The sequence below is a fragment of the Lygodium microphyllum genome, chromosome 10 (assembly GCF_053477565.2).
Source record: "Lygodium microphyllum isolate KBCC chromosome 10, Lygodium_microphyllum_v1.1.10, whole genome shotgun sequence".
Taxonomy (NCBI): domain Eukaryota; kingdom Viridiplantae; phylum Streptophyta; class Polypodiopsida; order Schizaeales; family Lygodiaceae; genus Lygodium; species Lygodium microphyllum.
Genome location: NC_141144.1, coordinates 31,519,900 through 31,664,078, shown reverse-complemented (window position 1 = coordinate 31,664,078; position 144,179 = coordinate 31,519,900). Strand labels below are relative to the sequence as shown.

Sequence of the window (144,179 nt, the reverse complement as noted above, 5' to 3'; positions counted from 1 at the left end):
GTGCGACTATGCGCGTCTGTCAGCGCGTCCAGATGATAGTGTAGATGTAGCTATAGACGCGAAATAGACGCGCTGGCAGACACCCCCACAGAGACGCGCTAACAGACGCTCACAGAGACGCAGGTGTAGACGCACACAGAGACACAGGTATAGACGCTGTATGTAATATGTTTTATCTGCACAGGGTAATATGATTTTTCTTGTGTAGATGTGGAATCCTGGATCCTCCAGCACCCCATTCAATAAGGAGCCATTCATGGGGGAGATGACCAATTATCTTGGTCGCCCTCCCACTGCAGAGGAGGTTTCCAGTGTGATGTCTGGGACACCTATCACATCTTTGCCTACACAGGGATCAGTTGAGGTACATGGATCGGTCGAAGCACGTGCATTTGCAGAAGCACATGTATCGAGTGAGGTAGAGGATAGTGCACATGGAGGGAGGAGGGAGAGTGGTGTGGGAGGACAAGGAGGTCGAGGGCTTTGTGGGGGTTGCCTAGGTGGTGGCTCTCGATCAATCTCACCAGAAAATGAGAGAGGTGAGCCTCCACAAATGTACTACTCTATCACTGATGTTGGTGGTATCTTGCATGACTTTGAGGGGAGGGAAGTGATAGCCTACTTGAGGAGTGTCGTGCATGCCACATACAAAGATTGCATGATTCCCTTCAAGCACAAAAAAAAAAGGTTTGTGGCAAGAGGTGCTGCGGGCAGTACATAAAAGGTATCCTAATCCCGAGAATTCACGATTCTCAGATGATTGGGGACGGTCAAAGGTGAGAGATGCGCTTCATAACAAGAGGTCTCACCTTATGACACGCGCCAAGGAGTCATTGCAGAGACAAGAGCAGGGGCGCCCTGGATATGGCCAACCACCCAATCGCCACCGCAAGGAGTGGAAAGAGGCCAAGAATAGAGCAGCGGAGAAAATGACAAGTCGCCAGCATGCAGAGGCGCGACGTATCCAGATGGCAACCATGGGATCGTCGCATGATGGATCAAGTGGTAGGGAGTCATGGGAGGCTGAGTTTGTAAGTATTATTTGATTTCTTTTTTAAAATTAAATTTTGTAATTTATTTCACTTCATTATGTAGTGTGTTTTAATACGTTGTATGTTCAAATTGTTTTGTAGTATCATATTGTTGGTAGGATGCCTACTCCTAGAGAGGTAGGCTACCATCGAGGTCATAACTGGGCGCCCACTTGGCAGCATTTCTACGAGAAGGGACTCATCACGGAGGAGTAATATAATCGCGCCATGAGGATTCTACCACCAGAAGAGGTATGTTTTATTTTTTACATGAAAAGTATAGATAACTCTAATTTATTATTTGTAATAGTATTTATATATCTTAATCCTTTTGTAGGCGAACCCTGATGCAGTTGAGGATAGCGAAGGGGGGACTAGCAGTAGCGGTGGTGGCAACAGCAGGGCACACGCAGCGGTGGTGGAAGCGATGATGATGCCTCTTCTCAGGAGATATAGAGGAGCCCCATGCATGCATGCCTCCCCTTGGCTTGTAATTTTCATTTCATTTTTGATATGTATTACTTTCAGCTAGTGCTTGCGACCATGACATCACAAGCACTAGAACTCATAATGTAAAAAGTTTCATCTATATATATGAAATTTCGTGTGCTACATACATTGTTTTGTTTTCAGTATCCAATCTTCGAAATAATCTTTCTCTGTTTTCCCTAAGCATACAATTTGATGTTGATGGGGGAAAAAAAACCAGAGAGCATGTGGCTTCATACCTTTGTTTTGCGCGTCTATTCTCATCAGAAACTTTCAAAGTAAATGCGGTTTTAGACGCATAGATACAGGCTTGTATAGAGCACAATATGAATATGTCCACTTTTTTATAAATATGATTATATATTTACGTAGCGCGTTTATACGCGCGTCTATGTGTGCGTGTAACTCTGATCATAAGCACGCTTTTAGACGCAATTTTGTAGACGCGTTAATAAACGCGCTCGACATTTTTTTTCACAATTCCAATATTGCATCTACAAGCGCGTCTATGGAGCCTTTTTGTTGTAGTGCAAGATTTTGGACTCTTTATTCAACGTCATTATTAGTTTATTTTTCGCTGTAGGTTTCTTTTGTGTTTGCCTTTGCATGACGCACAAGCACATGTAGTTAGGCTAGGCACAAATTCCTCAATGCATTCATATTTTTTGTGTGGAACATCGCTTGATTGATTGCAAATCATGGACTCAAATTTGCAAACTGCATGAGTGAATGGGCTTCTTTTTCAAAGCATGATCTTTGATAGGACACATTGCATGGAGAAACAAATTCATATGAAGAAATCCGGTTTTGAAAACTCAGAAAAGTCATACATGTCAAGTGTTCAACCCTAGAAGAAGCATATGAAGAGTTTGATGAGCTGCCAAGATGAAGCATTGCATTGCATCAAAGGGCATACTGATCATGATCTTTGAATTGGTTACATCTATACTTACTTGGTCACAATTTATGAGATGCAAGAAGAATCCAAGAAAGAGAATGATCCATTATACAAATTCCCATCTTGACTATGCCAAATGATGATACTACTCATCTAGTTTCTGATTTGACTAGACATAATACTGATGGTCAAATTTATTGACCAACAGCAGATTTGTCAATCGTCCAATGATCTTCTATTCCTTTCACGATTAAAGAAAAGTGTGATCATAAGAAAAGATCATGCGAATGCTTCAAATCAACTCTAAGCTAACTATGCAAATGGAAGAGCATGAGAACTAAAGATTATTACTTTGGAAGAAAGGAGGAGCATGTCAAGGTGGCCTACGTTGATGAAAAAGAACATAATATCTGACGTATACCAAGGAAAATTTATGAATACTTTTTTCTTTCAAATTGACACCAAATGATAAAATCGTGGAAGCTTTTCTAAAGCTTTTGTAAGCTGTAGCTTTTGTTCCTGCGGCAAAGATTGATGGCGTTGATTATTTAAGAGGGTGGAGTATGTTGATGGTGGAAGGGGGAAACGATGAAGCGAAATGGTGGGATAAAGATGCTATAGAGGGAACGAGCGAAGAAGACGAAGAGGTGGTACATAGAACGATGCAAAGAAGCCAAAGGGTGGGTAAGCATGGCCGAAAGATGAACAATGAAGCTCACAAACGAATCCGACAATGAAGGATGCAGTATAGAACAATGAAAATGCAAAAGGTTGACGACGACAGAAACAAGAGGAAGGTGACAAAGGAATTGGACAAAGCGGAGCAAAAAAACAAACGAGGAAGGCAATGAGAAGTTTCCTTCTGATCGTGATTGCCACACTGGCTACCATCGAACGGCATTCAATAGACGACTTTTGATTTTTCGTGTGACGTTGATCTCACTGACTAACTTCAACAAATATTCAGCTAAAAAGAAGGCAACACCAGATCAGGTATGAATTGACAAACTAGCCTATATGTTTAACGACTTGACAGTGTTCAGGGTGATGAGAAAGTGGTGACAAAGGAGTGAGTCACAGCATCGACGAGCTTGGAGAAGCACATGGAAGGGCTCCTCCAATTGAGGCCATCATAACGGCAAAGACGAAGGCTCAGTCGACGGCAAGTCGAGGGAGAGAAGTCGCAGAAGAAAGCATGGATGAGGGAGGAGGGTGATGGAGAACGAGGACGAGATGAAGATGACGTTGAAGCTATGGAAAGTGGATTCTATGTGATGCTGTTGCGACGAATGAGTGCCGAGAGCAGAAGTTCGAGAAGGCCAGTGGAATTACTAAGACGATGGCAATATCGATCAACGAAGGGTCACTGCTGCACCTTTGGTGTGAGCTGATATTACTGTCTACAGCCATGGTGTACTTTGGTATAAATTTTCTCACAACCATGAAAACAGTATAGCCTTCGATAAGTGGTTCCCTTCCACTTGTTGCGGATTTGGTTAGAGTGATAAATTCCACAGTGCATTACCTTGAATGTAACAACACTTGGACCAGAAATGAGGAAAAGAGGCAGGTGGTGACATGTGCAGTGTATCCAAGAAGGAAGACTATGGCCATGATCAATGGTCGTGAAGTAATTGTCCTCTATGACTTATTTTGCTCATTAAGATATCTGCAGTTTTGTCAAAACGTCACGTGGCTTTTCTGTAAAAGCTCAAGTAGAACATCACTTACCTATTTAGATCTTCATGGCTACAAGTATTGACAACAAGAATAAGGCATCAGGAAGTTCATTTCATTCACCAAAGCATGCTTTAATCAAAGCATATCAACTTTTTCCCACATACTCATCACATGTCAGGTTATAATTGTGTAAACCTCTATCCATATCTTCTCTATAAAACCTCTTTTCTTCTTTATTTTGTGAGTGGATCTCTTACCTCGAATGATTATTTCTTTGTACCTTGTTCCCAAATACAAAGCAAGTTTGAAACTTATCCTTGAACACTAATGTATTTGAATCTTCTACTCCACGTAAATGCCTTAAAATTTAGTTTTCTTTATCATCCTTTCCTCCCATCTTGTTAAGCATCCTTGCGGCGAGCGACTTCACGAACTTCGCACACGAATTTTGTGCAAGATGGGATTCATATTTAAATGTGACTTTAACATCCATCTTTCACTTGTGCTTAAAATGACTAAACCTACCTCTGCCGCATCTAGATTAAAATCCCACTCTCAATATACTTGACCAAAAGTGGGAATCCATATCTATGTATTTTATCACTAAGTTGTTGATTGCTAGGGGAGGATATGACATTATCTTTGTGGTAGTACATTTCTTTCCCATGAAAAAAGACAGACACATCTTTAAATGTAGCTAAATTATTTGTGAAATAAATCTTTCGTTTGCATGGTATGCCCAAAAGTATTGTTTCTGATAGAGATTCAAATTTACATGTAACTTTTGGCAAGCCACATTTAAGGGCATTGGAATTGAATTAAGGATGAGTACTGTATTTCATCCGTAGACAGATGGGGGGAGACAAAGAGAGTGAACCGGGTTTTAGAAGATATACTTAGAATGTATTTAAATGAAAAAACAAAACAATTGGATTGAATATTTAGCCCTGATTGAATTTGCATACAAAAGTTCATGACATGCGTAAATTAAAACGACTTCATTTGAAGCAATGTATGGTTATAACCACGTGACTCCTATTCATTTTTCTAATGCTTCAAATAGAGTAGAAATTTCAAAACAAATGCTTGAAACAATGGATGAGGAATGAAAAAAATAAAGAAACACATTAAAGAGGCATAACTAAGGCAAAAGAAATATTATGGTAATAAAAAGAGAACACTAGAGTTTAATGAAGGTGATATGGTTTTCTTGAGAGTTGAACCCCATTTAACTAACTTGTTTCTTGGGAAAGATAGAAAATTATCTCCACATTTTGGAGGACCACTCAAAATTCTAAAGAAGATTGGTTCACTTGCATATAAGCTAAAATTGCAATCTCATGTCAAGGTTTGTCCTATTTTTCATTTGAGTTTATTGAAAAAGTATGTTGCTAACTTTCATCATGAGAAGTTTAGATAACAAGAAGATGGAATACTGAAGGTGCAACTAGAATTAGTATTTGACATCATAAAGTCAGACATCTTAGAGCTAGAGATATTCTAGAGGTGTTGCTGGGATACATGTCCTATCAAATGCAACTTGGGTTTATGTAGATAGTTTGGAACAAGAATATCCATCTTTCCAACTCTCAAGACAGAGTTTTTGAAAGAAGGGGAGAATGTGATATGCCCTAATAAAGCAATATTGAAGTTTTTTTTAAAACATGTATCTAGATAGTATTTGGAAATGATTTTTATATCATTTTAAGTGTTTTGACAAATTTTGGTGATGGTAATTTTTTTGTCAAAATTTTTCTTAAGTTTTAGGCAAAAGACTTGTTTTAGAAGCTAATTTCTTATCAAATGGAGCAAAATTTGGCAAATTTTCTCTCACAAAGTTCAAAGAGGAGATCGAGGAGAATATTTTATCATCTCATAGGCTCGGTCCAATTATTCACCATTTTGGAGATATGAGCCTTCAAAAATAGAAAATAGAAAGTTTTCAACACTTTAAAATAAAAAAAAACGTATCATGCTATTTGTGATTTCTTTCCATTTTTTTGCAATTTTACATGCAAGTGATGATTTGGGAGGATTATTTCAATTTTGGTATATGCCTTTCTTGAAAAACACACCATTATTATAAAAGCCTATTTTGGATATGTGAATTCATTTTGGTAAAAAGCTGAGCGAACAATCATCTTCCTCCAAAAGCCAAGATGGAGAATGTGAATTTGATTGTGATTGAGATTGTGAGTGAAAGTGAGATTGAGAGTGAGATTGCGATCCTTTTCATGTACATAATTGCATGCCTCTATTCCCATTCCATGTATTTCCCAATTGTAGTACTTCCTACATGGATTAGATTTTAATATCCAAGTGCAGTTGAGTAGAAATACTCTTGGTAATATAAATAGTGCCATTACACGAGAAGAGGAGTTAGAGTCACGATTACAAGCAACCTATGCATCTTGGGAAATTCTCTAAAGATTAAGTAAGTAATGTAGAGGGTTTCCTTACCCTAGATAACTTTGTTGATTCGTTAAAGGAATAACCATAATGGTTGTTTGGATTGATGTTATAAAATATGAATGTCATCTTAGATGATGATGATAGGTTAATTACTTGATTGTGTGTTTTCACAAAATTTCTTATGCCCTCATGGGCGGATTTATAGTTATGCACTAAACCTCTCCTAAGGTTAGCAGTGAGAGCACGTCACCAAGGCTAGTTTCACTAAGCTGGAGGTTAAGACTGACCCTAGGGAGGGTGTTAGGCTAGGAGGCCACAAGGATACTAGGGGGCTCTAGTCATAAATCCCTTGGGTCTAGCCTAACCCTTACAAGCCCAAGATGGACTTCATGGAAGGCCTTGATGCCACATAAGGGTGGATCAGTGGAGCCTATGTCTAAGATTTGAACATGAGTCTTGGATCGAGGGATGGAATGTTGGGTTGGCATTGCACTTTGGAGAAGGTATAGAATAAAATTATATTCTTTTGCAAGCATTTTCAAAGGATTGTTTAACATTATCTTTGTGTGTGACAAAATTATGTGAAGGAAACATTATTAATAGTTAATTAAAAATTTTCTCTTTGCATGTCAAACATAAATGTGTTAGGATAATTAGTTAATTAAAATACACCCTCCACAAAAGTGGGAGGACAAGATCTCGGACGCGTTCATCTTACGGATGGGTCGTCTTTTCAATCACTGCATGAACACAATGTACCAAGGCATACCAAGAAATACGTAACAATATTTCTCCCATCCATCGCATCTCATCCTCTTGGATGCATAGATGGGCTACTATGTTTTGGAGATAAAAATCCTTGTTGCTCCATTATCAAAAAATAATAATGAATTCTAGTCCCTCATATCTCCCTATGCTCTACAATACTCAATAATATCATCATTAGGTTGATCATAAACTATATCAAGCATCAAAAAAATAGATATTTGGGCCTTTTTCCCCTCAACTCTCCCTTATTTTCAACTTTTGTAGCTTGGTGTCAATTGGGAAAATCATTTGCTACGTGCCTCTTCTATTAACATACAAAACATCTATTTGCATCTATTAATTCTCTATGTTATGCAACCAATTTCCAAGTCTCTCCTAAGTTACTATCTTTTCTTTTCGTAGCCTTATTTTCATATCTACCCTTTTTCTTACCTTTAGGAACTTTTTGGATGGATTCTCATCTTGCAAGGTTGAATCCTTTCCTTACAACAAAGCATTGTTTATACTCGATGTCTCTATGAGTTGTGATGTGCTTGTCCTGGTGGGATTTATGTAAAAATTCCTAATTTTTTTAGGTAAAGCACAACAATACTTCTCAATTTTCTCAGGAAGGGGAATGAGAGGATATGAAGTAACATGTAGCAATACATCCCATAATGTCTTATTATATTACTCTTAATTTTTTCATTGTGATTCATCCAACTTATTCTAAGAAGTTCTAACATCCACTTCAAAGATGCTCATGAACAAATTGGAAGCAAATCTTTGCTTTAATTGTATCCATGTTGATGGTGCTTTACCTTACATTAGAAATGTGGACTTCCAATGCAATGCATTTCCCTTCAAAAAGATGGCTTTCTATCTAATATTAGAAGATTCGCTGAGGTTTCCTCTCAAGTACTTTGTACAAGACTTTTCAATGAAAGTTGATGCTTTCATTGTGAGTTGCACACCACTTAAGGCCTAAAACTCTACCCCTTCACCACTCTCATCATAGTCCTTTGTTTGCCCTTTTGGAGTCAAGTTATCATACATTCGCAACTTCAAAAAGGGGACATTTGTTGTATTTACAAATTAACTAGCACCATATGACGCATTTCCATATTTGCATGTATGCATTGTTGTCCAAAATCTATCTGATTTAAAAAACCAAGATGACCTTGTATTTGGACATCTTGCCCTATTGGCACTAGGTATTGTTTTTTCTCATCACCAACTTTTGGTGTGACTTGAGGTTGTGTTGGCTATTCTTTGGAAGCTTCTTCATGTCCCAAAGCTTTAGGGGACAACATCTTTTTCTTACCCTTGTTTTTCTTCTTTGTAAAGTTTGAAAATCTTATGAATCATGGATCCTTGGCCAACTTGCTAAAGATGTTCTTCATCTCCTTGCTGGCTACATCAACATATCGTGGCCTAGAGAAACCCACTTCTTGGTCAACACTGACATTTTGTGCTTTCTACCCAAGCAATGTTCCTTGTGCAAGATGAGGCATTGCATTCTCCCCTTCATTATGTCTTCAATCATCAAGAGAAATGGTAGTTATAAATGACCAGTACTCCTTGGAAAAAAAATTCTCTTGATTTTACAACAATCTAGGTGTCTCAATTTGGGTCCTCAATATCTTGCATGTGGGCCACAATAATTTAGAAAGGGCTATCTTTGGGATTAGCTATAAATTAATACCTTTAGGTACTATATTGAGTACTTGGATCCTCAATAAGTGGGCACAAATCCAACAGTGGTCGTGGAAACCCTAATGGATACTGCAAATTAGGGTTTCAATAGAAATTTCTTAAATTTCTCTTAACGGATGGCTTCAATATGCTAAGAATTGATGAGAGAATGTGAAAGGAAGAGAGAAAAAATCAAGCAAAAGGAATATCATTTGAATGGTATCTTTGATGGCAAATCGATGGTGCCAATAACTCCAAAAGTGGGTAAATCTCTAGAGTAAGTACTCTCCACCGAGAGGTTGTGAAGGAAATATGATGCCCTTATGTTGTTGCATTATGCAATGAGTTGTTTCCTCTTTCCGAGCTCACTTGATGGTGGCTCCTTCCTCCCTTGGTCTTTGAACACTCAAATAACCCTCACTGAGCTCCTAAACAACCTTCTCTTATCTTGCATGGGTAATTTCAACCAGACGTAGCCTGTTTTGCTACTTTGCAATCTTTTAACTATAATTTCTAGCTTTAATTAATTAACTTTCAAAATTGAAATGATTCTAATTCGAGTCTAGTAATTGTAATTTCTATCTTTGATTAATTAATTTTTAGAATTTTAATTCTAAAATTTCATTAACTATACATTTGATCATACCCAAGAACTTTCTAGTACCCATTCACAAATAAGGTACTAGTCCCCATGGGACATTTAATGGTCTCAATATTAATTAACACTAGATTAACAGTAATTTATTAATTAATATCTAGTCCTAGAATGTCACCACTAGACATCTTATTGGCCCAGTTAATGGCCTAGATCCCAAATTGATACTAAGTATGGGCAAGTACCTACCCTGGTGCATAACTTTGTACAAGCCTTTCCAATGTCACCCACCACTATTCCCTTTGGTCACTTAATCCATGAGCATGACTTAACTGACTTACGCTCCACATGTGTACCTCACATACCCATAGCTTAACAATACCAAACCCAAGCACTAAAAATACACATCCTTGTGAGAGGCTCTCAAAGTGTCAAGAAGCCTAGTAGCTACAATATGATAGTGCACAAAGGACTGTAATCAAATGCCAACTCTTTGGTAGCTTGCTACCAAATGTATAATAAATCAAGTGTGTTGTATTATCTTGCTAAGCAAGGTGATTTCCTCGTGTATACTAGGCATGCTTGCACTATGGACCTCGATGAGAAGTCTTCACCTTAATGAAGATAAGATGAACAACATTTTTGAACTACCATAAATATAATCAACAACGTGTAATATGAGCTAGATTCTAGCACCTTGAATATGCCCTCCAAGCTATGCGACTTTGACTATGTCCTTCAATTGCAGGTTTTGAGCTCTAATACATTCGAGCCATTTTGGTGAGGTTTCTAGTCTGTAAAAGACCTCGAGAACCTTGGTTCTGATGCACCTCCATTGCAAGATCCCTCATTGAACATATACAAGGAGGACACCCTCTATATGACAACTAGGATAGGGGAGTGACCTCAAGCAGGAGGCTCTACAACAAGATCTCTCATTTCGATCTTTATGTGTCTGTCGTCTCACATCACCTACCTCTAATTACATGCAACTTCTATAGACACAGGAGAAACTCTTACATGTATTAGGTAACACAAAATAATTTGAAAACACGTCTCGATTTTATACTTCTCTTCACATATCTTAACAAGCAAAAGTAAACCACGTAACTCAAATCAACTTCTAAGAGTAAATTTTCAAAGAGACACCACCTTGTCACCACAGCATTGTAATAGCATTTTCCAACCCTCAACAAGCAATGCTAACAAAAGATTAGTTTTGCAAATCAAGCATTGATAGTATGAAGATTTAGGCTCGTGTGAATCTGCACCTCTAAACGAATGTTGGCACGAGTCAAGACAAGAAGTTCGGCTCTTTTCATTCTGGAATCTGGATCCTCGAAGGAGGGGGAGGGGGCCCGGCGGATAATCCAATGAGCGACGCGCAGCCTTGTTTTCCTCTCTCTGGGACGAGCATAATCATGAGACTTGGATTACTAAGAGCGTCTATAAAAGGCGAGCAAATATAGTAGGGATCGCCAAAAGGCATTCACGCAGGGTCTCCCCCCTCTCTCTCTCTGTCCCCCCTCCCCGCTTCACTACGCAACGATGATAAATACTCCAGCTGGACCTGCAGCTCAGCGCCGGCAACGGGGCAGGTCGCAGTTGGTGCCTACATTGTTGTTCTTTTGGATAATTCTACATCATCTCCATACAAGTAGCACCAGGGCGCAGAATGACGATACTTTGCAGCTCAACATTTACACGCCTGTGGATGACGGCTATGCGGATCTAGGGATAGTGTCCTGGATCTCTCTGTTGGCGTCGTCCTTGCTGGGGCAGGACACGCCAGGATTCTTTTATGGCGCGGTGCCAGCCGCCACGGTCGAGTCGGCTTGCCAGATGGTGGAGAACGGTTACCAATCCATTCCGGCCACAGTCACCGCCTATGGTTCCACCGTGAACTGGAACTTGTAGGTACTATATGTACCAACGTATACATATAATGTCCATAGCACCCACTCGCACATAGTATATTTGCATAATTCGTAATCAGCACATTCCAAACTGGCATAAACTTGGTCTCCTCCTCCGCCATGCACCAAACGTGATCAAACGTCTCCTAGTACAGTTCACACCTTCCTCAGAAGCACGTATAGCATCTGAGGAATTCAACTGAGCAATTTTTCATTTGGGAGCTTTTCTCCCCATCATGATCATCTACAACTTACCCATGTATCTATTCTGTGCTAATTTGAACGTCTTTATAACAGGTTCAAGCAATTGGAGGTTGTGATGCATCAACTTACTCTCCTATGGGTGTAGAGATGGTTTTCAGAGACGATACAGGCCGCACTAATGTTGTAAGCTAATATCACATTCTCTAATCGAAATACTTTATTCAATAATACTGCGCTAGATTTGAATGCTCAAAATAATTGCAATATGTTAGAATGTTTGTGTATGAGGAGTTCAGATTCTTTGCATTCTGACGGATTTCATCGATCTATTGTTAATGGACTCAAATATTTGGATCATATGTGATGATAACACATGGACGATTGGTTGTTCCCTATACAACACTGGAGATGATGTCAACTCCATCTACGAGCAACCTCCATACCACTCGAGTGTTGCCATCCACAATATCGATTCTGACACTAGTACTACTTCCATGAATCGAAGTATGGAACTCGCTAGGGGTGGTCTATCCAACATGGACAGTGTCTCACCTTACTGTACTCTTGAAGGTTATCTTAAAGCCTATCCAAATTCGAATCTAGCTTGTTATTTCTAATCACAAGATTGTGTTCATATTGCTAGAAAAAAGAGAAGCAAATGCATTTTGATACACATGCTTTTGTGCAACTATTATACAAATATACAGATATACATCCCGTTCAATATAGTCAAGATAGCTCATGGTGTCTTGGAGGAGCAATTCATGACAGTCATTTTCTAAGCTCCAAAATATATTATATCATGTGGAAAAACTAACAAAACTAGATTGATCTATTAATCATGCTCCTCCATAACGATGAAACACACAATGTTAGAGAAACTTCTCATGGTGGTTCGTCACCAGTTTTCACTATCAACAAGTAGTTGACTCTTACTAAGAATACCTCAAGTTGTCTCCTTTTTTCTCAGCATATCATCTTATCGATCTCATTGCCTATACTACCTATTCTAATGTCTTACTACACACAATTATTAGCTCCACAACCTCTGAGTAAAACAATGATCTCAAAATATTGGTTTGTAGGTTTTAGTTCGGGTGCAATTTTTGGGCTATCTGCCGTTCCATTTGCATGTATCGAGGCTGGTGTACTCGCACCTGTTTGTGCAATAGCACTTGTTGGGGCCACAGCAATTGCTGGTGCAGCTGCAAGGTGTAGCGCTGATGCAATCGCAAGTAAAGCTGGAACTTCTTGCTTCCCAGGTTGGGCTAGGCCCATACATAGTATCTATATTTGAAATTTAATAGCAATTACGTGATAATGTCAAGCACCATACTATTAATCTTGGTTGTGTTTGTGTGCCTGAATGTAATGTTGTGTAAAATACTTCCATTAATTAAATTTATTAGAATCTATATTATCAAAATTTGATATCCAGCTACTTTGTATGAGATTATGCCATTGCATACAGGAAATTCTGTGCTTACCACATCTACAGGGTATCACAAAAATATGCATGACCTCTCGATTGGAGATCAGGTTATCCTAAAAGCACTTCATGTATAGTATATATAGTTTATACAATACCTCATTCATGATAGTTCTAATTGTTGTGGACCTAAGGTAGTAGTATACTTTCTAAAACCACCATATACTCATCAATTTAGGGTGCTACTACTTGTCAGGTTGCAATGTGGAATAACAATCGCAAAGAGCTTGAGTTTAGTCATGTATATGGATTTGGACATGCTGATGCAAATATATCCTCAAGATTCTTGCATTTCAAGCTCTCATATGATCAAGATATCTTTGCTAACAAAAGAGTCATGGATTTGGAGCTCAGTCCCCTACACTTTGCCATAGTTTTAGGTCAAGATATTATCTATCAATATAACCAAAATCGCATCTACACTACGTATACATCTAAAATGTCAAACTAATTATCTATCCAATCTACTATTGATAGATAATGATCAACTTTTTCGCTACAAGTATGCTAAAGAAGTGGTTATTGGTGACAAAATGCTGGTTTGGGACCAAAATAAGACTCAATTTATTACCTACATGGTTATAGGTAAATTGAAAATAGTTATTACTTAAAGATCATCATACTTTATCACTAATCAAAATGCAATGTATTGCTTTAATTAACATGATCTAACAATCATTCTTGGTGATGTAGTCATCTCTGTGCATAGCGACTGGTTCCTAGATAGAATGTTTCATCATCTTGCAATGCCACATCTACTCCCTTCAACTTATCAGGTTTTCCATTTTTTGAAACTCTAAAAGGCTACTTTATATGAATCTTTCGTTCAAACTAAAAATGAAGAATCTTTGTGGTTTCAGTTTATATTGGGTTTGCCACGAGCATTCTATCGGCTCTTTGGGAAGGATATCTACTCTAGCTTGTATTATGCTATTGAATCAAGCATAGGAATACCCACATTTATCTTAACATATGGTGGTGGCATATCTCTCTTAACATCCATTTTCATTATGTCAACAATACTCAAGATATTTCGTATTTTGGGCATATGAACTAATAGAAATTCACCAAACAAGGATCAATAGCCTTTTCTCCCATTCATCAAAAGTATTTTTGTTCTCTACAATCATCACAGCCACATCCTAATTGATAATGTTGTACATTCATAAAGCATGAATCATGGATGCCCAATGTTGGACTATTATAGAACTACATGGACTTAATGCCAAATGTTTCTCCTCTCTCAATCACTCACTCTGTGTGTGTGTGTTTGTGTGTGTGTGTGTGTGTGATATAATGTACTATGATGATTTTCAATATTTTCAAAATATAAAGTTATCCTTAAGGACATGTATATGTACATCCTTCCATGTGAGTGTATACACATGTGCATACCTCCATACATGTCTGTGTGTGTGTGCAAGCACATACACATACATGTAGATGCATGCATGCATGTGGGGTGCAAAATTTAGCATTAATGGCTTAGTGTTTAGATTTTAGTGCTTAGAGTCTAGCGCTTTGTTTAGGGTTTAGATATTACTAATTAAGGTTTAGAGTTTAGGGTTTAGTTTTGTCCTATGCTTCAATGGGTAGTTCTTCACAAGGTGGATACATTATTTGATAAGGTACCATGTGAGAGAGTTCAGGGTTTTGTGTTTTGTGTTTAGGGTTGAGAGTTTCGGTTTTAGGTTTTACATTTCGTATTTAGGATTTAGTATTCAGATTTTAAGTTTTAGTATTTACGGTTTAAAGTTTTGCTAGTTTTAGGGTTTAGAACTCTAATGTGCTTTGATGGGTAGTGCCTCATAAAGTGGATATATTTTTTGCCAAGACAAAACATGAGAGGAAAATTCCCAAAGTTGATATGTAGGACAACATCAAAGCTATGAGTATCTTTAAGTACTAGGTATGAAAGGGGGATCTATACTGTAATACCGAAGAATACATGCATTTCTCCTGAGCTTGAGTATACCAATCATTAATGTTAGAGTGGATACGTATAATACTTTTACAGATACTTATCAAAGCCTTTACTTCGTCATCCAAACAAGTACGATGTCATATTGCTGCGCATTCGAGGTGTGAAAACCACCCAAAAGTTGTGCGTGTGATTTGATACTTTGTACATACTTAGTTGTTATGTTTGCTCTTTCATTCTATGCTGAAGACGGAGAAGAACAGGGAGTTTTTGATATTTTAAGATATGCCGATTATGGGTTTTGTGAGGAAGTACTAAACTACTTCCAAGAGATGCAAATCGAAGTACATTGGAGGATAAATATGCCAAATGTGGGAGCTTGCTTGATGTTCAGCACATGTTTGACTGCATACCACAACGTAATGAGTATTTTTTTGGAGTCTCCTTATCCTTGGCTATGTTGACAAGGGAATTCAGCTATTTGCGTCTATGACGAGGTGTTGAGTGTTGAAATGACTTGTTTTTTGGATGATTTTTGTTGTTTTTGAGAGCTGAATGATTGATTTTATGGGATGATTGGTTGGTTTAGAAGTGGATTGAGAGTGTTTTAGATGATATTGATTGTGTTTTGGAAGATCATGATGTTTGTTGATGGTTCTGTGATGTTCTGATAGGTTTTGATAGGTTCTGTATACCTTCTGTTTTGTTCTGTTTTGGTCTGTTTTGTTCTGATGGTCTTCTGTAAGGAGGGATGGAGTATTGATTGATGAAGAATGAGATATTGTGAAAGCTTAGTAAATGGTTTGTGAGATTTTGAAATGATTTGAGAGTGAGTTATGTGGTTTTGATGACCTTCTGTAACCTTCTGTAGGTCTTCTGCAGAGCTTCTGCTTCTGTTCTGTTTCTGTTCTGTTCTGTACTGTAGCTGTTCTGGTACTGTTCTGTAGACTGTTCTGTAAGTGTTCTGTGGAATGTATGTGTGACTTTGGGGAAAGTTTTCTAGCCTTGGAAAGAGGTGAATACAAGTGCAAAAGAGCTGAAAGAAGTGGAAGAAGTAGCTGTTGAAGACTCAAGTGAAGACTAGAGTGAAGTGATAGTAGTGAGCTGTGAAGAGACACTGTAGTGGCTCTGGTGACCTTTCATATCAGACATACCTCTTGGGAGGGGTATCCACGACCTAAGAGGGATTATTGAGTGTAATTTTTGAGAGATTGTAGTGAGGATATGATGTATTATTGATGGAGTGTGTGAGAGAGAGTCAGAGATAGCCAATTCTACTGAAACAGAGTGATTGTATATGAGAGATTGAGAGAGAAGACTATGAAGATATTGAAGATGAATACTATGTGATGTATTTCCATTCAAAGATGGTGTATTTCTTTGCTTTCTTTGTTCTATTGATGGATTCTATGAAGATGTTGAAGAATATGGTTGATTCTATTAAAACCGTGGGAGATTTACATGATGCTGCATGAAGATTTGTTGTGCCTGGTGTTCTTTTCTTCATTGTGATCATATGAAATATGAAAAACAAGCTTGTTGATGTTACAAGATAGATTTTCTTGCAAGAGAATTCCCTTTTCCTTGGTGTTCCTCTCGGGGCTCCATGTTTTTGGTGTGCAGCCGGGGAAACTTGCCATCAACAAGCACCAAAAGAGGCTGAAAATGAAGGAATTGGCATTGCCAAGAAGAGAAGAATTCAATGGATGATTGTAAAGTTCCTTCTTCTACGGAAGAGTTGGAATTTCTCATAATCAAAGCCACTTTTCACAAGAAGTTCATCCCACAATGGCGGAAACACATCACCATCATGATGCATGCTCTATGTGGTGGACAGATTCCTCTTCCTATTGAAGCAGTAGAAACTTGCATCTTGGTGGCAAACTGTTTGGGAACAAACTGAAGAGCAAAAACAGAGAGAATGAACATCCATGGACAATTTGGCATTCATTGAGAAGTTTCCAGAAAACATCAAGTGGGAGATTGTGAAGAAGCTTCAGGAGTCTTGGTCTGTAGAGGTTCACAGGGACAAGAAGGAAAAGAGTTGGAATTTGTTCGTGGATGCTCAACAGCAAGATACATGGGATGCTTGGTGTACTGATAATCTCCTGTTTGTTCAATTAGCAACCCACTGGAAGTTGGTAGACAGAGTGCTTTTCACAACATACACTATTGAAACCATTAGAAGCTGGCATTACTATGATGATGGCACCACCATAATGCTCAGACGTATGCATTTTGACACCTTCAGAACCGAATACCTTCCTCTGTGCAGTGGCATGAAAGCAGAATTTAGGGACGTTGCGAGGAAAGAAGTAGAAGAAATGTTGGCAAGAGAGTCCTCCAGAGACTGAAGCCTTCTGTTAACCCTCTGTGGAGCACTAACAACATAGTGGAGTCAACCCCCTGATGAATGACGCAATAAAAAGGCAAGCGTTGGAACGAGTCCAGAGGTACGTAAGAAGAGAGAAAGCAAGAATCAGAGCCGAGAGCGAGCTCGCAGCAGAAGCCGCCTTTGACGCCCTTGCGGAACTCTTTACAGAAGTCCCAATGGCACATCAAGCCCTTCCTCCTCCTGCTGGAGGTCCACTTCCAAGCCAGATCCGTCCTGGAAATATTGATGACAGGCCAGCGAATGTAGTCCCATTGCCAGTTTTTAAGGGAGAGTACAATGAAGACCCCGATCTTCATGTAGCAGAGTTTATGGTAGCGTGTGTGGCTAACAATGCCAGAACCCCTGACTATTGGTTAGCGATATTCCCCGCCACTTTCAAGGGCGCGGCATTTCAGTGGTACGAGAGACAAGCAGCAGGAACTTTTGGCACATGGGACGACCTGAAGTTGGCATTCCTCACTAAATTCAGACGTGAAGGTTTTGAAGAGCGAATAAGAGAGGAATTTATGAACCTAAATCAGTCCTCTGGAGAAAGAGTGGAAGCCTATGTCTCACGAATGGAATCCATCCTGAAGAGATGGACTAACCATAATCTAGATGATGGCATTCAGAAGGGAGTGTTTCTCAGAGGATTACAACCAGAAGTCCGTAAGTTTGTGGAGCTGCAAAGACCAGCCACCCTGCAAGCTGCAACAGAAGGTGCCAGACTGTACGATGAAGTGGAAGCTAGATTAGCAATGAATACAGGAAGAGGAGTCCTACCTCCTTTGGTGCCAGGAATGATGTACCCACCAAATGCAGTCCCAGGGACTGTTCCCTACCCCTACCAACAGATGCCCCCGGTATCACAGTACAGTGCACCAAATCCACAGTGGCCACAATCCATGCCTCAAATGATGGTTCAACCACAACAACAATGGTCCCAACCAATTTCCTCAATGCAAAATCAACAGCAACAGTGGAACCCTACCAACTGGAACCAACAGCCAACAGTTCAAACAGGAGCACTGAATCAGAACCAAAATAGAGACCCCTCTGTACCAGCCCAACCAGTTTATGCAGTGATTACAGAGACTCCTCAAAACCCTCCTGCCAGTGCCTCCGGAGGAGAAAGCTTGAAGGATTATTTATCCAACTCAGTTGCAAACATCAAAAAGGAGTTGATGGATGTGATTACAGAGCAACTACAGACGCTGAAAGTGAACACAGTGAGCATATCCAACGTTGCAGGAGCAGGAAGGGATGTGATGCGGTCAAATACTTGGTGTGGTAAGTGTCATCAAGCAGGTCATTTAGCCACTGAATGTACACGGAAACCAACCATCCCTGGAGCCTTCTGTTCCTACTGTTTGCGGAAGAACCATACAGAGGACATTTGCTCTCTGAAGGAGATGCATGATAGGAGAAGAAAGGAAGAAGACGCAAGATTTAACTTGCTGGAATCCAAAATGACAACACAAGATATTGGACCCAAGCCTAGAGAGTTTGGTCCTAATTTCGGACCCAGAAGATTTCCCTCTCAAAGTTACAGAGGAAGACAGTCTGGCGGTGGTCAGAGATCAGAAGTGGAGTGTTACAGATGCGGAGAAAAGGGACACATTTCACCAAATTGTCCAAATCCTCGAAGGTCAGTGGATTACAAGCCCTTATGCAGTCGATGCAAAGGAGAAGGCCACACTGCAAAAGACTGTCCAAGCCCAGCCCCAGTGAAAAACAGTGCTACTGATAGTCCGTCTAAGGCCCAAGAGCCTACCTCTAATTTGGTGGAATTGGAAGTTGCTGCCATCACGCGTGCGAAGCAGAAGGAACCACCTATCCAGAAAGAAAATAACCCTCCTGCCAGAACAGTGAAGTTCAATCTTCCACTAGAAGAACAGAACAGAACAGAGCCTAACAGTGCCGTACAGAGCCCTACAGTGCCACAGAGAGTTACAGAGACAGGACCAGAGGTCCAGGATACAGAAGAGGACGAAGTGCCACAAGTGGCAGAAGAAGTTCCTATAATTCCTCTGTTGGAAGAAAAAGGGAAAATGAAAATGGGTGTTGCCCCATTCCCTAACCGGTTAGAGAAGCCAGTGGATCCTATTAAGGAATACGATCTAGTTAGAGATCTAGATACCTTTACACCAAACCTCACATTCCGACAATTATTGTTGTTGTCTCCCAGTTGCCGGAAAAGGTTCAAAAGTATACTGACGAAAAGACGTGGTTTAAGGATTGCTCCCTCAACAGTGACAAAGTCCAACAAGGCTCCAGAGCCTGTAAAAGAAGTGGATGTGGCTAACGCTTTCCTAGATCCAGGTACTCTAGAGATTGGCGTATGGATAGAAGGTTGCTTCATCGCAAATGCACTGATTGATGGTGGTTCATCAGTGAACATTATGATGGATGTGACAATGAAGGATCTAGGCCTACAAGGTGTGCAACCAACCCAATGGCTCATCAGACTGGCGGATCAGAGTAGAATCAAGCCTTTGGGCATTCTTCCATATGTGAAGACTACAGTGGCTGGAAAAGATTATTGGCTAACCTATCTGGTGGTGAAGCCAAACTCTTATGGTACATCCTATCCTCTGTTACTAGGGAGACCATGGCTTTTTGAAGCCCGAGCAAGGACGGATTGGTTTAAAGGAACTTTGACCTTGGGTAGAGGACCCAATAAAGTGGTGATGAAACTGTATGGTTCTCAAAAAGGACATGGATCCACCTCCTTGGAATTATCTTCTGACTCCCCTAACGAGGCTACGGATGGAACATTAGCAGACGAAGATGCTGTCAAACAGATCCTTCCCAAGAAAACAGTGGCACATTCCTTAACAGTGGATATTGTAAGCCGACTTCCAAAAGATGCAAAGCCATTATCAATGGGTGAATACTTCCTGCCTGAACCAAGAATGACTTCTGAAATCACTTCTGACAATGAGATAGAAGCATGGATGTACTGTTCTCCCTGTTATATGGCCATAGCAGAGCCAGAGACAGAGACAGGAGAGGAACCAGAGAATATGTTCTTCTATTACAGAGCTCCTACAGAAGCAGAAGCAGAAACAGAAGCAGAAGCAGAAGCAGAAGCAAAAGCAGAAGCAGAAGCAAAAGCAGAAGCAGAAGCAGAAACAGAAGCAGAAACAGAAGCAGAAGCAGAAGCAGAGACAGAGACAGAAGAGGATGGATATGATATGGACGAAGAGGATTATGAAAGTGAAATGGAAGAATCTATCCCACCTGAAGAGGATACAATTGAAGAAGAAGTTCCAGAAGTATCAGAAGCCGATGAGCTCATGCTATGGGACAGAATGGCAATGGTACCATTTGGTCTGGTAAATGGATCTTCTCATATGCAAAACCATTATAAGAAATGGATTAAGAAGAGCAAGCCGTCTTTTAAGTGTGGCTCATGCCGTCCTAACCCATCCTTGCCAAAGAAAAATGATGATGATGCACCGTGCCAACAAGCACTAATCCAACTAACCCAACAAGCATTAGAGGGTCCCTGTTATGTGACGTTCCTGGATGTGTCATCTTCAGAAGAGGAGTCTTCAAGTCAAGAAGTAATTAATTTTGAAACCAAACCCGAAACGGCTCTTATCCCATTCCAACGTCTTAAGGAGAAACCTAAGTCTCCACCGAAAGAAGAAGTTGGTTCTAGTGGGACATCCGAAGAGGATACCACTCCCTTGAAGGAGTCGGATCTGTATCCAGAAGCAGTCCGTGGGACCTTCATCCGTGAAGTGGAAGGTGAAAGGCAGTTAACCTTTGTGGATGCAGAAGGCACTGAACGCCACTTGAAGGTGGGCAGCAGTCTCCCAGAAGAGGAGTTGTTAACCTTGTACAACTTGTTGAAAGAAAATTTGGACGTGTTTGCATGGTCTTACAAAGACCTAAAGGGGATTGATCCCACAATATGTCAACATCATATTGACTTGGAGCCTGATGCCAAACCAGTACGGCAACGACAGAGGCGAATGAACCCGAATTATTCCACATTGGTGAAAGCGGAGCTGCTGAAGCTTCTGGAAGCCGAGTTTATCTATCCAGTGGCAAATAGTGAATGGGTTTCACCCATCGTGGTTGTACCCAAGAAGAATGGCAAATTGCGAATATGTGTGGATTTCCGAAAACTTAATTCCAAGACAAAGAAGGATCACTTTCCAATCCCTTTTACAGACCAACTGTTGGACACAGTGGCAGGACATGAGCTTTATTCTCTTCTGGATGGATTCAGTGGATACAACCAAGTGCAGATCGCAGAAGAAGACCAGTCCAAAACAACCTTCACCACAGAATGGGGGACCTACGCTTACCGAGTGATGCCATTTGGGCTCTGCAATGCCCCTGCTACTTTCCAACGAGTCATGATGGCTGCATTTCAAAATCATATGCATGACTTTATTGAGGTATATTTGGATGACTTCTGTGTCTATAGTTTGATCAGTGAACACTGGGGACATTTGGAACAATGCTTTGACCGATGCCGGGAGTATGGGATTTCCCTCAACCCCGACAAATGCATCTTTGGGGTCTCTTCTGGAGTTTTGTTGGGCCACATTGTCTCTGCACAAGGGATATCAACAGACCCTGCCAAGATCGAAAAGATCGCAGCTCTGCAAGCACCCACCAACCTCAAACAGTTGAGGGGATTCCTAGGCCATGTGGGTTATTACAGAAGGTTCATAGCCCATTTTGCGACAAAGGCAACCTCCTTGCATAAGCTCCTGAGGAAAGATGCAGAGTTTACTTGGACGGAAGAATGTGATAAAGCCTTCCACACTCTGAAGCAGTGTCTGATAGAGGCACCCATCCTGCAACCTCCTGATTGGACGAAAGAGTTCCATGTACACACTGATGCGTCAATTGAAGGCTTAGGTGCTGTCCTCTGCCAAAAGGGCTCCTCGAAGTTGGATCAACGGATCTATTACGCAAGCCAAAAAGTCACTGATAGGGAACGGAACTATACAGTGACAGAGCTGGAGTGCTTGGCAATGGTGTTTGCCTTGGAGAAGTTTCGCCATTACCTCCTATCCACCCACTTTAAATTTTATGTGGATCATGAGGCCCTGTCCTTCTTGATGAACAAAGCAGATGTGAAAGGACGAATGATGAGATGGCTCCTTCTATTCCAGGAGTTCGACTTTGAGGTGGTTACTAAGCCCGGTTGTTCCCATGTTCTGGTTGATCATCTGTCGCGTATCCCACAAACTGCAGACGAGGAGCAAGATGATCCAGACCTCCCTGATGCTTCCCTATTCTTGGTAGAAACTGTAACTCCGTGGTATGCAGACATTGCTAATCTGTTGGCAACCCAACAGTACCCTCCTGGTATTTCTAGTCGGGAAAGGAAGAAGCTCATGCTAGAATCAGCCCCCTACACCCTGCTCGGCGGTGCACTGTACGAGAAAGGCAAAGATGAAGTACTCAGAAGATGTGTTGCAGGAGGTGAGATTGGGATTGTTCTGAAGGCTTGCCACGACGAGCCATGTGGAGGTCACTTTGCAGGAGAAGCTACAGCCAGGAAGGCTCTGCTAGCAGGATATTGGTGGCCTACCATTCATAAGGATGCTTATGATTACTGTAAAAGATGTGATGCTTGTCAAAGAATGGGGAAACCCACCAAGACAAGTGCCATGCCATTGCAACCTATCCTTCCGTTGAAGCCGTTTGAGAAGTGGGGCATTGACTTCGTAGGTCCAATCGATCCTCCTACCAGAAGGAAACAGAACAGACACATCCTCGTATGTACGGATTATGTTACAAAGTGGTGTGAAGCTAAAGCCCTAAAGCGGGACGATGGTAACAGCGTGGCCCTGTTCATGTATGAGAATATCATCACCCGTTTTGGCAGTCCCTTAGAGTTGGTAAGTGATAGAGGCACTCATTTCCTTAACAAAGTCATGGAAGAGTTGACAGAGTTGTATAAGATCCGCCATCGCAAGTCCACTCCTTATTACCCCAGAGCCAACGGCCAAGTCGAAGTCACGAATCGCATCCTCTGCTCGATTCTGACAAGAACAATTGCTGCAAATCGTCGTGATTGGGACGATCAACTTACAGAGGCCCTCTGGGCGTACAGAACCTCCCATAAAGCAGCAACGGGACAGACACCTTTCCAGTTGGTGTATGGTACAGAAGCAGTTTTTCCTGTTGAATTGGAACTACCGTCTTTGAGAGTGGCGATCAAAGAGCATTTGGGGGATGATGATTCACTGCAACACCGTCTCCTGCACCTGGAATGTTTGGACGAAATTTATCGGATGGCTCTACAGTGCATGGAAGCCACGCAAGCTCGACGCAAGGCTTACCATGACAGTTTCATCAAGCACAAGGAGTTCAAAGAAGGTGATTTGGTCCTAGCCTATGATTCACGCTTTGGCAAGTTTCCTGGCAAGCTCCAACAGCGGTGGATGGGCCCCTATAAGGTACTTGCAGTCAACCCTAATGGTTCTGTTCAAGTACAAACCGTTGATGCCTCTGATGATCCCTTTCTGATAAATGGATATCGCCTAAAGAAGTACTTCCCTCCTTGGGGATCTTGACAATTACGGACACTTGATCCTTTCCCTCGTTGGCGCAACACTGTACTTCTTATGATGCTACTTCTGATAGCCGTTCTTCAATCACTCCTGCTGAAGTGGATGCAATCCTCTGTTCCCTCAAAACCCCCTTCCAGCCTTGATCTCTTATCCTCTATTTTCCACCAGCGACAGTGGCGAGGTGGGTTCTGACATATGGTCTTTCCACCATTCCCTTGTTCAATTTGAAAAAAAAAGAAAAAAGAAAAAAAAACAAAAAACAAAATATATCGGTTATGGGAGAAAAGGACTTAGGTCCCTGTCATGCCGACCTATTCTTCGAGAAAAGGTGGAAACACCCTCGGGAATAGAAAAAACAAAAAAAAAAGAAGGAAAAAAAAAAGAAACAAAAAAAAAAAACAAAACAAATCTGTTATGAGAGAAAAGGAAGCAATTCCCTGTCATAGCGGGCCTCGTTCCAAGAAAAGGTGGTAAACACCCTTGGGCGAGAAGCTGGCTGTGGAAAAGGTGGTAACACCCAGCAGTCCAGAAAGTGGATTCATTAATTGATATCCCTCGGATCCAATTCCGAAGCTGCCTCCCTTGGTACGCTATATCCTGGGTCTCTTTGCAAAGTGACTAACTATCCTCTAGTAGACGGCATATTCCTATCCAACACAATATTCGATTTGATGGCTACCTCCCTGGGTACGCCTCTTCAACAATTGATGACGCGATCTTCATCGACAACCCCTTGAGTGATGTGAGCTTTCATCCTAACCGGATGGGGAAGTGAGTATGGTTGCCCTCTGTAACTATCAACAACGAGTGAGACAGAGGGTGGGGCGAGAGACCAGTCTTTTCCCTTCAAATCAAATGAGAGGTGAGAAGTGTGAATGAAGTGTTGCACGCACGGGATGGGCCTCTCAATGCACAAAGCACAATTCGTTCTGTACACTGCACCATAAGGCTCCCTGGCCTTCCTTCTCGCACCGTATACCGGCACAGGGCGGGATGCACTGTTGCACCATCAACTGCGCACAAGGCATACACCCTTTGAACAAGTGATTGTGAGGATTACATCAATGGGTTTCAGGAAAAGCCTGCCCTCTTGTATCTATCAACAGAGAGTGAGACAGAGGGTGGGCTGAGTGTGACTGGAGTTTCTTCAATCAATTACCGAGAGGTGAGATTGAGGGACGTTACGACACTTGGAGTCAGGTATATTCCTGTTTCCCTATGCACCCACGGGATGGGTCTTTGCTGTCATCACAAGACACATCACCCCGTTCTGTACATTGCACCATAAGGCTCCCTTGCCTTCCTCCTTGCACCTATGCCAGACGGGTTGGACGCACTACTGCACCATTAACTGTGCACCGTGGCACACTCCTTCTGCACCATTCCCCCCTTGTCGATTCCTCAACCGGGTATGAGATATGGGTCTTACTCCTTATTCCTCGAGTGATATTAGTCATGGGGCGAATGACTGTTCTTTCATTCCAAATTGAGTGACTGTGAGTTGAGTGCAATATCCCTCATCATCGATAAATCTCCTGCGATTCCTTCTATCAGCTACCTCCCTGGGTGCTGCCGCGTGGTCCCTGCCATGACGAAGCTGTAAAGATGCCTTGGTCCCTCCAGCGCCGACAACAACACTGGACGTGCCATCGACACTCAACCTTGATTCTTGACGAAATGGGCCAAGTTCTTCTAACCCTACACTTTGGTTTCTTCGTGCTGGTCATGTTTTAAGTGTGGGACGTTAGTGGATGGTCTGTGGCGTGGTCCTAGGTCCCTGTTGTTCGGTTAACCCTATCCGTTAAGGTCTTAAGTGTGGGGACGCGTCCCTGCGCGTCTACCGTGCATATCCTTTGCATATGCCTTATTTTGCTCATGCATGTATGCCATGACTTGCTTTTATCCTAATGGGATCCCTTCCCACCCACCCTTGGGGCTGTTTCCTTGCAGTTTTCCTTCATTCCCTGATTTTGAGGTCCTGCTATGTGAATGCCTCTTACGTTCACCAAAATCCAAATCCAACCTCATAGCCCTGTTTTTCCCTTTGAATTGATCATTTTTCCTTTTTACCTACCCCTGTTCCGGTGCACGGTTTTTGAGTTATTAATTTTTGAAGTATTTTACGCGAATTAGACGGTTTTCCATGTGAACGCGCTTTTCTTGCTTCGGAACCGTGATCTGACGTCATAGCCCTGACCAACGCTTTTTCCCTGACATTTTTCCTTTTTATATCACATCATTTCGATACATGGTTTGTCCGTTATTAATTTTCCGGTTTTTTAAGACTTTTTCGTGTGTATTTTTGACATTTTTTCATGTGAACCTACCCTGTTTGCATCGGAATTCCAATTTGATTTGACAGCTGTGTCCCCCGTGCCTTCCCCTACCTTTTTCCTTTTTCCTCCACCCTTTTTCGACTTCTGGATTTTTACTTATTAATTTTTAAATGAGTTTTCGGGAGTCTTTTTGGAGTTTTTCACATGCGAACCCCTCCTATTTCCGCCGGAACTGCGTTTTAACATGATAACCCTGTGCCACCCCTTCCTACGGACATTTTTCCTTCTTACTGCATGTCATTCCGGTCAATGGTTTGTCCGATATTAATTTCCGATCCCATTTTCGGGTTTGTTTTTTGGGTTTTTCCCATGTGAACGTGTCTTATCTTAGTCGGAATTATGTTTTGACATGATAAGATTGTCGGGCACAACTTTCTGCATAGTTTTCCTTTTTTCCACACTTCATTCCGATGCACGAATGTTTCGATATTAATTTTTAAATAGCGTTTTTGGTTCATTTTTTGTGTTTTTTGCACGTGAACGCCCTTTACCCCTCCCGGAACCCCCGTCCCGTATTTTTCTTGTTTCCCCCCTGTCGTCCTGCCCACTTTTCGTTTTTACGATATTTCGTTTTGACATCCGGATTGGGAGTTATTAATTTTTCTTTCTTTTTACGTGTATTCGCGCGCCCGTTTTGCGCGTGAACGCGCCCTTTTTCGATTTTACGAATCTCCACGCGCCCTGGTCATGTCCGTGTGCTCCGTTCCTGTATCCGAGTGCCCTTTCCCTTCCGTCACCGCAAATTTTTTTACCCCCGCCCCGCGCATGCGCACGGGACAGGGGCGTCTTCCCTTTCCCTCTTTTCTTTTTTTTTTACATTAATTAATTACCTTTTTTTTAAAAAAAAAACTAAACTAAAATACAATTTTTTTTACCCCACCCATCCCCCCAACGGACACCCTTCCCCCCCCGAATCCCAACCGTCTTCCCCCACTCTCTCTCTCTCTTTTTCTTTCTTTCTCTCTCTCTCTCTCTCTCTCTCTCTGTGCGTACCCTCCCTCCCCTCTCCTCTCCTTCTCTCTCCTCCCTCCTCCATCGCCTCCACCTCCTTCCCCTCCTCCTCCCTTCCTTCTCTCTCCACTTCTTCTCCCTCTCCCTCCTTCTCTCCTCCCTCCCGACGACCTCCTCCACAGCACCTTCTTCCTCCCTACCCCCCCCAGCGCCTCCTACCCCCCGCCTTTCTGCTTCCCTCCCCCCCCCGCCATTCCTGCCTACCGCCAGCCCCCCGACTTCCTTCTTTCCCCCCCCGCCAGAAGTCCTCCTACCCCCCCAGCCTACCCCGCCGCCGCCGTTCTCCTTCCCTCCGCGGCCGTCTCCTCCACTCCCTCCTTCCCCCAGTCCGCCACCTCCTCCACCTCTCCTTCCCTTCTTCACCCTCCTTCTTCTCGCCCCGTCCGCCTGGTCGACGCCACCTCCAGACCGCCTGGTCGCCCGCGCCGCCGTCGCAGTCGGATCGCCAGCCGCCGCCGCTGTCGCCGTGACGCGCCGCGCCTCCTCGCCCGGATCGCCGCGTTCGCCGCCTCCTCGCCGCCGTCCTCCACCACTCCTTCTCCTCTTCTCCTCCACCACCTAAGGTTAGGTACTAACCTTAGTCTCATTAACCACTAACCTAACTTAATTAACTAACCCTAACTTAGTTACTTTAACTTAGGTTAACTAACCTAACTTAGTTGTTTTCACCTAACTTAACTAACCTAGGTAGACCTAACTTAACTAACCTAGGTAGACTTCCCAGACTGACCTAGGTAGACTTACCTGACTAACCAGACTAGACTTAGGTTAACCAACCTGACTAGACTTAGGAAGACTAACCTGACTTACTCCTACTAACCTGACTAATGTGACTTATGTCTCATTGACTAATGTGACTAATGTGATTAATGTGACTTAATTAATCACTTTATTAATTTTTCCATAAAAAAATTTAGAAAAATTTCTAAAAATTCCTTTTGCCAGTTGCCAATTTTTGGACCTTTGTCTGCTCAGAATTGCCTTTCCTATAATTACAGAAAATCCATCTTTCCTAAAATTACCCCTAAATTGCCAAAAAAATATGGAAAAATCATTTTAAAAATTGTAAAAAATTCTAAAAATTTCTAAAAACATTCTAAAAAATTTTCCTCACCTCCCTTGCTCATTTTTCATTTATTTCAACATAAAAAAATCACAACTACAAATAAAATAAAATCAATAAAAATTAAAAAACCAACATAAACCAAATTAACACATCTGCTAAGGTGTTCATTGTTGTTTCATCAGTGCTTTTTGCTTTTCCTTTACTGGGACTCTTCCGTGCGCTTTTCTGCATTCCATACACACCCTTCTAGGTATTTATTTTATGTTATTTATTTATTTATTTTCCCCCTTAATCACGAATTAATTGTTAAAATAAATTCTTTAATCCACCCACCGTTTCCACGCGCATTCGCGCTAAACACACATTTTTTTAATTAAAATAAACCAGCCGTTCACTTCGCACGCGCTACGTGCACTAAAGAGGCACTTTAAAATTTTAAATTAAAATCAACCAGCCGTCACTTGAGCACGCGCTGGCAAAAAAGCGCTCCACATCACCTTAATTATAATCAATGAATTGCATTTAGAGACCCAGTCGGGAATCGAAGTCCGGGAATCGCATAACTGCACCGTTTAACCTAATAATTGGTAAATAAATTTCTAATAAGGAACCGCCGTTTTCTTATTAAGGTTTATCACCTTAAAAAAAATTCACCCATTTTTAATAATTGATTAAAATCAACCCTTCACTAAATTAAATCCCCCCTCACTGCACTTAATCCCTTTTTTAATGAACCGTTTCGTGGGATGGGTATACGCAGTCATTAATGTTATTTTCCATGGTCCAGTCTTGGTTCTATCACAAATATCGTCTTGATATATGTTGGATATGGTCTGGTTTTGGTTTCCTGTCTTAGTTACGGTTACGGGTACGGTATGCAGTTTTTTCTTTTATTGCCTGATACGGGGTTCAGGGTGTTTGTTTGATGCATCGCATGAAGCTTTCGGTCGCATTTGTCTCGAGGTCATGTCAAATTTTTTCTAGGATGTGGTTTGCTTGGGGTTAGTAGGTCGAGTCACGTTTGATTGGTAATTCTCTTATCCTTGGTTTTTGTCTGTTGGTTTGCAGGCATTCACCTTGATTGTCTGTGTTTGTGGTGTGTGTGTAACCATCTGAATGGCACCTTCTCATGCTCCTCCCCCTATCCAGTACGTCCCACTAGTTAGTAGGGATTACTCGTCCCTACTTACTTTTGAGCCCCTCACGAAGGCAGGACTTGCTGCTTTTGTGGCCACTCCTTTTCCATTACTTCCAGAGGATCCGTCCGTATGTGATGAGTTCCTGGCCTCTTACAGCAAGAAGACAGGAGTAGTCCAAGGCATGTCTATGACATTGACGTCTCACGGCTTAGGGAAGGCTCTGTCCTTACCCTTCAAAGGAGAACCTTTTGTAACCACTCGTCAGCTCTTCTCTAATGAAGAGATTCTCAAACTGTTGAAGAAGCAGACAAGGGAAGTCCTTGATGTTAAGAAAGTGATAAACTCTTCCGGAGTTTCGTTTTCTATGATCACTGATCCCGTCTGGAAGACGATGTGTCAGTTCCTTCAGGGCAGGTTCATGCCTGCCAAAACGCCATCCCACTATTTGTCCAAAGAGCTTTTCACAGCTTCCAGGATGGTGCTAAAAGGAGTTGCCATTGATTGGAGCACATACCTCCTTACTAAGATGGATCAACATTTTGTTAAAGTCACGAGGGGTAATGTTACCAATGTTACCTATGGATCCTATTTGTCAGCCTTCTTGACCTATTCAGGTTTACAGAAGACTGTACCTCCACCTCCTCCATCAGATCCAGTACCTCCTCCTCCACCTTCCGAAGAGTCAGCACCTATTGACATAGAGGATGATGATTCTCCGCCTCCCCTGGTGATCCAGCGCAAACGCTTGAAGCGGGTAGTGGACAAAGCCCCTGCTGTACTTCCCTCAATGTCTATCCCTGCTACTTCTGGCAGTGAACTCCCTGGGTATCTCACTTGCAATAACCTGTTCCGAGCACATAGAGAAGGATCCTTGGAGATCTCAGTTCCTTCCCTGAACAATCTCATTTCAGGAGATGCCATTCCTTTCCTCTGCAAGGATATTCAAAGTTCCATTGAGTTGTCAGTGACAGCCTGTGTTCAACAGCTGTACGCATCTTTCTATGAGGAGCTCATGCAGTCCAAAGACCAGTTGCATAAGGCAACATCTGAGTTAGCTTCTGCTAAGGATACCCTAGCAGATCTATTTAAGCAAATGGAACAGCAAACCCAACTGGTTGCCACTCAAAGCGATGAGATTTCTTCATTAAAGACCCAGTTATTCGAGGCTCAGTCACAGGTTACTAGCCTTTCAGCAGAGAAGGAGAGGATGTCCAGTGAAGCGAAAGAATTCCAAGTTCTTTTAGATGACAAGCTTTCAGCTTTACAGATGGCTAATGACGCAGTGGCCAACCAAGCCTCCCAAATCCAGCAGTTGCAAGATCAGCTTGCAAAGTCCCGCTCTGTTCCTCCCAGCCCTCCTGTTCCGTTAATTCCTTCTCTTTCACAGCAGGACTTGGCTGCCTTACAGAGACAGGCTACTTTGTGCCCTCTATTCCAAGACAAAGTGGAAAGATTGCAGTCCAGAATGGACTTGTTATGGTCTACCTTTGAACAGTTTCAGGAATATGTCTTACCAGACCATTCTTTCTTTGTCCACTACCACTTGCAGAAGCTGGTCTTCTATATGAAGCTTTCCACGATGGATTTACCTTTTCCAGAGGATGGCTGGAGTGGAGCTTGGTCTGCTGAGTTGTTGACAGAGGTAGTTAGAACGCTCTTTGAAGATTCTGTCACGCCAGACACCATGCTGATGTCATACATGTATCTTCGAGGAGATTTGTTAATTCCAGATGAGGTAGATATGGCATGGTATGTGGGGGATGTGGTCTTACAGGCTGTTCTCTATGTCAATCATTTGGAGTTGCGCATAGCTGATATGTTTCAAAGTTATTCCTCCAAAGTAGCTGATTGTCAGGATAATTCGTGGCATCCCATGATTGAGTCAGTGGTCCTCAATCAAAGACAAAATACAGATCCTACCTTTACCTAGAGTACTAACCAACTGAGGATGGACCTCTTAACCTATCTTTCCAAACATAATCCATTTGATGCTACTTTCTTTGATGCCTATCATAGACGATCTCTCTTAGGACCTTCTGTTCCTACCCTCCTCTATTACCAACAATTGGCTCACCGCTATGCTGTATATATTTCCCTTTGTCAAACAAATTCCACAGTAATTTTACCACTTCTTTTCCAACCTTCTAATTTCCCTCAAATTCCTATTTTCACTTATTGTTCCTTTATTGAGGATAGGGTATTTTCCCCTTCTCCACCCTGTTCTTCACCCCTCATCAATGTACCCTCCACATTTTCTATTTATCAGTTAACACCTTTCCTTAGTGATTCCTTACAAATTTCTGCCACTCCTTCTTTAACCTTTTCTTCCTTTTATGATTTTTCCTATCCTTCCCTACATCCACTTTCACTTATTCCATTACCCTCTCCTAACACTTCCATATCTCAACCACCTCAGTTGGTTAGTGACAGTGACGGTTTTGATACTCAGATTTCTAGAAGAAGGGGATGGAGTTCGGATGATTGCCTTACAGGACCACAGATTAATTGGCCAGTAATTCCAGGGGAATGGACAGCTTCAAGTCAAACTTATCAAAACTATGTTCATTTTGCCCAACAATATTCACAGTCTGCAGATCCCTCAGTGAGATTAACTGCTCACTTTGCTTGGTACCTGGCGTATATACATAGGCACTCTCATACTGATTCAAAGCCTATTCCAAAGTTGTGCATGAATGTCAATGTTAGCATTGATTCCCAGCAACTGGAGATACTGTATTTTCATGCCCTCTGTTTGCCTAGCAGATACTTGGTCCTGTTGGAAAGGATGTGTTGTCTCCAATTTTTTCAAAATCCTCCTAAAAACTTTGTAGATGAATCCTTATCTATGGATCGATTCCGACAACATCAATCTTTTAAGAGGGATCATCTTCATTGATGCCTTTCCAATGTATGGTGCAAGCTTTTTAATGCCAAACTCTTCTTTTTGAAGAAGTCATTCAGATGGTTGTGTTGTGTATCAGTGTTTGTGTTGTAAGTTCATTTATGTCAAACGAACGTGGTGGTTTCCTATTGGATTTTGTGTACGAGCTCTGTTTTGGAGATTTGTCGAGATGGGGTCGTGGTTGGAGAGTTGAAGCAGATGAAGATGATGAAGAAGAAGCAAACTTTTATATCCTTTACAAATTTGTGGTGATTTTTAGTTTAATAAGAGGTGTTAATTTCAAAAGAGTTTTCCTTTCTTTGTATTTTTATATCAGAAACAGGTTATAAGATGAGGTCGTGGTGGATGGATTCTTTGTGAGAAGATATGGAAGATCAAAGTGAAGCTTTTCAATGAACTTGTATTACCTTTTTCCTGGGTCGCGAGGACGCTTCCTTATTAAGTGTGGGGATATGTTGAGTGTTGAAATGACTTGTTTTTTGGATGATTTTTGTTGTTTTTGAGAGCTGAATGATTGATTTTATGGGATGATTGGTTGGTTTAGAAGTGGATTGAGAGTGTTTTAGATGATATTGATTGTGTTTTGGAAGATCATGATGTTTGTTGATGGTTCTGTGATGTTCTGATAGGTTCTGTATACCTTCTGTTTTGTTCTGTTTTGGTCTGTTTTGTTCTGATGGTCTTCTGTAAGGAGGGATGGAGTATTGATTGATGAAGAATGAGATATTGTGAAAGCTTAGTAAATGGTTTGTGAGAGTTTGAAATGATTTGAGAGTGAGTTATGTGGTTTTGATGACCTTCTGTAACCTTCTGTAGGTCTTCTGCAGAGCTTCTGCTTCTGTTCTGTTTCTGTTCTGTTCTGTACTGTAGCTGTTCTGGTACTGTTCTGTAGACTGTTTTGTAAGTGTTCTGTGGAATATATGTGTGACTTTGGGGAAAGTTTTCTAGCCTTGGAAAGAGGTGAATACAAGTGCAAAAGAGCTGAAAGAAGTGGAAGAAGTAGCTGTTGAAGACTCAAGTGAAGACTAGAGTGAAGTGACAGTAGTGAGCTGTGAAGAGACACTGTAGTGGCTCTGGTGACCTTTCATATCAGACATACCTCTTGGGAGCTGGTATCCACAACCTAAGAGGGATTATTGAGTGTAATTTTTGAGAGATTGTAGTGAGGATATGATGTATTATTGATGGAGTGTGTGAGAGAGAGTCAGAGATAGCCAATTCTACTGAAACAGAGTGATTGTATATGAGAGATTGAGAGAGAAGACTATGAAGATATTGAAGATGAATACTATGTGATGTATTTCCATTCAAAGATGGTGTATTTCTTTGCTTTCTTTGTTCTATTGATGGATTCTATGAAGATGTTGAAGAATATGGTTGATTCTATTAAAACCGTGGGAGATTTACATGATGCTGCATGAAGATTTGTTGTGCCTGGTGTTCTTTTCTTCATTGTGATCATATGAAATATGAAAAACAAGCTTGTTGATGTTACAAGATAGATTTTCTTGCAAGAGAATTCCCTTTTCCTTGGTGTTCCTCTCGGGGCTCCACGAGGGTATATGGCACTATGGTGGACTTACTAGGATTTTGGCTTGGCAAGTGGGAACAACATTAAGCCTACTCCTTTTCATTTGTGTGCAATACACCACATGCAGAGTATTGTAGTAAAAACTGAACTTGGTTAAAACTCTTTGTATAGAGTATGCTGCGGTGAATACTCTCTATATAGAGTATGTTAAAAACAAAGGCGGTCTTTTTTAGGATTGATTATGGCAAAAGGTACCAAAAATGATTGGGGAAATCCGGACTGGGGGGAATTTTGAACGTGGGGGAACGGAGGAGGGAGGCCTGTCGCGAACCCTGTCGAGCAAGATTCGGACGCTGATGATTGGGAAGTACTGAATCTCAAGCGCTGAGGGAAAGAGGAAGATCTTTGGGAAGGAAATCTAATTGGGGAAGAAGATCGACTGTGGAGGAAGAAGAGAGAGTAATAAGGAATTACAGGCAGGGCAGTTGAGCCGAGTGGCTGGCAACTCTTGAGACCAAGTTTTTTCCAGCCTTCCAAGATATACTGGCGCTCGATGTTACTGAATTTGCACTTTATGTATTTCAAATTCTGGCTCAGTTCATTGAAGCTCACAATCCACCACTTCCTGCAAATGCAATCTTCCCACCGTTACTGTTTCCGTCGTGATCTTCATAAGCACAATTGCTTCTTCTGCATAGGAAAAATTGGTTTCTTCTGCGTTTAATATTTGAAGCAAATAACCAAAAGGATTCTCGGTTCCTATCTCCTGCGGCCATGAATCGAGAAAAGGGGGCAGCAAAACTCTCGTGGAGATCTCAGGAACATATTTTCCACCGAAGCGACCAAAGGAATCAGGACGACGGAAGTCCTTGAGCTGAGTCTTTATGTCTGTTGTCGTCGAAGGCGGAGCCATGGTGCAGGACATGGGCCTCCACGCGCACATAGGCAGCCGCTCAGTTGTCTATGCCCTTAATTCTGACCCGGTTGTACACCTGCCAAGAGAGAAGGAGAGAGCCGCCATAGATCCACGTCAGAAGTTGAAAGCTTTGGATTGAGAGAGAGAGGGGGCACTAAAACTCTCGTGGAGGACGTCCCTGATGAACTGTGATGCAAGAGGTCTGATAGCAAGCAATGGAGGTGCCAACAATTTATGATGCTATGCTAATTGATGCTCTTGATAGTTTCAAACATACCGAATTCTGGTACACTGACCCAGCTTCAATCCGGCACAGAAAGGTGGTTCATTGCTGAGAAAAGAAAAATGGTGGCTTCCTGTTCCGCAGATTCCTTCTGATGGTCTTTCTGGTAATGCCTGAAGACATCTAGAACAGCAGAGGGCATGCATGAACCAAATTTTGAAAGCTGCATTAACAGTTAATGCTCAAGTTCCCTCTGAGATGGAGGTGCTCTGCCCGGGTTATGGATGGCAAGACCCTGTGTGAGAAACATTACTACCAGATCAAGAATAGATTACAAGGGTATTCTGCACAGAAGAAAGGTAAGAAGCAGCTTGCCACGGGAGGCAACTATGGAGCTGGACAAGAGGGTGGAGTCCCTTTGAATGTTCAAAAGAATACAGGGTGTCCTGAAGTCATTGCAACCAACTCGCTTAGGACATCTCCAAATAGGCCTGATGCAAATGGAGATTACATATTATCAACTGTTCCATGCTCAGATGCAACAATCACATCAAGGAAGGAAAGTCCTATTTCAGTGAGGGCAAGTCTTATAGATGTTGGCAGCTCAGTTCAGTATGAAGCATAACAGAAAGGAAGGATAAATAGATGATCTAACGAAGAAGGAAAGATGCTCATTCAAAGTGATGTCTTTAATTCAATGGTGCGCAGATCGGACGCAGGTAGCTCACGTAGTGAATTCCCAAAGGTCCCCAAGAACAAAGTACTCTACTTTTTAGCACAAAAACCAATGTAAAAGCAAGCACGACATGAGACAAGAGACAAATTGGGTTCAATCTCCCCCATGCCTTGTGTGAGCGCTTCACAAAGCATGTATTTAATGTATATTTCCAATCTTTATGCTCAAAAATAGCCCAATTACAAAAATATGACAAGCTTTTAGCTTTTGAGTTTGCTTTCTACCAAAAATAAGAAAATAAAGCTAATGGACGGTGCCCATAGTGTCTGGCACGCCCAATCTCAATGTCCAAATAGAAATAACATATCCACGCGCATAAGCGCATACAAAATAATAATAAATAATCGATGTCTCTATAGACATAACAAAATATAGGCGTGGCGCCTATCAAAATATAGTCCAAAGGTCGGAAACCCGCTAGACTCCAATGCTTTCCTCCGCCACTGCTGCTATCTCTACACATCAACTGAAGCATTCACAATCGTTAGTAAAATAACACAATTAAACCGACAAAAGTGAATACCTAGCAGTCTTCAGCTACATAAATAAATCAACTGGTTAGAAATAAATCCTAACCTTAATTTATTACGAGTGCGCACTCTAAACTCATAAACGCTTATTAATTTAATATGCATTTTGCGGAATCACCCGCTATGGAATCACCCATGTACACACTAAATTAATGAAACGCCCGAAAAGGACAGGTGTCCCCATTAACTTCTCGCACAAAGAATCCTCTTTGCGTATGAGCCCCGGTCATCTAAGTTTACGGAATCCACCGTAAAACCTCACGGAATCCACCGTGGAATATGCCTCCTGGCATCATACCCCCGGGGTGGGATAGCAATTGACCTCAATTGCTATTAGCTCAATGTGGAGCTAACAGAGTGGGGAAAGCATTTAGGTCTCTAGCGTGCATCCATTGTGCTTCTTCTACAGGATGGTTCTTAAATTTCACGAGATATCTAGAGTACCTTCGGCCAGTTCTAGTGGTCATGTAATCAGTGTCTATGATGGCTTCTGGTTCAAGGATTTCAGTCTCTTCTTCTAGTAAAGGTGGGTTTTCATAGACAGGGTGGATAGGTAATTGTCCTCTAAATGGTCTCAATAAACTAATATGAAATGTATTATGAATTTTCCAATGGGATGGCAATTCTAACTTGAATGCATTGTCATTAATCTTATGAATGATTCTAAATGGTCCGTAGAATCTAGGGGCTAATTTAACAACTGGATGTCTATCTACACTTTGCAGTCTACGCTTTTCTATTCTAAGCCAAACATAATCATCAACTTTGAAATTCATGGCTTGTCTTTTCTTGTTGGCTTGTTTGGTATATGATTGTTGGGCTTTAGCAATCATATCCTTTACCTCATCAAAAATAGTGTTATGCATAACAGCAATATCATCGTCACTTTGTATTTTATTAGACAAAGATGCAACAGGTGTAGTTAATCTATATCCATAAATAACTTCAAAATGTGCTTTCTTTGTAGATGTGTGCGGTGTATTATTGTAAGCAAACTGTAATAAATGCAAATGAGTATCCCATGTCTGAGGTTTAGAGATAGTGTATGCACGTAAAAGATCTAGAATAGTGCTATTTGTGGCTTCTGTTTGTCCATTTGTTTCTGGATGAAATGCAGATGAAAAATCAATCTTTGTGCCTAGATTTGCAAACAGTGTAATCCAGAAATTATTACAAAATCTAGAATCTCTATCTGAAATAATCACTTTCGGCAATCCATGGTTAGTAAAAATAGTTTTCAAAAATAACTGTGCTGCTTGTGATGCTGTTAAAGTTTTCTTACATGCAATGAAATATGCTTGCTTACTAAATCTATCTACAATTGTCCAAATCATGTCATGGTTAGATTTAGTATTTGGTAAGCCAGTAATGAAATCCATAGATATATGTTCCCAAGGTTTAGATGGAATAGATAAAGGCATTAATAACCCATACTATTTACCATGATGTCTTTTTATTCTTTGACAAATCAGACATTCAGAAACAAAATTAGACACATCTGCATCCATATGCGGCCAATAAAAATCTTCAGTTAACATGCGTAATGTAGAAATGATACCTCTATGACCTTGATATGGGGGACAATGAATTTCATTTAAAACAAAAGATCGGAATGGAATAGTAATACACAGTCTCTTTTCAAAGAACATGAATCCATCATTATATGATAACGAATCAACAGGAATGAAATTATTTTGAACTAATTTTTGCCAATCAGAATGAAAAGTAATATCCTGGTGATATGTGTCTTTCATAGCAATTAAAGAATCAAAAGATATGATAGAAATGTCATGAATTGCAGGTCTTCTACTCAATGCATCAGCAACTACATTTTCTTTTCCAGGTTGGTATTGAATGATAGGATGGAAACTTTGAATGAATGAAGCCCATTTGATATGGCGGTCAGAAATTTGGGGTTGGCTAAGTAGATGTCTAATGCTTTGCTGGTCGGTCTTTATCATGAATTCTGAACCCATTAAATAATGTTTCCATTGTTTCAATGCTTGTACAACTGCTAAGAGTTCCTTGTCATAAGTGGAATATTTAAGCTCAGAGGGTTTCAGCTTAGAACTAGAATATGCTATTGGATGGTTGTCTTGCATTAGCACGGCTCCTATTCCTGATCCGCTAGCATCGGTCACAACTAAAAAGAATGGTCTATTAAAGTCAGGCAATTGTAGGACAGGGGCATTGGTCAATGCACGTTTAAGTAAATCAAAGGATTTCTGCTGGTTTTCAGTCCATTGATAAACAATACCTTTCTTAAGAAGTTTGGTCAGTGGTAAAGCAAGTAATGAGAAATTACGTACAAACTTCCTATAGAAACTAGCAAGACCAAGGAATGAGCGTAGTTCATGTACATTTTTAGGAATAGGCCAATGCAATATTGCATCAATTTTCTTAGGATCAACTTTTATTCCTTCTTTTGATACAATATGACCTAGATATTCTATTTCTGTCTTAAAGAATTCACTCTTGTCAGTATTTGGAAATAATTGATTTTCTTTCAGTAATTGAAAAACTAATGATAAATGCTCATAATGCTCTTTTTCACTTTGACTGAACACTAAAGTATCATCAAAGAAAACAATCACACAATATTGATATTTTAGAAAAATACGGTTCATCATTCTAGTGAAAGTAGCAGGTGCATTAGTTAATCCAAATGGCATAACTAAGAATTCGTAATGGCCAAACTGTGTCCTGAATGCAGTCTTAAATATGTCGGATCTATCTAGCCTCACCTGATGATATCCAGATTTAAGGTCAATTTTACTAAATATAGAAGATCCTTGCAGTTTGTCCATAAGGTCGTCAACTCTAGGTATAGGATACCTATTCTTTACAGTGATCTTGTTTAATGCTCGGTAGTCAATACACATCCGATAAGTATTATTCTTTTTCTTGACTAAGAGCACAGGTGCACCGAATGGAGAACTGCTAGGTCGAATTAAACCTCTATTTAGTAATTCTTCTACTTGACTCTGGATTTCTTTTTGCTCTATTTGATTGTGCCTATATGGGGCTTTGCAAGGTGGTTGTGTGCCAGGTATTAGGTCAATCTTATGATCTTCTGGACGTGATGGAGGTAAACCTGGTGGTAGGTCTTCTGCAAAACAGTCCTTAAAATATGCTAGAAATTCATTATGCCTAGGGTGCATATGATTTTCCTTTGCGTGTAATTCATTCACCCAAATGAGATATGATTTAGTATTCTTGCGTAGTGCACGTTTTGCTTGAGTATGCGAAAGCAGTGGAAACATATGAGATGCATGCATACCAAATAATGTAATAGATTTTCCTTGAAAATTAATATTCATTGTGTGCGTAGAATAATCTATTTTTGGATTATGCTGGTGTCTCCATGGCATTCCTAGAATAATATCGCTAGACTGTAATGGGACAACTAAGAAATTTCTTCTTTCAATATATGGACCAATTTGAATTTCTAAATTTTGAACTTCTTGTGTGCCATTGTACCTAGTGCCTAAAAATGTAGCTTTTATGCGATAATGCGTAGGTACTGTATGCAATTTCAATTCCTTTACCAATTTTGCTGAAATAAAGTCATGCGTACTACCGTCATCATGCAATACAGTTCTTTCTTTTCCATGTACCATACATTTCATAGTCAACAATGAATGTAAAGTAGGCATACCTGGTAAAGTGTCGGAAGTAGTAGTAGGATCATCTTCTTCTTCAGTGAAATCTGGCATATCCTCATGCTCGTCTTCGTCCATAGCTCCAAGGTAGTTGATATGTGCTAATGGCTTCTTTGAATGACAATTTGCTGCGAGATGGCCTGGCTGGTGGCACTTGTAGCATACGATGGGCTTGGCTTTGGTCACATTATTTGCAATGGCTGGGAGTCTGGGTATATTTGGATTTGCTTGTTGAATAGGCTTAGGATTTGGATTGACAGTGGATGGTAATGCAGGTGGTTTAGGCCAATTCTTGCGGAAAGATGGTGATGAAAAACGACCTGGATTAAACCTTCTGAAATTGGAATTGAATTGTTTAGATCCATAATTACCGTTTGCTTGGAATGGCTGTGGTCGTCGATCTCTTCCGCGTAACTTATCTTCAGTGTCGTGAGCTAAGGAGATGGCATCTTCAAGGGTAGCAGGCTTGAACATATTCACCTCAGCGTAGTAATGTCCAAGAAGTCCAGACATATACTTCCGCTTATGTGTCGTCTCTGGTACGTCTTCAAGCATGCGTAGCTGTAGGAGTGCATTCCAAAAACGCTCTGTATACTGTGGAATAGGCTCACGATCGCGTTGTTGAAGTAAATCCCATTGCTTGATTACCTTCTCATGAAATTGCGGTGGTAGGAAATTTTGCATGAACTTCTTCTTGAAATCTTCCCATGTAGCAGGACATTCTATACTCTTGCGGATGACAGTCCACCAGAGTGATGCTCTATCTATCAGATGATTAGTAACACACTTGATTTTATCTTTCTCAGGATAAGTTTCCTCATGGAAATAGTGATCAAACTGGCTAATGAATGATAAAACAGTCTTTCCTTCTCTTATGCCATTGAAAGTGCGAAACTTGAAACTTCGTTTACTTATCTTGGATTCCTTGCGAATGGTTTGTGCTTCAAGAGTGGCGTCGATGGTACGGCGAATCAGATCTTCAGCTTGAGGTTCTTCTTTATCAGTGGACGCTCCTTGTAGCTTTGTCAATTGCGCTTGCAAGGCTTGCCTAGCTCTTCGCTCTTCGTCCAATTGTAGCATGATAAGATCCAGCTTTTGTTCCATGGTAGGCTCGGGTAGATCGTCTTCAGCCATAGGATCATCCATATGTGGGGTAGTCATCCTGTAAAACTCAACAAACCTTTCTCACTCAAAATCAGTTAGCGGGATGAGCGTAGCTCAAATTTGGGGTTACAAGGCTATGTATTTTTGGGTATTTTCTTCTTCAATTTTCAGAAATTCTGAAATATTTCTGTCTCCGTTTGCTGAAAGTACTTCAACGAACTTGCAGATAGGTAAAACAGCTTGCTGCGAACAACTTTCCAGTTCAAAGTTTTTGCAAACGAACAAGTCTTCTAGGAGTTTTAGGCAATAGTCAGTTCTGATTTAGTCTGACTTGTAGAGTTGCAGACTTAACAGACTTGCAGGGTTTTTGACTTGCTGGACTTAGCCGACTTGCAGAACTTGCAGGACTTGATTAGTGTCGACTTGCGAAACTTGACTTCTGATGCGCAGGACCCGGAGTTTACAGACTTGTTTGCCTTCACTGACTTGCAGAGTTTGAAGTAACTTAAGCTTAATTAGTTAAGCTTAAGCTAATAAGCTTAAGAAACAGGCCGCCGTTTTTGAATCGTGGGGGGGGGGGGCGTTTTTTGACAGCGCGGAATTTTCGGAGCTCCTCTTCTTCACCACGACTTGACGATTTGAAGCTTAGGCTTCTCTTAAGTTCTTAAGCTTTGTAATTAAGCTTTTTAATGAAGAATATTAGAGCTTTCTCACTGTTTTATCACGACTTGATGAAGAAAATTGATGAGTGGTCCTCCGCCGACAGAGATTGGTCCTTCGCGATCTGACAGTGGAAATAGGGGTTCTTGATCACCAGAAGTCTGCCTGTATCGACGGTTCACGACGAGATTGACTGTAGAGGCCGTTTGTTCCTGGAGCTCCGCCTTCGCCCGAGATTGGTAGCGATTGGAAGCCCTTGATCTCTGCTCCGCTCTGATACCACTGGTGCGTAGATCGGACGCAGGTAGCTCACGTAGTGAATTCCCAAAGGTCCCCAAGAACAAAGTACTCTACTTTTTAGCACAAAAACCAATGTAAAAGCAAGCACGACATGAGACAAGAGACAAATTGGGTTCAATCTCCCCCATGCCTTGTGTGAGCGCTTCACAAAGCATATATTTAATGTATATTTCCAATCTTTATGCTCAAAAATAGCCCAATTACAAAAATATGACAAGCTTTTAGCTTTTGAGTTTGCTTTCTACCAAAAATAAGAAAATAAAGCTAATGGACGGTGCCCATAGTGTCTGGCACGCCCAATCTCAATGTCCAAATAGAAATAACATATCCAGGCGCATAAGCGCATACAAAATAATAATAAATAATCGATGTCTCTATAGACATAACAAAATATAGGCGTGGCGCCTATCAAAATATAGTCCAAAGGTCGGAAACCCGCTAGACTCCAATGCTTTCCTCCGCCACTGCTGCTATCTCTACACATCAACTGAAGCATTCACAATCGTTAGTAAAATAACACAATTAAACCGACAAAAGTGAATACCTAGCAGTCTTCAGCTACATAAATAAATCAACTGGTTAGAAATAAATCCTAACCTTAATTTATTACGAGTGCGCACTCTAAACTCATAAACGCTTATTAATTTAATATGCATTTTGCGGAATCACCCGCTATGGAATCACCCATGTACACACTAAATTAATGAAACGCCCAAAAAGGACAGGCGTCCCCATCAACTTCTCGCACAAAGAATCCTCTTTGCGTATGAGCCCCGGTCATCTAAGTTTACGGAATCCACCGTAAAACCTCACGGAATCCACCGTGGAATATGCCTCCTGGCATCATTCAATCCTACGAAGTGCAGACGAGATTGCGTTTGGACAGTGTATAAGAAACTGAATTTGGACAGTGTATAAGAAACTGAATTTGGACAGTGTATAAGAAACTGAATTTGGACAGTGTATAAGAAACTGAAACCTTGAGAAACTATCTAGCAGAAATTGAAACTGTAGCAGTTGGCCTTCAGTCACATGTCAAGGAGCTAGAACTTTCAAATAATGGATAGAGTGCTGCTCTGTGGAAGCGTGCAGAAATAGAAGATTTAGTCAGAATCATCAAGCCCTTCTTGATAACATCTCATCCATATGCCGTTTTTTCACCCCATCTACTCCATCACCAAGCACATTTATTATTCTAACAGCAGTGCAGATAAAGAGAGACACACATGATATATACTATGCAGAACTCTTCTATGTTTTTAAGGTGGTTCATTCAATACAAAGAATTCTATATGATCATGAACATTTTTTATCTTCCCAACTGATCAACATCACAGGAAGTTTTTGCAGTCATAACAGATTTGACTTCATTCTCTTGCTTGATCTTCTAGCCTGAAATTTATCAAGGACTTCTGAAGTTGCGACATTTCTTTCAAAACCCTTCGACAACGAATATCAATATGAAATATAATATATACTAGGCATTCATGTTCAAGGAAAATGTAAAGGTCACACTCCATTGCAAAGCAAACACCAAATTACCACAATACTACAATGTTGAGCTTTGTTGGGCTAAGTAAATGCATGTAAAAAACTTTTCCACAAATTTTTAGGTAAGGATATTATAATGTCATCCCTCATGGAATTTGATGTGTATAATAGTTCAAAGATGGAGTCCACCTATTGAGTAATGTTTTCTTAGATGATGATGGCAATCGAATGTGGAAAAATGTTTTCTCCGTGCACGTCAAGATGGATAATCTAATTCTGAATTTTTAGAATGTAAAACATACATATTATTGTACATATCAAAAGAAAATAAAGTTTCAAATCTCATTATAAATTGTTGAGGGTTTAGGATATAGTAGTCTCATTTTCTTTGATTGGCATTCCTTCATAAAGTGGATACATTATTTGTCCTAGGTAACATGTGAGAGGGTTTAGGGTTTAGGTTTTAGTGTTTCGAGGTTTAAGGTTTAGTATTTAGGATTTTGGGCTTAGTTTAGGATTTAGGAGTCTAGTATTTAGCATTTAGTATTTAGTGTTCACACAAGGAGCTTATAAAAGAATCCTACATAGGAAAACTCTTGGAATGTAAGAAACTCTCTAGTATTTCCTAGGTAGCTACATAAGTGTTTTCTACATATAGCTAGGAAATTACATTTCCCCCATCTCATAGTAGGGATCCTAGGTATCAATATATGAATCTCCCACATATAAATAGGGAGTTTTATTCCACACATCTTGAACCAGGTAGTATCTATGGGTCATATAACAAGCGTTCTAGTTCCCCATATACCATCACAAGGAATTACAAGTCACACAACTCGGGAATTCAATTCCCTATATCCCAGAATAGAGAATTACAAGTAGCCATACCAAGATATACTTTGTGGAAAATGGTTACCAGACAAATTAGGGTTAAACTAATAGCCACTCAATCCCATGCTAGCTACACGTTCTCAAAAATAATCTATGTTAATTTTCTCGTAGATTGATGATTGGTTAGAAACTAATTTTATAGTGGGGTTTTGTTTATATGAGTAATGTTTTTGCATGAGTAATTATAGGTACAAAAGGTCATCCATGCTGGAACGTATATTGCATAACTTCAAAAAGAATCACGGCTAGTATCGTGAAAACGAAACTTGAACCCTCAATTTGTATATTGGAACAATTAGATTGAAACAATGGTAACAATCTCAAGTCATGAAGTGATCACATAAGTAACAATAATGTGTATTATTTTAAGTCAACTTGCTACTGTGTAGTGAATGAAAAATTAATTTCATTTTCTACACATTTTATTGTTTTTCCGTATAGGTCCTCAAAGATTTTGTAATGTATTACATAATGAATGTCAATTTGCTACTACAATACATATGTTTTCAAGTAACTTTATTAAACTGGCATGACTAGTGCAATATAACTTACATCCATAATTGATACTTTGTTCACTGACTTCATACATAATTATGGTCAAAAGTTAGGATGACTTTACATCATATCACATTTATATGAGAAGATTATTAAAATAAAACTAATCTTATGTTTTTAATACGATCTTGTACAATGACTAATACTTATGCCTTAAAGCTCATAATCGGGTGGTCTTTAACATAGAACTATATGATTAAGTTTTTAGCCCTCAAACTAATTACTCTAGTTAAGAGACACATTTCACCAATTTGCAAGGGATATACGCTATGTCTCACATAAACCTAGATCACTAAGGTTTCATTTAGCTTTAGCTAGCGAGCTCTCAAAAGAAATCAAGAATCCAAATCTATATATAATCCAAAAGCCATGGACCCCTTTATAAAGCAAGGCCCCATAAGCTACCCCTAGCACCATAACCTAATTTCCTAAGATGTCCCTAGGCCTAAAACCTATTCAGTACATCATCATGGCTGGAAGATCCACTCAATACCAACCCTAACGGCCCATTTTGTTCAAGGTTGGAACCTTATATGTCTTAATACTACAAGGGATATAAATATTAATATATAATTCCTAACATAACATGCAATGTGATAGCACATCAAGATTTTGAGAAGTTGAGAGCATGCTTTGAAAGGAGCATTAGTCATACCATTCCTCGATAAACGGAGATATGCCACATCCTAAGGGCCACAAACCACCCCCATTAGTTGGGATGAAACTCCCTAAAACTAAGATGGATACACTAGTCTATTTTATTTATTTCATGCTCAACTGGTATGGCATTACTTCTCATCATTTCTTAAATGAAATTTTGTGGAATCCTTATTCTTACTACTCTAGACATTATTTGGTAGTTGATCAATAATTCAATTTTGACCAAGTTTTAACCTAGTTTTATACTTATAAAAACTAGGAACCAATTATAGTGTGCCATTTGTGCATCTTCTTCCATACCTTTCTAATCCATGTGCATTGCCAAAAGAGATAAAAAGAATCATGTCTTTCAACCTTGCATAAAGAATAATGTCCTACAATAAGCATCAACATACTATGCCTATGAGTATGGGAAATTTCCAAATAAGTAGCTTACAAAAAAGAATATTAAACTTACAAAAAGCTATGGTATTCCATGTTGCTAAGATTTAAACTTTTGCAATTTCTCACATAGATAAGTTTTACCTACATTGTAAATAGTATTAGTGGAGGAAAAGTAGAAAGGAACTTAATAATGATGGAGATCACACAATAGTTATCCCAAAGTGAGCCACCAAGAACACTCACAACAAGTTATGATCCAAGACTGAGGCACCAACTAAGAGCGACTGAATAATGACTTTAGTACACAATGTGGGGTTCCAATAGTAAGAGACTAAAATGGTAGAAAGAAATCAATAATATGCCAGAATCATGGATGCTTGAGTCCTATACATAGACTGGATATGCTTCAAAGACAATACAAAACAAGACTCCTCAAGTATAAATCAAGGGATAAATAGATAACTCCCCACATGTGTGGTAGCTCACCAATGTCCATGATAGTCTAAGTAACAGTTTCTCAAAATTCCAAGAATACTCTCACATAATTCTAAACCATGAATACTCACAATAAGTTGGACCCAAGAGTGAAGAACCAACCAAGAGTGAGTAAACAAATGATTTGAGCACACAATGTGCCATGATCCAAAATTTTTTTCCTTTGTCTATGTTGCAAGTGAGATTATACTAAAGATGAGGAGACCCAAGAGTACAAGACTCAAGAGGATAAGGTATAACAAGAGAGTCTCCAATGAAACCACAACAGCACTTTATACAACACCATACACACACCCTCTTGATACTCAATAAATGCTATGGTAACAAGAGATTGCAATGTTAGAAAGTAGTCAAGAAGATGCTAGAACCATGGATGCTTGAGTTCTATACATAGACTAGATTTTTCTCAAAGACAACAAGACCCCTCGAGTAGGAAGCATGGGATAAGGAAATAACTCCCCATATGTGGTCGCTCATTATCAATGCCCACAATAGTCTAAGTAAGATTTTCTCAAAGCTCCAAGAAGACCATCAAATAGTTCTAGATCATGGACACTCACAATAAGCTCAGGATCCGTGTGAGTAAATGATGATTTTAGCACACAATGTGTAGGGTGCTAGACTACAATGGAATGAGGCTTGAGAGGACCAAACTCAAGAGGATGAGACGAATAAGAGGTTCATGAGAGAAACCACAATAGCACTTTATAGAGTTGCATACATACTTCTTATGCACCCTATTGAGAATCAATAAGTTCTACAATAACAAGGGATTAAAATGGTACAAAGAGGTTAATAAGATGTTAGACCCATGGATGCTCAAGTCCTATACTTAAACTAGATGTCCCTTCAAGAAAACACAAAGAAGACTCCTCAAGTACAAAGCAAGGGATAAATAAACAACTTCCCACATGTGGTAGCTCACCAATGTCCATGATAGTCAAAGTGAGACTTTCTCAAAGCTCCAAGAAGACCGTCCAATAGTTCTAGACCATTGGTATCACTATACCACTACAATGCTCATCCTTCATCACCAATGCTAGGACAAGAGTATGGTAGTCTTTTCCTTTAGTGGAAATTTTTATTGTGGCATAGTGCAAAATCATAGATGTTTCTACAATAGTATGGTAGTCTTTTCCTTTAGTAGAAATTTTTATTGTGGCATAGTGCAAAATTATAGATGTTTCTACAAAGTCCATCATCTCTTCAAGTTCGTTCATGGGTAACAAAAATTAGATTTGCCATGGATTATATGTGAATTTATATTTACACATCTCTCTCCCCCATGAATTTGGTTGGATAATTATGTATTAGAAGAGGAAAAAACATTTGGATTGATGGACAAGGGGGCTAGGGTTTTGGTGGAGCAACTAGATCTGAGAGGCATGGGTTTAGAGTTTTGGTGGAAGCAAGGCTTTAGGATAGGGTTAGCATTTTAGGGGCTAAGGGGTTAACTTCTTACAGTTTGGTGGCATTTGGTGGCATGAGGAATAGGGGCATTAAGACTCAGGGGAATCGATCTTCTTAGGTGGGGAGTTAACTTTGATGGAGTGTGCACACACATACATCGACACATACACACTCACACATACACAGAGCAATGCCCTTTAATAGCCTCTCTTTAATCCCCTCAAATATCTTGTGATGGTGTTCCAATTACTTTCCACTTCTATGGAGGTTCATGGATGACTCCTCAATCCTTCTCTTCTTTTCTCAAAAGCTATGCTACCCTTGCTACATTCAAGGTCCTATGGTCTTATTCTAAGATAGATTATTGGGGAGAGCGAGGGCGAGAGCTATCAATACTTCTTTTTGAAATTTAGGTTTAGGGAGCCTTGGTAAGTCTAAGGAGATTCAAATTATATGTAAGCTACTGGAGAGATTGAATTGTATTACAAATACATAAATGGAGTGTAGTGGTTCTCAATCTAGCAAAATTTGGATAGTAGTATAAGGCCTAACATGGACGTCTAATACCATATTAGAAGTGGGTGCAACAATGAAAGTGTAGAAGATTGTTGTAATGGACTACGTAATAGCATTCCTTATCATAGCATTAGCATAGCAAGTAGGCTTGCCAAATACCATGGAATCCTTTGCTTAGAAGCTATATTCAAGTGTAGAGTGATATGTATGTTACAACTTGTGATATTACACATGTGCTCCTATATGTGCATTCTCTTCATATCATAGGCAGACACTTCATTAACATTGAGTCCGTTGTGCTCATATGGTGGTTTTGCATTAAATGTTGTTGGATGCAAAAATTATCTAAGAAAGTGAGATTGAAGGTGTCATTATTCCAGCCTCTTTGACCCACTCATCAATCATGAATTATATGAAACAAAAGTCATATGATATCTTTCATGTATGCACAACCATAGCTATGTCAACTACATGTGACCCATCTCTAAAGGGAATTCAAGAGATGGTTCACATTGGCCTTGCAATATTTACTTCTTTAATAGAGAAACCTACAGAGGTTTCACAATTGTCTAGACATTGTTTTCATAGAGGGGTGTGTGGTTGGCTTGTCCTACCAAGAAATCATCTAAACCTATTGACATTTGGATTTTTTGGATTCTTTGTCTTGGATGTACAACAGAGTTTACATGTAATACATGCAGAGTTTGAATCATTGAGCTTTGTCTTTATCTTGTGTAAAGATTTTGGCAAACTTGGCACAAGGTTTCATGATTGATTCATGATGTATGGACATATCTTGAAGAGAAGTTGATTTCTAGCATTCTTGGGATTCATTAGAATCTCTTGCCTATTCTTTTTCTTCTCTTATGTCTCCTATTATCTACTTCCTTCTCTCTCAAATACCTGGTGGATACGACCTTTTGACTAAAACCCCTTCTACAATGTTGCATGAGCTCTTTTAAAGTATAGTCTGATGGTTTTCCCATCGTGACTCCAAGCAAATGGAGCTTCCATTACTTAGGTAAGTATTTCACCTCTGTTTATATACATAAAGGGCAAGCAGAATATTGTGGCCCCCACAACTCTCCTATATTCAAGGGAGGATTGGCCCCAAGATGTGTCGTCTTGATTTGTAAGGCATAATGAAATATAGTTCGCTCTTTGTATCTTTTCTTATCTAGGAGATTTATTATTTTCTCACACAACCTTTCTTGAAGATAGGCACTCTAACTTATGACAAAAGAACCTCTTTCACTCAACATAGATCAACAATTTGGCAGACAAGTACCATGCATCTAAAAGATTTTCTTTGATACCATGCTTCATCCATATGCAATGTCATGCCCTAGTGTCCTCAAAGGTTTTTGACCAATTGTTATCCACGTGTTTTGCATAGACATTCTTTTCATGCTTTCCCCTAGCATATTGTAGAATAATTGAGGAGACAGAACTGCGCTAACCCGTGCTTTCGCTCCTTTAGATATTGAACATAACCTAAATGATGCACTTCAATGCATAGTCATCTATTTTTCATGAAATAAAACTTGGCATTTCAACCTCAAGGCCCATTGATTCATTATGTCGCCTTCTTTATGTTATATGATATTTTTCCATAGAACCATCCCCTAAACGGGCACTTTAATATGCAATGCATGTAGGCTGAAACTAAACCTCATGCCCCATAGCCCACCATACATTTGAGTGTATTTTACTATGTTTTTCTATTTTTATAGATTTAAAAATCATTTTTTCTTATTTTTGTGCTATTTTTCTCAATTATTTCTACTATAAATACTCATTATTTTGTACTTTTTTATTACACACCAACAAATACTAACAATGGCAATCATCATATACTATTTCATCTACATATAATATTTCTTTCTACTATTTTTTAAAATTATTATCAAAACTACTTATTTTTGCGTGTTTTTCAATTTTGGATAATTACTTTCTCATTAATGTGATATCAGATTGTGCATTTTCTTTATGACCAAATTTAAACACGTCACATGCTATGCTGATATCAAATTTCATGCCATAGGCACATCATTTCTATGATTGAACATAAAAATGAACCAACTTTTCATGAAAAACAAGACTTATTGAGATTTATCGTCTTTTATATTTTTATAGTTGCATATATAGACAATAAATTGGTCTAAATTTAGGGTCTACTCAGTGTTGGTCATGGCATCTTAGCATTAGTCTCATCTCATCTTCATCTACCGGTCTGCCATCTCTCATCTCAACCTTCTCTTGATGATTCCCACAAGAATAACCCACAGGAGAAGAGACAGAGAGGAGAGAGAAAGTGTAGAAATGGGTATTTTTTATCAAGCCACCATTTGTGGAGCCGGATGCAAGGATGGAGAGTGAAAAAATGAGGAAGAATCATGCTGTCGTCAGTTGGAATGGGTATTTTGATGCTCCATATATCTCTCACCCCCCTTCTTCCCCTTCACATCAATCCACCTCCCCCCCACTTACTCCAAACCCCTTTCCCATTTGGCCATTTCTATGCTTTCCGCTACTAGGGCACCAATAACTTCCACATTTGACATCAAAATTGCGATTTGAAAAATTTTGAATGTTTGTCTTAGACTCCTGCATTGCTTGGCACTTGTAGTTGTTGGTTTCGCTACTCCAAAAATTTTATAAAAATTCAAATCCACTACGGTGTCGTGATGCTGCATGTCTACCACTGTAAACATGAGGGCCGAATTTTGTGCCAAGATTTTGGACTCTTAAGTCAGTGTCATTATCTGTTTATTTTTCGTTGCGTGTTTCTCCTGTGTTTGCATTTGCATGACGCACAAGCACATGTAGTTAGGCTAGGCACAAATTCCTCAATGCATTCATATTTTTTGTGTGGAACATCGCTTGATTTGATTGCAAATCATGGACTCAAATTTGCAAACTGCATGAGTGAAGGCCACAAAGTTCTTTTCCAAAGCATGATCTTTGATAGGGAATATTGCATGGAGAAACAAATTCATATGAAGAAATCCGATTTTGAAAACTCATAAGAGTCATGCATGTCAAGTGTTCAAGCCTACAAGAAGCATATGAAGAGTTTGATAAGCTGACAAGACGAAGCATTGCAAGCATTGCATCAAAGGGCATAATGATCATGATCATTGAATTGGTTATATATATACTCACTTGGTCACAATTTATGAGATGCAAAAAGAATCCAAGGAAGAGAGTGATCCATTTAATTTATACAATTTCCCATCTTGACTATGCCAAATGATGATTCTACTCATCCAGTTTCTGATTTGACTAGACATAATATTGAGGGCCAAATTTGTTGACCAACAACAGATTTGTCAATCGTCCAATGATCTTTTATTCCTTTCACGATTAAAGAAAAGTGTGATCACAAGAAAAGATCATGCGAATGTTTCAAATCAACTCTAAGCTAACTATGCAAATGGAAGAGCACGAGAACTAAAGATTATGACTTTGGAAGAGAGGAGGAGCATGTCAAGGTGGCCTATGTTGATGAATAAGAACGTAATCTTTGACATATACGAGGGAAAATTTATGAATGCTTTTTGCTTTCAATTTGGAGCCGAATGATAAATTGGTGGAAGCTTTTCTGAAGCTTTTGTAAGCTGCAGCTTTTGTTGCTGATGTGGCAAAGATCGATGGTGTTGATTATTTAAGAGGGTGGAGTATGTTGATGGTGGAGGGGGGAGACGACGAAGTGAGAGGGTAGGAATAAAGCTATTGCAGAGGGAATGAATGAAGAAGACAAAGAGGTGGTACGCAGAACGACACAAAGAAGCCGAAGGGTGGGTAAGCACAACCGAAAGATGAATAATGAAGCTCACAAACGAATCCGACAACGAAGAATGCAGTAAAGAAGGATGGCAATGCAAAAAGGTGACGATGGTAGAAACAAGAGGAAGGTGGAAAAGGAATCGGACAGAGCGGAGCAGAAAAAAAAACGAGGAAGGTAATGAGATGTTTACTTTTTATTGTGATTGCTATACCGACTACCATCGAAGGACATTCAACAGTCAACTTTTGATTTTTCGTGTGATGTTGATCTCACTGACTGACTTCAACAAATATTTGGCCAAAAAGGAGGCAACATAGATTAGGTATGAATTGACAAACTGGCCTATATGTTTAATAACTTCACAGTGTTCAGGGTGACGAGAAAGCGGTGACAAAAGAGCAAATCGCGGCATCAAAGAGCTCGGAGAAGCACACGGAAGGGGTCTCATAGTCAAGGCCATTGTAATGGCAAAGAAGAAGGCTTAGTCGACAGCAAGTCGAGGGAGAGAAGTCGCAGAGAAGAGCATCCACAAGGGAGGAGGGTGACGGAGGACGAGGACGAGATGAAGATGACAATATTGAAGCTAGGGAGATTGGATTCTATGTGATGCTACTGTGATGAAGGAGTGCCAAGAGCGGAAGCCAGAGAAGGCTGGCAGAATTAGTAAGATGACGGCAATATTGGTCAATGAAGGGCCGAGCTGTGTGTCTGCTAACTAATGGTTGTTGCTATGCCTTTGGTGTGAGCTGACATTACTATTTATAGCCATGGTGTACTTTGGTATAAATTTTCTCATCCACGACCATGAAAATGGTATAGCCTTCGATAAATGGTGCCCTTCCACTCGTTGAGGATTTTGTCAGAGTGATAAATTCCACAGTGTGTTACCTTGAATGTAACAACACTTGAACTAATAGTCCTGCAGATGAAGAGAAATGAGGAAAAGAGATCAGTGCTTACATGCGCAGCGTATCCAAGAATGGAGACCATGGCCATGATCAATGGTCATGAAGTAATTGTCCTCTATGGCTTATTTTGCTCATTAAGACATCCACAATTTTGTCAAAAAGTAACTTGGCTTTTCTATAAAAGCTCAAGCAAAACATCACTTACCAGATCTTCATGGCCACAAGGATTGACAACAAGAATAAGGCATCAACAAGTTCATTTTCATTCACCAAAGCATGCTTTGATCAAAGCATAACAATTTGTTCCCACATACTCATCGCATGTCAACTTACAATTGTGTAAACCTCTATCCATACTTTCTCTATAAAACCTCTTCTCTTCTTCATTTTGTGAGTGGATCTCTTACCTCGGATGATTACTTCTTTGTATCTTGTTCCCAAATACAAAGCAAGTTTGAAACGTATCCTTGAACACTAATGTATTTGAATCTTCTACTCCATCTAAATGCCTTAAAATTGAGTTTCCTTTATCATCCTCTCCTCCCATCTTGCTAAGCGTCCCTATGGTGAGCGATGTCACGAACTCCGCAAGCGAATTTTGTGTGACACTTGGTGATCCGGATGTGAAAGCGTCACTTCTGATTGTCGAGATGGGAGACTCTTCGAATACTCCACCCAATTTATCATCAAGTGCTTCTTCCTTTTCGACTGATGAGATGAAGAATTTATTGCAAACTCTTTCTTCAGCCATTATAATGCTGAATCAGCAGATGCAGTTATCTATGCAGCAACAACAACAGCTACGCCAACAATAATTGGATCAACAATGAATGCTACATCAAGAACAAGATCATACACATGGAGCAACCAAAGCAATTGAGGCTGTGGTAAGTGAACACAAATTATTTGATGGTGGAATGTTTCATCTTATATTAAAACATTTGAAAGCTACATGTGCTTCTTTGGAGTTCCTACCAATTGGAGCAACTATTTCTTATGATTCACCATGCGTGCTTTGTGGGTTAGAGTGTCTTATTTATTTGTGCAAGATTAAAATTGGAACGTCTTGAAGAAGGCACTCAAAGATTAATATTTCCTAAAGGATTATGATATTACTACTCAAAAGACATTCAGAGAGTGGGTCTATCAGCCCAACAAAGGACTTGTTGCTTCTGAGTTATTGTAGGAATTTGAAGATCATTACAACCGGTTGGATGCACTTGAGCAAAGAGCCCTAAACTCGGAGAAGGTGGAGTTATTCTTGCAGGTGTCTGCTCCTGCACTACAAGACGAGTTGGGAGAGCTTCTTGAATATCATATGCAGCCTATGGGATTGAAGATGGATTGGCAAGATGTTGTTGATGCGGTTTCCACATTCACAAAGAGGTGGAGATGGAAGGCTCGCGTACAAAATGATATGCAAACACCTCTAACGATGTCTTCTCCGACCTCCACTTCTCCTACTGCTCCTTCCATGTCTTCTCCTACCTCTCATCCCATGTCTGTGCCTACTTCTATGCGTATGCCTATGCCTATTCCTATGGTAGTTGTTAGATCATTTCCTAAACCAACTGTCGAAGACATGGTGGAAGAAATTTCAAGGAACTTGAAAGATCTGCAAATAAAAATGGCCAAAAGAGATCTACAGCCACTTAACCCAGTCCCAAATTCTGTTCCATCCTCTTATGCTCCTATGAATTCTTCCAGAAACAATCGTGTTCGCTGTTGCATATGGTGCGATAATCTAGACCATGAGTGTAAGGACTGTCAAGACTATGAAGAGGCGAAAAGACTGAAGTTGGTGGTTTGGTAGGACAAGATGATATGTCTTGGAGATACAAAGAAACCACTTAAAATAATTTTTGACAAAGGAGGTATGAAGAAATTATTGGAGGAATCTCTCTTATGTTCTTCTTATGTGAAGCAAGAGGCGGCAAGAGAAACTGCTGCTTATGGTCTTCAATTGGCGCAATTACTGAAAGATAAGTCTCCTTTATGGTCATATGCACTGCATGCAGAACAGAAAGGTAAAGCTTCATCATCTAAACTTTCATTCATAGGAGATGCCATTAGAAAAGGGACTAGATGGAATGATCACGTAGATGTCTTCTCTATCTATGCTTATATTGTAAAATCTAAAGAATTTGAAGCACTTGTTGAAGAAAAGCTCAAAAGAGATAATGAACAATCTGAAGGATAAAAAAGGGCAACTAGGAGAACTGAACCAGTTCTTCAACCTTCTTCTTCAAGACTGGAGCACAGTATGGCCAATGTACAAAAGTATAAGAAGATCAAAAGGCCCCGAAGACAAAGGATTTGAAGCCGAAGAAGCAACTTGGACTCAAGCTACTATCCGACATTGAGACATCCACAGACTTGAAAAATGTACTTGAGGATGGAATTCTTAATTGCAAAATCAAATTTACACTTGGAGAAGTTTTGGGGATTTCAAAAAGGGAGTTTCATGATGTTATTATTGACATCATAAAAAAAGCACCAAATTATTGAAGAGCCAACACAGGATATGATCCATCGAGAGGCTTTAGCTATTGCCAAGGCTATTATCTATGGATGACAGATTGAGGAGGTTGATTGTGAAGAAGAGACCATTGAGGAGCCTATAGATGGAGCTCTATGTATGCAGTCTAAAAAGTCTCTTCATCCTTTACTACATCTCGTACAGTATTATGAGAGCAATGATGCACCTAGATTGGTGCCTCGTAGCCATTTTTCTCGAAGTCACTAGGGGCTTGTGCGACTACAGAAACTATCATCAAGCTTGGTGAGACTGAGACTCCTTGTGTTGCTCTTTTGGATCATGGTTTCGAGATTAATGTAATAGTGCGAGGTTTATATGAAACTAGTAGATGGCCAGTTGATGTTGATCATGGTTGGTGCATGCGTGTGGCCAACAACCCTGTAGGAGAGTTGTATGCTACTTGTCCAAATTTGAAGATTGCTATTGGAGATGTGGGTGAGTCTTCTCATTTCTTTGTTCAAAAATATTGTTTCTATACTATTATTTTGGGGCAGTCATTTATTGTTGAGTCTCGGATGGAGACTAAGGTTTTGGATGATGGGTCTGTTTATGCACAGATCCGAAGCAAGGATAGGAAGAGAGCTATCTAGTTCATGACTGTTTGCATCAATCATCAGAGGAAGAAGGATCATTTGAGGGATTCCCCTCTTCTAGTAGGAGAATTGGATTTTCGCTATGTACCACTGTCTTGCCAAATGATGGTGGTACGAGTCAGAGAAAGCTCTCGCCTCCTGGTAGTGGTAGTTTTTCCTCATGTGTTTATGGTGTATCCACTGAAAGTACTTTGTGTTTTCAGCATATTTCTGATATGCCTAGAGCTACCAAGACGTATGTAAAAAGAAAAGAAAAAGAATTGAGGATTGCAGGTGTTTTGTAGAAAGAAGACCGGATAGATTGTCTCTATGATGGTCTTTCATGCTCAAATACCATGGAAGAACTTTTGGTATTACTACATGCTAACAATCAAGAGTTGACATATGTCTTACAGATTCATTCTCTGGCGATGTATTGTGAGATTGTGTATTTCATGCTTCAAAAGAATTTGGGTGCTGAGGATTCTTAGCAAAAAGCATTCCTTGTTGACATATTTCAGTAAAAAGATTTGGGTGTTGCTGTTTATACACAGCAAAATTTGTGTTTATCAGGGTATTTTCATCAAGGGGTGAAATCTACAGGTTGTCGCAATGAAGCCAGAGTTCAGAGAAAATATAAGACTGTTCACAAAAAAGTTAGACCAGTTGCAGGACTGCTGCCTTTGGATAGTGATGAGATGATTAGGAGAGCTGCTATGCAACCTCCTTTGCAAGATCCTACAGGTATCGCAAACATAAGTTTTCAATTGAGACATTGAAAGAGATGAAGAATTGGACTGAAGATTTTCTATTTCCTAAAGAGGTAAGATGTTTTGAAGAGATGTTATGCACACATGAAAAAGCTTTTGCTTTCTTTCCATATGAGATTGGATGCGTTGATCCTAGGGTTGTGACACCTATGGTTATTTTTACCATTCTGCATGTCCCTTGGAATCTATGGCCTATTAGTGTGTCGAGGGCTCACTTGCCCAACTTGATAGAGCCTTTGAATGAGTGGATCACGATAGGAATTTTAAATCATCTTCAGCTCCATATTCCAACAGATGGTTCACAATTCCTAAGAAGAATGGAACAACCAAATTCATATAGGACTTATAGCCAGTAAACAAGGTCACTACTCGAAATGTTGGTGCAGGACCTATTGTGGATGTGTTCGCTGAAGCTTTTGCTGGACGTTGTCGGAGTGCGTAGGGTTGAAGGTCACCACAGGGGTTTGGCAAGAAAACTTGACAAGATAGATGGAGATATGTCTTCATGAGATGGGGGTTCAAGAGCTTAGACTCCGGAGATGATAGAGATAAGAGAAGGGTTTAAGGTAGATTCAGGGAAAGGAGTAGAGGGAAGAGAAGGGGTTGGAAGAAATTGAAGACGTTGAAGAATACTCCCAAAAAAAATTTAGAAAATATAGAAGAATACTAACAAAGATGAAGCATGTCAGTTTATTCGAGCATTATGAGAAGATAAAACTCTAATAGACAAAACCATGTATAAAATATTACCTTCCTCTATGGTGCTCAGATCGCCAATTTGATGCCTCTATTCGCTCCGAAAGGGGTGTTAAATACCAGAACACCTGGCCAGAATTCTGCCATATCACTCCTTCTTCATCTTTCACTCTGGAGCGTTGTTCACTGCCTGAAAACAACGATCGGGCGTTGCGCGATTTTGTCAATCTCTCTTTTCACATAAAATCCTCTCAATTTGGCTGAAACCTGCATGCTTTCTTTTACATGTCATCCTAATCTAGAAGTTGTCTATAGTTTTATGGATTTTAAAAAAAGATAATATCTAGAATATCAAAAATTGGTTAAAACTTGTCCAAAAATCTAATATTTTTGAACCATGGACACTAACACTAATGTCTAAAATGGCATTGACTCTCTAAATCAATAAGAATGCCACGCTCTAGATTTTTTTACATGGTGTGCACGTAGCGGCAAGACATTCACCCCCTCCTAACCTGCACATCCTGTGGCATGTGCCAAAGTCTTACGGATCTGTAGTGTCAGAAGAAGTATCTTTTGCCATGTCAATGTCTTCATCTTCTGTCTCTTCTTCTTCTTCTATGTCTTTCTACTCTGGAATTATATCCAAGTTTTCTAACTCACATGTTGAACTTTCTCTTCATTTGAAGAGCTTGATTCTTTTTTTTGCTATGGATATCTTTATGTTGGTCCCATCTAATTCAGCCAATGAATGTGCGGCATCAGCCAATGAATATGCGGCATTGTCATGAACGAGCTTTACCACATATGGGCCAAACCAACACTTTACCATTGTCCTAGAAGTACTATACTGATTGTCTAGGCTGCCGTCATAGACAAGCACCCAGTCATTTTCTTGAATTGCTCTTGGATGAAGTCGATGTTGCTTATCAAATCTTCTTTTGTTCTTTAGTCTTACTCTCTTTAGCTTCTCAATAGCTGCTTGAATATCTTCAGGCCTTCTTTCTAGCTGCCATGTGCACAAAGTCAGCAACTCTTCTCTATTGATGCCTTCCTCCTAAGGTAGAAGACTCTATGTGAGAATAGATTCTTCAATTGGCATAATTGGTTGTTGTCCATGCATAAGTTCAATTGGCATATAGCCAGTCACTGTACTGTGAGTAGTCTGGTCAGCCCATAATGCAAAAGGTAGCATTTTAGGCCATTATTTGATCTTTCATCTACAAGACTTTGCTAGAGCTTTGAGAATAGTCTAGGGCCCTCTCTTACTTTTCCCATTCCCTTCAAGGTTGTAGGCTAATGTTAAAGCCAACTTAATATCCAATTGATCAAAGAAGTTGTGTGCCTCATTAGCATCCAACTCTTCTCTATCTACAATTACTTTACCCACACAACCATATCTACAAAACACTTCTTCAAGAAAAAAATGACAAATAGCTTGAGTGGATTTGGTTGGTAAGGCTTTGCCTTCAACTTGATTGGTTAGATCCTCTCTTGTAAGCACTAAATATTGCATTTCCATATTCGTGTCATAGGCATAGTTATAATATCAATAATCCATCTATAATGTATAGACAAAGGACAAGTTGGTTGTAACCCATCTCGATGCTTAACCATAGAATACATTTGACACACATAACAGATTTGTCAATCGTCCAATGATCTTCTATTCCTTTCACGATTAAAGAAAAGTGTGATCACAAGAAAAGATCATGCGAATGTTTCAAATCAACTCTAAGCTAACTATGCAAATGGAAGAGCACGAGAACTAAAGATTATGACTTTGGAAGAGAGGAGGAGCATGTCAAGGTGGCCTACGTTGATGAATAAGAACGTAATCTCTGACGTATACGAGGGAAAATTTATGAATGCTTTTTGCTTTCAATTTGGAGCCGAATGATAAATTGGTGGAAGCTTTTTCAAAGCTTTTGTAAGCTGCATCTTTTGTTGCTGCGGTGGCAAAGATCGATGGTGTTGATTATTTAAGAGGGTGGAGTATGTTGATGGTGGAGGGGGGAGACGGCGAAGTGAAAGGCGGGAATAAAGCTGTTGCAGAGGGAATGAATGAAGAAGACAAAGAGGTGGTACGCAGAACAACACAAAGAAGCCGAAGTGTGGGTAAGCACGGCCGAAAGATGAATGATGAAGCTCACAAACGAATCCGACAACGAAGAATGCAGTAGAGAAGGATGGCAATGCAAAAAGGTGACGCGGTAGAAACAAGAGGAAGGTGAAAAAGGAATCAGACAGAGTGGAGCAGAAAAAAAACGAGGAAGGCAATGAGATGTTTACTTCTAATCGTGATTGCTATACCGACTACCATCAAAGGAAATTCAATAGTCGACTTTTGATTTTTCGTGTGATGTTGATCTCACTGACTGACTTCAACAAATATCTGGCCAAAAAGGAGGAAACATAGATTAGGTATGAATTGACAAACTGGCCTATATGTTTAATAACTTCACAGTGTTCAGGGTGACGAGAAAGCGGTGACAACGGAGCGAATCACGGCATCAAAGAGCTCGGAGAAGCACATGGAAGGGGTCTCACAGTCAAGGCCATTGTAATGGCAAAGAAGAAGTCTCAGTCGACAGCAAGTTGAGGGAGAGAAGTCGCAGAAGAGAGCATCGACGAGGGAGGAGGGTGATGGAGGACGAGGACGAGATGAAGACGACGTTGAAGCTACGGAGATTAGATTCTATGTGATGCTATTGCGACGAAGGAGTGCCGAGAGCAGAAGCTAGAGAAGGCCGGCGGAATTAGTAAGATGACGGCAATATTGGTCAATGAAGGGCCGAGCTATGTGTCTGCTAATGGTCGTTGCTGTGCCTTTGGTGTGAGCTGATATTACTATTTATAGCCATGGTGTACTTTGGTATAAATTTTCTCATCCATGACCATGAAAATGGTATAACCTCTGATAAATGGTGCCCTTCCACTCGTTGCGGATTTGGTCAGAGTGATAAATTCCACATTGTGTTACCTTGAATGTAACAACACTTGAACCAATAGTCCTGCGAATGAAGAGAAATGAGGAAAAGAGATCAGTGCTTACATGCACAGCTATTCAAGAATGGAGACCACAGCCATGATCAATGGTCATGAATTAAATGTCCTGTATGGCTTATTTTGCTCATTAAGACATCGAAAATTTTGTCAAAAGGACACATGGCTTTTCTATAAAAGCTCAAGCAAAACATCACTTACCTATTTAGATCTTCATGGCCACAAGGATTGACAACAAGAATAAGGCATCAACAAGTTCATTTCATTCACCAAAGCATGCTTCAATCAAAGCATATCAATTTGTTCCCACATACTCATCGCATGTCAACTTACAATTGTGTAAACCTCTATCCATACTTTCTCTATAAAACCTCTTCTCTTCTTCATTTTGTGAGTGGATCTCTTACCTCGGATGATTACTTCTTTGTATCTTGTTCCCAAATACAAAGCAAGTTTGAAACGTATCCTTGAACACTAATGTATTTGAATCTTCTACTCCATCTAAATGCCTTAAAATTGAGTTTCCTTTATCATCCTCTCCTCCCATCTTGCTAAGCGTCCCTATGGTGAGCGATGTCACGAACTCCGCAAGCGAATTTTGTGTGACACTTGGTGATCCGGATGTGAAAGCGTCACTTCTGATTGTCGAGATGGGAGACTCTTCGAATACTCCACCCAATTTATCATCAAGTGCTTCTTCCTTTTCGACTGATGAGATGAAGAATTTATTGCAAACTCTTTCTTCAGCCATTATAATGCTGAATCAGCAGATGCAGTTATCTATGCAGCAACAACAACAGCTACGCCAACAATAATTGGATCAACAATGAATGCTACATCAAGAACAAGAGCATACACATGGAGCAACCAAAGAAAATGAGGCTGTGGTAAGTGAACACAAATTATTTGATGGACAGAATGTTTTGGCTTATCTTAAAACATTTGAAAGCCAAATGTGCTTCTTTGGAGTTCCTACCAACTGGAGCAACTATTTCTTATGACTTGTATGCCTGCTTTGCGGGTTAGAGTGACTAACTTATTTGTGCAAGATTAAAATTGGAATGTCTTCAAGAAGGCGCTCAAAGATGAATATTTCCTAGAGGATTATGGTATTACTACTCGGAAGACATTCAGAGAGTGGGTCTATCAGCCCAACAAAGGACTTGTTGCTTTCGAGTTATTGTGCTAATTTGAAGATTGTTACAACCAGTTGGATGCACTTTAGAAAAGAGCCCTAAACTTAGAGAAGGTGGAGTTATTCTTGCAGGTGTCTGCTCGTGCACTACAAGACGAGTTGGGAGAGCTTCTTGAAGACCGTATGCAGCCTATGGGATTGAAGATGGATTGGCAAGATGTTGTTAATGCAGTTTCCACATTCACAAAGAGGTGGAGATGGAAGACTCGCTTACAAAATGGTATGCAAACACCTCTAAGGATGTCTTCTCCGACCTCCACTTCTCCTACTGCTCCTTCCACTTCTTCTCCTACCTCTCATCCCATGTCTATGCCTACTTCTATGCCTATGTCTATGCCTATTCCTATGGTAGTTGTTAGACCATTTGCTAAACCAATTGTCGAAGACATGGTGGAAGAAATTTCAAAGAACTTGAAAGATCTGCAAATAAAAATGGCCAGAAGAGATCTACAGCCAAATAACCCAGTCCCAAATTCTGTTCCATCCTCTTCTGCTCCTATGAATTCTTCCAGAAACGATCGTGTTTGCTATTGCATATGGTACGATAATCTAGACCATGAGCATAAGGACTGTCAAGACTATGAAGAGGTGAAAAGATTGAAGTTGGTGGTTTGGTAGGACAGGATGATATGTCTTGGAGATACAGAGCTACCACTTAAAATAAATTTTGACAAAGGAGGTATGAAGAAATTATTGGAGGAATCTCTCTTACATTCTTCTTATGTGAAGCAAGAGGCGACAAGAGAAGCTGCTGCTTATGGTCTTCAACTGGAGCAATTACCGTAAGATAAGTCTCCTTTATGGTCATATGCACTGCATGTAGAAAAGAAAGGTAAAGCTTCATCATCTGAACTTTCATTCATAGGAGATGCCCTTAGAAAAGGGACTAGATGGAATGATCACGCATATGTCTTCTCTATCTATGCTTATATTGCAAAATCTCAAGAATTTGAAGCACTTGTTAAAGAAAAGCGCAAAAGAGATAATGATCAATCCGAAGGATAAAAAAGGGCAACTAGGAGAACTGAACCAGTTCTTCAACCTTCTTCTTCAAGACCAGAGCAAAGTATGGCCGATGTACAGAAACCAAAAGTACAAGAAGTTCAAAAGGCCCCGAAGACAAAGGATTCAAAGCCGAAGAAGCAACCTCGACTCAAGCTACTATCCGACATTGAGACATCCATAGACTTGAAAAATGTCCTTGAGGATAGAATTCTTAATTGCAAAATTAAATTTACAATTGGAGAAGTTTTGGGGATTTCAAAAAGGGAGTTTCATGATGTTATTATTGACATCATTAAAAAAGCACCAAATTATTGAAGAGCAAACACAAGATATGATCCATTGAGAGGCTTTAGCTATTGCCGAGGCTATTATCTATGGATTACAAATTGAGGAGGTTGATTGTGAAGAAGAGACCATTGAGGAGCCTACAGATGGAGCTCTATGTATGCAGTCTAAAAAGTCTCTCCATCCTTTACTGCAGCCCGTATAGTATTATGAGAGCGATGATGCGCCTAGATTAGTGCCTCGTAGCCATTTTTCTCGAAGTCACTAGGGGCTCGTGCGACTACAGAAACTGTCATCAAGCTTGGTGAGACTGAGACTCCTTGTGTTGCTCTTTTGGATCATGGTTGCGAGATTAATGTAATTGTGTGAGGTTTATATGAAACTGGTAGATGGCCATTTGATGTTGATCATGGTTGGTGCATGCGTGCGGCCAACAACCCTGCAAGAGAGTTGTATGCTACTTGTCCAAATATGAAGATTGCTATTGGAGATGTGGGTGAGTCTTATCATTTCTTCGTTCAAAACTATTGTTTCTATCCTATTATTTTGGGGCAGTCATTTATTGTTGAGTCTCGGATGGAGACTAAGGTTTTGGATGATGGGTCTACATATGTACGGATCCGAAGCAAGGATAGGAAGAGAGCTATCCAGTTCATGACTGTTTGCATCAATCATCAGAGGACTAAAGATTCTTTGAGGGATTCCCCTCTTCTAGCAGGAGAATTGGAATTTTGCTATGTACCACTATCTTGCCAAACGATGGTGGTACGAGTCAGAGAAAGTTATCGCCTCCTAGTAGCGGTAGTTTTTCCTCATGTGTTTATGGTGTATCCACTGAAAGTACTTTGTGTTTTTAGCATATTTCTGATATGCCTAGAGCTGCCAGAAATTATGTAAAAAGAAAAGAAAAATAATTGATGATTGCAAGTGTTTTGTAGGAAGAAGACCGGATAGATGGTCTCTATGATGGTCTTTCATGCTCAGATACCATGGAAGAACTTTTGGTATTACTACATGCTAACAATCAAGAGTTGACATATGTCTTACAGGTTCATTCTCTGGCGATGTATTGTGAGATTGCTGATTTCATGCTTCAAAAGAATTTGGGCGTTGAGGATTCTTAGCAAAAAGTATCCCTTACTAACATATTTCAACAAAAAGATTTGGGTGTTGCTGTTTATACACATCAAAATTTGTGTTTATTAGGGTATTTTCATCGAGGGGTGAAATCTACAGGTTGTAGCAATGAAGTCAGAGTTCAGACAAAATATAAGACTGTTCACAAAAAAGTTAGACCGGTTGCAAGACCGCTACCTTTGGACAGTGATGAGATGATTAGGAGAGCTGCTATGCAACCTCATTTGCAAGATCCTATAGGTATCGTAAACATAAGTTTTCAGTTGAGACATTGAAAGAGATGAAGAATATGACTGAAGATTTTCTATTTCCTAAAGAGGTAAGATGTTTTGAAGAGATGTTATGCAGACATGAAAAATCTTTTGCTTTCTTTCCATATGAGATTGGATGTGTTGATCCTAGGGTTGTTACACCTATGGTTATTTTTACCATTCTACATGTCCCTTGGAATCTACAGCGTATTAGTGTGCCAAGGGCTCACTTGCCCAACTTGGTAGAGCTTTTGAATGAGTGGATCATGATAGGAATTTTAAATCATCTTTAGCTCAATATTCCAACACATAGTTCACAATTCCTAAGAATAATGGGACAGCCAGATTCATATAGGACTTATAGCCAGTAAACAAGGTCACTACTCAAAAAGTTGGTGCTGGACCTATTGTGGATGTGTTCGGTGACGCTTTTGCTGGACATTGTCGGAGTGCATAGGGTTGAAGGTCACCACAGGGGTTTGGCAAGAAAACTGGACAAGATAGATGGAGATATGTCTTCATGAAATGGGGGTTCAAGAGCTTAGACTCAGGAGATGATAGAGATAAGAGAAGGGTTGAAGGTAGATTTAGGGAAAGGAGTAAAGGGAAGACAAGGGGTTGGAAGAAATAGAAGACATTGAAGAATACTCCAAATATATATATATATATATATATAGAAGAATACTAACAAAGATGAAGCCTATCAGTTTATTCCAGCATTATGAGAGGATAAAACTCTAATAGACAAAACCATGTATAAAATATTACCTTCCTCTATGCTGCTTAGATCGCCAATTTGATGCTTCCATTGGCTCTGAAAGGGGTGTTAAATACTAGGACACCTGGCTAGAATTCTCCCATATCACTCCTTCTTCATCTTCCACTTTGGAGTGCTGTTTATTGCCTAAAAACAACGATCGAGCGTCGCGCGATTTCGTCAATCTCTCTTTTTACATAAAATCCTCTCAATTTGGCTGAAAGCTGCATGCTTTCTTTTACATGTCATCCTAATCTAGAAGTTGTCTATAGTTCTATGGATTTTTACAAAAGATAATATCAAAAACATCAAAAATTGGTTAAAACTTGTCCAAAAATCTAATATTTTTGAACCATGGACACTAACACTAATGTCTAAAATGGCATTGACTCTCTAAATCAATAAGAAAGCCACACTTTAGATTTTTTTACATGGTGTGCACGTAGCGGCAAGACATTCACCCTCTCCTAACCTGCACATCCTGTGGCATGTGGCAAAGTCTTACGGACCTACAGTGTTAGAAGAAGTATCTTTTGCCATGTCAATGTCTTCATCTTCTGTCTCTTCTTCTTCTTCTATGTCTTTATGCTCTTGAATTATATCCAAGTTTTCTAACTCACATGTTGAACTTTCTCTTGATTTGAAGAGCTTGATTCTTTTTTCTGCTATGGATATCTTTATGTTGGTCCCATCTAATTCGGCCAATGAATATGTGGCATTGTCATGAACGACCTTTACCACATACGTACCAAACCAATACTTTACCATTGTCCTAGAAGTACTTTATTGATTGTCTAGGCTACCATTATAGACAAGGACCCAATCATTTTCTTGAATTGCTCTTGGATGAAGTCGATGTTGCTTATTAAATCTTCTTTTGTTCTTTAGTCTTACTCTCTTTAGCTTCTCAATAGCTGCTTGAATATCTTCGGGCCTTCTTTCTAGCTGCCATGTGCACAAAGTGAGCAACTCTTCTCTACTGATGCCTTCCTCCCAAGGTAGAAGACTCTATGTGAGAATAGATTCTTCAATTGGCATAATTGGTTGTTGTCCATGCATAAGTTCAACTGGCATATAGCCAGTCACTGTAATATGAGTAGTCCGGTCAGCCCATAATGCAAAAGGTAGCATTTTAGGCCATTCTTTGATCTTTCCTCTATAAGACTTTGCTACAGCTTTGAGAATAGGCTGGTGCCCTCTCTCACTTTTCCAATTGCCTTCATGGTTGTAGGCTGATGTTAAAGCCTACTTAATACCCAATTGAGCAAAGAAGTTGTGTGCCTCATTAGCATCCAACTCTCCTCTATCTACAATTACTTTACCCACACAACCATATCTACAAAACACTTCTTCAAGAAAAAAATGACAAATAGCTTGGGTGGATTTGGTTGGTAAGGCTTTGCCTTTAACTTGATTGGTTAGATCCTCTCTTGCAAGCACTAAATATTGCATTTCCATATTTGTGTAGTAGGCATAGTTATAATATCAATAACCCATCTATAATGTATAGATGAAGGATAAGTTGATTGTAACCCATCTCGATGCTTAACCATAGAATACATTTGAAACACATACCAGGTTTCAAAAAAATGTGCTATATCCTGATACATGTTTTGCCACCAATATTTTTCTTTGACTTTACTAAAGGTTCCCCATATGCCTCTATGGCCAGCCCACAAGCTTTCATGAAATTTCTTCATTACATGTTGTTGCAATCTTTTGTTACCTAGAACTCGGACAGACGCTCCATTCTTCTTCTTTGCGTGCTTCCATACATGTCCTTCTTTAAGAAAAATTCCATAAGCTTTTCTCTTGATATGCTTGAACTCCTCATCAGTCAAAGTCTCCTTCTTCTTCATTATGCTCAAATATTGGCCGATCTTCTTCATAGTCTTCTTCAAGGAAATGAACTAGAACTTGAGCAATGCAATGAGCATGCTAGCTTCTAGTTGACCACCCTCTTGTTTTCAGATTTGAACCAGTATATGCGGTAACTGAAAAGGTATTTTCAGAAGCCATGGAATGAAATTCAGCAAGTATAGATTCTTAAGCTTCATCTTCTTCCATCAACTCTTCTTCATTGTCATATCTTGCACGTGATAGCATGTTAGCAAGTGGATTCACCTTTCTTGCAATATGCTTTAAATCGGGATTGAGAGATTTAATATACGCAATCCATCTTAGCATAGCAATGTCGGGTGTAGAGTAGTTGAAAATCATGCCCAAGAGTGGAAGACAAGCAATTTCTACCACTACGGAAGCACCTATAAAGTATTCACGATCACTCTTTAATACGGTTACAACTCCTCAGAATTCCCTTATTACTTGTGCATACCTTCTTTGACATTCATTGAGAACTTTTGCTCCAAAACAAATTGCATACCTATTACCTTCAAGATCCTCTTGGCCAACAACCCATCCTATCCCAATGGGACTTGTATCCACAGTAAGGTGACCATTTGAATAATCAGCCCTTTTAAGAGTTGGGGCTGAAATTAATAGCTTCTTTAATTTACGCATAGTGAGAGTATGCTCATTACCCCAAGAGAATCTTTGTCCTTTTCTTAATAATTGATAAATATTCTTTGCTACATGAGCAAAATGTGGTATCCATATGAGATAGAATACGCATGCGCCAATAAATCTTCTTACTTCTAAAACGTTTGTGTATTTTCGTGCATATTGCTGATGGAATCTATCTTGATTGGCGAAGGTTTGCGTCCATAGGGGCCACATAGATGACAGACCACTAGGACTTCTTCTACTCCAAACATCAACTTAGCTCCAGAAAGAGTAAGATATACTTCTTCTAGCCTTGTTAAAATAATGTCACAATCATGAATATGGTTAACTACAAATGTCCTGCAACCATCTTCGTCAAGCTCCTCATTATTTCATTGAATTCATATTCCTTGATAGGTACATCATCAAGAAATGGAAGAGTAAATTGTGGAATAAAGTCCCTTAATACTTTATGCATGGCATTCATCATATGGGCTATGGATTTTATTGCATCTTGTAGTAGAGTGCACATGTAGACCAATCCAAGAGATGTCTTCATTGTGGTAATGTCTCGGATTTCTAATGAAATATGAAATTGGTCATATGTTGAATATAGGTCACCCATAGAATAAATTGCTCTACATGCAAAAGCTTCAGCAAATTCATTAACAATTGGACCCGAACTAACATTTCGGATTGTGACACAATTAACAGGTTGTAGATCTTGAATGAATTGTAAAGATCCATTTTTCTTGGGCATGATAAACCATCGGTTTGAGTAAGGTGCTGATGAAGGTTCTAAAATCTTCATTTTGATCTTCTCATTTAAAAGTTCCAATAATTTGGGCAAATGCGCCCTTGGAACAGGAATAGGCTTGAGGTTCCAAGGCACATGTGGGACCATAAAAATGACCATAGGAGCCACAATATTTGGATCCACACAACCTATTTCACTTGGTTGAAATGCAAAATATTTTCAATGTTTCATTAGCATTTGCATAAAAGAGTGTTTTTTAGTTGGCGAAAGAAAAGATTTTTCACCTATTGTGAGCTCTTTTATACTTTCAGATGTGAACTTGTGACCAATGTTGGAAGGATCACGAAGACTTGGCTGATAGGTTGCCCTATCGGCCACTCCTTTACTTTCAGGGAGGCAGTGGGACTGCCATAGGCTTGACTTTCTTATCCACCGTCTTGTATTTTGTCTCCACTTGCGCTTCAGCCTTGTTGAGTAAACCAATGTCTTTCTGCTCAACAAATTCTTGAATTGTTTGATAAAAATCCAATGTACATACTTCTATGGACTGATTTTCAGCCTGATTTTCTGTATGAGCAGCTGCATATATTTCAGCCAATGTGTCAGTTGTAATCAGTCTCAAAAAAATGCCTAAAATATCTTCATTTTCAACCATCATGTCATAAATTTTCAGCTCCCTTTTTACATGACATAAGTATTCTCTTTTAGTTTTGTTCATGGCTGAAAGAGACTTATAACAACCCATACTATTGGTTGTACATACATACATATTTACTAGAGACACAGTTTCTGTAGCATAAGGAGGTTTAATCTTTGTACATGACGCATTGCCATAGCCTCCTTTTATAACATTTCAGCCCAAAAAACCCTTGAATTCTCGAGCACACCGTGTAAAAAAATCTAGAGCATGGCAGATAATCACGTAGTCGATCTCTGTTTCAATGATGGTTAACACACACAGTAAGAAATTGGACAGCTCGTTCATTATGCTTATTTCGGATTCAAGCATAGGAAGAACCATCATTAAGAGCTTTTGTTTCCAAGCGGGCTTCAAAATTGTAAGGTTGCCCAATAATGATAGGGTAACTACAAGAGTCTTGAACAAAAAAGTGAAAATTGTCTTTTATGTCTCCAATAGTTACATGCACATTAGGACATGTAGCATATAACTCTCTAGAAGAGTTGTTTGCAGCTCTCATTCGCCAATCCGGATCAACATCTATGGGCCATCCACCACTTTCATAGAGATTCCTTGCCATGACGTTTATCTCCGAGCCATGGTGTAAGAGTGCAATACATAGTGTTTATTTTTCTCCAATTTTGACGACTATCTCCGTTGTTTCTCTTGCCCAATGCGTACAGGAGTAGTGACTGCTTGGAATGAACCGAGCATCTTCTTCCTCATGCATGTGCTGTAGATGGCATTCTTTTTTAGGGGTGGGTTGCCCAACTGGTTTGGGCCAGCTGATCATTACATTTTCAGCTTTCACTTCTTTAATTTTTACATTCATGCTTTCTTTATCTTCAGCTTCAATTGCTGTGATTAATTCTTTAACTGCTTCAAGATGAATTCCTTGTGAAGTCAGCTTCTCTTCATCCTACATAAAAACTCAAAGAACTTGCAAAAAAGCATGCACTGTTTCTTCAACTTCATCACTAACATATTGTCTTTTCCTTTTGATTACATTAATAATTCCATCATGGAATTCACGTTTGACAATTCCAAGAATTTTGCCTAAGATGAATTCAATTTTGATTCCCATAACTCATTTTTCTAGGACTCGTTTGAGATCGATTGCAGATTCTATGTGAGACTGCAATTTGTAGCCTAGCTACTTGCCTTTCTTCTTTTCTTTGATTTTCTTTGTTTGTGGTTTATCTTCTATCTCTTGATCTAGGGTTATATTTTCAGCAAGCTTTGGTTGTTCATGTGTTCTTTTAGTTACCCGTTTTGGAGGGCCAGAAGAGAAAGGCCATGGTTCCTCTTCTCTTCTTCTCTTTTCTTCAATCAAGACTTCTTTATGATTGACGTTAGCCAAATGTACACTGACTTGTGTTAGCCGAATCTTCTTTGGCTACTTTACCACGTTCCATTTGATCTAGTGCATGCATCCATAATTTAGATTGCACATTAGCTTTACATGCTTCAATTTGCACCCCATAGGTAGCTGCATCAATTGCTGCGTAGGCATTCTTTACAACTAAATCTTCTAATCTTCTCTTCATTCCACCATTGCCAAAATCTTGCTCTAGTGGAAGACCAGTTTCAGCTGCATGAATTTTTCTGTCTTTCCAAAAGACAAGCTTTTGTGCTTTAGCCTCACAGAAGGCAGAACACTCCCTCTTGTCATGTTGTTGGCTGTCACACAAAATACAACGCCTCTTAAATCCTTCTCTCATGGGTCTTTGAGTTGATGATCGACCGTGTTAACGATATTTTGAGAAGGCTGCAGAAAGCGCAAGTGCTGGATACTATTTTTTGGTGGATTACTATTTTGTGGAGCTTCATTGTATTACTTTGGGCACTTGTGTATTACTTTTTACTCATGGACATCATCAGACTATCATGGTTGTATTATTTTATGAGAGTCGGGCTCACTCCCATGCACATTGTATTTATCACCCGTAGTTGTATTTGTCGCACCCGCATGTGTTGCGTGGGTTGCGCACATGTAATTGTGATTAGAATAGTGTAGGCTTGGTCTATTTAGGCTAAGGTTCAAGCATGTTTCAAGGATTGACCGGCCTAAAGCCCACTATGTGGATAGGATGCCCAAAGAGGGTGCAAACCCTAATTCACAGTTGTGGAAACCCTAAACGCAAAAGGGGCGCAAACCCTAACCCTAATTCTATGTCTATATAAGGGTGGGAGGTCTCAGTTGTATTCACCCCCTTTGGCACATTCATGCTGCGGAAGCTCTGTTAGTGCAACCATTCAATCTTTCTATTCTATCATCTTGCTTCCATTGTGTTGAGAGTGACTGAGAGGGAGAGAGTGAGAGGTGTGTTGAGCGAGGGACTGAGGGAAGGTGAAGCTCTTCGTCGTCTTCTTGCTTTTTTCATCGTCTCTACTAGCTCTTCGACTCGTTGTTGTGCTTGGTGGTAGATGCGAAGGAGCGACGGCATCGGATCGTGTTGATCATGGTCATGGAACTATCTTTGAGCCTTTGAAAGGTAAGTTAGGTGAGTTCACTACAACTCGAGCTAGTCTTGTGTTCTTGCTTCCTTGGGTTGGAGAGGAGAATGCTTGGTTAGTTAGAGCGGAGCGTGAGAGACAAGGTGAGAGATTGTCACCAACGTGAGTTGCAGCTTCTGAAAGAATAGAAGTCTGTCCAAAGTCCCGACTGTTGGTGTGTTTGCCTCAACATTTTGGTTCCGTTGCCGGGACCTAGGATGGTGCAACCGCCGAGGTTCTCACACTCCCACCGTGTGGCGGAATAGGAGTCTTGTGCATGGGCGTGGATAGGAGTGATGTGGTTCCGATCATCCGCGTTTGTGGCTAGTTTCCGAAACCCATGCAGCTAGGTTAGGAAGGGCCAAATCGGAAGGAACTAGTTTGTTGGATTGAGATTGGAATAGGGTAGAATAGAAGAAAACACAAACCATAAACTCAAAAACACAAAAACACGAAACTCAAAACTCAAAACTCAAAACTCAAAGCGCTCTTCTTGTTGTTGGACATCTTGTGTGGAAACGTTGGGAGATGAGGGTTCATCGTTCTTGCTTTTGTCATTGGTTACATACATGTTTATAGTTGAGATCTAACCAAATATACTGCTTGCCTTTGTACTCGTCTTCTAAAGTTCTTTGCTTGTGAGGTAGAGGAAGGAGAAAGCAAAGAAGGCCAAGAAGAAGTAGATAGAATATTGTTGGGAAGAAGAAGAGATAGATGAAAAAAAGGGTGAAATAGAGAAAAAGGAAGGGCAAGAGGTAGTGAGGAAGAGAGCTAGAAGAAGAAGAGTAAGAAGAAGAGAAGAAGAATACAAGAAGAAGAAGAAGAAGAAGATGCAAGGAATGAGATAGAAGAACGATAGAAGAAGAAGATGCAAGGAATGAGATAGAAGAACGATAGAAGAAGAAGAAGAAGAGGAGGATAGAAAAACAAGAGAAGAAGAAAGTAAGAAGGAGTGAGGAAGAAGAATAAAAGAAGTGGAAGAAAGAGGGAAAGAAGGTGAGGTAGATGAAGGGAAAAAGAGGTGTAAGTAGAAGGTGAAGGGGATAGAAGAAGAGAAGTGTTCCAAGAGTAAGAAGAAGAAGGTGAATAAGAAGAATAAGAAGAAGGGGATAGAAGAAGATAAGAGTACGAAGAAGAGGAAGCGTAGGAGAATATGAGAAGTTGAGGAAGAAGGCTAGGAGAGAAGGGAAGTGGAAGCAGTTGAGAAGGAGGAGCGGATTAACGAGAATAAGTAGGGAAGTCGGCCAGAAGGGTTGGTAGGGGAATAGGAAAGAGAGAGAGAGATATATATATATATTTCTCTTTTTTTTTCTCACCCTTGCTCTAACACATCAACTCGCACCACCTCACTTACTCGCACCACCATCCTTGAACCGCCTAGGGTTTGCACAATCTTACAACTCGCACCACCTCATTTGCACTAGGTCATTCGCATTCGCACCACCTAGGTCATTCGCATTCGCACCACCTAGGTCACACTCATTCGCACCACCTCATTTGCATTCGCACCACCTAGGTCACACTCATTCGCACCACCTAGGTCATGCTCATTCGCACCACCTCATTCGCATTCGCACCACCTCATTCGCACCACCTAGGTCATACTCATTCGCACCACCTCATTCGCACCACCTAGGTCATACTCATTTGCTAGGTCATTTGCATCACCTCATTCGCATTCGCACCACCTCATTCGCACCACCTAGGTCATACTCATTCGCTAGGTCATACTCATTCGCACCACCTCATTCGCACCACCTAGGTCATACTCATTCGCACCACCTCATTCGCACCACCTAGGTCATACTCATTCGCGCCACCTCATTCGCACCACCTAGAGTCATTCGCACCACCTAGGTCATACTCATTCGTGCCACCTCATTCGCACCACCTAGGTCATACTCATTCGCACCACCTAGGTCATTCGCATTCGCACCACCTCATTCGCACCACCTCATTCGCACCACCTAGGTCATACTCATTCGCACCACCTAGGTCATTCGCATTCGCACCACCTCATTCGCACCACCTAGGTCATACTCATTCACACCACCTCATTCGCACCACCTAGGTCACACTCATTTGCACCACCTAGGTCATTCGCATTGGCACCACCTCATTCGCACCATCTAGGTCACACTCATTCGCACCACCTCATTCTCATTCACACCACCTCATTCGCACCACCTAGGTCATACTCATTCACACCACCTCATTCGCACCACCTAGGTCATACTCATTCGCACCCACCTAGCACCTTATTCACTCGCACCACCTCTTATCACTCACTAGTACCACCCCAACCCTAATCCCTCACAAACCCTAATTATCACTTGCACCAATCACCCCTCACTCATACTCCTCTCTCACTAATCCCCCACTTATTTCTCCACACTCATCTCTCACTCATCCCTACTCACTCATTCTCTCTTAACTCTCACTGACATTCCCACCCATAGTCTCTTAACCTATGCCTTAAACTTCACTCCTACTTGTTTTACTCACATTCTAAATTGGAACCTCTTGCTTTAAGTATTGGTATCAAGTGCCGTCCTTACTTGCCATATTGTCATCATGACCTAGTTGTGATACTTGACGGAATTGCTTGTCCCCATGCACATTGTATTTGAAAGGAAGAAAGCTTGATTTCATACTTCGAGTGTTTTTCTTTAAAAATGGAAACGATGAAGAGAATGTGTGTATTTGACCAATATTGAGAGAACCCTTCAGGTACTTTTCACTCCCACTCAACAACTCAACAAAACAACCAATTCGGACGTTCTAAAACATTTGAACCATCATTCATTGAGGACCATTGCTAAGACCTAGGTTAACCTCTCATTGATTTAGTTGTAGGTGATCCTCTCTCCTCCTAGGGAGCGGAGCCCTAGCCCCGAGAATCTTACTGTCCCAACAACCTTCACAATGGATGAAGCAACATTTTTGGACTCTCTTCCACAAGTTGTCCGAGAGTTCTTGGATAGCTACCAAATAGCTGCACGCTTTGATCGTGCTCGACTCTCCCCAGCAGACCTTGAGGAAAAACTCATGATCCTCAAAGACCAAGGAACTAGTACTTTTAGCAAGATCCTCCAACACACCATGGACACAAAGCAAGAACTTTTGAACATGAAAACCGAACTGGATGGGATCAAGCACATATTGCTGAATGCTGGAATATCAGGATCATCCACTAATACTTTAACGGACCTCGTCCAATGCAGGCTCTTTGATCATACCGACTTGCTCACTGTGGGAGCTCACATGGCTCAAACAATGCTTACTGGGATGGGTAATACACCTGCCCAACGAGACCAAGCCAAAGTTCCCCTAGTGGCCAAGCAAATTGATAAGTATCATGCTGGCAACGACCCATACAGCTTCATAGAGCAATTTGAGCAAGTTTGCGAGGCCAATAACCTTATAGGCGATGCCAAGCAGGCTCTAGCCTTTGGGCTTTGCATGGGCGAGAAGGGTCGTACTTGGTTTACTGGCCTCGATCCAGCTGAGAAGGCTTCCTTCGCAGCTCTTAAGACTCTCTTCATAAAGTGATTTGCCGAGGCAGGCTACGGGGACAATTTAATTGTCCAACTCATGAATATTGAACAACACGACGAAGAGAGCATGAGAGACTATGTGTCTCGATTAAAAGGCCTCTACAAGAGAATCCCACTAGCTGAAAATCCAGCTATTAAAGCAGTCACGAAGGCTTTCATCAAGGGTATCTGTGATGAAAATATCTATGAGGCACTGGCTAGCAATTCCGTGCTAGATCGAGCAAATATCAATGGAGTCTTAGATGAAGCAATCCGCATAGAAGACCTACACAAGGAGAGAACTCGCGACAAGAAAGGAAAAAGCCTAGAATCTGAATCCCAATCTAGTAGAGGCAAACTTGAGATAGGAAACACCCAGACTCAGCATCTCATGGCTGATGTGATGAAACAACAGCAAGAGCTCTTAAAAATGATTGACTCATTCAGGCAGCCTCGACCGTACTGACAAAACGTGCATTGCATACATTGCAGCGGTGATCACTTGCCATCCGAATGCTCTCGACAGAGTAGGACCTGCACAAATTGTGGGGGGTTTGGTCACGAAGCTTCTACTTGTAGAGCACCTAGGCGGCTTCCCTATGTTGCACCCTACGCAAATCGTGGGTTTCCATACCCCATACCTCAGCAGATGGCTCTTCCTGCTCCTCCTGACCATAGACCTGTAGTTCCTCGAGCTGACATTAACCCATCCAGCATCCCACGGCCTCCGGGCCCTATCATAACTCACCCACCTAGTGATCCCCCTGTCCACTATGTTGACGAGCCCGTTGAGGATGATGATTATACCAACCCATTTGTCTCTTATGACGAAGAAGGAAATGTGGTGCTCATGGACTATAGACCAATCCTGATCATGATGTTGGGACGGGGTCGAGGGCGTGGCTTGATACAACCCCGCGAGACTCTTGCCTGCTGGACTTGTGGCCAACCTGGTCACATCTCCACACGTTGCCCGCAAATACAAGAACAATCAAAGGAGAATGAATCTGATCAAAGGTGTCCTCAGTGTGGAATCACTCACATGTATTCCGATTGCGCGAAGCGGAAAGCTAGCTCTAGCAAAGCTATTGTTCCCACTGTTCCCTTGACTCTCTTTGTAGTAGAAATGTTGAAATATGAGGATGTGATTCCCATTCCGATTAATGCCATTACCCGAGCACAAGCTAAGCAGGGTGGTGTCAGTATCCCTGGCCCATCTCTAGCTACTGGCTCTATCATTGGAAAGAAGAATGCAAAGAAGAAAACTAAGCGTGCTGCTCTCAAACTCAAGAGTGACGGGGTGACTTCAGTTCGCGCAGTTGCCTCGAGTGCTGAGCAAGCCACGTCTGCTCCACACACAGAAATGGTTGCTTCAGCCAAAGTAGGTGAATACCTCGATCCTGAGCATCAACTTAAGTTGATTAGCAAAGTAAAGAATTGGGTGGAAGAGGCTCAAGCTGAGATTAGGGCTAAAGAAGCCAAGGATAATTTGCAACCACATGGCATCAATAGCATACTTCCCTTGGCCTCAACAGTTGGCCCTAACACCTTTGGACGACCCGCTACTGACCTTGGTGCACAACCACTTGCCCAAGGTCAGCCAAGGAAGTTACAGTATCAGGAAGTAGGCCCTGGGTTGCTAGCTGCCTTAGCCTCTACCAGTGTTTCCATCCCATTGGGCATGCTCTTCAAGAACAATCCTACCATTTGGACAACATTCAAGACTTGGATTGATGGAAGCACCGAGACCCAGCCTATTGAGGATGACCCCCAACATCCATTGCCTCGCTCCCCTCCTAACCCCGTCCTCGGAGCTCTTGGAGTTGCTACGTTCTGGGAGGGTGTTGAACAACATGCAATACTCCCTGTGGAAGCACTTGGTGATTCCACGAGAAGAGGCATTATCGATACTGGAGCTGGTGTCAGCATCGTGAATCAAGCAGTACTTAAGACGTGGGGCAACCCTCCAATTGAGCCTGTCCACTTTAATCTCACCGTCGCCGATGGTTCTAAGGTCCGACCCTTGGGCGTGTTGAAGGACTGGCCGGTGAAGATCGCTGGTGTTAAGTTCTATGTCACATTTGTAGTCATGAAAGGCGTTGACTATGACCTATTGCTTGGCCGACCCTGGATGCGTAATGCACGACTCATTGAAGATTGGGGAAATGGTCTAGTCTTTTTAGGAAATCGTACTGAGGCTGTACGCATTGAAATGGATAGCTGGAAGATTACCTCAATCGACCTAGATGCTATCTCCAGCCTGTTGCATGGTGACACCATCTGTCACCCAACCCAGAAGCCCTTAAACAAATATATTCCATGTCCGAAAGATGAGCAGGACTGGCTTCATATTCTTGCTACCTTGGAGTTGCCCTTCACGGAAGAAGGCAAGTACAAAGAAGCTAACGAACGTTTGAGTCGACATAGACTTAAGGAAGCCCCTGTAAACAAGCTCGATATTCCTGATGAACTTCCTTCTATGCCATTGTTGATGATGCATGTTGGACCATCATGCACATCTAAGCCAAAAGGTTTCCGTGTACCTATTGATCGCCTTGAGCTCCGTAAACTCCTCTTCTCATCGAGACCAGCCTTCAAGAATGTGGCTGAGGCTAACCTGCTGATCTTTGAAGAGCTTTTAACGTGTCCCATATGGCATTGGACTGAACTTCATCAAGTTTTGTTCGATTATCATAATAACCTTTTTGTCTCCATGATGCCTCCGGATGACTCGGACACAGAAGAGGATGGTGACTTTGAAGATGACCCGACTGAGTATGCAAGTGATACCGATTTTGATGTAGACTATGACTCTGATGATGTTCCTGTCAGTGCGGTCATGGTGGCTGAACAAACCTGGTATGAGCAACTTGAGCAGAAGGCAGATGCTCATAAGTTGGCTTCATCTAGCACCACACAGAATTCCTCTTCATTTTTTAATGTACGAGCTGTTTCCATTTCTTTACTTGACCCTGAGGATGACCTTGTCATTCCCCCGGCTTTCCTTCAAATCCAGTTGACTGCTGCCAAGCAGGTCACTATTGACGCTCTCATTGATGAAGGTTCTGACTTCAACACCCTTCCATATAACCTCTGGATGGATTTGGGCCAACCCACCTTGACACCCACTCACACTAAGCTTAACCCCTATGGTGGCCAACCTTACTCGCTCTTGGGTAAATGTAAGATTTTGCTTACTATTGCAACTGAGAGCATCCCTCTTCTTTTTTATGTTCTTCCGAACCGCGAAGATGTGGGCAAGGAACTTCTCTTGGGCCGACCTTTCAAGTTTCAGGTTCCATGCACTGTCAACTATGTTGATCAGCGTATTACATTTCAATTTCCAGGTGCCCATGTAGTTTTTGCTTTCAGTAAAGGGGATCTTTCTGTGGGGCCAACGCCAATTCCTCTTCCCACCCCTTCTCAGTCTGGTAGTTCCTTATTTCATCAGTTGATGCAAGCCCACCATCACCATGCTACTCCTGTTAGTCGCGCCTCAAAACCCACACCTATGAAGTTTCCTCACTTCCAGTGGCGACCTCGCCTTCCCTCACCACCTCCATTTCCACCTTCACCACCCTCAAAGCCGTTGCATCGGCAACCGAGTCGACGTCGTCCAACTCCTCCAAAGCCCACAATTTCCTTGTGTTGGGTGGCACGTGCTCTCTTGGAGGCTCAGGGCTATTACCAGGGTAACACCTACATTTGGATTCCCAAACGATCTAACTTCTCATCTATCCCTTTTTCTTGGGCTTCGTCCACCGTTCCTCCAGGCTGCTCGAAGCGCCGAATGTCTTATCCGTGGGTTTCTCATTCCTTCCTACCTCCAGTCACCCCGTCTCATGACGAGCCAGAGTCTACGTCCCATTCCGCTTCCCTTAACCAACCACCTCCTAATAAGAAGTCATTTCCACTACCTTCCTCTATCTCCTCATCTCCATCTTTCGATCTGAAACCCCCTCCTGACCCTCTTCTCACACCTTCCCTTGGGCCCTCAGCTTCCTCTCAAGCATCCTCCTCTTCCAATCTCTCTCGGCCAGTCCACCAGTTGGATCAGGCAGCCCAAGCTAAACTCCAACATGAACGTGGGGACCCGGTTCCACCTCATCTTTAGATTAGTTCCACTGCTCGTGATGATCCCCCTTCTGGTCTAAAACCTCTGCTCATTTGCCACTCTCTTAGTGGCATGGCTGCAGACTTGGCCACGAAGGACAACTCCTCCGATGCTAGTTGGTTACTCCAATTCGATTCTATGTTTACCACCTTTGCGAAATTGTTTGCTATGATTGACCTTGGCCTTGTCGACAATGAGGCACTTGAACTTGCTACTCGATGGAATCCCACGTGGGAGGAGCATGAACATCTCTTCGGCAAAAGTCTCTTGGTGCAGGCTGAGTACGTCAAGACTCTTCCTCAGAAGCGTCTCCAGTCCTCTCGATTAATCTCTTCTTATGCTCCAGTGACCAAATGTGTTGATTCCGCCGAGCTTGCAGCTCTTACCACCAAACAAACCACTTCTAGTCTTTTCTTACGCCTCTGGTATAACCATCGGCTTGAGATTGCTCAAGCTGGCAGTCGTCTGATGACCACTACCGAGCAACGGCGCGCCATTAGTAACCTTCGGTCTGATCCTACATATCATTCTCTTGTTTCACTCCATGCCATTATTTTGGCTCGTGACCTAGAAGTGCCTTCCAATTTGCAACACCATCCCCTGTTTAATAAAATTCTAACGGCGGAAGAACTACATGTGGCTAGTCGCTTTGCTGGTCCATGTCTCCTCACAGATATTACCACTTATTTGTGTGGTTTGGCTATGCGCCCATTTGACCTTGATACATTTGTGGAATTGGAGTATAACCCCAACTTTTACGCTTGGTGAAAGTCCATCCTTCCTTCATTTTCCCCGTCCACCTAGTTATCTTTCCATTTTCTTTGTCCATACTTCATCTTCTTTTTCTTTTTCCTTTTTGTATTGCCCTGTCATCTTTTCCGTCCTTTATCACTTACCCCTGCAAGCTAGGAAGCTTGCTAGGTCTTTTTGTTGCAGGAGGGCAATTGGCAATCCATTGGCAATCCATTTTGGCATTATTTTTATAAAAAGGCAAAGGTATAGTTTGACTTTTATATTTTGTGTGATGGTTAGCTAGAAATTTCTCAAGATGTGGTCTTATTTGACTTTTATATTTTGTGTGATGGTTAGCTAGAAATTTCTCAAGATGTGGTCTTATTTGACTTTTATATTTTGTGTGATGGTTAGTTAGAAATTTCTCAAGATGTGGTCTTATCTTTTGATTAAGCAGATGACAGGTTCACAGTTTGAAATGTCTACAATGTCGACATTGGTGGCTGTCAAGGATCATCATTATGAGGACAGGGGAGTATTCACTATGGAGCAATGCAAGGAGTTTGGTCTAGAGACCAGCATATGGAGTTTTGGGACCTTGAAGTTTCGTCAACTTACCAACTTGGAGAATATTGTCAACATGTATCCTAAAATTGGGGAGTTGGTGGCTAAATGTGGGCTAACCGACTATATTAGAGCAACCAATGGGCCTATTCACTTTGCCAATTGCTACAACTTTGTTCAGAACTACAATCCTAAGACTAAAACAAGCAGGATGAGCTACTAGGATGAAAAAGAGCAAAAAGTTAGGGAGGTAGCACTTACTTCTAAGCTGATAGAACAAGCCTTAGGTCTTTGTCAAGGGTCAAGAGGGCATGGTAAAGCTAGTAAAACTCATCTATTGGATCAAAGGTGGGAGGGTAAGCCTAATGTTACTACTAGTGGTCTATTGTTCTCTGCCATTGAGGAGTTGGATCTTAGAGCCACTGCACAGGTGTTTCACCATTTGTTTACCTACAACAAAACCAGCACTCGTGCAGGGAGAATACCCAAGGGCTTCATGGAAGATATCTTATCAGACAGGATACTTGATGAGGATTTAAATAAGTTTTGGATGGATCAGATTTGTAAATCCCTTGCCAAGGCACATGAGACTCTTCCTAAAACTCCTGAAGGGAGACTCACCACTACTAAGGCCAAGATATGCATGATAAATTATGGTGGTGCACTCAGTAAGGTCATCATCACAGCCTTGGGACTCTCCGACCCCTTTCAGGTGACACCCGCAGTTGCTGAGATGGGTCAACTGAAGGAAAAACGACCAAGGGAGGAACAAGAGCCAAGTGTTGAGAGTTCACTAAAGAAGATGGGTCAAAAAAAGAGTAAGAAAGGAAAATTTAAGACAGAGCACCACGTAGCGAATCTATTTTGTATCAGTTTGATGCTTCCTTTGGTTGTTATGTGCAGATATGTTCGTGGGTTTGACGGCTGAATCGCCCTATCCTGTGGTCGCCAATGAGAGCGGAATTTTTATGCCGAGAAGTGCTTAAAAATAGCTAAAAATTACGAATATCAAGGGAAAAATATTCAATGTTGAAGCCGGCGACTCGATCTAGGACGATTTTAAGTGTCAAAGTGCTCTAAGGACGGTCGTGCAACACTTGCGGATTTTTAGTAATTTTTATGTGTGCTTGGGCAAGTGATGAAAGTTGCCGGTCAGTTCATGGTCTCAAGACGGTCGCGCATAAATTTTCAGAATGTGATTTGGACACCATATGCGAGAAAGGCCCAAAAAAGGGCAAAAAATGAAAGGGTGGTGAAGGAGGGTGGCCAAGGAGGGGGTCAAAGGGGGTGCCTCTTGGGACCCCCCCACCCCTAAAAAATCAAAACGAAGAGGAGGAGGGCGGCGTGCAGACAGCATACGGAAAAAACGGACCCCCCCCCATGGATGGAATTTTTTGTTGAGAGCAAGCCATATCAATGGCAAGGCAAGGCTAATCCACTCCTCCGCTCCGCATCGCCTCCTCTCGCGTGTCAAATAGTGGGCTATAGAGAGAGGATAGAAATCAGTCTTTCTCTCTCCTCCCTCTCTCTCCTCTAAGGGCAGATTCATGTGGTGAAGAAGAAGAAGAAGAATGGATGACGAATGCTTGTCCATTGAAGACCGGATTGCTTCGTGGTTCAAGAGGAATGAAGATTGCTGATTGTGGATTGTCATGAGAATTAATGGCTACTGGAAATCAGTCCCGAGACATAGCAAATAAAAACTCCCAACCCGCAAAGAACGGTAATTTCATTTTTTAAAAAGGAAATTGATGTTGTATGCAATTTGCTTCATGAATACTTCTTCCCATGGGATGATTATGCATCATAATGTTGTTTGATATGAGTTTGATTAGTTTATGCTCAGAAAATCAGAAAATTATAAGTGTTGTGGCTGAAATTAATGGTGTAAAACCCGTAAAACACTCGAAATATGGGAAAATTGGGTGTTTTCGATATATAAATGGAAAATATAATAAGACACACCAACTAAATTTGTGTTTTTGCTGCAAATAAACCTAAGGGCCACATCCCACAACTCATTTTGTGTTTTCAGTTATTTAATATTGCAAAAAATACAAGAAAAATAGGGAAAATTGGAAAAAATAAGGGAAAAATCAATTTTGAGTGCTGAAAATTAAGGAAAAATAAGAAACATGTTTATGAATGGTTTTGGGGTCTGAAGGATGAGGATTTGCCGCAGTTCAGCCCCACATTTTTGTTTTAGTGTGGTTTTCTTTGCATTTATACACAAAAAAATGGAAAATGAACCCTAAGCCGATCAATAATGCACAACCTAAGTGGGTGAGGGGGTAGAGTGTATAAAAGGTGTTTAAATGCTGAATGAAATGATGAAAAGCTTGCTGGTTTTTATGCATACCATTTAGGTTGGTCGATAATTAAAGATTAAGAACTTAGTAGCACGAGGGTTTCTCGGTGCTAGGTTCATGCAACACCGCATACGAGCAATAGTCAAAATCATTGAAAGAAATGCTTTTCCACATAAGCACAATGCTGATTTCTCTTTGTTTGAGCACATGGACATTCACAATTTGCATGAAGCATAAAATGATAAAAGGTATCAGACAATACCTCCTGGATGCATAGCACCTGTATTCTCGAGATCATGACCAACGTTGAGTGAGTGAGGTTGTCCAAGCTGTAGGCTAGGCGTTGGGTCTAAGGGGAAAGAAAGTGAGGTATGGTACATTCCTGGATACGAATAATCGGTACCTTGAGAGAACTATGTACGAAGTGTTATATATGTTTAGCGACACATCGAGGGGCCAATCCCCAAGGTGTAGGAGAGTTGCAGTGAGGTAGCGGCAGTCAGCCGTGGGAGGACCTCATATGTTTGTACTTCGTGCTATTTGGCAATGTGTTGGGACTCCCTCTGAGGAGTGTTAATTGGGTTAGAGTTGGACTACGATACGTGATACAAACGCAAGATGTTTAGGAAGATGATGTATGTGTCATCCACTCTCCTGGCCGCGAGGCCGTGGGGTTGTTGAGCGCATGGTAGAAGTCCGGCTAGTGCGTGAGCCAGTGTCGGCCCGTTTTAGGTCCCATCATTTGATTATCATAGTTACAAATAGAGGAAGTGATGATGGCCGTATGTGTAAACCATTTATGGACCTATTTGTATTTTAATGGAGCGTCCAGGGGTCCCAATAAGAAATGGAGCATTGGGGTAGTCATTAAGGATCCCTGGCATAGAGTCACGATGAGATTAGCTACCTACCTTAGGGTAGGATTTACTAGCAACATGGCAAAATATAAAGCTCTCATAATGGGACTGAACGTTACTAAAAGAGAGGCGATATTCTCCAATTAGTAAAGGGGGATTCCTAGTTAATATTGAATCAACTCAATGGGATATCATTAGTACGCAATCCCATCCCTTGTATGTATTATGATGTTGCTATAGACCGGAGGGATGGATTGTAATAAAATAAAACTCATACCTTTAGTTACAGAATTAGCTTAATTAGAGTTGGAGTACAAAGACAAGAGGGTGTCAATGTAATAGATATTTTAGTCTTTTTCTAAATTTCTCCATTTCTTGCAAAAGAATGGTAACTTCAAATATAGATGTCTCTTGATACAATGATGAAAGGGCTTCTACATAGTAAATTGTTAAATCATTTAAAGCAAAGCTTGCAATGTAAAGAAAATGCTAGAGATGTGTATTTTTAATATATGATTGACATGTATGTTTTTTGGGATTTCATTAGAGAATAATATTTTTTTGTGGATTGCATCTTCTTATCGGTTTGATGACTTGTCTTTTAAGATAAGGTTTGCTAAATTGGAAAGAGATGGTTTCCTTATCCAAGATAACTTCGTTGATTCGTAAAAGGAATAACCATAATGGTTGTTTGGATTGATGCTATAAAAAATGAATGTCATCTTAGATGATGATGATAGGTTAATTGCTTGATTATGTGTTTGCACAAAATTTCTTGTGCCCTCATGGGCAGATTTATAGTTATGCACTGAACCTCTCCTAAGGTTAGCAGTGGGAGCACATCACCAAGGCACTATTTCACTAAGTTGGAGGTTAAGACTCACCCCAGATGTGAGAGGTCTCTCCATAGGGAGGGCGTTAGGCTAGGAGGCCACAAGGATACTAGGGGGCTCTAGTCATAAATCCCTTGGGTCTAGCCTAACCCTTACAAGCCCAAGATGGACTTCATGGAAGGCCGTGATGCTAGATAAGGGTGGATCGGTGGAGCCTATGTCTAAGATTTGAACATGAGTCTTGGATCGAGGGATGGAATGTCGCGTTGGCATTGCACTTTGGAGAAGGTAAAGAATAAAATTATATTCTTTTGCAAGCACTTTCAAAGGATGGTTTGACATTATCTTTGTGTGAGACAAAATTATGTGAAGGAACTAGTATTAATAGTATATTAAAAATGTTATCTTTACATGTCAAACATAAATGTGTTAGGATAATTAGATAATTAAAATACACCCTCAAGAAAAGTGGAAGGACAAGATCCTGGACGAATTCGTCTTATGGATGGGTGGTCTTTTCAATCACTGCATGCACACAATGTACCAAGGCATACCAAGAAATACGTAACAATATTTCTACCATGCACCCCATCTCATCCTCTTAGATGCATAGATGGGCTACTATGTTTTTGGAGATAAAAATCATTGTTGCTCCATTATCAAAAAGTAATAATGAATTCTAGTCCCTCATCTTTCCCAATGCTCTACAATACTCAATAGTATCATCATTAGGTTGATCATAAACTATATCAAGCATCAAACAAATAGATATTTGGGCCTTTTGCCCCTCAACTCTCCCTTATTTTCAACTTTTGTAGCTTGGTGTCTATTGGAAAAATTATTTGCTATGTGCCCCTTCTATAAACATACAAAACATCTATTTGCATCTATTAATTCTCTATGTTGTGCAACCAATTTCCAAGTCTCCTCTTGCTATCTTTTCTTTTCGCAGCCTTATTTTCATATCTAGCCTTTTTCTTAGCTGTAGGAACTTTTTTGATGGATTCTCATCTTGCAAGGTTGAATCTTTTCCTTATAACAAAGCATTGTTTATACTCGTTGTCTCTATGAGTTGTGACGTGCTTGTCCTGGTGGGATTTATGTAAAAATTTCTAATTTTTTTAGGTAAAGCACATCAATACTTCTCAATTTTCTCAGGAAGAGGAATGAGAGGATATGAAGTAACACGTAGCAATACATCCCATAATGTCTAATTATATTACTCTTACTTTTTTCATTGTGATTCATCCAACTTACTCTAAGAAGTTCTAACATCCACTTCAAAGATGCTCATGAATTGGAAGCAAATCTTTGCTTTAATTGTATCCATGTTGATGGTGCTTTACCTTGCATTAGAAATGTGGACCTCCAATGCAATGCATTTCCCTTCAAAAAGATGGCTTTCTATCTAATATTAGAAGATTCAGTGAGGTTTCCTCTCAAGTACTTTGTATAAAAATTTTCAATGAAAGTTGATGCTTTCATTGTGAGTTGCACACCAATTAAGGCCTAAAACACTACCCCTTTACCACTCTCATCATAGTCCTTTATTTGCCCTTTTGGAGTCAAGTTATCATACATTGGCAACTTCAAAAAGGGGACATTTGTTGTATTTGCAAATTAACTAGCACCATATGAAGCATTTCCATATTTGCATGTATGCATTGTTGTCCAAAATCTATCTCATTTTAAAAACTAAGATGACCTTGTATTTGGATGTCTTGCCCTATTGGCACTAGGTATTGTTTTTTCTCATCACCAACTTTTGTGTGACTTGAGGTTGTGTTGACTATTCTTTGGAAGCTTCTTCATGTCCCAAAGCTTGAGGGGACAACATTTTTTTTTTACCCTTGTTTTTCTTCTTTGAAAATTTTGAAATTTTTATGAATCATGGATCCTTGGCCAACTTGGCAAAGATGTTCTTCATCTCCTTGCTGGCTACATCACCATATTGTGGCCTAGAGAAACCCAGTTCTTGGTCAACACCCACATTTTGTGCTTTCTACCCAAGCAATGTGCCTTGTCCAAGATGAGGCATTGCATTCTCCCCTTCATTATGTCTTCAATCATCAAGAGAAATGGTAGTTATAAATGACCAGTATTCCTTGGAAAAAAAATTTCTCTTGATTTTACAACAATCTAGGTGTCTCAATTTGGGTCTTAAATATCTTGCATGGGGGCCACAATAATTTAGAAAGGGCTATCTTTGGGATTAGCTATAAATTAATACCTTTAGGTACTATATTGAGTATTTGGATCCTCAATAAGTGGGCACAAATCCAATGGTGGTCGTGGAAACCCTAATGGATACTGCAAATTGGGGTTTCAATAGAAATTTCTTCAATTTCTCTTAACGGATGGCTTCAATATGCTAATAATTGATGAGAGAATGCCAAAGGAAGAGAGAAAAAATCAAGCAAAAGGAATATCATTTGAATGGTATCTTTGATGGAAATTTGATGGTGCCAATAACTCCGAAAGTGGGTAAGACTCTAGAGTAAGTACTCTAGTGAAGGAAATATGATGCCCTTATGTTGTTGCATTACGCAATGAGTTGTTTCCTCTTTCAGAGCTCACTTGATGGTACCTCCTTCCTCCCTTGGTCTTTGAACACTCAAATAACCCTCACTGAGCTCCTAAACAACCTTCTCTTGGCTTGCGTGGGTAATTTCGACAAGACCTAGCCTGTTCTACTAATTTGCAATCTTCTAACTGTAATTTCTAGCTTTAATTAATTAAATTGCAAAATTAAAATTATTCTAATTGGATTTTAGTAATTGTAATTTCTATCTTTGATTAATTAATTTTTAGCATTTTAATTCTAAAATTTCATTAACTATACATTTGATCGTACCCAAGAACTTTCTAGTACCCATTCAGAAATAAGGTACTAGTCCCCATGGGACATTTAATGGTCTCAATATTAATTCACATTGAATTAACATTATTTATTAATTAATATCTAGTTCTAGAATGTCACCACTAGACATCTTATTGGCCCAGTTAATGGCCTAGATCCCAAATTGATACTAAGTATGCACAAGTACCTACCCTGGTGCATAACTTTGTACAAGCCTTTCCAATGTCACCCACCACTATTCCCTTTGGTCACTTAAGCCATGAGCATGACTTAACTGACTTACGCTCCACATGTGTACCTCACATACACATAGCTTAACAATACCAAACCCAAGCACTAAAAATACACATCCTTGTGAGAGGCTCTTAGAGTGTCAAGAAGCCTAGTAGCTACAATATGATAAGCACAAATCAAATGCCAACTCTTTGGTAGCTTGCTACCAAATGTATAATAAATCAAGTGTGTTGTATTATCTTGCTAAGCAAGGTGATTTCCTCATGTATACTAGGCATGCTTGCACTGTGGACCTTGATGAGAAGTCTTCACCTTAATGAAGATAAGATGAACAACATTTTTGAACTACCATAAATATAATCAACAACGTGTAATATGAGCTAGATTCTAGCACCTTGAATATGCCCTCCAAGCTATGCAACTTTGACTATGTCCTTCAATTGCAGGTTTTGAGCTCTAATATATTCGAGCCATTTAAATTTGGTGAGGTTTCTAGTCCGTAAGAGACCTCGAGAACCTTGGTTCTGATGCACCGCCATTGCAAGATCCCTCATTGAACATATACAAGGAGGACACCCTCTATATGGCAGCTATCTTTATAGGATAGGGGAGTGACCTCAAGCAAGAGGCTCTACAACAAGATCTCTCATTTCGATCTTTATGTGTTTGTCGTCTCACATCACCTACCTCTAATTACATGCAACTTCTATAGCCACATGAGAAACTCTTACATGTATTAGGTAACGCAAAATAATTTGAAAACACAGCTTGATTTTGTACTTCTCTTCACATATCTTAACAAGCAAAAGTAAACCACGTAACACAAATCAACTTCTAAGAGTAACTTTTCAAAGAGGCACCACCTTGTCACTACACCATTGTAATAGCATTTTCCAACCCTCAACAAGCAATGCTAACAAAAGATTAGTTTTGCAAATCAAGCATTGATAGTATGAAGATTTAGGCTCGTGTGAATCTGCTCTAAACGAATGTTGGCACGAGTCAAGACAAGAAGTTCGGCTCTTTTCATTCTGGAATCTGGATCCTCGAAGGAGGGGGAGGAGGCCCGGGGGATAATCCAATGAGCAGGGCACCGGCTTGCAGCCTTGTCTTACTCTCTTTGGGGCAAGCATAATCATGAGACTTGGATTACTAAGAGCGTCTATAAAAGGCGAGCAAATATAGTAGGGATCGCCAAAAGGCATTCACGCAGGGTCTCCCCCCTGAGGTCCCCTCTCTCTCTCTGTCCCCCCTCCCCGCTTCACTACGCAACGATGATAAATACTCCAGCTGGACCTGCAGCTCAGCGCCGGCAACGGGGCAGGTCGCAGTTGGTGCCTACATTGTTGTTCTTTTGGATAATTCTACATCATCTCCATACAAGTAGCACCAGGGCGCAGAATGACGCGATACTTTGCAGCTCAACATTTACACGCCTCTGGATGACGGCTATGCCGATGTAGGGATAGTGTCCTGGATCTCTCTGTTGGCGTCGTCCTTGCTGGGGCAGGACACGCCAGGATTCTTTTATGGCGCGGGTGCCAGCCGCCACGGTCGAGTCGGCTTGCCAGATGGTGGAGAACGGTTACCAATCCATTCCGGCCACAGTCACCGCCTATGGTTCCACCGTGAACTGGAACTTGCAGGTACTATATGTACCAACGTATACATATAATGTCCATAGCACCCACTCGCACATAGTATACATATAATGTCCATCATGATCATCTACAACTTACCCATGTATCTATTCTGTGCTAATTTGAACGTCTTCATAACAGGTTCAAGCAATTGGAGGTTGTGATGCATCAACTTACTCTCCTATTGGTGTAGAGATGGTTTTGACAGACGATACAGGCCGCACTAATGTTGTAAGCTAACATCACATTCTCTAATCGAAATACTTTATTCAATAATACTGCGCTAGATTTGAATGCTCAAAATAATTGCAATACGTTAGAATGTTTGAGTATGATGAGTTCAGATTCTTTGCATTCTGACGGATTTCATCCATCTATTGTTAATGGACTCAAATATTTAGATCATATGTGATGATAACACATGGACGTTTGGTTGTTCCCTATACAACATTGGAGATGATGTCAACTCCATCTACGAGCAACCTCCATACCACTCAAGTGTTGCCATCCACAATATCGATTCTGACACTAGTACTACTCCCATGAATCGAAGTACACAACTCGCTAGGGGTGGTCTATCCAACATGGATAGCGTCTTACCTTTCTGTATTCTTGAAGGTTATCTTAAAGCCTATCCAAATTCGAATCTAGCTTGTTATTTCTAATCACAAGATTGTGTTCATATTGCTAGAAAAAAGAAAAGCAAATGCATTTTGATAGACATGCTTTTGTGCAACTATTATACAAATATAAAGATATACATCCCGTTCAATATAGTCAAGATAGCTCATGGTGTCTTCCAATGGAGGAGCAATTCATGACAGTCGTTTTCTGAGCTCCAAAATATATTATATCATGCGAAAAAACTAACAAAAGCAGATTGATCTATTAATCATGCCCCTCCACAACGATGAAACACACAATGTTAGAGAAACTTCTCATGGTGGTTCCTCACCAGTTTTCATAGTCAACAAGTAGTTGACTCTTACTAAGAATACCTCAAGTTGTCTCCTTTTTTCTCAGCATATCATCTTATAGATCTCATTGCCTATACTACCTATTCTAATGTCTTACTACACACAATTATTAGCTCCACAACCTCTGAGTAAAACAATGATCTCAAAATATTGGTTTGTAGGTTTTGCTTCGGGTGCAATTTTTGGGCTATCTGCCATTCCATTTACATGTATCGAGGCTGTGTATTTGCACCGGTTTGTGCAATAGCAGTTGTTGGGGCCACAGTAATTGCTGGTGTAGCTGCAAGGTGTAGTACTGATGCAATCGCAAGTAAAGCTGGAACTTCTTGCTTCCCAGGTTGGGCTAGCTAGACCCATACATAGTATCTATGTTTGAAACTTAATAGCAATTACGTGATAATGTCAAGCACTATACTATTAATCTTGGTTGTGTTTGTGTGCCTGAATGTAATGTTGTGTAAAATACTTCCATTAATTAAATTTATTAGAATCTATATTATCAAAATTTGATATCCAGCTACTTTTTGTATGAAATTATGCCATTGCATACAGGAAATTTTGTGCTTACCACATCTACAGGGTATCACAAAAAGATGCATGACCTCTCGATTGGAGATCAGGTTATCTTAAAAGCACTTCATGTATAATATATATAGTTCATACAATACCTCATTCATGATAGTTCCTAATTGTTGTGGACCTAAAGTAGTAGTATACTTTCTAAAACCACCATATACTCATCAATTTAGGGTGCTACTACTTGTCAGGTTGCAGTGTGGAATAACAATCGCAAAGAGCTTGAGTTTAGTCATGTATATGGATTTGGGCATGCTGATGCAAATATATCCTCAAGATTCTTGCATTTCAAGCTCTCATATGATCAAGATATCTTTGCTAACAAAAGAGTCATGGATTTGGAGCTCAGTCCCCTACACTTTGCCATAGTTTTAGGTCCGGATATTATCTATCAATATAACCAAAATCGCATCTACACTATGTATACATCGAAAATGTCAAACTAATTATCTATCCAATCTACTATTGATAGATAATGATCAACTTTTTCACTACAAGTATGCTAAAGAAGTGGTTATTGGTGACAAAATGCTGGTTTGGGACCAAAATAAGACTCAAATTATTACCTACATGGTTATAGGTAAATTGAAAATAGTTATTACTTAAAGATCATCATACTTTATCACTAATCAAATTGCAATGTATTGCTTTAATTAACATGATCTAACAATCTTTCTTGTAGACATTCACTACACAATTGGAAAAGGGTTGTACAACCCATACACTCTTCAAGGAACAATCATTGTTGGTGATGTAGTTATCTCTGTGCATAGCGACTGGTTCCTAGATACAATGTTTCATCATCTTGCAATGGCACATCTATTCCCTTCAACTTATCAGGTTTCCCATTTTTTGAAACTCTAAAAGGCTACTTTATATGAATCTTTCATTCAAACTAAAAATGAAGAATCTTTGTGGTTTCAGTTTATATTGGGTTTGCCACGAGCATTCTATCGGCTCTTTGGGAAGGATATCTACTCTAGCTTGTATTATGCTATTGAATCAAGCATAGGAATACCCACATTTATCTTAACATATGGTGGTGGCATATCTCTCTTAACATCCATTTTCACTATGTCAACAGTACTCAAGATATTTCCTATTTTGTGTATATGAACTAATAGAAATTCACCAAACAAGGATCAATAGCCTTTTCTCCCATTCATCAAAAGTATTTTTTTTCTCTACAATCATCACAGCCACATCCTGATTGATAATGTTGTACTTTCATAAAGCATGAATCATGGATGCCCAATGTGGGACTATTATAGAACTACATGGACTTAATGCCAAATGTTTCTCCTCTCGCAATCACTCACTCTATGTGTGTGTGTGTGTGTGTGTGTGTGTGTGATATAATGTACTATGATGATTTTCAATATTTACAAAATATAATGTTATCCTTAAGTACATGTATATGTACATCCTTCCATGTGAGTGTATATGCATGTGCATACCTCCATACATGTCTGTGTGTGTGTGCAAGCACATACACATACATGTAGATGCATGCATGCATGTGGGGTGCAAAATTTACAAGTAGAACAGAAACTCTATAAACTTAATGATAAAGAAAGACTACACTAGAATTGGAGTAGAGAAGTGGAGGCATATATTGTTCAGCAAGTTTATCCTTGTGTGTAGATTCATGTGTAATAACACGTGGGATGGTGTTTCTAACAAACGACATTATAAACATAATTTTAATTACACATAAAAACATGTACTTCTATGACTCAATAACTACTTATTTATCTGTGTCCCTATTTTTGAAATCATGCACGCTCTAATTTTTACTTTCCCTTTGAGGAAAAATACCAAAATTAAAGAAAAGAGTCACACATACACACAATGAGAGAGAGAGAGAGAAGAAGAAGAAGAAGAAGAATAATAATAATAATAATAATGAGAAAACAAGGAGAAGTAGAGAGATAACAAAAAAGAACTTTAGCCTTTAAGGGAAGTTACAATGACACCTATGTGGGCACATCTTCTATTGAAGCTTTCAATGTAAACCCTTGGTTAAACCTTTCATTTTTGTTATCTATAAACTTAGCTTGTTATTTGCATGGGTGTAAAGGGAACCATCTCCATAGGTTTAGTGCAGGTATTTTGTGTATACAGATGTGGACATTATCTTCTTCGTGAATACATTTTGATCTGTTGCAAAAATGAGGTGTTGATGGGTATTTTAACACAAAAGTAACTACCATATTTCTTGATGTTTTTAACATGTGTTTTCATTTGTTTCTTTTGGATTGGTTAATACATTAGGTATGTGGTTTCTTATAGAGAAACCAATATATTTATCCTGGTGATAAATGCATTATATAGATAGTTTGATAGGACTGTCATATCATTCTCAAAACAAGATGTAACCTTCAACTCTTATATTTACATTTTCTCTTCTCTTTCTCTTTTGAAAATAATTTTGGGTATCTTAGGCTTGTTTGTATTTGAAATTTAGAGTATAATTATCCTCAAGAGAAAGACAAAATGAAAGTGTGGATATCTTAATACTTAATAGTTATATGTTTGTTATGCTTTGCGGCTGAAAATTTTAATCAGTAAGAGAGATAATCTCCCCAATCAGCATATCCGTAGGTGCATTTTTTTGTATGTTTATACAAGTGCTTAAAAGTATGTTTTCGACTAGTTTAATATGGAGTTTCTAACAAAAAAATTAAAAGCATCTTACTAAGTAAATTTACATAAATATACTTATAAATATAAGCTACTCAAGTTTAATGGATTCATTCATGAGAATGTGGCAACATAGTTGTGGTACTAGACCCTAGACTTCCAAGAAAAATCATGGTAAGGAACTCAATGGAGATCATGCATTCTCTATATACTTACAATTTACTCATTAGATCTTTAGAGAAGAGAGATTTGGATTTAGCATTAATGGCTTAGTGTTAACACGTACACAGAGCAAGATTTTGATGGCCTTTTAATATCCTCTCTTTAATCCCCTCAAATATCTTGTGATGGTGTTCCAATTACTTTCTACTTCTATGGAGGCTCATGGATGACTCCTCAATCCTTCTCTTTTTTTCTCAAAAGCTATGCTACCCTTGCTACATTCAAAGGTCCTATTGTCTTATTCTAAGAGAGATAATTGGGGAGAGCGAGGGAGAGAGATATCAATACTTCTTTTTGAAATTTAGGTTTAGGGAGCCTCGGTAAGTCCAAAATGGAGTGTAGTGGTTCTCAATCTAGCAAAATTCGGATAGTAGTATAAGGCCTAACATGGACGTCTAATACCATGTTAGAAGTGGGTGCAACAATGAAAGTGTAGAAGATTGTTGTAATGGACTACATCATAGCATTCCTTATCATAGCATTAGCATAGCAAGTAGGCTTGCCAAATACCATGGAATCCTTTGCTTAGAAGCTATATTCAAGTGTAGAGTGATATGTATGTTTCAACTTGTGATATTACACATGTGCTCCTATATGTGCATTCTCTTCATATCATAGTCAGACACTTCATTAACATTGAGTCCGTTGTGCCCATATGGTGGTATTGCATTAAATGTTGTTGGATGCAAAAACACGAAAGTGAGATTGAAGGTGTCACTATTCCAGCCTCTTTGACCCACTCATCAATCATGAATTATATGAAACAAAAGTCATATGATATATTTCATGTATTCACAACCATAGCTATGTCAACTACAAAACCTATTGACATTTGGATTTTTTGGATTCTTTGTCTTGGATGTACAACAGAGATTACATGTAATACATGCAGAGTTTGAATCATTGAGCTTTGTCTTTATCTTGTGTGAAGATTTTGCAAGCTTGGCACAAGGTTTCATGATTGATTCATGATGTATGGACATATCTTGAAGAGAAGTTGATTTCCAGCATTCTTAGGATTCATTAGAATCTCTTGCCTATTCTTTTTCTTCTCTTATGTCTCCTATTCTCTACTTCCTTCTCTCTCAAATACTTGGTGGATACGACCTTTTGACTAAAACCCCTTCTACAATGTTGCATGAGCTCTTTTAAAGTATAGTCTGATGGTTTGCCGATCGTGACTCCAAGAAAATGGAGCTTCCCATACTTAGGTAATTATTTCACCTCTGTTTATATACATGGAGGGCAAGCGGAATGTTGTGGCCCCCACAAATCTCCTATATTCGAGGGAGGATTGGCCCCAAGATGTGTCATCTTGATTTGTAAGGCATAATGAAATATAGTTCGCTCTTTCTATCTTTTCTTATCTAGGATATTTATTATTTTCTAACACAACCTTTCTTGAAGATAGCCACTCTAACTTATGACAAAGGAACCTCTTTCACTCAACATAGATCAATGATTTGGCACACAAGTACCATGCATCTAAGAGTTTTTCTTTGATACCATGTTTCATCCATATGCAATGTCATGCCCTAGTGTGCTCAAAGATTTTTGACCAATTATTAGCCACGTGTTTTGCATAGACATTATTTTCATGCTTTCCCCTAGCATAGTGTAGAATAATTAAGGAGATAGAACTGCGCTAATCCGTGCTTCCGCTCCTTTAGATATTGAACATAACCTAAATGATGCACTTCAATGCATAGTCATCTATTTTTCATGAAATAAAACTTGGCATTTCAACCTCAAGGCCCATTGATTCATTATGTCGCGTTCTTTATGTTATATGATATTTTTCCATAGAATCACCCCCTAAACGGGCACTTTAATATGTAAATGCATGTAGGCTAAGACTAAACCTCATGCCCCATAGCCCACCATACATCTGAGTGTATTTTACTATTTTTTTCTATTTTTATAGATTTAAAAATCATTTTTTCTTATTTTTGTGCTATTTTTCTCAAATATTTCTACTATAAATACTCTTTATTTTGTACTTTTTTATTACATACCAACAAATACTAACAATGGCAATCATCATATACTATTTCATCCACATATAATATTTCTTTCTACTATTTTTTAAAATTATTATCAAAACTACTTATTTTTGCGTGTTTTTTAATTTTGGATAATTACTTTCTCATTAATGTGATATCAGATTGTGCATTTTCTTTATGACCGAATTTAAACACGTCACACGCTATGCTGATATCAAATTTCATGCGATAGGCACATCATTTCCATGATTGAACATAAAAATGAACCAACTTTTCATGAAAAACAAGACTTATTGAGATTTCTCGTCTTTTATATTTTTATAGTTGCATATATAGACAATAAATTGGTCTAAATTTAGGGTCTACTCAGTGTTGGTCATCACATCTTAGCATTAGTCTCATCTCATCTTCATCTACCGGTCTGCCATCTCTCATCTCGACCTTCTCTTGATGATTCCCACAAGAATAACCTACAAGAGAAGAGACAGAGAGGAGAGAGAAAGTGTAGAAATGGGTATTTTTTATCAAGCCACCATTTGTGGAGCCAGATGCAAGGATGGAGAGTGAAAATTTGAGGAAGAATCATGCTGCCATCGGTTGGAATGGGTATTTTGATGCTCCATATCTCTCTCACCCCTCTTCTTCCCCTTCACATCAATCCACCTCCCCCCCCACTTACTCCAAACCCCTTTCCCATTTGGCCATTTCTATGCTTTCTGCTACTAGGGCACCAATAACTTCCACATTTGACATTAGAATTGCGATTTGAAAAATTTTCTATGTTTGTCTTAGACTCCTGCATTGCTTGGCACTTGTCGTTGTTGGTTTCGCTACTCCAAAAAATTTATAAAAATTCAAATCCACTGCGGTGTCGTGATGCTGCATGTCTACCACTGTAAACATGAGGGCAGAATTTTGTGCCAAGATTTTGGACTCTTAAGTCAGTGTCATTATCAGTTTATTTTTCGTTGCGTGTTTCTTTTGTGTTTGCATTTGCATGATGCACAAGCACATGTAGTTAGGCTAGGCACAAATTCCTCAATGCATTCATTTTTTTTTTGTGGAACATTGCTTGATTGATTGCAAATCATGGACTCAAATTTGCAAACTGTATGAGTGAAGGCCAAAAAGTTCTTTTTCAAAGCATGATCTTTGATTGGGAATATTGCATGGAGAAACAAATTCATATGAAGAAATCCGATTTTGAAAACTCAGAAGAGTCATGCATGTCAAGTGTTCAAGCCTACAAGAAGCATATGAAGAGTTTGATAAGCTGACAAGACAAAGCATTGCAAGCATTGCATCAAAAGGCATAATGATCATTGAATTGAATTGGTTATATGTATACTCACTTGGTCACAGATTATGAGATGCAAAAAGAATCCAAGGAAGAGAATGATCCAAATTTATACAAATTCCCATCTTGACTATGCTAAATGATGATTCTAATCATCTAGTTTTCTGATTTGACTAGACATAATACTGAGGGTCAAATTTGTTGACCAACAACAGATTTGTCAATCGTCCAATTATCTTCTATTCCTTTCACGATTAAAGAAAAGTGTGATCACAAGAAAAGATCATGCGAATGTTTCAAATCAACTCTAAGCTAACTATGCAAATCTTAGAGTTGTATTTTGCTACCTTATTAGCTTTTGGTATGTTTGTTGCGATGAGGAGAACAGCCAAAGAGCAAGGAGATGGAGGAGAAGAAGGAGTTTGTAGTTGTGCCGCTACCCATCACAATAAATATTCAAGGTGAGTCATTCTTCTCTTCTCTCTCTCCTCTCTCTCTCTCTCTCTCTCTCTCTCTCTCTCTCTCTCTCTCTCTCTCTGTGTTTACTCTGAGTGGTTCCTTCTTAGCTTTGGGTATGTTAGTTGTTGCTTTCTTTTCCTAGTTTTATTTTGTGCTTCACTGCTAATTTGTGTCTACAAGCGCGTCTGATATACAGAGTAGACGCGCTCGTAGACGCGCAAGTGTTGAAGATCCATGAAACCTCCTAGGTTTTTTTGAGTTTTGTGGAGCTGGCGCGTGTAAGAGCATGTCTGATCCACAGAGTAGACGTGCCTATAGACGCGCTCGCGTTAAACAACCACACCTCCTCTGAGGTTTTTTTGAGTTTTGTGGACCTGGCACATGTAGGAGCGCGTCTAGAGTGCAATGTACACGCACTGATAGATGCGCAACTTTGTTGTGCAAAATATGCAAAAAGAGAGAGAGGGAGAGAGAGACAGAAAGACAGATAAACATATAGAGAGACAAATAGATAGACATGTAGATAGAAATACTCACTACAATGCAATGGCACCTTAAGTGTAACGGATCCTAGCTTATAAAATCACATTTTTTTCCCTGTATTATCTACCTTGTAAAATTACTTGTCTCTCACACTGGTACTACACGATCTTTGCAATGGACTTTTACGGGAAGGGGCTCATCATAGATAAGGTATACTTTGTTATTGCATGAGAAGTATGGCTAATATTCTTGAGTAATGTTCTTGTGTTTTCCCCAAACACACAAAATTTGATGGGGGGGAAAAAGGCCAGAGAGCATGTGGTTGCATGGCAACCACATGCTCTCTGGTTTTTTTTTCATACACTATTTTGCATGTCTATATTTGCATCTAACTTGCAGGTGAAATCGCATCTATGTGCACATGTATATGCACATCTATAAGTGCATCTATATGAGCATCTATATTCGGGTGTATATGCGCATCTATATGCGTGTGTAGTTTTCACTATAAGCTCGCTTGTAGATGTAAAATATTAGACGCACTAGTAGACGCGGTAATAAACATGCCCGACATTTTTAAACACAATTCAAATATTGTGTCTACAAGCGCATCTATGAATTGGTGGAAGCTTTTCAGAAGCTTTTGTAAGTTGCAGCTTTTGTTGCTGTGGTGGCAAAGATTGATGGCATTGATTATTTAAGAGGGTGGAGTATGTTGATGGTGGAGGGGGGAGACGACAAAGTGAAAGGGCGGGATAAAGCTATTGCAGAGGGAACAAACGAAGAAGACAAAGAGGTGGTACGCAGAACGACACAAAGAAGCCGAAGGGTAGGTAAGCATGGCCGAAATATGAACGATGAAGCTGACAAACGAATCTAACAAAGAAGGATGCAATAGAGAAGGATGGCAATGTAAAAGGGTGACGACGATAGAAACAAGAGGAAGGTGACAAAGGAATCCAACAGAGCGGTGTCGAAGGGTTTTTCAAAAGCAAAGTCGTGACCACAAAGGACATTGACTAATTTTAGGATAAAAGATCAATCAAGCAAGATGATGATTCAATTTGAAAGCAGATCACCTCAATTTCAGATAATGGCCCTATAATCAACTTGTTCAAGCCTTTTGGTCTCTTGAATGTAGCAAATAGACATGGATGTATGCAATACTAACTACACTTCACCCATTTGATTACAACCTGATGGGACCTAAAATGGGCCGGCACTGGCTATAGCACTAGCCAGACCTCATGCTCATGACACACAAACACCCTCACGGCCTCGCGAACCAGGAGCGTCAATCTAATGCTAAAGGAAAAACTGCCCTAAAGCTTAATTCCTGCGTTTATAGTTCATAGTCTAACTTTTTTCTCAACACTCCTCAAAGAGAGAACCCTTATATATTGGCAATGCCACGATCACACACATATGGAGGCACTCCACCGAGTAATAGTCGGAGCCCCACTGCAGCTCTCCTACATCTTAGGGATTGGCCTTTTGATGCGCTGCTAAACATATAACACAAACGAGCACAAACTCCTCTCTTTTGTATTTCTCGTCTTTCAAGGAGATATACCATGCTTCCTCACTTCACAGTCCCGTAAGAAACCGACCCTTTACCCTACGGCAAGGGATAACCTCACACTCTCAATCGTGGGTCAAAGTCCTAAGAAAACAATTGCTATGCAGTCCAGGAGATTTTCCTTCGATACCATGAACCATGCATAGTGCATAATGTGAATGGTTTAGTGTACAACCAATAGAAAATCAGCGTTGTGTATCATGCGCAACCAATCTTTTCATGATTTCCATACTAACGTTTATGTATTGAAACGAGGAGAGACATCGAGCCTTACGCTCATGCTACCTTTTCCTTTATTTTAAAACAACGTCCTATAGCCATGATGCAACACATAAATCAGATTTAAGATTGTACTTTGACGCTCAAACTCCCCTCTCACCCTACCGTTTAATGTTTTGCAATTGTTGATAGGTGTAAAGGTCGTTTTATGTGTATTTATTTGTAGAGAAAGCAATAAACACGAACGAAAACATAGAAACGAGGGTAAACCGAGGCTAACCTCATGCTCTACCTTCATTATACATTGCACAAACACTTATGTGATTTTCTAAAATTTTTCTTTTATCGTTTCCTAAAATTCTCCCATTTAAAATCCATTTTTCACCATTTTTTGGTATTTTTTCTCTATTTTCTTCAATTAAAAAATGACTAGAAAATTGAGATTAATTATGGGCTGTGGCCCTTAGGTTCTTTGACAGCAAAATTTCAGGTTTTGTTGATGTTATATCTCATGTTTCCCCTTTATTTTGCAAAAAGACCCCATTTTGCCTCTTAAATGCATGTTTTATAGGTTTTATACCATTAATTTCAGTCATAACACTTATGATTTTCTGATTTTCTGAGCATAAACTGATCAAAATCATAGCAAACAACAATATAATGCATAATCAGCCCATGGGAACAATATTTCATCAACCAAATAGCATAAAAACTCATTTTTCCTTCATAAAAATTGAATTACCGCTTAGGCTTTGTGTCTCGGGATCTCAGTTTTTCTATGGGACTGCGTGTCAGCCCTCATTCAATGTCCAGCATATTCAAAATCAGCACTCTTCATGTCTTCATCCACCCGGAAGCAATCCGGTCTCATCCGGACAAGCTTTCCTCCATTATTCTTCATTGTCTTCTTCCACACAAGAACAGCACCTTAAGGGAGAGAGAGGGAGGAGAGAGAAAGACTGAAATCAGAGATCTCCATTGAGGCCACCATTTGATGGGGGTGAAGCACGGCGATAGAGTCAACATCCAGAGGGGAATGAATGCCCATGATCATTGGGGGGGATTGTGTGCAGGCAGGAGGATGGATTCCCGAAGAATGGGATGCAAAAATCGGCGCCCTGTTCCTCAACGCCTACATCACGATTTTTTGCCAAAGTTACATGCTACATTAAAATTTTGGGGGCTCCCAAAGGTCACTTGCTACTTGACCACTCTAATGTCCACCCCTTCGCATCTTGCCCAACTTATGGCCATTTCTTCGTCTGGTGTCTGAATCGAGTCTTGAAAAATCCTGGGCATCCGGCTTGACATCCCGCATTGGCTGTAACTCCTGACAACCCACACAGCAGTCTGAAAAATTATAAAAAATTAACAAGTGTCGCTTGGGCGCCTTTAAAGCACTCAGACGCTTAAAATCGTCCTAGGTCGAGCCGCCGCCTTCGACATTGAATATTTTTCCCTTGATATTCGTAAATTTTAGCTATTTTTAAGCACTTCTCGGCATCAAAACTCCGCTCTCATTGGCGACCACAGGATAGGGTGACTCAACCCGTCGAATCCCACAGTAGATCTGCACAAAACAACCAAAGGAAGCATCAAGCTGATACAAAATAGACATATATTAAAACACAGCACAATGCTCACCCTACCCCCTGACAGAACCAAAGTATGACATCCACAAGGAGTAGGCTTAGCATAATCTGATAAAAGGTCCGAAGCTAGTCACTAACCAACTGCTCCAACACGGCCAAACTGAAAAGAACTATCAAAGAGGTTGCCCTAAGTGGGGGTCTGAACTACCTACCTAACTAAGGACAACACAACTAGGAGCTCCTACTAGGCGAGGACTCCTATAGCCTGATCAAGAAGTATTTTCTTGTAGCACATTTCTTCTTTTAAGGTTTTTATGTTTCATACTCGGGTATGTAAAAAGGAGGGAGCTGAGCGTAGTGACCCAAGGAGAACAGGGCATCGGCCTTAGGACCTGTCTCGGTACCCAAGAACCTACCAAGCCCTCGCAAGGCGACACTTAATCCTTTTCTGACGCTCACTTTTATTTTCGCTCCAACCTTCCTTACTTTCTTCTTTCCTAGCAAGAAGCCACCCCTAGGAAGACAAGGCATCGGCCCCAGTTCTAACTCATCCCCAGGAACCTACCAAGCCTTCGCAAGGTGATAATCAACTGCTTATAAATTTTTCTTTCTTTTCTTTTCTATCTTGATAGGGGTTAGAACCCAATTTTACACACCTCTGTATATATTTATTGTCTTTAAGATATTCAGGGTTTCTTTCCTTTATCATTTTTATTTTCTTCTTCGGCAAGCTTCTCTAACTGCCTCACAACTAATAAGAACTCCTAGAACGGCTGCCTAGCAGGGAAGCAGAACAGGGTCACTAGAACTCCCTTCTAAAACAGGTCTTTCGATGCCTAGCAATGTCTTTACAGGAGGTAACGACTACTCAGACTTCCCTCAAACATACTGAACCTAAACCTCGGGACTTTATGCCTTGGATGCCGGTCCCCAATAAGAAACGGAAAATCCCATACATGTACACAAACATGTATAGCATAAAAACCACGGTACTCATAAAGGAAAGATATCACCTGGAGAGGGCCACGAGAAGCGTCCACACAACAAAAGGCTCCTTCCAAGCTCTTCTTCCGAACCTGTCTAGCACAAAACTAAAACAAGAAACCATTAACCGTACCTGCACTAAACAGACAACTGGCCCTCTTGGCCTAATGAAATAAAGCACTTCACTACAAAACTTGATCGGCCTTCTTGGCCTAATGAAATAAAACAGTAAAACCTCGCAAAACTAGCCCTCTTGGCCTAATGAGATCAAACAGAATAGCACCTACACATCCCTTCCTGAAAGAGCACAGATATACAATAATAAGCTTCTTCCCAAGGAGGAAAACACAGGGCTCGTAGCCCTAAACTAAATGCGAAAGGTTATAACCCATCCCTTCTGCATATATAGCAAGAGGCGTATGCATAGCATGTTTTCTAATCAACCTATGGGTCCAGGATAAAAATGGTAGATTGGTCTCGGCTACTCTTTGCATCACCCATATCAACCATCGTCTGCCATATATTGCATGCTCTGATAACAATCCCCACAAGTGATTGGTCCTGTTTCATCATTGATAACAATATCCAAACTAGGACCACAGTTAAAGAAGAGGTCTTCCTCATAAGCAAGATTTGCCAATGAATCCGCAAACTGATTCCAATATCGTGGAATCAGCTGAAAAGACACTCTCTCAAACTCCTCAAGTAGGGTCATTGCAGTCCGATGATACATACAAAGAATGGGTTTCCGCACTGTGTATATCCCATCTAGTTGATTCAAGATCAACTGGGAATCCCCTTTTACTAACAACCGACGAATACCACCTTGTTTGGAAAGATGCAGTCCCATAATCAAGGCTTTGTACTCTACCATATTGTTAGTAAATCCTACCCCGAGATAAGTAGCTAACTTCATCGTAACTCTACATCAGGGATCTCGAATTACTACTCCAACACTCCCTTTTTTATTAGGGCCCCTGGATGCTCCGTCAAAATATAATGTATATGTCCACAATGGGTTTACACAGCCTGCCATCACGAACTCCTCTATTCGTAATTATGGTAATCAAAGTTTAGCATGTTTAGCGGATGGACTGACGGCTCCATCCCACCTTCTTCATTGAACTCAACAGGGATACTTGTCAACAGTCGTAAGCAGTGATGGCAGAAGACTTTAATCTCTCACACATAGGTTTCGTCCTCTTGCTCAATCACTTTGTATCCTTTGCTCCACCAGATAAGTTTCCCCTGATGGTATCTCTGCTCCAGATATGGGTGCTCCAGATAAGGGATTAACTGACCCATCAACTGACTTTAAGATCTTTTGTAGGTCTCAAATTATCCCCAGCATGGACATGTAATACATTTTCTTTGTATTAGCATACTTAGAAATAATAAGGTTTAATCTTATTAAGATTAACCTTATTCTTAAACTCTACTCCCTGTAGATCAGCTAATAGGACCGTAGACCTATTTTTTCCTAACCTAACATTCTTGTAGGGGCCATCCCATTTAGGTTCCAGCTTCCTTGGAAACAGCTCCCTACGGGCATCATAATAGAGGAATAATTGCCCTTTTTTAAAGATATATTTATTTGCTTTAAATTCATGCAACTGCTTCATCTGATGCTTAGCTACCTCCTGGTGTAATAAGCTCTGCAATTTCAATTAATCCAGGTGGGTTATAATTGTGAAACGTTCAAAAAGGGAATCCTCATCTCCTAAAGAGTGGTTAATTGCAAACCATATGGTTGGCAACTCGATTTCAAGGGGTAACACACACTCTTCCCCATAAACCAATTTAAATGGAGTATGGCCGGGAGCTCGCTTGAATGTGGTGTTGTACGCCCATACTGCCACATACAACTTCCTGTCCTAGTCTCATTTCTTCTCAGAGACTATTTTAGACAAGATCCCCACAAGCTGCTTATTAATACTTTCAACCTGCCCATTTGCTTGCGGATTATAAGGAGTCATTTTATTATGCTTGATTTGCCAATCTTCAGTCAAAAGCTTTTGATCACTTTATTCAAAAAATGGGTTCCACGGTCCGACACAAATTCCCTCGGTGGACCAAAGCGACAGATAATCTGCTCTAAAAGGAAACTTGCAGTCTCTTTTGCATTGTCCTGCCTCATCACCCGTGCTTTTGACCATTTTGTGAAATAATCAGTGGCTACTATAGTGTACCTCTTCTGGGTAGTAGACGACGGGGTAATAGGACCCACAAAATCAATACCCCACTTCTCAAATGGAAGGATAGCCATGATAGGTGTAAGTGGGTGTTTCCTATTCTCTCTACTCTCATGCCTTTGACAGGTATCGCATCTCTTAACATACTCAAAGGAATCTTGGAAGATGGACGGCCACCAATATCCAGCTCTTAAAGCTTTCCGCGCCGTGAACCGTCCCGCAAAGTGCCCTCCACATGCAGAGTCATGGCACTCTTCCAAGATGAAAGGAACCTCGTCAGGCATCACACATCGGTGATAGATATCATCAACACCCTGCCGATATAGTGTCCCTGCGATCAAGGAAAACTTCAATGCCTCTTGTTTGATTTTTCTCTTTTCAGACTTTGACAAACCAACTCCAGTCTCTCCTGTTGATAAATAATGCGTAATAGCAGCATACAAAGATGGAATGGAAGCTATATCAATTTTAAACACTTCTTCAATATCACTTCCTTCAGCCAAAGTCTCTTTCGGCTCCCCGAAATCCACAAGGCGTTCCACAATACCCTGCAACCTCGGTGGCTTGCTCTTAATCTCATAATCGAGCTCCTGCAAAGTGATTAACCACTTTGCCAAACGATCAGGCGGCTATAGCTTGTTCATAAGCAATCTAAGTCCTTCCGCCTTCGTATAGAATACTACCTTTTCATAGAGGATGTAGTGCCTAAATTTCTTAGTCCCAAAGACCATCGCAAGACACAACTTCTCCATGTAGGAATAGTTAATCTCTGAAATGCCCAATTTCCGACTAGCAAAAGCTATTGGATGATACCACTTTTCCTCCCAAATTTGGGCTAAACAACAACTGATTCTATGCATGGTGGCTACTAAAAATATATAGAATACCTCACCCCTTTTAGGTGCTTTTAAAACGGGTGCTTTTACTAGCTCTTGCTTCAGATCCTCAAAAGCTACCTTGCAAGGCTCTAGTCAAATGAACAACTAAAAGATAATAAATTCATTAATGACAACGTTATTTTTGCCAAGGCATTTATAAACCTCAGATAGTACCCTATCGATGACAGAAAGTTGTGAACCTCTTTCGGAGTGCGTGGTGGACTCATAGCAACTATGACCTTGCTTTTCAGGGTCAATTTGCTATTCCTACTGAACTGAACACATGGCCTAGCAATAGTCCATAAGGTACTCCAAAAACACACTTCCATGGGTTAAGAGCGATACAAAATTGTCTGCAGTGCTCAAAGCACTTTCTCAAAATAATCAGCATCATTTCCCTTACAGTGGCTGCCCCCAGGTCATCAATAAATACTTTCAACTCATCTGGGGAGATGTCACCAAAGGTCTTGTCTGCTGTTCGTTGCCACGATCCAGGTGCATTGCATAAACCAAAGGCCATCACATGGTACGCAAAAGTACCAAAGACTGTAATAAAAATTGTTTTCAACTTGTCCTCCTCTGCAATTGCCATCTGGTTATATCCTACAAAGCAATCCATGAACGAATATATTTCCCTGCCCACTAATTGATCCAAAATCTAGTCAATAAATGGCAACGGGTAGTAATATTTAACCGTTTGCTTATTCAGCTCTTTAAAATCCACACATAATCGGATTTGGTTGTTTTTCTTCTTCCTGATAACAACAGGGGAACACCATTCTGTGTGTTGTATAGGGAAGATTAAACCAGCTTTCCGTAACTTCTGTAACTCTTCAAAAAGCCCGTCCCTCAATTCAAAAGGCATATGCCTTACCTTCTAATGCATAGGACGACTGCCTTCTTTTACAGGGATAGGACCACTCTTTAGATTCATCACTAGATGATGTCTGACTACTAGATGGATCATCTGCTGTCTCTAATTCAGTAGACAATAAAGGAGCTCTCTCACTTTGAGGAGACTCAGGATAAGCATCAACTATTACTCGATTAGCACCTCTACCTAAAACCACTCGACCAACGGGTATATCGACTTGACAGTCTGTTTGTAAGATCCAAGGCCTACCTAGCAAAATCTGATAGCTAGGACGTCCTGCAAATCTTATCACCCTAAAGTCCAAGAAACATTCTACACTTGCAACTGTATCATGGACCTTAGTAACGCAACCTTCTGGTTATCTTAGACTGTCATCAGCCATTCTGAGAAGGGTGGAGCTGTCTTTCTGGATGCCTAGACCCAACCTCTCCATTAGCTCTGAACTCATGATATTGACAGAGGATCTAGTGTCTACAATGGCATGTTCCACTAATATTCCATCTACATAAGCTGGAACCCTAGGACAATTCTTTTCAGCATGGTCAGACCAATCTTCCCCTACTCGTGCTATGCCCAAAGGTTCTACAATATACCCAATACGCAGGATCTTCTTAAATTCCTTGCATACTCTTGGAGATAATTTGATCAATTGCAAGAGATTCACATCTCGTTTGACTTCGCAAAGAGAACTTTCTAAATCAAAGTCATGATAAGTAGCCAAAGCTCTCTTTTCTCGCCAAACCATCCTCTCTTTTGGTCTTTGGACCGGTTTTGGTGCTTCTTTCTTGGCTCTTGCCTTCTTTGTGGGCACTTCCTCATCCTTCTTAGGATCGCCAACTGGCCTTAGCAGTCCCCCTTCTATGCTAGGAGTTTGGACTTGCGTCCCCTTATCCCCTTGTTTAGGGTTTACCTTGACCGGTTTTGTATTATCTTTGTCAACCTCTTTAGCCTTTTGGCCTCTTGTCACGGCTCTTAAGTTAGAGGTTTCAGCATCATTGACTTGTACAGCCTCAATAAGGCTAACTCCATTGCCTTGTGGCAACTCTTGTATAGTTGTTTTTCCCCTCTGCAATATTTGTCTTGGTGCATCATTCTGCTGCAAGTTATTTCATTGCGCTCTATGACTCACTAGGCCCGGCTATTTACGCCCTTGTTGGAGGGAACTAATCTTACTCCAACTGGTAGCAGCTAGATGGCCCGACTTCCCACAAATGTCACATTTCACATTTGGACAGTTTCTAGGGAAGTGATGTCCACCACACCATTTACAACTTAATCTAGAGGGTCCACCCTCTTCAGGGCGTCGACTCCCTATCAAATTTTGTTGCTTCTTCAAGAAATTAATGTCGACAGCTATTTGTCGATATTGTTTGGAAATCATATCGGTATAATGCTTCATCGTGTCCTTAACTTTGCCAAGGACATTAGATGCACTCGACTCGTAGCCTCGATCGTCAACTCGTCATTCCATTGGCCTAACAATCTGATTTGGCATTGGCTGTTGACCCACAGGAACAACGTTAGAACTCAAAACTTGGCCTCCAACATTTGATGGAGCCAACTGACTTGCCATAGGCATAGTCACACTGGGAGGAGCCAGTAGTAAAGGTACATTCGAAACCACACTCCCTCTCCAATTAGGGTTAGTCATAGGCATCCCTTGACTTCCATTCGTCAATGATGGATTGCCGCCAAGTACTAAACCCCCATTAACATTCATTTGAGAGGATTAGGCCGTTTATAATCATGCTTCCACTCCCTCTGCTCACGTAATAGCAGTGTCTATATCTGCCAAGGCCACACTGCTCAATTGTGCTTGGATATTAAAGTCCAACCCATGCAAAAAGTATTGCAATTGGGCAGCCGATGGAATGGGAATGTAAGTTTGCAACTTACGGAATACTTCCTTCAACTTCTTGGCATATGCTTTCACGTTCTCGTGAGGATCTTGGCGCGTTACATTCAAGACCCGCAACCAATATTGGCCACCTCTTTGAGGGGCATATTCTGCTCGAAAAGCTGCATAGAATTGATCAATGGTGGTTATGGTTCCAAACTCTATGCTGTGATACCATACCACATCCCTTCCTTTTAACGTCATATTGAAGAACATCATTAAATGTCCCTCATCTTGGATGTGATAATTGAACATCAATCTCTAAAATTCACAAATGTGAAATTCTGCATCCTCTTCCGCTAACCCATTAAAAATGGGCAAGGGAACTCCTAAGGCTGGTAAATTCGACATCCCTATAGGAATCGCAATAGGCTGTGTCATGGTGACAATCAAATTAGGAATAGGAGCTTGAACGGGTGAATTCACCCCCCCACTTAAAGTGGGTAGACTTGGTGGAGGAGAGGAAGATCTTACACTTTCTCCTCCACCTAATGGAATAGGTGGAGTAGTTAAATGACTAATACCACTGCTTCGTATACGTACTGTTCTACTCCTTTGAGGAGAATAACGGCTTACAATCTCTAACCGCCGTCTAGCCCTCTCAGCACGTTCTGCTTTTTGGATTTCGGCTTGACGGTCCTTATCAGAGGACATAAACCAACTTCCTTTTGGTCCCTAGAAACCCTAGATCTGAAACCCACAACTTATAGGTGGCTCCCGGCAGACGCAACACTGATGGGACCTAAAATGGGCTGGCACTGGCTATAGCACTAGCCAAACCTCATGCTCATGACACACAAACACCCTCACGGCCTCGCGGACCAAGAGCGTCAATCTAATGCTAAAGGACAAACTGCCCTAAAGCTTAATTCCTGCGTTTATAGTTCATAGTCCAACGTTTTCCTCAACACTCCTCAAAGAGAGAACCCTTATACGTTGGGAATTCCATGATCACACATATATGGAGGCACTCCACCAAGTAATAGTCGGAGCCCCACTGCAGCTCTCCTACATCTCAGGGATTGGCCCTTTGATGCACTGCTAAACATATAACACAAATGAGCACAAACTCCTCTCTTTTGTATTTCTCGTATTTCCAGGAGATATACCATGCTTCCTCACTTCACAGTCCTTTAGGAAACTGACCCTTTACCCTACGGCAAGGGATAAGCTCACACTCTCAATCATGGGTCAAAGTCCTAAGAAAACAATTGCTATGCACTCCAAGAGATTTTCCTTCGATACCATGAACCATGCATAGTGCATAATGTGAATGGTTTAGTGCACAACCAATAGAAAATCGGCATTTTGTAGCCATGATCAACCAATCTTTTTACGATTTCCATGCTAACGTTTATGTATTGAAATGAGGAGAGACACTGAGCCTTACGCTCATGCTGCCTTTTCCTTTATTTTAAAACTACATCCTATAGCCATGATGCAACACATAAATCAGATTTAAGATTGTACTTTGACACTCAAACTCCCCTCTCACCCTACCGTTTAATGTTTTGCAATCGTTGATAGGTGTAAAGGTCGTTTTATGTGTATTTCTTTGTAGAGAAAGTAATAAACATGAACAAAAACATAGAAACGAGGGTAAACCGAGGCTAACCTCGTGCTCTACCTTCATTATACATTGCACAAACACTTATGTGATTTTCTGGAATTTTTCTTTTATCGTTTCCTAATTTTCTCCCATTTAAAACCCAATTTCCACCATTTTTTGGTATTTTTTCTCTATTTTCTTCAATAAAAAAATGACTAGAAATTGAGATTAATTAGGAGTTGTGGCCCTTAGGTTCTTTAACAGCAAAATTTCAGGTTTTGTTGATGTTATATCTCATGTTTCCCCTTTATTTTGCAAAAAGATCCCATATTGCCTCTTAAACGCGTGTTTTACGGGTTTTATACCATTAATTTCAGTCATAACACTTATGATTTTCTGATTTTCTGAGCATAAATTGATCAAAATCATAGCAAACAACAACATAATGCATAATCAGCCCATGGGAACAATATTTCATCAACCAAATAGCATAAAACTCATTTTTCCTTCATAAAAATTGAATTACTGCTTAGGCTTTGTGCCTTGGGATCTCGGTTTTGCTATGGGATTACGTGTTAGCCCTCATTCAATGTCCAGCATATTCAAAATCAGTACTCTTCATGTCTTCATCCACCCGGAAGCAATCCGGTCTCATCCGGACAAGCTGTCCTCCATTATTCTTCATTGTCTTCTTCCACACAAGAACAGCCCGTTAAGGGAGAGAGAGGGAGGAGAGAGAAAGACTGAAATCAGAGATCTCCATTGAGGCCACCATTTGACGGGTGAAGCACGGCGATAGAGTCAGCATCCAGAGGGGAATGAATGCCCATGATCATTGGGGGGGTTGTGTGCAGGCAGGAGGATGGATTCCCCAAGAATGGGGCGCAAAAATCGGTGCCCTGTTCCTCCACGCCTACATCACAATTTTTTGCAAAAGTTACATGCTACATTAAAAGTTTGGGGGCTCCCAAAGGTCACTTGCCACTTGACCACTCTAATGTCAACCCCTTCGCATCTTGCCCAACTTGTGGCCATTTCTCCGTCCGGTGTCTGAATTGAGTTCTGAAAAATCCTGGGCGTCCCGCTTGACATCCCCCATTGGCCGGTAACTCTTGACAACTAGCACGGTAGTCTAAAAAATTATCAAAAATCAACAAGTGTCGCTCGGGTGCCTTTAAAGCACTTTGACGCTTAAAATCGTCCTAGGTCGAGCCGCTGTCGAAGGATTTCCGAAAGCAAAGTCACGACCACCGAGGACCTTGAATAATTTCAAGATAGAAGATTCAGCATGTGAATAAGCAAGACGTGAAAATGATACCAAATAGTATTTATATTACTGCCATGAAGTTTGCAAAATACAAGATGACTTCTAATTTGATCAGTCCACTGATTTTAGGCCTCTCAATTTAATTCTGCTGCATTTGTAGATCCTTGACCTCAAACACTATGTGCAAAAATTTAGAATTCAAATATACAACACTATCGTGATCTTCTTGGATTCAGATGTCGAGAATGTGTGGGAAACTGCTATCAATGAGTTTACAATCAAGAGGCATGAACTGTAATATAGTCTCTTTACTAATTTCTCGAACTGTGGTCCATCCTGTGTGGAAACTGTATCTATTCATCAAGAGCTCTTCAACCTGTTTCACAATTTTTCCCTTCCATTGCTCCAAGAAAGAGCTAAGGTTTCCACAGAGATCTGAAAACTCTGTTTTTGCTTCTTTCAACACACTAATGCTATGGAATTATAGATCAATGTCATTCAGATGCACTCGTAAGAAGTTGTTTAATACAATAATCTCTGAAAACAGTCTGCACCCAAACGAACTGCCCCCTTTTTGACAAGAGAATCTCATGTGCTCAACTATCTCATCACATTGTATGTCAGTTATCAACCGATGTGCGATGAAAATTGCTGTCCTGTTCTGTGTAAGCGATTTGAAAGTTGAGAGAATTTCTGCCTCAGTAGTGCTGCCTAATGCACTACTTGCCTCATCACAGAACATTAATGGAGAGCCTTTCAGAAAAGCTCTTGCTAGTGCCACACGCTGCTTTTCTCCACCACTCAACTTCAAATCCTGCTCTCCTACTTGTGTCTGATACCCCTTGAGGAAAACTCATAATAATGTTGTGTATTGATGCAAGCCTTGCGGCATCATAAAACTTCTTCTTTTCTGGCTGACAGTCGCTTATTCACTTTCAACCGTTTGCTAATTCTGTTCAACGTATCCCTGTAGCATCGCATTCCACAACATAATATTTTGATTTCATGGGCTCTCCAATACCTCGATTCCACCACCATCGAAATCCAAATTCAAATTACCAAGACGACCAGTCAAAGTCGCCAGAGTTACATATAAAGATGAAGGGCGGGGCTGCTGAGAACTAATTCCACTTCCTCCGTCTGGGCATGTGGCTCCTGAGCAGTATTCATACCAGTCGGCGGCTGATAATCAATCTCAATCCAATCTGACGGAACTGTTTGGTCTTCCGCAACCAAAGAAGCATCTTCGTTTAGATTAGTAGGGAAGAACGGGTACGTGCGTGACGAGGATGAAGTGCATAGTGTTGAGATAATCACCAGTCTGTTGTTCCGGTCCGTTGCTGTCTTATGCCTTCTTTCCACATTTGACAGTCATGGATGCAGCTCATCCTGTCCACATTTCCCCTAAAAAAAACATTTTTTTTATGAAGGAGAGAGACCTTGCCTCGAATCATCCAACGATGCTTGTCGTAACTTCTGGCTGAAGCTCTCGAAGCTGAAGTGCCCCTCTTGGTGTGGCAAAGGAATCAAATTCAAATGAATCATCATTCACCTTCTTTGCACACTTGATTGCCTCCTCCCCTAAAAGCTCCTCCCTTCCGACTGAAAAAAAAACATTCCCCTCCCTCTCTGTTGAATTCGCGTCGCTTTTTCCTACACAGTCGATCCCCTTTATCGTCAAAATTAGCTCTTGAATCAGCTAATTAGCCTCCCCATTCCGAGATTCCCTGTGCCCCATTCAGTCAAAAAAGGAACACCCATGAGAAATATATTTTTCCCAAGCTCTTTTTCCGCTTGTCGCTTGTAGATGTAACCTATTGTGTGCAGCATAGGCTCTCCAAAAGCTGCTTCTGAAAGACGACAAGCCTCTTCTTTTGCCCATTCTATAAATGCTTGTCTATTATTGACGAACAATTCTAACTTCTTCTCCAAAATTTCCACAAGTTTCATTTCCCTCTCTTTTTGTACCTCCTTCATCTTCTCTTGAGCTCTGACTGGATCATCTGTTCCTAAATCTAGAGATGCCATAGTTGCCATTGCCAGCTGGCCAATGTACTCCTCAAAGAGTTCGCTGCCAAACATCATTCCAAACACAGCTGTAGGGTCCAACATGCTTTCCTTGGAAAGAGAAGCTTTTCCATATCTGTCATAAGTTTCTCTTTGTTGAGGATCACTCAATACTTGATATGCCTCTCCTAACAACTGAAAATTCGAAGTAGCTTGAGGATCATTTGGATTTTTGTCCGGATGCACCCTTCTTGCCTTGTCATAGTAAGCCTTCTTGATGGCAGCAGGGCTCGCATCAGGGCTTATGCCTAGGATATCATAGAACTCGGTCTCCTTCACCATATCCCCACTCGCAGACTAGAAAGGGCCACTGACACCATACTCCCATGCAACATTAGAGCTTTGCAAAATAGTAGCTGCCCAAGTCCACATTGATACAATGACACTCGCAATCAAGCCTGTCTTGATGCTCCTACCAGCTGTATTGAACCATTCTGAGGTGTACTGAACATCAAGCAAGCTCCCACATTTGGCATACATATCCACCAATGTACTTCAATTTGCATCTCTTGGAAATAATTTAGTACTTCCTCACAAAGCCCATAATCGGCATATCTTGAAATAAGTGTAGCCCATGAGATTGCATCTCGAGTTACGAATCTATCAAGAACTCCCTGTTCTTCTACGTCACATTTAGCATACATGTCAACCAGAGCATTGTTGATTAATTCGTGTTGCTCCAAACCCTCTTCACTATATTTTCCGCATAGAATAAAAGAGCAAACATAACAACTAAGTATGTACAAAGTATCAAATCACACACACAACTTTTGGGTGGTTTTCACACCTCGAATGCGCAGCAATACGACATCCACCCCCTCTAATCCTGCGCATCCTTCGGATGGGCCAACTACCCATGATCATTATCATCAAGTTCCACAAACAAATCAATCTCTTCATTATGCATTTCCGGTATATCAACAAGATTATTTGTCATATCATCTGTCTCTTCTATCGGAGTTTTTTCTCGTTGTTCTCTTGCAAATTCTTCCAATGCATAATCTTCATCATCTCTTTTCTTGAAAATCTTGATTCTTTTTCCAACAATAGGCACTCTAAGCACTGTCCCATCCAATTCTGTCATCTCATATGTTGCATTATCAAAGACATGTCTGACTATGTACGGCCCAAACCATCTTTTCACCATCTTCCGAAGTGCAGTATGCTGATTTTCAAGGCTGCTATCAAAGACCAATACCCAATCTCCCTCTTCTATTGCTCTAGGCCGCAAGCAATGCCTGCTGTCAAACCTGTCCTTATTTCTTAGTCTAGCAACCTTCAACCTGTCAATAGCTAGCTGAATATCCTCTGGTCTCCTCTCCAACTGTCGAATCCGAAGAGCTAAGAGCTCCTCTCTCGTCAAATCCTCCTGCCAAGGTAAAACTGACCAAGTCAAAGCACAAGTCTCAGTCGGCATAACAGGTTTCTAACCATACATCAACTCTGCAGGCATATATCCTGTGGTAACACTATGAGTCGTACGATCAGCCCACAAAGCAAATGGTAGAAGTCTCCGCCATTCTCCAATCCGTCCTCTGCATGCTTTGGCTAATGCTTTCACTATCGGCGGATGCCCTCTTTCACTCTTCCCATTTCCCTCTGGATTATATGCTGTAGTTAGAGCCAACTTGATTCCTACCTGAGAGAAAAGCTCCCTAGCTTCATCTGCATCCAATTCACCATGATCCGCAGTGATCTTACCCACACAACCATACCTGCAGAAAATTTCCTCCAATAAGAACTTCCACACTGCACTAGTGGTCTTCGTTCTCAAAGATCTTCCCTCAACATGATTGGTAAGATCCTCTCTAGCCAAAACAATATACCTCATCTGCCATAGACCCATAGGCATGGTAACCAAGTCAACTACCCACTTATAATGAATGCATAGCGGATAGGTCGGATGAAGCTCATCTCGATGACGCACTACCGAATACATCTGGCAGTCCTTGCAAGTCTCAACAAAGTGAGAAACATCTCTATACATGCCTTTCCACCAATATTTCTCCTTGATTTTCTCATAAGTAGCCCACACTCCTCTATGATCAGCCCAAGGACTCTCTTGAAACTCCCTCATCACCTGTAACTGTGTCTCTCTATTGCAGACAACCCGCAAAGGCAATCCGCCTCTTTTCTTTGGATGCTTCCAAAGAAATCCATCCTTGAGAAAATAACCATAGGCTTTCCTTCTGATTTTCTTGAACTCTTCATCTGTCCATTCATCTCTTTTGCTTAGTGTACTAAGGTACCTGCCAATCTGCAACCAATCTCCAACATAGAGTTCTTCTATGAAAGCCACAATATCATAGACATGACAAACATGATCAACCATAGTGGCTGAACTTTCTGCATCATCCTCTTCTACAAGTAGAGTCTCCTCATCATCATATCTGGCTCTAGACAACATATCTGCCACTGGATTATCCTTCCCTGCTATGTGTTTAAATTCCGGATTTAATGACTTGATGTATGCAATCCATCTCAGCATAGCTATATCCGGAGTAGAGCAACTCATAATCATACCAATCAATGGCAAGCAATCTGTCTCTACCACAACTGAAGCTCCAATAAAGTACTCCTTCTCACATTTGAGAGCCGTAACAATCCCCAATAACTCCCTCTTGATTTGCAGATATCTCCTCTGTCTCTTGTTTAGGACTTTCGTCCCAAACCGAATAGCTTACCTATTTCCATCTGTATCATCTTGACCCACAGCCCAACCTATGCCAAATGGACTAGTGTCAACTGTCAATACAATAGGCTTTCCACAATTATAATCCGCTTTCCTGAGAGTAGGAGCATTCTGCAATAACTTCTTCAATTACCGCATGGCTCTAGTGTGGCTCTCATCCCAATAGAATTTTTGCCCCTTTCGAAGCAGCTGATATAAGCAATCTGCTATGTGTGCAAAATGAGGTATCCAAATCATATAAAACACACAAGCTCTAATGAATCTCCGTACCTCTGAAGTGGTAGAACAATACTCCGCAATCTTGCCTATAGCATTCACCTTATCAAATGAGGGTTTCCTGCCATAATATCCACACATATGTCCAACAATGACAACCTCATTCACTCCAAAAACAGATTTTTGCCCTGAAAGTGTCAAGTTCACTTCTTCTAACCTGGCCAAAATCTTCTCACATGCTGAAATATGATCAGCCACAAAGGATCTGCATCCCTGCTCATTTAGACTCTCATTTTTCTCTTCTTCTGCACATCCCTTAATGGGCACATCATCCAAGAAAGGCATGGTAAGCTGAGGTATGTAATCACGAAGGACCTTATGCATGGCATTCATCATATGCGCAACAGAATTAGTGGCACCTTGAGGCAAAGTACACATCCTGACAAGCCCAATAGGAGTTCTCATGGTGGTTATGTCCTTGCTTTCCAAAGCCAGCTGAAACTGATCATATCCTGAATACAAATCACCTAAAGAATAGATGGCACATCCAGCAAATGCTTCTGCAAACTCATCCACAATTGGACCTATACCAACATTCCTGATAGTAACTTTGTTCACTGGCTGCATATCTTGAATAAATCGGAGAGTACCATTCTTCTTTGGAACTGTAAACCACCTGTTTGAGTATGGTGCAGATGAATGCTCAAGAATTCCCATTCTGATTTTCTCATTCAATAAATCAATCAGCTTTGGCAGGTGTGCTTTAGGCACTGGAATAGGTCAGAGATTCCATGGAATATGAGGAATAGTAAAAATGACCATAGGAGCAACAATATCAGGATTCACACATCCAATCTCATGCGGGAAAAAAGCAAATCCCCTTCCATGTCGCTCAAGCATCTCCTGAAAGCATTGCTTCTCTATGGGTAGCAAGAAATCACCATTTCCAATTTTCAATTCAGCAAGAGTCTCTACTGAAAATTTATGACCAATGTGCTCCGGATTCCTCAAAATTGGCTGTTTAGCAGCCCTCTCTATTTGTTGATCACTGTCAAGTGGAAGCGGTACAGCAACCGGCTTCGCCTTCTTATCCACAGTTTTTATTTCGTGTCAACCCTGGCCTCATTATGCTCTTCTGCATTATTCAAATCTTGCTGTAAATCAGCAATTCTGCACTCCAATGGCTAAATATCCTCAACCCTCTGCTCTATGGACTGCATAGAAACAGCCCTAAACTCTGGATGCTGAAATACTTCAGCAGTAAACTCTGTTGGCTGAAAGTTTTGAGCCCTCTGTGTCTCTGAAAGCAGATCATAACCAGTTGGAAACTCTGTTTGCTGAATTTCTTCAGCACTCAACACTCTTTGTTGAGTTACCTCAGCCTCTGACTCAATTTGTGACACAAAATCTGAAATTTCATGAAACATGTCCAGGGACTGCACTAATACATTACTGTGACAATTCTGCATATCAGTTTTCAGCATATCTTCCATCTCTTCCATCGTATCTGCACAAATCACACTTTCATTCATCCCATCTATGTGCTCCTCATCCTCTAAAATTCCTGCATTTTTCAAAATTTTCTCCTTCCTGCATATGTACTGCCTGGCAACTCTAGGCAACCTAGAAGTCTTCTGATAGCTCATCGAACTGTTTGCTGAAATCCCAACAAAACCGGAGGAGAAAACACTGCTGCCAGGAGGCGAGAACTCCAATCTCCTCTGCTCTGTACCACCGTCGTCTCGCGAAATGGCGGTACCTAATGAAAACCCGAATCCCTCACAGTGGGCAAAGGTGCATCTCTAAGAGTATCCCTGTTTCTAACATGGTTCACACATACAGTCATAAACTAAACTACTCTCATGCCATCTTTACTACGAATCCGTGCATAAGCAGAACCATCATCCATTACCTTTGTTTCCATGCGCATCTCTGTGATGAATGGCTGACCAAGAATTATGGGATAAGAGCATGAATCCTGCACAAAGAAATGAAAATCCTCCTCTACATCACCAATAGAAACCCTGACACTAGGACAGGCAGCATACAAATCACCTGCAGTGTTATTGGCAGCTCTCATACGCCACCCATGCTCTACATCCATAGGCCATCTGTTACTCTCATAAACTCCACGAACTATGAGATTAATCTCTGAACCATGATCCGCCAATGCAACATAAGGCACCTGTTTCTCTCCAATCTTTACCATCGTCTCTCTAGTTTCCCTAGCCCAATGGCTCCGCGAAAAGTGACTACGCGGTATCAAGACAGGCTCATCAATTTCAGCATAATGCATAGGCTGAACCCTCTTCTCTACCTGCGGAAAAACAGAAGCATTCTCAACCATAACGTCATCCTCATCCTTATCCAACTCCCCAATCAAAACTCCCTGTGTATCAGTGGTAGACAATGCATGTCTTTTCCTCTTCAGGACCTCCTGAAACTGATCCTGAAACTCTCTTTTCGAGACGCCCAAAATCTCAGAAATAGTGAAAGTCACCTCACTGCCAAGTATCTTACCATTAAAGATTTTCTTCATGTTTGTAGATGTCTCAATATCGGACATCAATCTAAACCCTGGCTTCTTTCTCTCTCTAGGCTCTTGCCTCTTTTCTCTCTTTTGAGTATCTTCCATCTGTCGATCTGGCCCTGGTTTTGAAGACGGTCCTGCAGTAGGTGGTGTAACAAACTCACCCCCTCTAGTCTTTTTAGCTGCACTTGGATTTTCTTCATCCCTCTTACACTTCTCCTCAATAAGTACATCTGCTCCCTGAGACTTAGCCAAATAAGCATAAATAGAGTACCTGTCAACAGGCGAATCCCAACCTGTCTCTGATTTGATGCTAGAGCCTGCACTAGTCAAAATAGTTTGCTGAATTTTCCCCTTGTTTGCAGTCTCCATAGCATAAGTCCATAGTGCTGACTGAGTCTCTGGTCCCTTCTCAATCTGGACTCCATATGCAGAAGCATCACCTCTAGCTATCACATAAGAAGTACGCGCAGCCATGTCATCCACTAACTTTTTCATTCCACCTTTACCAAAGTTGGTAGCAAGTGGAGCCCTTGTCTCACTCAACCAAATCTTACCATCTTGTCCCCAATATACCAAATTCTTCCTCCTTGCATCCTGAAAAGATTCACAATCCCTGCAATGCTGATGGTCCATAGTATCACACCAAATACATCTCCGATCTCTCCTAGGTGCACTAGGAGCACTAGAAGAAGTAGTAGGCGCAGTCGAAGCAAACTGCTCTTTCAACTTTCCCACCAACTCCGCTTTGACTGACTCCAGTGTCAAATCTGTTATGCCTTTGATTATGTCATCAAGAGAGGTAGGCACCGATGGAGCGGATGGTTTTGGAGCAGAAGGTGTAGGCATCGGTCGTGGAACAGGAGGAATAGGTGGAGTGGAAACAGTAGGCACTGGCATAGGCCAAGAAATTGGCTGAGGAGGAGAAGAAATAATAGGGATAGAAGCAGGCATAGGAGCAGATGATGGTGTAGGTGTCATGGAACCATTCTGTAGGCGAGTCTTCCATATCCTCCTCTTGGTCAAAGTCGAGACTGCATCCTGAGCATCCTGCCAATCCGTTTTAAGACCCATAGGCTTCGTGCGATCCTCAAGAAGCTCACCCAATTCTTCTTGAAGAGCAGGATCTGCAGCTTGCAAGAAAAGCTCAACTTTTTCAACATCCAATGCTCTTTGTTCAATGGCATCAAGCTGACTATACCTCTCCTCAAATTCTCAAATCAACTCCGAAGCAGCTAGACCTTTGTTTGGCATGTAGACCCACTCTCGGAATGACCACCGAGTAGCCATATCAAAGTCCTCAAGGAAATATTCTTCTTTCAAGGCCTTCTTAAAATCTTGCCAATGTGTATTTTGAATAAAAAGATCAGTCACTTTTGCCCTCAAAGCGGGTGTGACAAGACGAAGGAAATACTTACTCATAAGTCCAACTGGAACTCCGAAAAACCCCATCTTGATCTCATATGTCTTCAAATATGCTGAAACATTATAGCCGTCAAATAGCTTCTTCTCATTCTCAACTGCTTCAATAGCCTTAGTCGCGCTGTTTGCATTCTCCTGCTCCGAATAGAGTTGTCTTTGCTGAGACAACTGCTATTGATGCAATTGTTGCTGCTGCTGCATATACAATTGTGTCTGCTGATTTTGGAGCTGCATATACATGGACATATTCTGCAAAATCTGCTTTAGATCCTCTGTTGAAGTACTTGACGCAGCAGTCATTGATGGAGCTGAAGTAGAAGACGCAGCTGGAATTGTAGAAGAGGCTGAAAGAGAGGCTGAAGTATCTCCCATCCTGAAATTTCTACGACGCTTTCACGTCAGGTTCACCAAAGTTGTCGAAGGGTTTTCGAAAGCAAAGTCACGACCACAGAGGACCTTGAATAATTTCAAGATAGAAGATTCAGCATGTGAATAAGCAGGACGTGAAAATGATACCAAATAGTATCTATATTACTGCCATGAAGTTTGCAAAATACAAGATGACTTCTAATCTGATCAGTCCACTGATTTTAGGCCTCTCAATTTAATTCTGCTGCATTTGTAGATCCTTGACCTCAAACACTATGTGCAAAAATTTAGAATTCAAATATACAACACTATCGTGATCTTCTTGGATTCAGATGTCGAGAATGTGTGGGAAACTGCTATCAATGAGTTTACAATCAAGAGGCATGAACTGTAATATAGTCTCTTTACTAATTTCTCGAACTATGGTCCATCCTGTGTGGAAACTGTATCTATTCATCAAGAGCTCTTGAACTTGTTTCACAGTTTTTCCCTTCCATTGCTCCAAGAAAGAGCTAAGGTTTCCATAGAGATCTGAAAACTCTGTTTTTGCTTCTTTCAGCACACTAATGCTACTGAATTATAGATCAATGCCATTCAGATGCACTCGTAAGAAGTTGTTTAATACAATAATCTCTGAAAACAGTCTGCATCCAAAGGAACTGCCCCCTTTTTTACAAGAGAATCTCGTGTGCTCAACTATCTCATCACATTGTATGTTAGTTATCAACCGATGTGCGATGAAAATTGCTGTCCTGTTCTGTGTAAGCGAATTGAAAGTTGAGAGAATTTCTGCCTCAGTAGTGCTGCCTAATGCACTACTTGCCTCATCACAGAACATTAATGGAGAGCCTTTCAGAAAAGCTCTTGCTAGTGCCACACGCTGCTTTTCTCCATCACTCAACTTTAAATCCCGCTCTCCTACTTGTGTCTGATACCCCTTGAGGAAAACTCATAATAATGTTGTGTATTGATGCAAGCCTTGCGGCATCATAAAACTTCTTCTTTTCTGGCTGACAGTCGCTTATTCACTTTCAACCGTTTGCTAATTCTATTCAACGTATCCCTGTAGCATCACATTCCACAACATAATATTTTGATTTCATGGGCTCTCCAACACCTCGATTCCACCACCATCCAAATCCAAATTCAAATTACCAAGACGACCAGTCAAAGTCACCAGAGTTACATGTAAAGATGAAGAGCGGGGCTGCTGAGAACTAATTCCACTGCCTCCGTCTGGGCATGTGGCTCCTGAGCAGTATTCATACCAATCGGCGGCTGATAATCAATCTCAATCCAATCTGACGGAACTGTTTGGTCTTCCGCAACCAAAGAAGCATCTTCGTTTAGATTAGTAGGGAAGAACGAGTACGTGCGTGACGAGGATGAAGTGCATAGTGTTGAGATAATCACCAGTTTGCTGTTCTGGTCCGTTGCTGTCTTATGCCTTCTTTCCACTTTTGAAAGTCATGGATGCAACTCATCCTGTCCGCATTTCCCCTTAAAAAAATATTTTTTTTATGACGGAGAGAGAGCTTGCCTCGAATCATCCAATGATGCTTGTCGTAACTTCTGGCTGAAGCTCTCAAAGCTGAAGTGCCCCTCTTGGTGTGGCAAAGGAATCAAATTCAGATGAATCATCACTCACCTCCTCTGCACACTTGATTGCCTCCTCCCCTAAAAGCTCCTCCCTTCCGACTGAAAAAAAAACATTCCCCTCCCTCTCTGTTGAATTCGCGTCGCTTTTTCCTACACAGTCGATGCCCTTCATCGTCAAAATTAGCTCTTGAATCAGCTAATTAGCCTCCCCATTCCGAGATTCCCTGCGCCCCATTCAGCGAAAAAAGGAACACCCATGAGAAATATATTTTTCCCAAGCTCTTTTGCTGCTTGTCGCTTATAGATGTAACCTATTTTGTGCAGCATAGGCTCTCCAAAAGCTGCTTCTGAAAGACGATGAGCCTCTTCTTTTGCCCATTCTATAAATGCTTGTCTATTATTGACAAACAATTCTAACTTCTTCTCCAAAATTTTCACAAGTTTCATTTCCCTCTCTTTTTGTACCTCCTTCATCTTCTCTTGAGCTCTGACTGGATCATCTGTTCCTAAATCTAGAGATGCCATAGTTGCCATTGCCAGCTGGCCAATGTACTCCTCAAAGAGTTCGCTACCAAACAGCATTCCAAACATAGCTGTAGGGTCCAACATGCTTTCCTTGGAAAGAGAAGATTTTCCATATCTGTCATAAGTTTCTCTTTGTTGAGGATCACTCAATACTTGATATGCCTCTCCTAACAACTGAAAATTCAAAGCAACTTGAGGATATTTGGATTTTGTCCGGATGTACCCTTCTTGCCTTGTCATAGTAAGCCTTCTTGATGGCAGTAGGGCTCGCATCAGTGCTTACGCCTAGGATATCATAGAACTCGGTCTCCTTCACCATATCCCCACTCGCAGACCAGAAAGGGCCACTGACACCATACTCCCATGCAACATTAGAGCTTTGCAAAATAGTAGCTGCCCAAGTCCACTGTGATACAATGATACTCGCAATCAAGCCTGTCTTGATGCTCCTACCAGTTGTATTGAACCATTCTGAGGTGTACTGAACATCAAGCAAGCTCCCACATTTGGCATACATATCCACCAATGTACTTCAATTTGCATCTCTTGGAAATAATTTAGTACTTCCTCACAAAGCCCATAATCGGCATATCTTGAAATAAGTGTAGCCCATGAGATTGCATCCCGAGTTACCAATCTATCAAAAACTCCATGTTCTTCTATGTCACATTTAGCATACATGTCAACCAGAGCATTGTTGATTAATTCCTCTTGCTCCAAACCCTCTTCACTATATTTTCTGCATAGAATGAAAGAGCAAACATAACGACTAAGTATGTACAAAGTATCAAATCACACACACAACTTTTGGGTGGTTTTCACACCTCAAATGCGTATCAATATGACACCGCTGCCTTCGACGTTGAATATTTTTCCCTTGATATTCGTAATTTTTAGCTATTTTTAAGCACTTCTCGGCATCAAAACTCTGCTCTCACAACCCTGTTCAACATCAATAGCTTCAGCTTCATAAAAGAAACAAATCTTATCTATAAACTGGCTGAAAAAAACTGAGGTCCTTCACGTCTCTTCTTGCTATTTCAGAGAGAAACACTCTGCAGGTTGTTTGCTGATCAGTACTGTATAGGAAGCACCAAGATAATCTGTATGCCGAAGACTAGACTCTTGTTATATCAGAGAGGAACACTCTGCAGGTTGTTTACTGATCATTACTATATGATGAAGATTGTCTAAAACGTGCCCTTACAACCTTGGATAGTAGAGTAATAGAATAAACTCTGTGCATGCTTTCATCTCCGCATGAACAAACCTCACAAGGCTCTGAGATGCAGAATTTATCCACTGGTCAAGAACATTGGTGGAGTCCAGCAGACCTTTATAGTTTAAAGGAATAAAAGGAGTTCCACATTCTATCTTGATTCGGATTGCATTCTGAACCAAAAATCTATAGGCATTGTACCAAGGCAAGAACACATCTTTCACCAATCGAAAGACTCCTGCTTTCTTGAACCGCAAAGGTTTTGCTCGAACAACTGGGAGTTGATAAGATACAAGTGCCAAACATCAGCTCTAGCTTCCCAAAAGCATCTCCCTCTTCTAAAACTCGAGCACTTTCTGCATTATTGTGAACACTGTTCTTGGGTTTTGTGCCGGCTTTGATATCATGTGCTGCACAATTGTCATGGTCCTCTACTTTGCTGATCGGCTTCCTTTGCAACTGCTTCATTGCCATGGTGCCCTGAAATAGAGTCCCCCATTTTCGACCCAGCTTCATTCAATGGCTTCTTCTCCAAAGGCTTTGCACTGCTTGCAACACCATCCTTGACAATCTCATTAGAGTGTTCAGTGATGAACAATGAAACTGTAGATCTTTGGCTTTCAGGAATAGAAGAGCTGCCCTTAGTCAGAGTTGTGCTGCTAATATCATCATGTTCTATTTCACCTCAGACAAGCTTTGCCCCATTACATCCATCCTGATTGACAGTCTTAATGCTTCTTGATCCATGTTCCCCAAAAGCATGTCACCCCTCCTCCCCCTTTAGCTTTGCAATCTTGATTTTCTCCCCAGATAGCTCAAGTTTCTTGCAAAGGTGCTCAAGAGCTGCCTTCTTTGGTCCAGCGCTAAGTTTTATCTCCAATGCAAGAGATGACAATTCACGTTCCACATTCCGGATCTTTGAGTAATTGTCCTCAATAACCTTTCTAGCCTGCTCCTCGATGCTTTCCTTCACAATTGTGTATTCCTTCCACAGTAATCTCCTTCCCCTATTTTGCCGTTCATTGCTTTTTCTTCCCCAGGCCTACCACATGCCCCAGAAAAGCGGCCCCCTTTTTTACTAGAAAAGCGGTCGAGCCACTCCCAATTGAGCACTCCCTTGAAAGAAAATCCCTGATGCAATCACGAGATTGCTTCACTCAGAGAGGCTCTTGACACAAGTCTGTAAATTTCTACCAAGGATTTACCTCCTCTTCAATGAGACTATCGTTGTGCATGGTGTTCTTTAGAGACACACTTTTTTGGTTGATGTTTAATTCGTCCTCAAAATTTAGGGAGCAAAGCTTGCTACAGCCCACGCAGCACTAGGCATCATTGTGGTTTAGGTACAGGTGCCTCTTCTAGACTCTCAGTTTGACATACTTATATCAACCAAAAATTGCTTGTCACCCTCACTATACTCAACATATGCTGAAAGCAAGTTGTGCTATGTCATTGAATTGTGCTCTGACAACCCATTGAACACATTCTTTGCTTCCTCCATATCTCCATACATACCATATATAGTCAGAAGACCACTACAGACAGAAATGTATACACTATAACCCATCCTAGAGGCATCAGCATGCAATGCCCTTCCAATCTCCAATACGTCCATGGCTTTCCGGTCAGGATATGGCTCACCTTTCTTCAAAAGGGTGTTGCATGCCTGAAGGCTAATGAAAAATGTTGCCTTGCAAGGAATACAACCTTGTTCTTACATTTGTTTGTAGCATCGTAAACTGCTTTCCACTTGACCCTGCTCAACATAGGCTGAAAGCATCCCATTATGCCCACCATTGTTGAAGGAGGATCTATCAGGTGCAACCCTAGCTAAAAGGAAAGGTAGCAAAAGACCCCTCTCTCTACTATACTACCCATGCAGAACAAAATGCAAACACAACGACTAAGTATGTACAAAGTAACAAATGTCACACACACAACTTTTTGGTGGATTCCACACCTCGGATGCGCAACAGTAGGACATCCACCCCCTCTGATCCTGCACATCCTCCGGATGGGCCAACTACCCATGATCATTGTCGTCAAGATCCACAAACAAATCAATCTCTTCATTAACTATTTTCGGTATATCAGCAAGGTTATGTGTCATATCATCGGTCTCTTCTACATGAGTTTCTTCTCGTTGCTCTTCTCTTGCAAATTCTTCCAATGCATAATCCTCATCATCTCTTTTCTTGAAAATCTTGATTCTTTTCCTACAATACGCACTCTAAGCACTGTCCCATCCAATTCTGTCAGCTCATATATTGCATTAGCAAAGACATGTCTGACTATGTACGGCCCAAACCATCTTTTCACGATCTTCCGAAGTGCAGTATGTTGATTTTCAAGGCTACTATCAAAGACTAATACCCAATCTCCCTCTTCTATTTCTCTAGGCCGCAAGCGATGCCTGCTATCAAACCTGTCCTTATTTCTTAGTCTAGCAATCTTCAACGTATTAATAGCTAGCTGAATATCCTCTGGTCTTCTCTCCAACTACCGGATCCGAAGAGCTAAGAGCTCCTCTCTCGTCAAATCCTCCTGCCAAGGTAAAATTGACCAAGTCAAATCACAAGTCTCAGTCGGCATAACCGGTTTTTGACCATACATCAACTCTACGAGCATATATCCTATGGTAACACTGTGAGTCGTACGATCAACCCAGCAAATGGTAGAAGTCTCAGCCATTCTCCAATCCGTCCTCTGCATGCTTTGGCTAATGCTTTCACTATCGACAGATGCCCTCTTTCACTCTTTCCATTTTCCTCTGGATTGTATGCTATAGTTAGAGCCAACTTCATTCCTAGTTGAGAGAAAACATCCCTAGCTTCATATGCATCTAATTCACCGCAATCTGCAGTGATCTTACCAACACAACCATACCTGCAGAAAATTACTTCCAATAAGAACTTACACACTGCACTAGTGGTCTTCGTTCTCAAAGGTCTACCCTCAACATGATTGGTAAGATCCTCTCTAGCCAAAACAATATATCTCATCTGCCATAGACCCATAGGCATAGTAACCAAGTCAACTACCCAGTTATAATGAATGCATAGCAGATAGGTCGAATGAAGCTCGTGAAGGTTTCCTGCCATAATACCCACACATATGTCCAACAATGACAACCTCATTCACTCCAAAAATAGATTTTTGCCCTGATAGTGTCAAGTTCACTTCTTCTAACCTGGCCAAAATCTTTTCACAAGTTGAAATATGATCAGCCACAAAGTATCTGCATCCCTGCTCATTTAGGCTCTCATTCTTCTCTTCTTCTGCACACCCCTTAATGGGCACATCATTCAAGAAAGGCATGGTAAGTTGAGGTATGTACTCACGGAGGACCTTATGCATGGCATTCATCATATATGCAACAAAATTAGTGGCACCTTGAGGCAAGGTACACATCCTGACAAGCCCAATAGGAGTTCTCATAGTGGCTATTTCCTTGCTTTCCAAATCCAGTTGAAACTGATCATATCCTGAATAAAAATCACCTAAATAATAGATGGCACGTCTAGCAAATGCTTCTGCAAACTCATCTACAACTGGACTTATACCAACATTCCTGATACTAACTCTGTTTTACTGGCTGCATGTCCTGTATAAATCAGAGAGTACCATTCTTCTTTGGAACCATAAACCACCTATTTGAGTATGTTGCAGATGATGGCTCTAGGATTCCCATCCTGATTTTCTCATTCAACAAGTCAATTAACTTTGGAAGGTGTGCCCTTGACATTGAAATAGGTCGGAGGTTCCATGGAATATGAGGAATAGTAAAGATCACCATAGGAGCAACAACATCCGGATTCACACATCCAATCTCATGCGAAAAGAAAGCAAACCCCCTTCCATGTCGCTCAAGCATATCCTGAAAGCATTGTTTCTTTGAGAGTAGTAAGAAATCACCATTTCCAATTTTTAATTCAGCAAGAATCTCTGCTAAAAATTTATGACCTATATGCTCTGGATTCCTCAAAATTGGCTGCTTGGCAGCCCTCTCTATTTGTTGATCACTGTTAGATGGAAGCGGTCCAGCTACCGGCTTCACCTTCTTATCCACAGTCTTGTATTTCATGTGAACCCTGGCTTCATTATGATCCTTTGCATTACTCAAATCTTGCTGTAAATCAGCAATTCTACACTCTGGGGCTCAATATCCTCAGCCCTCTACTCTATGGACTGCATAGGAGTAGGCCTAAAATCTTGATGCTAAAATATTTTAGCAGTAAACTCTGTTGGCTGAAAGTTTTCAGCCCTCTGTGTCTCTGTAGGCTGATCATAATCAGCCGAAAACTCTATTTGCTAAATTTCTTCAGCACTCAACACTTTTTGCTGAGTCACCTCAGCCTCTAACTCTATTTGTGACACAAAATCTGAAATTTCATGAAACATGTCTAGGGACTGTACTGATACATTACTGTGACAACTCTGCATATCAGTTTTTAGCATATTTTCCATCTTTGTCATCGTATCTGCACAAACCGTATTATCATATATCCCATCTATATGCTCATCATCCTCTAAAATTCTTGCATTTTTCAAATCTTTCTCCTTCCTGCATATGTACTGCCTGGCAGCTCTAGGAAACTTAGAAGTCTTCTGATAACTCATCGAACTACTTGTTGAAATTCCAACAAAATTGGAGGAGAAAACACTGCTGGCGAGAACTCCAATCTCCTCTGCTCTGTACCACCGTCGTCTCGCGGGACAGCGGTACCTAATGAGAACCCGAATCCCTCACAGTGGGAACAGGTGCATCTCGAAGAGTATCCTTGTTTCTAGCATGATTTACACACACAGTCATAAACTGGACTGCTCTCATACCCTCTTTACTACGAATTCGTGCATAAGCAGATCCATCATCCATTACTTTCATTTCCATGTGCATTTCTGTGATGAATGGCTATCCAAGGATTATGGGGTAAGAGCATGAATCCTGCACAAAGAAATGGAAATCCTCCTCTACATCTCCAATAGAAATCATGACACTAGGACATGTAGCATACAAATCACATGCAGTGTTGTTGGCGGCTCTCATACACAACGCCACCCATGCTCTGCATCCATAGGCCATCTATTACTTTCATAAACTCCACGAACTATGAGATTAATCTCTGAACCATGATCCACCAAAGCAACATAAGGCACCTGTTTCTCTCCAATTTTTACCATTGTTTCTGTAGTTGCCCTAGCCCAATGACTCCACGAAAAGTGATTGCGCGGTACCAAAATAGACTCATCAGTTTCAACATAATGCATAGGAAAACAGAAGCATTCTCAACCATAACCTCATCCTCATCCTCATCCAACTCCCCAATCAAAACTCCCCATGTATCAGTAGTAGGCAATGCATGTCTTTTCCTCTTCAGGAATTCTTGGAACTGATCTTGAAACTCTCTTTTCGAGATGCCCAAAACCTCAGAAATAGTAAAAGTCACCTCACTGCCAAGTATCTTATCATTAAAGATTTTCTTCATGTCCGTAGATGTCTCAATATCAGACATCAATCTAAACCCTGGCTGCTTTCTCTCTCTAGGGTCTTGCCTCTTATGTTTCTTCTGAGCATCTTCCATCTGTCGTTTTGGCCCTAGTCTCAAAGACGGCCCTGCAATAGGTGGAGTAACAAACTCAACTCCTCTAATCTTTTTAGCTGCATTTGGATTCTCTTCATCCCTCTTATGCTTCTGCTCAACAACTACATCTACTCCCTGAGACTTAGCCAAGTAGGCATAAATAGTGTACCTGTCAACAGGCGAATCCCAACCTGTCTCAGATCTGATGCTAGAACCTACACTAGTCAAAATAGTCAGCTGAATTTTCCCCTTGTTTGCCGTCTCCATAGCATAGGTCCATAATGCTGATTGAATCTCTGATCCTTTCTCAATCTAGACTCCATATGCAGAAGCATCTCCTCTAGCCGTCACATAAGAAGTACGCACAACCCTATCATCTACTAATTTCTTCATTCCACCTTTCCCAAAATTGGTAGCAAGTGGAGCTCCTGTTTCAGTCAACCAGATCTTGCCATCTTGTCCCCAAAATACCAAATTCTTCCTCCTTGCATCTTGAAAAGATTCACAATCCCTGCAATGCTGATGGTCCGTACTATCACACCAAATACATCTTCGATCCCTCCTAGGTGCACTAGGAGAACTCCTAAGTGCAATAGGAGCACTTCTACGTGCAGTAGGAGCACTAGAAGAAATAGTAGGCGCAGTTGAAGCAAACTGCTCTTTCAATTTTCCCACCAATTCTGCTTTAACTGACTCTAGTGTCAAATCCATTATGCCTTTGATTGTGTCATCAAGAGAGGAAGGAACCGACAGAGCGGATGGTTTTGGAGTAGAAGAAGCTGGCATCGGTCTTGGAACAGGAGGAACAAGAGGATTAGAAATAGTAGGCAATGGCATAGGCCAAGAAACTGGCTGAGGAAGAGAAGAAATGACAGGGGTAGAAGCAAACATAGGAGCAGAAGACGGCATCGGTGTCATGGATCCATTCTATAGGCAGGTCTTCCATATCCACCTCTTGGTCAAAGTTGAGACCGCATCCTGGGCGTCTTGCCAATCCGTTTTAAGACCCATAGGCTTCATGCGATCCTCAAGAAGCTCTCCTAATTCTTCCTGAAGAGCAAGATCTGGAGCTTGCAAGAAAAGCTCAACTTTCTCAACATCCAATGCTTTTTGTTCAATAGCTTCAAGCTGACTATACCTCTCTTCAAATTCTCATATCAATTCTGAAGCAGCTAGACCTTTGTTTGGCATGTAGACCCACTCTCCGAATGACCACTGTGTAGCCATCCCAAAGTCCTCAAGAAAATACTCCTCTTTTAGTGCCTTCTTAAAATCTTGCCAATGTGAATTTTGAAGGAAAAGATCAGTCACTTTTACCCTCAAGGCAGGTGTGACAAGGCGAAGAAAATATTTACTCATAAGTCCTATTGGTACTCCAGAAAATCCCATCTTGATCTCATACGTCTTCAAATAAGCCGATACATTACGGCCATCAAATAGCTTCTTTTCATTCTCAACTACTTCAATCGCAATAGTCGCGCTGATTGCATTCTCTTGCTCCAAATATAGTTGCCTTTGTTGAGACAACTATTGTTGATGCAACTGATGCTCTGCTGCATATACAATTGTGTCTGCTGATTTTGAAGCTACATATACATCGACATATTCTGCAAAATTTGCTTTAAATCATCTGTAGAAGTACTTGAAGCAGAAGTTGATGATGAAGCTGAAGTAGAGGACAAAGCAGGAATCGTAGAAGAGGCTGAAATTGATGTTGAAGTATCTCCCATCCTGAAATTTAAATGCGATGCTTTCACGTCAGGTTCACCAAAGATGTCAAAGGGTTTTTCGAAAGCAAAGTCGTGACCACAGAGGACCTTGACTAATTTCAGGATAGAAGATCAATCAAGCAAGATCACGATTCAATTTGAAAGAAGGTCACCTCAATTTCGGATAATGGCCCTATAATCAACTTGTTCAAGCCTTTTGGTCTCTTGAATGTGGCGAATAGACCTGGATGTATGCAATACTAACTACATTTCACCCATTTGATTATAACCCTGTTCAATATCAACAGCTTTAGCTTCATAAAAGAAACAAATCTGATTTATAAAGTGGCTGCTCAAAAAAATTGAAGTCCTTCACCTCCCTTCTTGCTATTTGAGAGAGAAACACTCTGCAGGTTGTTTGCTAATGAGTACTGTATAGGAAGCACCAAGATAATCTGTATGCTGAAGACTAGACTCTTGTTATATAAGAGAGGAACACTTTGCAGGTTGTTTGCTGATCAGTACTGTATGATGAAGATTGTTTAAAACGTGTGCTTACAACCTTGGATAGTACAGTAATAGAATAAACTCTCTGCACGCTTTCATCTCCGCATGAACAAACCTCACAAGGCTCTGAGATGCAGAATTTATCCACTGGTCAAGAACATTGGTGGAGTCTAGCAGACCTTTATAGTTTAAAGGAATAAAAGGAGTTCCACATTCAATCTTGATTCGGATTGCATTCTGAACCAAAAATCTATAGGCATTGTACCAAGGTAGGAACACATCTTTCACCAGTGCAAAGACTCCTGCTTTCTTGAACCACAAAGGTTTTGCTCGAACAACTGGGAGTTGATAAGATACAAGCGCCAAGCATCAACTCCAGCTCTCCAAAAGCATCTCCCTCTTCTAAAACTTGAGCACTTTCTGCATTATCGTGTACACTGTTCTCAGGCTTTGTGCCGGCTTTGATATCATGTGCTACAGAATTGTCATGGTCCTCTACTTGCTGATCGACTTCCTTTGCAACTGCTTCATTGTCATGGTGCCCTGAAACAGAGTCCTCGGTTTTCGACCCAACTTCATTCAATGGCTTCTTCTCCAAAGGCTTTGCACTGCTTGCAACACCATCCTTGACAATCTCATTAGAGTGTTCAGTGATGAACAATGAAACTGTAGATCTTTGGCTTTCAGGAATAGAAGAGCTGCCCTTAGTCAGAGTTGTGCTGCCAATATCATCATGTTCTATTTCACCTCAGACAAGCTTTGCCCCATTACATCCATCCTGATTGACAATCTTAATGCTTCTTGATCCATGTTCCCCAAAAGCATGACACCCCTCCTCCCCCTTTAGCTTTGCAATCTTGATTTTCTCCCCAGATAGCTCAAGTTTCTTGCGAAGGTGCTCAAGAGCTGCCTTCTTTGGTCCAGCGCTAAGTTTTATCTCCAATGCAAGAGATGACAATTCACGTTCCACATTCCGGATCTTTGAGTAATTGTCCTCAATAACCTTTCTAGCCTACTCCTCGATGCTTTTCTTCACAATTGTGTATTCCTTCCACAGTAATCTCCTTCCCCTATTTTGCCGTTCATTGCTTTTTCTTCCCCAGGCCTACCACATGCCCCAGAAAAGCGGCCCCCTTTTTTACCAGAAAAGCGGCCTAGCCACTCCCAATTGAGCACTTCCTTGAAATAAAATCCTTGATGCAATCACGAGATTGCTTCACTCAGAGAGGCTCTTGACACAAGTCTGTAAATCCGTGTAAATGGTGTAGAGCAAATACCAACAGTTTTTTCCAAAGAATTCTACCAAGGATTTACATCCTCTTCAATGAGACTATCGTTGTGCATGGTGTTCTTTAGAGACACACTTTTTTGGTTGATGTTTAATTCGTCCTCAAAATTTAGGGAGCAAAGCTTGCTACAGCCCACGCAGCACTAGGCATCATTGTGGTTTAGGTACAGGTGCCTCTTCTAGACTCTCAGCTTGACATACTTATATCAACCAAAAATTGCTTGTCACCCTCACTATACTCAACATATGCTGAAAGCAAGTTGTGCTATGTCATTGAATTGTGCTGTGACAACCCATTGAACACATTCTCTGCTTCCTCCATATCTCCATACATACCATATATAGTCAGAAGACCACTACAGATAGAAATGTATGTTGAGATATCGAGCTCCACAGTGATACTCCAGGGTGACCGTTGTGTATTTATGTCACCAACTTGTCAGTTGCAGACGCGGTTGGTACACCGCCCATGAATAATAGCTACATGATAGCTATCCTTATCTACTCTAGTTCGTGGCTTTGTTAGTATGCCACCTTAGTTAGTTGAGTTTGGTTTGAGACCCATATATAGGGTTCTTCTATTTCTTTGTACTGGAGTTCTTTTGGCTTACACAACTAAGAAGAGGAAAACTGTTTTCAGCCTCCTCCTTTGTGTGTATTCCCCCATTGTGCAAGCAAGAAAGCTACAAGTGAGACTCCTTCCTTCTCTCCCACAATCTTCACATGGTATCAGAGCCTTGTTCGTGGTAAGGAGCTCAAGAAAGCAAGCCAAGCTCGCGATGTTCTGGTAAGAGGAGTAGTGTTGCTTTCATTTTCTGTTTTGGGAGCAGATCTTTGCAGGTAGCACAGTCGGAAAGTGCAGGAGTGCATTGTTTCAGGTTGAGACGCCCTTTGCGGTGAAGCAAGAGGGCAGTATATGCTGCGGGAAAGGGCTTTAGCCTTTGGCGACCTTCTTTTTTTGATTTGAGGCCATTTCGGGGCCTGTTTTGGAGGTGGAAGTTCTCTGCACGCACTCAGGAAAAGGCCCAGTTTTATGCTATGCAGCCACTGTTCTACAGGTCGGTGAAAAGTTACTGTAGAAATTGCATCGTATGCCTGTGCGCAGAGACATTGGGAGTTACAGAATCATCCCTGTTGCCTGTTGATGCAAAATCGTCACTAGGAAGTGACTGTGTGGTCAAATACCACTTTCGTCAGTTTTGCAGATTTGCCTTTGTGAGGCTGAAGCTGTGTTCTTTGCAGTGACAGAATTTTTTGCAGTGTTCTGTAATGGCGTCTGATTCTCTTTCACAGATTGTCACTGAAAAGCTTGACAAGAACAAATTCCAAGCATGGAAGTTTAGAATGACGAATTTCCTTATGGGAAAAGGATATTGGGAATTTGTTGCAGGAAATGAAGAAGAACCAGTTCTTCCTGATGTTCCCAGTCAACAGCAAATGCAGGCATTCAAAGCATGGCATGAGAGAGCCAGGAAAGTTATGTACTGGCTGTCTATCAGTATTTCAGACTCTATGATTGTGCATATTCAGGATGCAAGTATGCTAAAGGAGGCAAGGGATACTTTGTCAAAAATGTATAGCACAAATACGCAAGCAAGGAAAATGCAGCTCAAGCAAGAGTTGCATAATGTGCAAAGAGAAAATATGAGCATCAATGACTACCACATGAAGGTGAAGAAGATTGCAGATGCACTTGCTTCCATCGGGTCGCCAGTGGAAGATGATGATTTAGTTTCTGTGACCTTGAATAGTCTAGGAAAGGATTATGCACAGTTTCGGACATCCATTTCAGTTCGTGAAAGATTTCTTGATTTTGAGGAGCTGATTGCTCTTCTAATTTCTGAGGAGCAAAGAAATGGTGGTGCATCTTCTTCGAGAGGAACTTCAAAAGAAGCTCTCTTCTACTCAAATGCTGGAAGAGGTAGAGGCAGAGGTAGAGGAGGCCGATTTGGAGGCCGTGGTAGAAATCAGAATATGCAACAAACTCAAGAAAACCAGTCCTATGGAGGAGGACGTGGTAACTCTAGAGGCAGGGGGAGCCAAAGAGGTCGTGGTGGATGGTAAAGAGGCCAAAATGCAAACAGTAATGTTGAATACTACTACTGTGGTAAAATGGGTCATATGGCTAAAGACTGCTATAAAAAGCAGAATGACATCATGAATGGAAAACTGCAACAAGGGAATTATGCATCTTCTAGTAGACAGGGTGATGACAGAAATGAGCATTTGTTTATGGTGCAGCACATGAACAATTCTGTGACAAGTGCAAAAGAAAGCAATGATATATGGTATGTTGACTCAGGTGCATCAAACCACATGACAGGTCATGCAGAATGGATGGAGGATGCAAGGAAAATGGAAAAACCAGGATTTGTTGAAACTGGTGATGATATTGCACATCCTATTGTGCAGATTGAAAAAATTCCTTTGTCTATGCAGGATGGGAAAAAGAAATACCTGTCCGATGTATTTCATGTTCCCAATATCACCAAGAATCTGGTTTCTGTTGGTCAAATGGTTGAGCAGGGCTTGCAGGTCAGATTTAATCCTCATCGATGCTTTGTTGAGGATATGAAAAATAAAGGTCGATTGATAGCAAAAGGAAAGAAGAAGGGCAGAATGCTTACATTGGATGCAGACATGTCTGAATTGAGTGCAGCAATGTTTGCACATGGGACCGGTGTAGTTGCAGATATTGATATCTGGCATAAACGCATTGGTCATGTTAATGTACAGTGACTTAAATCAATGCAAGCCCAAAATATTGTTGCAGGTTTGCCTAAATTCAAGGTTGCAGAAATGCATAAGGTATGTGAAGCCTGTCAGTTTGGAAAACAGGCAAGGAAACCATTTCCTAGACATGTTCAAGAGAGTGAGAAGCCATTGGAATTAATCCACTCTGATGTGTGGACTACTAAAGCTGCATCTCTTGGAGGCTGTCATTATTTTGTCACTTTTATTGATGATTATAGCATAAAAGTTTGGGTGTATTTTATGAAAAAGAAAAGTGAAGTTTTTGGGCACTTCAAAACTCTTAAAGCTATGGTTGAAAAAGAAACAGGCATGCAGATAAAATGCCTAAGGTCAGATGGAGGGGGAGAGTACCTCTCAAATGAGTTTGCAAGGTTCCTGCAGGAGCATGGCATAAAGCAGCAATATTCATGCAGTCATACCCCACAACAAAATGGAATTGCAGAAAGGAAAAACAGGCATATTGGAGAGGTATCTCGTGCCATGCTCAATGAAAAAGACCTGCCAGATTTTTATTGGGCTGAAGCAGTTGCTACAGCAGTCTACATAATGAACAGGACTCCCACTGCAGCAATACATGGAATGACTCCAGAGGAGAGGTATACTGGTAGGGAACCAGATATTTCTCATTTGAAAATTTTTGGTTGCATTGCCTATGTACATGTGCCAGATGAGTTGAGATTCAAGTTGGATCCAAAAGCTGAGAAGTGCATCTTTATTGGTTACTCTCTGCAGCAAAAAGGGTATAGATGCTATAACCCTTCTACTCGTAAGTTTACAGTGAGCAGAGATGTTGTTTTTTATGAGATGAGTAGCTGGTATAAACCAGTAAATGTGATTGATGATGTAGATGCACAAAATGGTAATGCTGCACAGAATTCACAGCAGTAGTCACAAAATATTAGTGGACCTGGAGCGTCCTCTAGCAGTGGTTCACATTTTTCACCATGGACATGCAGATTGAGATCAGGAGAATCTTCTCAAGGTAATGCAGATAGTGATATGCAGGTATCACGAAAAGGAAAAGAGAAGGTTGATCAGCCCATGTTTGATGTGAATGCAGGTCACTCTTATGTGGATGGTGAATCCAATGGCTCAGAACAGAGCATTGATGATGAGTTGGGTATTCCTTCTATTCTTACACCTGGAGTAAGGAAGACCAGGGATGTTTTGAGAGCACCTGGGAGTGAACCTACTTTGCGCAGGTCTACGAGAGCTAGGTATCCTGTGGATAGGCTGAAATATGATGGATTTACAGCCATTCACTATGCATATATGGTCAAAGTGATACAGGAACCAGAACCCACTTCTTTTGAGCAAGCCATGGGAAAAGAAAAATGGGAGAAAGCCATGGATGAAGAAATGGATGCCTTGGAAGCAAATGCTACATGGGAATTGGTACCTTTGCCTAAAGGTAAAAATGCAATTGGCTGTAAGTGGGTTTATAAGGTGAAGCACAATGCAGATGGTTTTGTGAACAGATACAAGGCAAGATTAGTAGTCAAGGGGTATGCACAAACATATGGCATTGACTATGAAGAAACATTCAGTCCGGTTGCAAGGATGGCAGCCGTAAGAGCAGTCATTGCTATGGCTGCATCAAAGGGATGGTCTTTACATCAGATGGATGTAAAGAATGCCTTCTTGCGTGGTGATTTGCAAGAAGAGGTCTATATGGAGCAGCCACCAGGTTATGTGCATGATGTTCATCCTAAGTTTGTTTGCAGGTTGAAGAAAGCCTTGTATGGCTTGAAGCAAGCACCTAGAGCATGGTCTGACAAGATAGGACAGTATCTTGTCACTATTGGCTTTCAGATTTCCAAGGCAGATTTCTCACTTTATGTGAGAAAAACAGAGAAAGGTATTATGCTACTTGTCATTTATGTTGATGATTTGATTATGACAGGTGACAGTGATGAAGATATCCTTTATGTGAAAATGCTATTGAAGCAGAAGTTTGAGATGAAGGATTTGGGAGAGCTGCGTTATTTCTTGGGCATTGAGGTGATTAGATCACCAAGTGGGATACAGCTCTTGCAGAGGCAGTATGGATTGGACATGCTGTCCAAATATGGGATGACATGCTGTAAGCCTATTTCAGTTCCTTTGGAGCAGAATGTGAAGCTGAGCACAGATGCAGGTGAGCTTCTAGAAGACCCTACTATGTACAGACCCATAGTAGGAAGTTTGATTTATATGACTATTACTAGGCCAGATTTGAGCTATGTTGTTGGATTGGTAAGTCAGTTTATGCAGGCTCCAAGGAAGCCACATTTGGATGTGGCTAGACGCATACTCAGGTATGTGAAGTGCACATTGCAGTATGGACTATTTTATGAGACTGAGGTTCAGATACAGTTGCATGGATACATTGATGCTGATTGGGCTGGTAGTATTTCTGATAGACAATCTACCAGTGGATATGTGTTCTCTTTTGGGAGTGCTGCAGTCACTTGGAGCAGCAAGAAACAGCCTACAGTTGCCTTGTCGAGCATAGAGGCTGAGTACAGGGGTGCAACAATGGCTGCATGTGAGGTAGCTTGGTTGCATAAGCTACTTTATGATATGCATCAGCCTACAGATGGGCCAGTTGTCATTTATTGTGACAACATGAGTAGTATACACTTGGCAAATAACCCAGTCTATCATGCTAGAACAAAGCACATTGAGGTGCATTATCACTATGTGTAGGAGAGGGTTTTACTAGGTCTTATTGATCTAGTTTATGTCAGCACAGAGGATCAGGTAGCTGACATATTCACGAAGGCATTGGGCACAGAGAAGCTGCGCAAGTTCAGAGACCTGCTTGGTGTGCAAGAATTGGGATTGAGCTTGAGGGGGAGTGTTGAGATATCGAGCTCCACTCGTGATACGCCAGGGTGACCGTTGTGTATTTATGTCACCGACTTGTCAATTGCAGACGCGGTTGGTACACCGCCCATGAATAATAGCTACATGATAGCTATCCTTATCTACTCTAGTTCGTGGCTCAGTTAGTATGCCACCTTAGTTAGTTGAGTTTGGTTTGAGACCCATATATAGGGTTCTTCTATTTCTTTGTACTGGAGTTCTTTTGGCTTACACAACTAAGAAGAGGAAAACTGTTTTCAGCCTCCACCTTTGTGTGTATTCCCCCATTGTGCAAGCAAGAAAGCTACAAGTGAGACTCCTTCCTTCTCTCCCACAATCTTCACAATGTATACACTATAACCCATCCTAGAGGCATCAGCATGCAATGCCCTTCCAATCTCCAATACATCCATGGCTTTCCGGTCAGCCCACCTTTCTTCAAAAGGGTATTGCATGCTTGTAGGCTAATGACAAATGTTGCCTTGTAAGGTATACAACCTTCTTCTTGCATTTGTTTGTAGCACCATAAACTGCTTTCCACTTGACCCTGCTCAACATAGGTTGAAAGCATCCCATTATGCCCACCATTATTGAAGGAGGATCTACCAGGTGCAACCCTAACTGAAAGGAAAGGCAGCAAAAGACCCCTCTCTCTACTATACTACCCACATAGAACAAAATGCAAACACAACGACTAAGTATGTACAAAGTAACAAACGTCACACACACAATTTTTTGTGGATTCCACACCTCGAATGCGCAGTAGTACGACAACGGAGTTAAAAAAAAAGTGGAATGCAATGAGAAGCTTCCTTCTAATCGTGATTGCCATACCGGCTACCATCAAACGACATTCAACAGATAACTTTTTATTTTTCGTATGATGCTAATCTCACTAACTGGCTTCAATGAATATCTGGCCAAAAAGGAGGCAACATCAGATTAGGTATGAATTGACAAACTAGCCTATATGTTTAACGACTTGATAGTGTTCAGGGTGACGAAGGAGCGAGTTGTGGCATCGACGAGCTCGGAGAAGCACACGGAAGGGGTCCCATAGTCAAGGCCATTGTAACGGCAAAGAAGAAGGCTCAGTCGACAACAAGTCGAGGGAGAGAAGTCACAGAAGAGAGCATCGACGAAGGAGGAGGGTGACGGAGGAAGAGGACGAGATGAAGATGATGTTAAAGCTACGGAAATCAGATTCTATGTAACGCTACTGCGATGAAGGAGTGCCGAGAGCGAAAGTCGGAGAAGGCCGATGGAATTACTAAGATGACAGCAATATCGGTCAACGAAGGGCCAAGCTCTGTGTCTGCTAATGGTCGCTGCTAAGCCTTTGGTGTGAGCTGATATTATTGTCTATAGCCATGGTATACTTTGGTATAAATTTTCTCATCCACGACCATGAAAATGGTATAGCCTCCGATAAGTGGTGCCCTTCCACTCGTTGCGGATTTGGTCAGAGTGATAAATTACAAAGTGTATTACCTTGAATGTAACAACACTTGGACCAATAGTCCTGTGGATGAAGAGAAACAAGGAAAAGAGGTCGGTGCTAACATGCGCAACGTATCCAAGAACAGAGACCACGGCCATGATCAATGGTCGTGAAGTAATTATCCTCTATGGCTTATTTTGCTCATTAAGACATCATCAATTTTGACAAAAAGTTACCTGGATTTTTTGTAAAAGCTCAAGTAAAATAAATAAGAAAATAGAAAAAACTACTACTACTACAAACAAGAAAACAAGAACCTCTCCCTCCTCTCTCTCCCTGCCTCTCCCTCTTCCTCTCTTTCGCTCTTTCCCTATTATGTTTAATGTTCTCTCTCTCTCTCTCTCTCTCTCTCGTTTTTTCTTTCCTTTTCTCTCTTCCTCTCCCTCTCTCATTTCCTCTCCCTCCCTCTCCCTCTCCCTCTCTTTCTCTCTTTCTCTATTATGCTTAGTGTTTTTTCTATTATCTCCTCTCCCTCTCTCATTTCCTTTTCTCTCTTCCTCTCCCTCTCCCATTTACTCTCCCTCCCTCACCCTCACCCTCTCTTTCTCTCTTTCCCTATTATGTTTAATGTTTTTTCTCTCTCCTCTCTCTCTCTCTCATTTCCTTTTCTCTCTTCCTCTCCCTGTCTCATTTCCTCTCCCTCCCTCACCCTCACCCTCTCTTTCTCTCTTTCCCTATTAGGTTTAATATTTTTTCTCTCTTTTTCTCTCTCCTCTCCCTCCCTCGTTTCCTCTCCCTCCCTCACCCTCTCCCTCTCTTTCTCTCTTTCCCTATTATATTTAATGTTTTTTCTCTCTCCTCTCCCTCCCTCGTTTCCTCTCCCTCCCTCAGCCTCTCCCTCTCTTTCTCTCTTTCCCTATTATATTTAATGTTTTTTCTCTCTCCTCTCCCTCTCTCATTTGCTTTTCTCTATTTCTCTCCCTCTCTCATTTACTCATCCTTTCCCTCTCTTTCTCTCTTTCCCTATTAGGTTTAATGTTTTTTCTCTCTCCTCTCCCTCTCTCATTTCCTCTACCTCCCTCACCCTCTCCCTCTCTTTCTCTATTTCCATGTTATATTTAATGTTTTTTCTCTCTTTTTCTCTCTCCTCTCCCTCTCTCATTTCCTTTTCTCTCTTCCTCTCCCTCTCTCATTTCCACTCCCTTCCTCACCCTCTCTCTCTCTCTTTCTCTCTTTCCCTATTATGTTTAATATTTTTTCTCTCTCCTCTCCCTCTCTCATTTCCTTTTCACTCTTTCTCTCTCTCTCTCATTTCCTCTCCCTCCCTCACCCTCACCCTCTCTTTCTCTCTTTCTCTATTAGGTTTAATGTCTCTTTCCCTATTAGGTTTATTTTTTTTCTCTCGCCTCTCCCTCTCTCATTTCCTTTTCTCTCTTCCTCTCCCTCTCTCATTTCATCTCCCTCCCTCACCCTCTCCCTCTCTTTCTCTCTTTTCCTATTATGTTTAAAGTTTTTTCTCTCTTTTTCTCTCTCCTCTCCTTTCATTTTTTCTCTCTCCTCTCCTTCTCTCATTTCCTTTTGCTCTCTTACTCTCCTTCTCTCATTTCTTCTCCCTCCCTCACCCTCTCCCTCTCTTTCTCTCTTTCCCTATTATGCTTAATGTTTTTTCTCTCTCCTCTCCCTCTCTCATTTCCTCTCCCTCTCTTTCTCTATTTCCCTATTATGTTTAATGTTTTTTCTCTCTCCTCTCCCTCCCTCATTTATGCTCCCTTCCTCACCCTCTCCCTCTCTTTCTCTCTTTTCCGATTATGTTTAATGTTTTTTCTCTCTCCTCTCCCTCTCTCATTTCCTCTCTCTCTCTTTCTCTCTTTCCCTATTATGTTTAAAGTTTTTTCTCTCTTCTCTCCCTCTCTCATTTCATTTTCTCTCTTCCTCTCCCTCTCTCATTTCCTCTCCCTCCTCCCTGTCCCTATCCCTCTTTCTCTCTTTTCCTATTATGTTTAATGTTTTTTCCTTCCTCTCCCTCTCTCATTTCCTCTCCCTCCTTTTCTCTCTTTCCCTATTATGTTTAATGTTTTTCTCTCTTCCTTTCCCTCTCCCTCTCTTTCTCTCTTTCCCTATTATGTTTAATGTTTCCCTCTCCCTCCCTCTCCCTCTCCCTCTCTCCCTCCCCCTCTCTTTCTCTCTCCCTCCCTCTCCCTCTCCCTCTCTTTCTCTCTCCCTCCCTTTCTCTCTTTCCCTATTATGTTCAATGTTTCCCTCTCTCCCTCTCCCTCTCCCTCTCCCTCTCCCTCTCCCTCCCTCTCGCTCTCCCTCTCCCTCTCTCATTTCCTCTCCCTCCCTCCCTCCCCCTCCCCCTCCCTCTCCCTCTCTAATTTCCTCTCCCTCTCCTCCTCCCTCTTCCTCTGCCTCTCTCATTTCCTCCCTCTCCCTCTCTTTCTCTCTCATTTCCTCTCCCTCTCTCAATACACACAAATTATACCAAAAAAAAGTAAGAGAGAGAGAGAAAACACAAAAGCAAAGCAAGAATGGACAATGCACTCACTGTAAAGGCTCGAAGAAGGGTTTGGCGGCTCCTCTTCGTGATAGCGGCTCCTCTTCACCTTCCGTATACCTCCTCTTCTTCTTCGCAAACAGCAACGGTGGCAGTGAGAAGCCTTCTTTCTCCCTCTTTCTCTATTTCTCTCACTCTCCCTCTCAAATGCAAGATGTTCGCTCTCCCTCTCACTCTCCCTTTCGCTCTCTCTTTCGTGTATGCACCCAAAATAACGCTTATCTTTTGCATTTTCTTCTTTGATGGGGTAAAGGGTTAAATTTGAGAAATTTATTTATGGTTACCCTTCCTAATACTAGATGATGCAATCTTTTAGCCACATGATTAGAGGGGCTTGTTTGATCTTGCAAGGTAAGCATTTCATCCTCTTCATCTAGAGGATTTGAAGGAGTCTATGTAGAGCTAGAAGGAGAATGATAAACTAGAGGTACCCACATCTTGGAAATCCTCTGTATAGTTTGTATTTCGGCCCGCATTTTTTTTCTCTAAGTACCATCGCTATTTGCGTTGCTATTAGCATCGCATTAGCGTTTTTTTTCATCAAAGTACCGTCGCTATTTGCGATGCTAATAGCGATGCCGCTATTTTATGTTGCAAATTGCCATCGCTATACCTCCATATCCTTGTAGTGATTTAGGGTGCTACTACTTGTCAGGTTGCAGTGTGGAATAACAATCGCAAAGAGCTTGAGTTTAGTCATGTATATGGATTTGGACATGCTGATACAAATATATCCTCAAGATTCTTGCATTTCAAGCTCTCATATGATCAAGATATCTTTGCTGACAAAAGAGTGATGTATTTGGATCTCAGACCCCTACACTTTGCCATAGTTTTAGGTTAGGATATTATCTATCAATATAACCAAAATCGCATCTACACTATGTATATATCTAAAATGTCAAACTAATTATCTATCCAATTTACTATTGATAGATAATGATTAACTTTTTCGCTACAAGTATGCTAAAGAAGTGGTTATTGGTGACAAAATGCTTGTTTGGGACCAAATAAGACTCAATTTATTACCTATATGGTTATAGGTAAATTGAAAATAGTTATTACTTAAAGATCATCATACTTTATCAATAATCAAAATGCAATGTATTGCTCTAATTAACATGATCTAACAATATTTCTTGTAGACATTCACTACACAATTGGAAAAGGGTTGTACAACCCATACACTCTTCAAGGAATAATCATTGTTGGTAATGTAGTCATCTTTGTGCATAGCGATTGGTTCCTAGATACAATGTTTCATCATCTTGCAATGGCACATCTACTCCCTTCAACTTATCAGGTTTTTCATTTTTTGAAACTCTATAAGGCTACTTTATATGAAACTTTTGTTCAAACTAAAAATGAATAATCTTTGTGGTTTCAGTTTATATTGGGTTTGCCACGAGCATTCTATTGGCTCTTTCGGAAGGATATCTATTCTAGCTTGTATTATGCTATTGAATCAAGCATAGGAATACCCACATTTATCTTAACATATGGTGGTGGCATATCTCTCTTAACATCCATTTTTACTATGTCAACAATACTCAAGATATTTCCTATTTTGGGTATATGAACTAATAGAAATTCACCAAATAAGGATCAATAGCCTTTTCTCCCATT

The 144,179-nt window shown here is 40.7% G+C and overlaps 2 pseudogenes; both read right to left on the bottom strand.

Annotated features, from left to right (window-relative positions):
* Positions 1–90,721: 90,721 nt before the first annotated feature.
* Positions 90,722–113,581, bottom strand: LOC148029854 (chaperone protein dnaJ 10 pseudogene; annotated as a pseudogene).
* Positions 113,582–122,319: 8,738 nt separating this feature from the next.
* LOC148029853 (chaperone protein dnaJ 10 pseudogene) lies at positions 122,320–122,971 on the bottom strand (annotated as a pseudogene).
* Positions 122,972–144,179: the final 21,208 nt, after the last annotated feature.